The sequence below is a fragment of the Anoplopoma fimbria genome, chromosome 24, assembly GCF_027596085.1.
Source record: "Anoplopoma fimbria isolate UVic2021 breed Golden Eagle Sablefish chromosome 24, Afim_UVic_2022, whole genome shotgun sequence".
Taxonomy (NCBI): Eukaryota; Metazoa; Chordata; class Actinopteri; order Perciformes; family Anoplopomatidae; genus Anoplopoma; species Anoplopoma fimbria.
In genome coordinates this window covers 22,851,994-22,982,149 of record NC_072472.1, presented here as the reverse complement: position 1 = coordinate 22,982,149, position 130,156 = coordinate 22,851,994, and the positions used below count along the sequence as shown (strand labels likewise).

The 130,156-nt window shown below is 41.4% G+C and overlaps 3 protein-coding genes across 7 annotated transcripts; 2 read left to right on the top strand and 1 right to left on the bottom strand.

Annotated features, from left to right (window-relative positions):
• The first annotated feature begins 12,705 nt into the window (after window positions 1-12,705).
• igsf5a (immunoglobulin superfamily, member 5a) lies at window positions 12,706-18,555 on the top strand. 2 transcript variants are annotated; one of them, XM_054626534.1, is made up of 7 exons: window positions 12,706-12,977; window positions 14,851-15,141; window positions 16,538-16,657; window positions 16,753-16,777; window positions 16,903-16,997; window positions 17,134-17,198; window positions 18,315-18,555. In XM_054626534.1, the coding sequence occupies exons 1-7, from the start codon at window positions 12,758-12,760 to the stop codon at window positions 18,411-18,413; spliced, it is 915 nt and encodes a 304-aa protein (XP_054482509.1). In that variant the 5' UTR covers window positions 12,706-12,757; the 3' UTR covers window positions 18,414-18,555. The 2 variants fall into 2 exon arrangements, with proteins under 2 accessions (XP_054482509.1, XP_054482508.1); XM_054626533.1 differs by having other exon boundaries at window positions 16,900-16,997.
• A 28,975-nt stretch (window positions 18,556-47,530) lies between these two features.
• Window positions 47,531-49,166, top strand: pcp4a (Purkinje cell protein 4a). Its single transcript, XM_054625230.1, has 2 exons — window positions 47,531-47,606; window positions 49,033-49,166. Exons 1-2 carry the CDS (start codon window positions 47,531-47,533, stop codon window positions 49,164-49,166), a joined length of 210 nt encoding a protein of 69 aa, XP_054481205.1.
• A 10,377-nt stretch (window positions 49,167-59,543) lies between these two features.
• On the bottom strand, window positions 59,544-128,465 carry dscama (Down syndrome cell adhesion molecule a). 4 transcript variants are annotated; one of them, XM_054625627.1, is made up of 31 exons: window positions 128,345-128,465; window positions 92,034-92,180; window positions 90,636-90,914; window positions 90,186-90,461; window positions 88,923-89,219; window positions 87,157-87,432; window positions 85,487-85,765; window positions 85,091-85,210; window positions 83,668-83,847; window positions 75,099-75,295; window positions 74,688-74,784; window positions 74,383-74,511; window positions 74,001-74,168; window positions 73,378-73,448; window positions 72,084-72,327; window positions 71,570-71,716; window positions 69,198-69,353; window positions 68,703-68,836; window positions 67,369-67,522; window positions 66,478-66,595; window positions 66,180-66,343; window positions 65,902-66,000; window positions 65,416-65,604; window positions 64,296-64,586; window positions 63,004-63,180; window positions 62,874-62,904; window positions 62,672-62,787; window positions 62,397-62,555; window positions 61,410-61,607; window positions 60,932-61,234; window positions 59,544-59,923 (listed from the first exon to the last, which is right to left on the bottom strand). In XM_054625627.1, the coding sequence occupies exons 1-31, from the start codon at window positions 128,448-128,450 to the stop codon at window positions 59,544-59,546; spliced, it is 5,682 nt and encodes a 1,893-aa protein (XP_054481602.1). In that variant the 5' UTR covers window positions 128,451-128,465. The 4 variants fall into 4 exon arrangements, with proteins under 4 accessions (XP_054481602.1, XP_054481604.1, XP_054481600.1 ...); XM_054625629.1 differs by having other exon boundaries at window positions 59,544-59,841; window positions 60,916-61,234; window positions 62,406-62,555; XM_054625625.1 differs by having other exon boundaries at window positions 62,406-62,555.
• Between the last annotated feature and the right edge of the window lie 1,691 nt (window positions 128,466-130,156).

Below are 130,156 nucleotides of genomic sequence, written 5' to 3'. Positions count from 1 at the left end.
CAGGCTACCATCAAGGTGCCACCATCAGACTCTAACTAACATTCATCATCCAGTCCACACCGATGGCAAGCCTTCGGGAGCAACTTGGGGTTAAGTGTCTTGCCCAAGGACACATCGACTGCCGAAGCCGGGTATCGAACCACCGACCCTCTGATTGGAGAACTACCTTGCTCTCCACTACGCCACAGCTGCCCCTACAACAATATCCAACTACCATGAACACAACATTTACTCTTAGTTTCACATGGGACATGAACAGCAGTCTACTCGGGGAAAGTCCTGTGTTTGTATGTTCATACAATGCCAACATTTTCCTGGGGACTGGGCTGTGTACGCACATGAATATATACATTTTGCATAAATTTCACTTCAGAGTCTGCTTTTAAATCAGAGCTTTATGTTCACACCAGTATGTTTTTTCCAAAAAAGTCAAAAAAATAAACCACATGCTACCTTGAGACATAGAAAGTCACTTATGTTGATTACATTACATTACATTACAGTCATTTAGCAGACGCTTTTATCCAAAGCGACTTACAATAAGTGTATTCAACATAGGTATTCAAGAGAACTACTAGTCACCAGAAGTCATAAGTGCATCTCCTTTCTTAAACAAGCATCTTAAAGCATAAACCAGAGCAAAAGTATAGTGCAGAGGCAGATTACTACGAGAACAATAATTGCAACAGACTAATACGAATATAATAAGTGCTACAAACTACTACGAATAGGATAAGTGCAGTAAACAAATACGAATGCAATAAGTGCTACTCAGGGTAGTACTTCTTGACACTACTACCCTGACAGTGCTCCCTCTTATTTCTCCTCTTGCCCCCGAGAAAACTACAACATCGATCACTGTGCTAGTTACCGGTACAGTTAACGCACTGCTCCAAAAGACTCACTATATATTCGACATTTTGTTATTATAGTTTTTCTCTCGCAATTTTTTTCTTTCCTAAGCTGCTCATAAAAAAACTGTTAATACAAGCTAATGTAATTTACTCCCCTTCTATGTGGACTGTATTTACAAATGCCTGTTATCATGTTGTGAGATATTTACTTATTTAGCATATTTTTTTCTTCAATATTTCTCTTTATATTTTGCTGAACATGAGGACATTTAATACATTTTGTAACGAGAATCCTTTTTTTATTTTAACCTTGGTTTATTTCATCATTATATTTCAACAAAGACAATAAATATCCTCTAAACTGGTTTATTATTTTTGCTTTGATCATAGTGTTATTAAAATATTTTGCATGTTTTGATATGAGTCTGTTCATCATGATATGCAGAATTATAAGCATACATTTTCAGATAAATCAAACCAGCAAGATCAGCACAGACAAAAATGCCTTTCCTCTTTTTATTTTTAAATGATCCCTCCCTCCCCTTTGGACAGCCCAACATCCTGTTTTAGCAGGAAATACATCACATTAGGGAGGCAACATGCTCTCAACAAAATCAGCTTCCTTGAGTTAAACATTTATCTATACTTGCATTGCTAATCAGGCGAGAATAAAGGAAGATGTGCTTTTAAACAGCCCCAACGGCAACAACACTGAATCTTTCTTAATTCAAACTTGGCCCAGTATCCTGCTGGATGAGGTTAAAACAATGGTAGGTTGCCGCAACTCAGCACACTCTTATTCTCTTTTTAATTTCGCCTTATTTCTTTTTCTGCCTTTTAGTGAGGCAGTGATTGTGCACCAAGACATTTTTATTTATTTATAATAAAAAAACTAGAATAACAATAAGTTTACAACCGCAAGGAAACACTGTATTTGGCTTTTCATTCAGCCAATTCACCTCCAATTGGTCAAAAATGCCATATGATTGTAAGTAATTCCATTAAGTTATATGTCACCACTTCTTTTTATTGATATTCTCCTAGAGCGGTTAATAAACTACTTCTTAAGGTATCTTTGAACTTTTCTGAAGACCTTCGGACCAGCTCTTCCATCGGGTGTGAAACCCATCAAACAAACAGACCTGTTTTACAGTAAACTGACCCTTCCTGCCAGGCCGCATTCGACAGCAGATTGTCAGCACACCAAGGTAGATTTTTTGTTTGGAGTACCCATTCCAACCCATTTCCCACCTCTCTGTGACATTTTATTGCTAACAAATGCTCAAATACATGCGGGTCAAATTTCAAAATAAAACTATGCTGGTATTGTGCTTTCGTAGTTGGCCACCAAAGAGGCATCCATTCACAAGACATTTCATTGGGAACATGTTTGAAGGTTTTTTTACCGCATGCTTTCATGGCAGCTCGGAAAAGTTCCAGTGATTCTTAAAACTTTGCTACAGCAAGATTTGATCACCATGATTTCCTTTACTTACAGAACACACAACAAAAACTTAAAGCTGACTTTTTTTATTCAATGAGATTTGAAAATGATAATTCTCCAAGAATTGTTATTGAAAGTAAACCAAAACTCTCAGAAGGGTGAGGAGGGAAAAAACAAAAGAGTAAGATGCAGTAGTCACAGACGTCAAGGTCCAATAGGTGTAATTTAGAAATGCATCCATCTTCTAAAAGTGGGTTGAAAATTGGCAACAGCAACAAACAGCCCATCCCCCCTTTGATAATCGCAGATTCACCCAGTTTATCCAAATAAAAGCTTTCAGTCTGCTCCCTGTGGGCAGAGAGGTGTAAACAATTAGGCCAAGTCACATGCTGATGCTCGCCGGTATTATCATGGTAATGACACCGGGAGTTTACTTCACCCCACTGGTCCACTTGACGAGACAAAAGGACGAGTGGGTAACGCATGAATTAGATACCTGCATCTCTTGTTAGCACTCAAAGCAACACGCTTTAGCGAAGTATCAGCAGAAGCATCCTCCCTAGTAGAAATGTAAAACACCTTGATGATAGCAACCAGTTCTGCTGGTTGTTTATAGTCTTTAAGTACTTAACCCAGCAAAGTAAGGACGTACACAAGGTATCAATAGTTTAGAGCTTAAGGGGAGATACAGAGCTGGGGTCCTGTCCTTCATATTTCCATGTAATGTTTGTAATGTTAATATAGCCTAAGTTGGATGAAAATGTATCTCTTCTTCATGAGGCAGATGTGGTTAGTGATAGAGATATGTGATACAGAAAAAAAACTGCAGAACAAGGAATACTGCTTATTGCATAATAAATATGACGGGCCTTTTAGGGCTGGTTTATGACATATCACTGTTATAAACATTATCTTACAGTGGATGTATTGAAAAGACAGATTATCATATGTCCTTGTGCAAGTACCACAATGGTTTAAAGAAAGCTGTGTGCTGTTCAAAGTCCCAAGACAGCAAACTTATACTAGTTTAAACACATAGAAACTCTGTACTATAGTTACATGGCCTGCCTAGGAAGTGGCAGCCTCACTGTAAAAGACATATTATGACAATATATCTGTTTTTTATTTGTGTTGTCAGCGCCTTTTCCATTCTCATGAGCACGGAATGAAAATTCCCTGCTCATGAGAATGGAATACAATGAAACCATCATCAATGAAACCATCATCAACAGCGCTAACATTGCAAACTACAACGGCTTTAACAGTGCAAACAACGTCAACGGCGCTAACAGTGCAAACAACATCAACAGTGCTAACAGCGCTTACAATGAAACCATCATCAACGGCGCTAACATCGCAAACAGTGCAAACCTCAACAACGGCTCTAACAGTGCAAATAACATCAACAGCGCTAACAGGGCAAACACTGCAAACAATATCAACGGTTCTAACAGCGCTAATAGCGTAAACAAAGCAGGGAGAAGGTCTCACTACAACGCACACAGAGGGAGAGTGTCTTAATTCTCTGTTCAGGTAAACATTACTCATTACATTACAGTCATATTTCTGTATGTTGCATGAATGTTAGTTAGAGTCTGATGGTGGCACCTTGCATGGTAGCCTGTCATCAGTGTGTGAATGGGTGAATGATATATAATATGTACTACTGATTGTAAGTCGCTTTGGATAAAAGCGTCTGCTAAATGACTGTAATGTAATGTAATGTAATGATCAACAGCACACCATGGAGTCTGCTTTACAGCTTAATCTGTTTTAATTTATGAAATTGAGGCGCAGGGAAGAGCAGGGTTGCTAAGATAAATGTGTTATCTATTGCTTTAAACTAGCTTAAACCTGAACTGCGAAGCTGTACTTTGACTGTACTTTTTCTCTGTTCTGTCCGCACAACTGTTTTTGCAGGTCGTGAAAATCATCATGTTGCAAAAGAATGTCCTGCAGTCCTCTGCGGGGGTCTCTCTGTAAAGATACTGTATATGCATGGCGGAGAGAGGGGGGGAGAAGGCGTTAGGTAGGTCTCAGATAACAATGCTGTTGTTGTGTTGAGTGCGGGGCAGCCCTTCCATCACAGCTGCTGCCTGTTGCTGTCCTTTCCCTCCTTTTCTACTCTCGAGTCATAAGAACACTGTGGAGGGGAGGACAACACCACAGAGAGAAGTTATAATATAAAGAATCTGGATGTTTTCTTGTGTTTGTGGCATAAATAATGAATGAGGTTTGGCTTAATAAAAGAATAAAGGGAGCACAGAATCGTCTCAGAGGTTACTTGAAGAGACGTTGGTATAATCCTCAGGGGAGTGTGACAGGATGAAGTGAAGGTGACCTCAGCTAAAGCCTCTTTGACGGAGGGCAACTTGTTCATTTATCTTCTTCACTCTCTCTGCCACACACACACACACACACACACACACACACACACACACACACACACACACACACACACACACACACACACACACACACACACGTATATGCAAATGGTCAGCGGTGGTTAAGTCCTGTAGACCAGGAACAGGTGGGACTGGGCAGCCGCCCTGTAAACAACCATTGGTGAACAGTGGTGAAGCATGTGCTGCAGGCAGGTAAGAGACAGAGACAAATGTGAATGGATCAGCTGGATGTGAAGAGAATCTGACTCTCTCTCTCTCTCTCTCTCTCTCTCTCTCTCTCTCTCTCTCTCTCCCTCTCTCTCTCTCTCTGAACCCACATGAACATGAAGGACACACGTTGTAGTTCACCTCCATAGAGCAACTGCATTATCCCCTTGTGCTAACAGTTGAACAGTAGTGGTCTCCATGATTCTTTTAGTTATAAATTAGATATTTAACCATGCATATTATAACGTTTTAAGTAAACTAAACTTGCAGAACTTACCTTTTTTTGTAAAGATGCTATACACAAGATTGGGAGCATTTTGATTGCCTTTCAACGGCTCTCAACATGGCGACGGGTGAGCTAGTTGCTCGCAGCTAACATGTTACAGCGCTGACATTATAGCAAAAAAGCTAAAAGCGCTAACAGTGTTTACCTGAGGGGGAACTGGAGACTCAGCTGTAACCGCCGTATGAGAGCAGTGCAGAATGGCGTTCGTGAGCTAGCCAGTGAGGCACTCTCACGTGCACTAACATGCACTTTAAGGCACGTGCAGCCTGCTATGTAAACATAGCACAGAGAAGTGCTGATTACAGCACACACAGAGGGAAAGTGACTCCATTCTCCCCTCAGGTAGACATTACTTCACTATACTATTACAAAGACAATAGTTGTTTGATGCTAAATTAATACTCTGAATCATGAATGTTGCCCCTTTAACGGAGTCTGTCTGTCTCTCTCTCTCTCTCTCTCTCTCTCTCTCTCTCTATATATATATATATATATATATATATATATATATATATATCTATATATATGCAAAATGAATGAAAAATGTGACAAAATGTGTCACATGCCGTTTCTAAAAATAATAGTAATATATTTGTCCACCCAGCAGCCAAAGCAGAGTGCTGCAGTGTAAAGAGGGGAGTGCCAATGACCTGCCTTTAAAACAGTCATTTATATGTGAGAGAGGGAGGAGGCTTGCCCCAGTGGCAGCGTCGCCTAATAAGCTCAGTAACAATAAACCTTAGTCGGCTTTAACCATTGATTAGCCAACGGCTGAGACAACAAAAACAAGTCCCACAAAGACAAGTAATGCATGCTCTGAAGGCCTTTTTTTTGTATGGAAAGTACTGCATTGTGGGGTCATATCTTCTTCTCTCACGTAAGGGTGCAATTGAATGGAACTAATCTGTGTTCGCAAACAATAAAATTAAACAATGGGATGCCCGAGAAGTCCAAAGCCCCGAGACAAAGATGGGGAGGCATGATGAGTTATGACTGATGATCTCTTGACACAGCGACTTCGATGGCTGAAGAGGCCCTCTGAATCACTTCCATCGCAGGCCATATGCAGGGGATCGGAGGGACTGCCTTTGCTGACCCTCCCCCCACTATCTACTTGCTGTTTTTCATGGTTGTCTGCTCGCTTCTGCCTATACAATACCAGCTGTGTCTGGAGACATTCCAGCTCATACTACGCTGCTTCCCTCATAAAACCACGACTGTGGGCCAGAGGAGCCTATATAAACAGAGCGGTGTATAGAGGAATTGCGTTAATCCTCTCTGCTGGATCGTAGGAGATCTGCTATCAGGAGGCTCTTCAACTGAAGGCCTTTTGAAATGCTTAAAGATGTCAAGTAGTTCCTAGACAGTTTTTGTCATTTTTCATAAGGATAAAATAAGAGTAACTGCAAACCAGTCGTGCAAGACACAACTTGAAACTTGTGATACTAAATATCTTTAAGCACAATTTGATAATGCATGGGGGGGCAGTCATTTTATCTGCAGCATATTTAAAATGTACAATTTACTGCAAGAAAAACACAAAACATCCATTTTGACTGCCGGCCCAATTCAAACACACAGTAAGTGTTGGAGAGCAACAAAGTACATTTATTCAAGTGCTGTGCTTGATAACAATCTTGAAATACTTGTACATAACTCTAGTTTTCAGAGGGACAGATTATACATTTTACTCCTTCACATCTATCTCACAGCTATCGACACTTTGCAGATTAAGATTTTACACACTGAACATGAGATCAGTTTGTAAATGATGACGCATTGTTATGGATTAAACTAAGTTATCTCTGCCTAAACCAAATAATACAGTAAAGTACTACTTTACTAAATGCATCAATAATAATGATGCTAATATAATAAAAGAACACTGACAAGGGCCATTTTGAAGTCCCTCTTACTCTTGATACCAAGTACATTTTGTTGCTAATACTTCCATACTTAATAATTAAAATTCGGAATTTTGGACTGTTATAGTATCTATGTGGTAATACTATTTTTAATCAAGATGATGATTTGTATACTGCATATTATGTGCATGCTGTGTATGATATAATGCACACAGACTTACATTTAAACAGAATATGGCGGCTGAATAATATAAGTAATCACATTTTATATGGAAACATGAAAAGAGTCATTCATCTCATTACTGTGCATGTAAATCACAATTGTGGTTGTGTTGAAAACATTAATAAACATTTATTTTGTAATTGTAATGCATTCCAATATATATCCATCCATTTGATTTTGTTGTTATAAATAAATTGGCACACTATGGTTTATATGTCTAAATGATTTGTGGAGAAACAGATGTAATAAAATGAAAATGCATATAAAATGCCTGCTTGTATGCAATTCTGCATGAATAAAACACATTTCGTATAAATAAAAATGATCCTACAGTGAACTCTAGTGGTAAAAATGAGAAACTCAGTCAGTATCAGCTTCCTATGCAAAGGGTAGTTCAGACCAACTGCTACATCCAAACAGCACAGCAGCCTGTGTTGTCCGGGTGACCTTGGTGGTGATGAGCTTGTTGCAGCCATCCCACTGACACTCATCAAAATGTATCACGGGTCCACAGGCCTTCCACAGTACGACTGTGAACTCTGGTTCACACACAAACCTCCACCTTCATTTATCAAACCTGCTGCAGGGCCGGAGAATGACCTGGAGACAGATACAGTGTGTTTGTGCTCCAAAGACTAAGGCAATGATGTCGGCGTAAATACAATCTTGGTGGTGGTTTAAATATAAAAATATTTCAAGAGGCTCTATTTTCGCATGATCTAAAATCATTTTCAGTAGATTGACTATCTGGCAGTTTATTAAAATCAGGTGAAGTTTAAAATTTGGAAAGTTTAATATTTATTCTATCACAAAACTTGCTCCAGTTTGGTTTTAAGTTCTCTAAAGTTAGAATAAACGTCTCTGTTGATGAGTAAAACATTACATTTACAGCCAACACAAAGACATAATCATCACATTCTCCATACTTGCTGGATACAAGGGGAACTGCAAGTTTGCTGTAATGGTTTTGATAGTATAGGTCACTCATTCCCAAAGTCTGGGTCGGGACCCACAGGTGGGCCACAGTAGGTTTTATTTGGGTAGCCAAATAAATTAGCATTTTAATTACTTTTATTTAACATTTATATCTGCCGTACACCTTTGAGCCCCATGAGGGAGGCTGAATTTACTTATTTTTCGGATAATTGTAGCCTACATATTACATTGAAGTAAATTATTTAGTATTTTAAAGTATTTAACATGTGTATACATTTTAATAACACAGAAAACAAAGTTGTGGTATCTTGAACATATATATTGTCAAAATGCCAGGTTTACCTATTTAAGATAATATAAGATGATGTCAGTAAATATGGTCAGATGGGCCTTGGGTCGTCTCAGGATTTATAGATGAGGCCTTTTCTGAATTGGGTCGTGACGGTTTGCCATTTTAAAAAGGTAGCCCTCATCTCGGTGTTTGAGCTGATGCTATAAATAAGCCTGTTTTGAGTCTGGGGGGCTCATAGGACAGGAGCTTATCTACTTTTTCTCTAGAAGCTTAAGGGCCATAGCACATCCGTGAACATGACTCCAGTTTGCTGAAACGTATTTACCAGAAATAAAACACAACAATGGACAAAATCCTCCATGGCAAATATCAACCCTGCAAACTAAATTTGACTATATAAGTATGAGCAGTAAAATGTTCTTGTATCCCATTTAAAAGTGCTCTGCAAAGCACACAGTGAAGAGGAGTTTAGTTAAGCTGTGGATGGGGATTTGCTCTCAGGTCTGTTGAAGGATTATATGCTCCTCTACAGGTCCAGTGAATTCTCCAAAACCCATTCGATAACGTCTTAAAGTGGCCCTATTATGCTTTTCCACTTTTTCCCTCTTGTTTAGTGTGTTATATATATTTTTGTACATTTAAAAGGTCCGTAGAGTGTAAATACTGAAGTCCACGCCTAAAAGGAGTTACCTTCCCCCTCAGAATCACTGCTCCTGAGCTGCCTGAAACGGCTCGGTTTAATTCACTTCCGTAACTTTATGAGGTCATAATGTTACAGAAATGACGTAAAACCCCTTCCGGCTAGTTTGGCCTGCCCTCAAACAACAAAAGAGAGAGATGGAGCTGAAGCTCCGAAGGAAGAGTTTTTTGAAATGTGAAACGTTGACCAATAACAACAGAGCGGGCTAGCTGACAAATCAGGGCAGACTTTGCTTTCTGGAGGGAGAAGCAAGCGCTACAACGGAGCATTTCAGAGAGAGGGTGAGAAGAGGTGCTGCAGGACAGCCAGGATGAGAAAAACAAGGCGGATTATGAGCATTAACGCATGTAAACATGTTGTAAGTGTAACTTGAGATAAAAATGTGCACCCGGAAAATAGCATAATAGGGCCTGTTTAAAGGGATTGTGTCATCTAGCTGAAGTTAATGAGAGTTCCTCAAAAAAAAATCTGTTCTAACTTTTCTCACTTCGGCAAGAACAATTACAGTATTCATGAAGGACTCCATCACTCACAGAGAAACCGATTGAGAAAGTGTTCTTGGCCTCAAATAAAATGTATTCAGTCAAAAAATATTTTCCTCTCTTTTCACTTCACTTCTAACACATTTTAGTTAGTTTAGAACCCCCCCGTTTTTTTCTCTCAACAACAGCCCCAACTAGACAACTAAACTGTTTATCCCTTTTTTGAAAAATAACATAACATAGACAGAATGACGTCAGAATTTAAATTATTGAAAAACACAGTGAAGACATGGACATTTTATTACATTTTATTATTATGTAAGCGGAATATTAACATAAATGTTTTATAAATATTATATTTCAAGAAGAGGATCAGGCAATAAAAAACAGGCTTAGGCAGACTGACTCACAAAGAATGGACCATGGAATTAATCTTGTGATAATACTCAGCCACCAAACATGTCTTTTTTTCCGGCAGGTGGAAACGTCACCCTCACACCCACAGCCACACAGTTTATTACTGACTGACAGGTAGGTGATAAGGGTCTGAGTTTCAATGGCCTGACTTGGACCTTGCTCCCTGTGAGAGTTTTTTTTATAGCCTCAGGTGGAGCCGTGCTGCTCACCTATTGTTTCAGGAAATGAAGCTCTGATCCATTCCACACACCGCGGCTGGAGCTCTCTGTGGTAAGTTTGTTTAAACTGAAGATGCTGTTGCTTTTGAGGAATATTTGGTCACGAAGACAAGGATTTCAACGAGTGAGAGACAACACTGTAGCAAAGTATGTAAGATATATGAACGGGTGACTACAGCATGTATCAAAGTAAATCTGTTTTCAGAGAAAAAGAACAGAAATAGAAGGGACAAAACTGGATAATTTTACTTCCTCATTTTTAGTGATGTATTCATTTTGTGTGAATGAAAGATGGAATGATATAAAAACCTCTGACCAGTTCCCTCTGTGAAAGAACAACAATTTGAAACGAGCTTGTAGATTTCATACAAACATCAAATCAGATAATATCTAGAAAAGGAATCTACTCTCTCGCCAAGCTAAAATCAAGCTAAGCTGCTAATTCAGGATGACATCAACACTTTTCTCGATGCCCTGTCCTCTGTTGACAGAGACGTCCAGGCTCGGTTTTTGGTCTTGTGTCATTTATTTCAGGTTTAACTCCCTGCTATAGAGACATTTTTTTAGAGGAGAACGGACCGAGGACTTCTAAAAGCTGTGTCTCTTCCGTCTTTTCAGGACAACAACACTAGCATGACGGTTCCCTGGAAATCACGGCCCAACCTCTTCCGCATCGGTTTATTACTGTGTCCAATTGGAGGTCAGCATTCATCTTCCAAATAATTGTATAAAGTCTGTACAAACCTGGAGAAAAATAAGAGAAAAAAAGAGTAATATTATTTTCTGGGGTCTTGCAATTTGTCGTCCAAACACTTACTTGTGGCTTATTTCCCACATAGTGTTTATGACAATCTAATGTATATGTTTCATTTAACATTCGCAGAGCCTTATTAAGTGAGACCTGTGAGATAAATGGCTTTACAGGAGGACTAGATTAAACTTTAATGATCCCTGTGGGGAGATTAAATTGCTTTAATCCCTTATATCCACTCCTGATCCAGAATGAATTAACTGAACCAACAACTGTAAGTGTGACTTTATCAGTACTATGTTTTTGGACATAACCTAAAAAAAGTTTTGTCTGTCCTGAACATTTGCTTGAACGTGAAGGGATTTTAAATTACTTTGCAACTGAAGTCCCAACTGTGGGGCGGAGCTCTTCATCATCAGGGAATAGTCAGAGAGATACTTTCTTTACACCAGAGCAAGTCCCACGGGTTTTCTGGGTGCTTTTAATAGTGATTAATCATTACCCTCGGTGGTGCCTTGAAGAAAAAAAGATAGCTGAACAAAACCAAACTGTTTCAAATCTAATCATTCCTCATCCTATTAGCCAGAGCAGCTTTCCTTCTGCTTCCTCTTAAAGAATGCAACAAGAACACATCCAAGGAAACGCCTCAGCTTTGATGCTCGACACGTGAACGATCAGTCCAGACTGATGTTGTGTTTGAGTTTCAGTCTTGTCAAGAACCAACAAAACAAATTCCACGACCTTTGTAATGTTCACGTATCTTGAGCAAATTCAAACATGTCTCAAGCACTGATTTGAACAAAGAGCGTCATGTGCCTCCATAGCAGGCTTTCTCTTTGTCCATTAGCTCAGCTAATGTTGCCTGACTCTTTACTTTTTCTCACATTGCATTCCATTGTAGAATTAACTAATTATGTTGCTTTACTTTAATTAGTGATATGTGAACACCTGCAATTTGCTGCCAATCACACAGAAACCTGTAGTAGACTATAACTTGGGCTTAAAAAAAATTATTCGTCATTTTATATAAACGGGGATATATATATTTCTATTAATATTATCACAATGTATTCTTATATATAAATCAAAAAATAAATATATATAAAACTGCATATTATTATATTTGATATATAACATTTAAAATATAAAATAAATTACTTAATCGGAACGTATAGTACAAATGATAATAATAATAATATTTTTAAAAAATCTATAAAAAAAAGAATTACTTTGGTGACAGACTTCTTCAAGAAAAAAAATCTCAGAATAAATTTTAATTATGGATTTATTTTTGTTTCACATTGAGAGAGTTGAGTTGAGAAATGTATCTTTATGATTATGAAAAAAACTTTTTGGAGCTTCATAAACCTATGGTTGACATCACAAAGACTATACGCCCATATTTTTTTCAGTCTGTCATTTAAACCTAAATCAAGTCTTTAAGTAGTTCCTTTGTACAAAAAGAGGGCAAGGTGGCAAGATGCAACTTAAGAATCCTGTGCCATAATCACAAGATCCAGAGACCGTCTAAACTCTATATCATTCCTGTCTGACATGTTGTCTCTTTCACTTTCAGTGGTGTTGGGACAGCTCCAGCTGGAGCCGCTGAATTCAACAGTGCTTCAAGGCTCTGATGCACGATTCAATGCCACTGTGAAAGGAAGCTGGAAGATCATGACCTGGAGTGTAAGAGGATTCATGGTTCTCAATTTCCCCATCACCGGTAACTTAACCACTGCCTCAAATCAGTTCTCCGCCAGGTTCTGCTCCAGTGTTGACACCAGCTGTGTGGAGTTCACCATTCATAATGTCACCCGCAGTGGTGAGGCCGGCCCGGTCATTTGCAGTGTGCTGGGGGATTATGAAAGGAAGACGGCACATCTTTACATACAAGGTAAGGTCATCATTAGGCAGCAGTTATATGTTGTTCAGTGATTTTGAGCAAGGTTTGGTACTTTGAAAGACATGTGTTGCTTTGTGGCTGTCCTTTGACCTCTGACCTCACTGTGTTCAGATTACCTTCAGGTACTCTCGCTATGAAACATGTGGGCCCCAGTCTGGCTTTGGATGGATATTGATTATTAAAGTGATGGTGCTCTATCTCATACGGCTGATTAGAACCTCCATGATTACAGAGTCTCCTCACATGTAGCAAAACCTGCACCTGAAGCTAACAAACCCACTCAATAGACCTGCCAGCTTAGCAATTTGGACGCTTTTCGGCAAAGGGATGTAAAAGGTTCTTCATATGAGATTCAAAGCATTAAACCCAGCAAACAACTGTTAATTATGTAAAGATATAGTGGAGTAATGTCTACTTGAGCAGAGAATGAAGTCACTTTCCGTCTGTGTGTGAGTTCTAATCCGAGCTCCTCTGAGCTTTGATTATGTAGTTGAGCCGTCCACTCTTGCCTTTTAGTGCATGTTAGTGCATGCGTGCCCCTCTGCACTGCTTTCATACGGCGGTTATAGTTGATAACGCTGTCCTGACAGCAGCCGCCATCAGCACTTTTTCCGTTGTTGGCAATGTTAGCACTGTTAGCTGCTAGCTGCTGGCTCAGCCATCTCCATTTTGAGAACCGCTGAGAGGCAATAGAAGTGCTGAATTTTGAATTAACAACTTTAACGGGACACTGAAAGCTGAACAGCAAACACTGTTTAATGACAAACTAAGGAGAGTTAATATTAAAGAATACGTTTTTTTTAAAGACTTACTCATGGTTTACCTTATTGCAGGAATGTTGAAATGAAAATGATCCGTTTGCCCCTGTGTATCCATTCTAAGACTTAGCTAAACATGTTTTTGTCTGACTTAGAGATCATAGAACTGTCAACAGAACAATGCCTCAATGAGCCATGTCGTTGCTGCTGTACAAAAGTTTTGTTGGAAATAACAAAATAATAGAATATGTACAGACTTACCCTTTAAACTGCCAATTTAAGTATATAAGATTTAAGATTGTTTGTCAATCTTATTTTTCAGCCACTTCCCAGTGTAAGCATGGTGAAGCCAACCAACACACAGGGACACTACTTGTTCTCATCACTGAACAACCACCGTTCCTAAAAGCATGATGTATTCCTGACTTCACCTCTCCTCTGTTCAATTCAATTCAATTCAATTCAGTTTATTTTGTATAGCCCAGAATCACAAATTACAAATTTGCCTCAGAGGGCTTTACAATCTGTACACATGCGACATCCTCTGTCCTTCCCTCACATCGGCACAGGAAAAACTCCCCTAAAAAACCCCTTTAACAGGGAGAAAAAAGGAAGAAACCTCTGGGAGAACGACAGAGGAGGGATCCTTCTCCCAGGATGGACAGAATGCAATAGATGTCATGTGTACAGAATGAACAGCATAACAGAGATACAACACATTCAATGTATATGACATAAATGATTCATATAATAAGACTACTTATAATAACAGCAGAAATTATTACAGTAGAATTATAGCCATGAAAATAGGGATAGTAATGTGACTAATAATAATAATCGAAGTAGCAGTGGGTGTCAGTCGGCTCACAGCAGGAGGCACGACTACGGTCCAGGTACCACAACGATTCATGGAAACCTGCAGAACGAGAAAGCAAAAGGGCTTCAGGGTGGAAGTAAAGCTAAAATGCTTAATGGTACAGGTAATAGTAATAGTAATGTGACTAGTAATAATAATAATGGTGGTAGCAGTCGGTGTCAGCAGGGCCGTAGCAGGATGCACGTCCACGGTCCAGGTACAGCCACGTGTTCCTGTCTTTATTTCTCAGAGAGCGGTACGGTCAACGTCAAGGGAGGAAACGTGACGGTGAAGCAGGACCAGCAGGTGGAGTTCCAGTGTGTAACATCTGCTTGGTTCCCCACCGCTTCTGTCAGCTGGACTCGAAATGGCCAAGCTGTGAGCAGCAGCCTGTACAACACCACCAGCATGGCCGATGGGGATACCTTCAACTCCACCAGCGTCCTGAAGTTTCAGGCGGTCAGCAACGCCATGGTGGAGTGTCGGGCGACTGTGCTGTCACTAGCAAGTCCTCAATCCAGCTCTGTCTTCTTGGTGGTTGGTAAGAAGATCTTCCACAAATATCAGTGTTTCTGGTTCTATAAGACCAAGTCCACTGCAACCCCATAAGTGCACTGTGGGGCAGCATTCAGCATTTAACAGCGGCACTTTGAGCTAAAAGCTAACCTGCTCAAAATGACAATTGACCCATAATGATGTTTAGCGAGTGAAATATTTATTATTTTAAAGTGTCACATGTTAATATTTGCTAATTAGCATTAAACATTGCCAACCCCAGAGCCATGCAGCTAGCATGACTAAAGACGAGTCAAGATCTTAGTCAAGACCACTTAAAGAAAGACCGAGTCACGACCAAGACCAGTGCGAGTCCCAGGCTGCATGACACACTTACAATAAAATGGGGAACATGCAAACAGAAGGATCCATATTCCCATAACAAAATAAACCCAGAGAAAACAAATGAAGATTCCTTTTCTTCATTCATCTCTTTTGTTGCCATATATACTGTGTTTGTAGAAGTATACCATGACAAAGGTCCTGATAAGATACTCAAAAGGCATTGTAGTGAATTATATGTGTTGGAATGTTCCTTTGTTTTCTATGAGCACTCACAGTAATGATGTTAACAAATATATCAGACAATGCAAAAGCAGTTCAGTGGAATCCCCGCAGTTGTGGTCTAGTCTGGTCTTTAAACAACATCCAGAGTCTTCTTTTGTCTGAGACCGAGGGGAGGCAGAGTAAAAATCCGGACCAGTCCCGAGTACTACAACACTGCACGTTACTGCTTCCCCTGATCACGGATTATGTTATTTTTGTTGTGTAAACCTCTCACTACTACATTCAGCACTTTAAAGCTTTAGTTCACAGGAGGCAGAGCCTCTACCACCAGGGTGTGCACAGGTGTACTACGTACAGTGATGGGGATGTGATTTGGTTTGTTTCCACACCTGCCTTTCCAGCTGAACCATGTATGCTCTGATGAAAAAAAAGCTTAAAATAAAGTGTTCTCTGCATAGATTTAAGTGTTTGGATATCTATTCTACCAACACTTTCTGTATAGAATTTACATTAAAAGCCACAGCCTCACCAGGATCTTCACACAGATAAAATGGATAGCATGTTTTCTAAGATTGAGAAGCAGCGTGACGAGTCACTTTTCATTTCTGACAGGGAGTAAAACGTGTTTTATTTGGACACATCTCAACAAAATTTAGAGTATAAAATTGAGTATACAGCTAAATAAATTTTACCGCTGTGTTTTACAGAACAATATTCACAATATTCACTGTCTTCATAACTTCACAGTAGGTATTGTGCTTCTTTCCTCCTTTTGGGTGTGGTCAGTATTTTCAATTTGACCATTTAATTTTACAACAATAGGTTCTTAGGTCTTTGAATTTCCTCCTGAATGCTGGTTTTCCCCTCTGCAACAGTTCCCAAGCCTCCTGACTGGACCGTACTGATAGCTGTTGTCGTGTCCATTGGAGGTTTCGCTCTACTGGCTTTGCTAATCATCGGAATCATCTTCTGCTGCAAGCGCAGGAGAGAAAAACGTAAGGCCCAAATTCAATCAGTCTAACACCATACAGTATGTCCAAAATCATAAATGCAAATTCAAACAACTCACATGTAGTACAATCCTCTCTAGAACCCATCTACCAGGATGAAATGAGGTAAGAAGCCACCAAATATGATCAATGTTTTGTCAATACTTCTTTATTTGACCTTTCTTAAAATTACTTAACAGGCATGTGCTTTTACATGTTTCCACTTAAAATCCTCTGTTTGTTTGTAGCAGAAGAGTGAGGACACAGAGCCAGATAAGTAGTGTCACTGCAGCTGGAAAGAGACAGGGTCAAGAGAACGCAGGATACCTGCCGGAGGGTCAAACAAGTAAGACATGTTAAGTGCATATTTGCACAAACATGCACAAGCTTTAAATTAAATGAATGATCTTTGGCAAATTTGGCACTACTTGTGCCACAGTCAATTTAAAACTCCTCTCTCCCGTCTCTCTCCTCCGTCTCAGGCGTGGCTCCCAGCGAACTCAGTGACAGCGGCTTCTTCCAGGCAAACGGCTCCAATGTTTTTGAGGTAGGGTTGTTTAGTAGTACACAACGATAAGGGGTAGACAATGGTGGCATGAAGTGGTATACAATGGACCCTGTTAGGCCACAGGGGCAAGAATAAAGACATACCCCTCTGTTATAGACATTAGGTTTGGTGGGCACAACATTGGTGACAAAGAGTTAAACTGTGAGAAGGTGGCCAAGAATGGTCTCTTTAATTTCTTAACACCACAGATAGGAACCGAATGATCTCAATTGAGGTGGGGGTGCTTTTCCATATAGGGACAATGATGCGGTCTCAGTTTCAAGAGTTCATTTTTCCCATCACGCTAAACATTATTCCTACCAAAAGACTTTTCCTCCATCACAGTCTTTTGTTATGTTTGCTAATTGCTAATTTTGCTTCTGTTTTGTGCAATGGTGGTAAATTATAATACAAATATATTAAAGTTTAAGTGAGTTTGTGTCATCTTCGAATCTTTATGCTTTGCTGTTTAACTAGTAAAGTAAAATAAAAAATATTGATAATGCTGAGAAAGGAGTTTGAAAACTGAAATACAAGTTTAAAACACCTTTCCCACCGTATGTCATTAGTTTTGCTGATATTTGGTCATAAAAATAAAGTTAAGACAATCGAGAATAAAAACAACCTGCACTGTTAGACATTTTAGTAGTAGTCCCTAAATTGGTATTGAGTTTTGAGATAAACACTTTCATAAGTGATCCTTCCACTATGAGCTCATGCTGTATACTTCTACAAGTCTGTAGGAAACATGAGAGATGGTGATTTTTATGGATACCATAACATGGCTCTTACAAATAAAATAAAGAAATTACCAGCCATGTGCTTTTATTATCTCTAATTAAAAGATGCTAATCATTTATCAGGCATGGCACGGTACATATGGAAAATGTATTGCTTGATCATACAACTAATTTCAGTGATGAATGAGGTAAATCATTAACAGATACAGTATATTATTACAATTTATGTGTTCTATGAACTTTGACTTGAAACCGCAATGAGGGAAAGGCCTGTGAAATATGAATCACAACTGTTTTAACCGCAAGCCTCTGCTATCTTTGGGAAGCAAATTAGATCCATTATTAATGTCAAATGTGTGTTGCTTTGGATTTTTAGGTGGCTGACACTAACCAGGCAGGAAGAGGCTACAGTGTTGCCCACATCACTGTGGGTGAGTCAGGTGTCAGGAAACACAGACATGTCACCATTGTTTAAGGATATAAAGAGGACCAAAACGTTCAGGAGTTTTTGGAACAGACATATATTTAGTGCACTGCCTGTATAAAGCTGTATGTGCAGAATGTAAACTTTCCGAATTGTATGAAATGTATTCCTCCTCAGTAACAGTATCCTCACAGACCGGGTGAGGGCTGGAGCAGCGATTGAGGCAGTACGAGCACTACCTGCTTTGATTGTTCTCATATGGTTGACTAACGGGACAGGCTATATTTTTCTTAAATTGCTATGCCAGTTTCTATTAAGCTATATATTTGTATAAATGTGTTAAAATATTGAAAGAGATCCATTATAAACTTTCTTTGTTCCCCAACATCTGTAAGTTTCTTAAAATGTAATCCTTCCAAAATGTAATGCTTCCCTGCTAAGTGGCCTATTTTTTAAGACTTGATGAAATAATTAATTAACAAATAAACCCTTCCACATATGGTGTTTGAAAAGCTCACCATAAAGAACATTTTCACATGTATGAATTGTAAACCCGTCAGAAAAAATTCAGTTTGTAATTTATTAAAGGTGCTCAGTACGGAATTCGTGGCATATCTGTTGCCTCCACAAGGCTCTCAATATGGTGACGGCTGAGCTGGTGGCTATCAGCTAACGCTGCTAACAGCGCAAAAGGTGCAAACAACAGCAACAGTGTTTACCAGAGGGGGAACCGGAGGGTGGGTGCTACGCTTCCACAATGACGCCATGGATAAGGGCGGCGTTTCCAGCTGTTACTGCTGTATGAGCAGTGCATAGAGGTGGCTATTAGCTAGCCAGTGGGGCACAACAGATAGACTTGCATTAAAAGCATAAACCGCTGACCTGGCTACCTAATGAAAGAACAGAGAAGCTCGAATTACAACACACACAGAGGGAGATTGACTTGATTTTCTGCTCAGGTAGACATTCCTATAGCAAATCATTGTTTGATGATATACTAATGATCTGAATTTTGAATTAAGCATATTTAAATCATTTTTGCACAGTATGTTTGCTTACATAAATATTTAAAATAAAGGCCATTAAACTTTTACTTTTACAAAACATTTGCAAATTGATTTCATCCATATGCTCATCATGTATTTTCTCTTCTCTTTCTTGGGAAATGGGAATGGAGGTACGGCTGATGCATTTTACAGTGCGAAGAACATAAAACAGGTCAAATTCAGCAAGACCTTTATGACCGTGCTGACATTGACTAGAAAATGAATGTTGCAATCAAATAGACTGAGATGAGCTGTTCCCACATTGCTTCACGCCATGAACAATATTTTTCCCAAATCTACTTTTATTGAATGCATATGAGCCACGTCCAGCTGACTTTATTTTCTCCACTGTGAGTTTAAGTTTTTAAAGTTCGGGGATTACATTGCCAGAGTGCCACAGCCACATTTTCTATTATTTTGTTAAGACAAATACACATTTATTAAATTGTTTCATAGGAAGAAGCTACTACGGATGTTGATGCAAATTACTTCTACTTTAGTTCAGTGGTTTTTAACATGCAGGGGTTGAGATCTTCACAAGGGGGGCGCAAGATAAACCCGAGGGCATCACAAGATGATTATCGGCAGAGGAAAGAAAAAAAAACACATATTTCTGCCACACAGTCATGTTTACAGTAACTTCCCTCCCTCTAGTTTATGTCTCAGTCTGAGAGTTTTGCTCAAATTGAGACAATGAACCAAACACACTGCTGCCCTGGTGGTGAATTAACCAGTTTGTTGTATTCCAACCACAATTACACTCTCAGATCAAGTAGGTAGTAAAACAATTCTGAAGAATTCTTCCTCTGATATAAAAGAAGTATCTGAGTGAAGTCAGCAGAGTTCCAATGGAGGTTCCGACTTGAGTTGCTTTGAACAAAAAATTTGAACGTGAATTAAATCAAAAGACATTCTTAGATGACTTGTTATTGTAATGGATAAATAAATTAATCTGTCTACTGAAGGATAATTTCCAAGAGTTACATCAACATATTTCCAATGGAAGTTCTGACTTGGACATTTCTTTTTTTGCCTTCTATTTTTTAATCTGATTTAATTTATTTTTTTATTCTTTGGAACTCGAAGACTGATGCAGATGGGGATGCAGGGTCGAAGAGGTTGAGAATCACTGATCCAAAGTGTATCTATAATAGAAATGCATTCTAGTCTCTACTTTCTAATGACCAGTCAGCATGTTTTTTGTGCTGCTGAGCCAGCTGAACCCAAATGACGTTTACTTGGCGAGGACCCAAATTACTGGACTTGTTGGCCAACATGCTTAAGCGTGGAACAAACTTACCCTAGTTGAGCTTTGGGATCAGATACAAGCCAGTGATGGCATCTCTTACTGCGTATCAATTAGGTGATAACATGATTTTCACTGTGCAATGCCAAATCATCAGGCCAGGTAATTAGGTGTTTAATTCAATTAGTTGATTGGTGATTGGATTTAATGCTATCTTTTTTTCAAAAGCCACCGCAAAACTGAATGGATTTTTTGGAGGGTCAGCCTCTTGGTTAAAGGTTTGCTTCAGCTACTACAACAGTTGTAGCAGCCTTGAGGCTGGAGTCAGCAGATTCCCTGGGTCCCGGGAAAGTTGTCATCACCAGCTGTCCATTTGTCCAAGGCTCACCAAAGAGAAATGGACATCTATTCTTGGTGGTCCAACAATGGTGCTTGGATGGATCCTGAAAGGTCATCAATTCAATGATAAACAGTTTGATTAAATTAGCATTTTATTCATGAGAAATGATCTAACTGTTAAAGGATGATTATATATATATATATGACTATTAGGGCTACTTTTTGGCCCCTTGGGGGTGGAAGAACCAGGCTGAAAACATTGACATATTATCACTTGTTAAGGTTAATGGCTAACTTGTTAGTAAGGACATTACTTGTAAAAATACAGAGCAATTATAGTATGTATTTGAAGTTATGTTTCTGGCCACCTGGTGAATGTAAGTCCAGGATTCACTCTCCTTTAGCTCTGTTTTGGTCCACACCAAGTACTGAGAAAAACACATCATTAATCATTAATTCGCCCCTAAACGCTCCATTATGTTCAGAGTTGCTAACTTTGTCTCTCTGCTGTTTGGTGCTGAACAGTGGGATAGTTTTTTTATTTTTAGAAAACAGCTACCCGCTGCATCTAGCAACGGTAAACCTAACAGTAAAGTCTTGCTAAAGTTCTGTCTTGGCCACTTTCACTGCTACATGGCAACCCACACTTGGATGATTGGCAGAAGAAAGGAAGAATACAGGGACTTACCATCATTCAGTGTGGTCAGTCAGTGTGGACATGTCCACTGTAAGCATATTGTCAGTTTTGCGCCTCTGTGTCTGGACGAATGGTGGGAGTGATGCACATTAGAGTGCTGCTGTGTCAGCCTGACATGCTGAGGATGTTTTGTCTTTACTTGGAGAGAGACTCTTCTCTTACAGTCTGCAATAAGAACCCTCTAAGTCTTGGAAACCGATAACCTGCTCTGTTTATGTTTCTATATTTGAAATGGGATAAATGGCATATACATTGCAGATCCTTTTACAACCTATTATCTCTACTGAGAGACTAACATTGTTTGAAATTACTTCAGGTAAAGCAGTAGTATCTTATTTTGGCTTGTTGATTCATTTACAGTGCTGTAATTTTATCATGCTTAATAAAAGCAGTAATAAAAACTTTCTTGGCTTTCCTAAATATAGATACTCACTTAAGCAGCAGGCTGGCAGTAGCTGCAAGAGTTAATGAAACAACTAATAAAATTAATGAATAGAGCTCTGGTAATGACTATTGATAAGCCATACATAGTGTGGCCTGTCAAGTCAGGCTGGCTTTCAAGACCCTTCCCTTGGCACTTCTATCATTACATATGGAATGTCTGGCAAATTAATCTCCCAAAGCAGACCTCAATCACCAAATTGGCTCTGTGCAGGGAGCCGGGATGGCGCGCATGCCTCCCGCTGGCATAAGCCCCAGCTTGTCCTGTCAGAACATATTACAAAGTAAAAGTGCTGTATGTTGACCAAACAGGCTTAAAATGTGAAATATTGGCTGCTACTGATGATTAACTGTAAGAAAAAAGCAGCAGTTTCACCTTTAAAATCAGAATCACAGCTGTTGAAAGACCTCTGTTGTTGCTTCATGCTTGTTTGATTATTAACCTTTATCAAAATCTTTACCTATCATATTTTTACATTCAGACACGGAAAGGGTCTAATTTTGTAGTATCTCGGTCATAAATGACACTGAGTTGGAATGATTTCAAGGAAAAAAGGCAACACAAATCAAGGTTGGTTGATGATGGTTGCTATGGAGATGGTTCTACTTTCTTAGTCTGCTCAAGGATTTGTCTCGGTGAGCAAGATTTGCAGGGCAGCATTGATAATACGTTAACAACAGTCATGCATCACCGGACACACACTGTACATAGTTCCAGCCGAAAAATGAAGAGTGGAGACAATATATAATCAGGATTGAATGACTAAGGTCACCACAGATTATAAAAAAGAAAAATCTGATACATTGTTTGTGTGTGATAGTCCAAAAATCTGAAAATCTGTTATTTTAATTCAATTTTTTATTTATTTTTTGGAATTTACCTTATCATGCTGTGAGGTTATACTGACTTATCATATTAGCAATGCAGATGGGACTGATTTAGACCTTACCTCACACAGTCTGATGCACTATTCAAAACTGTCCCCCTTTATTTTCTTCTTCTTTTTTTTTTTAAAGATGCTTTTTCAGAAAAGCAATAGCAAAAATAGCAGGTCTTAAGGTAGCAGCTATTATCTAAAAATGCCTCAGCAATATAATAAGAGCCAGAGTGAAGCTGGGTGACAGACAGAGGGAGAGAGAGAAGGAGAGAAAGGGAGGTAGTAATGGATAACCCTGCAACTTGGCGTGCAAAGCCGCAGCACAGCTGAGTGCTCACTTTGTCAGATTGTCAATATGTCTTCAGTAAGTGTAGGCAGGAGGTTTAGAGTTTAGAAAGAGTTTGCAGATTTGATCCCAGCAAAAGCAGACATGTTCATCGAGGAGCTACTACCGGCTGCATCCGAATCTCTCTACAACACCTTGGATGAATATGTAGATTCATATGTAAATAAGTTTGTTTTACGTTACTTCAAGAAAGCAAGTGAGCAGTGAAAGTCATCTCATTTCACAGCTACTGTGAGGTCTTGTTTCTTTGCACTAATGCCTCAAAATGAATGTGATAATGCATGCCGTTGTTAAAGTATGGCACCGTAATGACCCCTCGCTTTTGCAAATATAAATGTTATTTAGTGGCCTGTCTACGGGCCGGAGCTCCGACTCATGACAGTAGATCCCTGTCAGCCTTGTTGGCATCATTCTTTTACATTCTTATCTACCGCAGCTCTTTTAATGACCTCTTCGATCGGTGTGCTGCCAATTAAAATGTGTCTGAGCTGTTTAAAGGAGTCCTGTGATTGCCTTTGATTCTTGCCAACAGCAACAATGACTCACTAATATGCACACAGTCCTATATGTGTGTATACCATAATTGTGTTCACAATGCAGCAACATTACAGTTTTGTCATCAGGTAAATACGTAGAGGGGATTACAACAGGAATGTGTATCCAGAAACAATCATGGTCAGTTTAATGGTGCAGTTCAACATGTATTTCTATGACAGCAACTATTCATATATTTTGTTGATACGACATAAGGTAAACAGTAGAAACAACAGAAAATACCAGGAATCTGCACTCGCATGTACGTGATCAGCCTGTTCTCACTCGCAAGGCATCAAATATTGCATGGTCAGTGGGCCTACGCTTCAAACTAGGGTGGTCTATGTGGCAGTAGGGCAGGAGTAAAGGCAGGAGTCAGGTGACATAGTATAAAGAACAACAAATTCCTCATAGGGAGGGGGTCAGGGTGGATGGATGGATGGAAGCAAAAACACAGGGTTAACATCCACAAGACCACTGTTGGTGTCCAGTGTGAAACCAAACATCAACGTTGAGAAATTTACGTTTACACATAGGCACAGCTAAGTTTACAAAGGCACTTATTTTAACACAATACTCAATCTTTTCCTAAATCTAAGCGAGTTATTTCACTATGAACCCAGAAGTTTTATTTGGAAAAGACAGTATATTCATGTAACATTTACAAAACTGGCAAGTGCAAAACTAGAGGGGAACCCCAGCGTCATAGTTTGAAGTGTAGGGCGACTGACCAAGTGGCTGTATTTGATGAAGGAAAAAATGATGCTTTAAGAGCTTTGAGAGTCAAACAAAACAGTAAAACCAAAACAGAGTGCTGAAGGACACCAACAACTACAAACTAAAGAGAATCATGTGATAATCCTCTGTGTGTTTGTCAGTACAAGTGACATCTTTCACAAAGTAATTTGATCCGACGTTAGTCCAAAAATATGGACTTAAGCATTGTTAAGTCCACTGATTTTTCCTCTTGGCAGACAGCTCTCTCTCTCTCTCTCTCTCTCTCTCACGGGGTACATCCCAAGTCTCTTATTTGTCATTTCCTCGCTCCTCGCTTGAACTGGAAGTCGTTCTGATCCGCCATATTGACGGCCGTCCCAAAGCTCTTATTTCGGCTTTGAAGAGCGAGGATCGAGGAGCGAGGAGGGATATCCGAGGAGCTAAGACGCAAGGAACAGCGCAAGTGAGGGAATCGAGGCAATTTAAGAGACTTGGGATGTACCCTTGGTGACTTTATTAAGGAAGCCATGTAGGCAGGGGTTCGCAGTTATGTTAAATTTCTTTCTAATTTTCTCCAGTTCCTGTCTCTCCAGGGATAAGTATTTGCGTTTTTGTTTGATTCAGTAGAATGATGGTTTTATTTTCTAGTTATTGTGGGTTCTTTTGTTTGTTATTTTGACCTTGGAGACCCCGATGCCTTATTTATTTATGTTTATTATTTTCACATATATAAATACCACTCATTGTCACACTTGAGTAAGGTAGTTTTTCATTTTTATATCACTCCTTGTGTTAAGGATGTAACAAGCAGCTTTAAATATCCAGGTAACACACTCTGTTAATAAAAAATAGACAGACCTTCTTTATCCCACTGCAATCCAAGGGTGCTTGGCATGCAGTCATGTACTGTATGAAAAGGTTCGCAGTGAAACAAAGTCTGTTAAATACAGCTGAAACATGCTAAAGTGACTGCTGTTGTGCCCTTCAGGTAAGGCTGGAGCCTCTCTTCTCTTTGAAGCACTACATAAACCCCCCCACGAGCTGTTTGAAATAGAATAATTTCTACTAGAATGCAAAGCATCAGTCTTCTCACATACCTTTGACAAGCAATAATTTCAATGAAGACTTAAAAATAAATAATATTACACTTTTTGCAGAGGGAACTTAGTATGCTTAGAATGCATTTCTTCTACACACTGCTGCACTGCAAGCCCCATGCAATCTGTGAGGTTAGTTAATCTCCAAGTTAACATTTATAGAGAATAATATGAGGGGTTGTCTGTATGACATGAATCATGTTGACAAAACTGATAAAATGGTGGAATTTATTTATCAAATTCTTCAATAATAATGTGAACTGCTAAGGACTGAAGCTTTAATTCAAGAAGCTGATGAGATTCTGTGTCTACGGGCAAGCCAAAGGAATCAATGCTCAGAGTGGCTGGTGATCAATTAGGCCCCAAACACGGATCCTTGAGGGGCACCGGCTCTGTTGGATCTCTGAGCGGCCGAATGCTCTGATTAAAATGTGACTTAGCTTATGCCAAACCCAGCCTGATTAATGACTGTCCACACACACACACACACATCCACATGCGTGGAAAGATGTGGGTGTCTTCTGCCAAATCAATGAAAGCATTTATAGAGAACTGCAAAATATGTGAGCACAAAAACCGTGTGTGTATTCCCAGTCTAAAATTGCTATTGAGCAACGTGGTCTACAAACTATTAAAAACATATAAAGGAGCACACTGTCGGACGTGTTCTTTCATCACGATAAATATGGTCAGTGTCGTTTATTCCAAGACAGCTCAGCATTTTTTATTCTCTGGAGAGTAGAGAGTCCTCTGGAGAGGCTTTTAATTGGATTTGCTGATAATAATAAAAAGATGATACAGCACCAGCTGTATGGTTTAATCAAAAAAATGAAAACCAGCATCTTGAAATGCATCCAAATTAAGTAGCAGTTTTAAACGTGAGATAATTTATTGCATAAGTATTTCGTTCCATTCAAGTCAAAAGTTAGTATAGGCCCCTCACACTGTTAATTTTTCCCAATTCTTCTTTGCAAAAGTGATCCGACTCGTAAAGTCCTGTCACATATTCTGCTGTGGCTCTGCACTTGGCCACTTCAGGACTTTAAACACTGAAGCGATTTTCTGTGCAGCTTTTGGCTTTATGATGGGAGAATCAATCTACTCCAAAGTGGCAGTTCTCTCTTTTGCATTTTGCTGTACTCATTTCCCCTCTAACCTCCACAAGCCTCCCAGGTCCTGCTGCTGCAGAGCATCTCTGCCATCATCATCATCATCATCATCATCATCATCATCATCATCACCGTGCTGCCACCATCACCATCGCCTCCATAAACACTCCTGGGTTAAAAGCAAAGCTGGGGATGGTGTAAATCTGATAATGATCTGCTGTGTGTCCTTCCTCCTTGGGTCAGAGTCTCCCATGTGCCTCCTGAAAAACACCTGCCCAGATGTCATGGGAGTTCCTTGAAACTGCCACTGAGCTCTGGCCGGTAAAGCACCCCGGCAACGGTTGTTATGCACAGCATCTCCCGTCTCTGATTGAATCCTGTATCTTCCTCACAGCCATCAGGGACATTTGGTGGCCTCCTTCACTACTTCAGCACCCTTCTCTCACATGAGGTGGACGAGGTTCTGTTTGTTCTCACTGTTCTCATATCCTTCCCCATCACCAGACTGGTCCATGAACACATCAAGGATTTGGTTTTGATTTAGATGTGTCACAGTAAAGAGTTAATGTGGGGTTCACATTTATAATTAAATTAGATGAATTTGTTCCGAAAAATCTGCGTCCTAAAATCCTTAAATATATCCACTGTGATTCACAGGTCTAAAGCATCCAAAGAAGTCCAAGTGAGGATGATTCCATTTATAAACGTGTAGTCAGTCAGTGTGGGGGTGTCTGCATGCAGATGTCCAGGAAAAGCAATACACCCTCTGACTAATTTTGTACTGTATAATAGGTTACATGAAAAAAAAGATAAATGTAGCCACAGGATGTGGTGGTCCAAACCAATGCTTCATTTAATGGGTTTGTAAGGTTATTTAACACATGTGCAGACTGTGCAGTGAATATTTCACACCCAGTGGTCAATTTGGTCGGATTAACGTCCTCGTTATTCAGAAGTGGATGTGTTTTTGCTTGCATTTCATGCTGCCAACAAGGAATTGAAAACAAGCCAAACAAGTGGCAGATGATTGGAAACACGGAGGGCTGGTCCACAGCGTTCAGAGAGAGAGAGAGAGAGAGAGAGAGAGAGCTGGAGGCGAGGAGAGGACTGTAGTGTGTGAAGCCTTCTCCTCCAGTCAGCCGCACGGTGCGCATCGCAGATCACCGGGAAACCACACAGAGAAACACGCACACATCTCGCAGCCATGAGTGAGGTAGGTTCTCTTTCTCTGCTTCGTTTCATCCTGCAGGAACTCTTTTAAGTTAACTATACAACTGAGGCTGATATTTCTTTTGTTCAACAGCCTGAACTTTCCATAGCTTAATCTTTAGATTTTTTTTTTTGCATGCATGCATACATATAGTCTTTACACGTATTGCATTGGGTGCATTTGGAGTAACAGATTCTTAAATAATATTATTTTCCTGCGCATGTGCCATCAGAGCGCGAAATCAACCCTGACAGTTTACCCCACTGTGCAGAAGTGAATTAACCCCCTTTTTAATCATGACTGTGATGGAGACTGTGATGTGCAGTTGCACTCCTGCTGATAAATGAAGGACCATGCCATATTATTATTTATTTTTTTGAGGGAGACAGCAGGTCTGAGAGAAATTGAAAACTCTGAAACTTCAAATGACAGTCAGGGGTATATTATATATACATCCTTGTTGGTTAATATGGCTCGACTGTGACATTTCAAATTAAAGCTCAGCGCAGCATGAGCACATGCCGGATGAAGCAAAGGCAGTATTGACCTACACGGTTAGTCCATGCATCATTTCATTGCCATTACAATTTGTATGTGGACTACAGAGAGGGGGGGGGGGGATTAGAAAGGACCCGAGCAAGAGTCTTCTCTTAAACATGATTCACAGGCAACAAGCACATCCAATAGTCGCTGAATTATTCAAGGCTTGCTGCTAACCCAGGGAAATATAACGTTCTCACAGCGTGAGCACTGGCTCCCCATCATGAGATTGTTCACCCAAAGGAGCTGGGCTGACTAAAAGCACAAAATGCTGTAGAAGCCATCTTTTAATCTGGAGCCTGCTGTATGTTGGAAGTTGACCAGTCCTGGTGTCTCTCCTCAGCTGCAGCATGTCCTCCTTTGTTGGAGATTCATTATCCAGAAAACTGCAGAGACATTCCTCAATAATATGAAATAAAGTAAAACAAGTTGTTTGTGTGTGTGTGTGTGTGTGTACACTGCTATGAACACCAGCTGCCACTTCAATCCTTATGAATCTTTTAGTGCAGACTTGCGTTGTCTTTTTTGTACACTGTCACACACACACTCACACGGGACACAGTCAAGTCGTCGACTTCTCTCCTACCCTCTGGTGTACTGCTGTACAGAGTGAAATCTTATAAATAAGACATTACACATGAGAAAACAAAACTCAGTGAAATTCAGTTGCATCTCATGTCAGTGATGGAATCATGTACATTGCTCTGAATGAATGATTAAATTAAAAATCAATGGCGGGCTCCGTCTACCTCCACCCTCCACTGCTCTGTCTTACCTTAACTCCGCTCAGTCTCACACATCTTAGCAGAGGGGATGTCAATTTCTATTGAATACTTATGATGCCCAGATTAGAGCATTTTCTTGACAAAAGAGATAAATCGTACTAAATTGCCAATCACCGCCTGCTTTTCAAATCCTGTGGAATTACTTTGCTCTTTGTAGCAGCTTATTTCTCTTGGGACACTTTGATAATATCATCTCAGGCAAGTGCAGGTGGTGTTTTATTAATAATCACTTTTATAAAAAAGCCCAAAAGCCTTGTTTCACTGTAACTATTACAGCAATCCAGTCAACTCAAACTGCTTCACAACCAGAGAGATAACATACAGACACAAAACACACACACACACACACACACACACACACACACACACACACACACACACACACACACACACACACACACACACACACACAATATCTATAGCTGGTATTGTACAAACCAATCTAATTTCCGAATTAATTGTTATAATGCGTGAGGATGATGGGAACGTAACCGAGTCTCTGGTTGGTATTGCCGCGGCTGATTCATCTTCAGCTGTGTCCATAAACATCAAGCAGTTTGAGGTTCCTGTGGCGACGGTAGATTTAATGGGTGGACTGTCACCATAGTGATGAACAGTTCAGCTGCACTATCTCGTAAATTATGACAATGCGGACGTTCAAAACGCTTTGGAATTGGAGTCTCAGTCATTTCACCACATATTACTATTTGTGTGGCTATTTCTCAAAATCAACCCAGTTTCCCACCTCATCCTCACCATGATTTGCAGTAGTTCATCATTCTTAGTCGTGTTATCATTGTGACGTCAGCCTCAATCTTGAGATATTGTGTTGTTTTGATTTTATGTAGCAAACAAGCATCTTTTCAACCCATCTGATGTGAATATTAACGCTGTCATTAGTGCCTGCTGTTGTAGTAATGTTGGCTCACATGATCATCTGGAGACTGACTCCCTGTCTGCTTAAGCCTCAGGTTGTTTAACAAAACTTTAATTAGATGGCACTCTGTGGAGAGGCTCCAGCAAAATGCCAAGCGGTTGCCAAGATATGTCAGTTCCACTTTTCAGATGTTCAACAAACGGTAATGATCTCTTCCGTACCCCATTGCAGGTCTGCTTCACACCAAAAATCATATCTTGATCCCCTGGTTCAGAAACAAAGACATTCGATGGAGGCACAATGGCATAATATTTTCAGGCAACTGGTTTGTTCGTCATCTGTATAAATCTGCTTGAAAACGCAATTATCGAGGATGGCTGCTTTTATACTGCCACAGGCGACCCTGTCCTTCAATCAATGCGTCAACGTTTAAGTGGTCTCTCGCTGTGTTCACCCACCACGTACTGTAATTACAGTGAGAGCGGTGACTATGGTGACTACTTGGCAAAGCCATTTGTTTCATCAACCAAAGTGGACTAGAGCCCTTTTTTTTAACAAATGAATGAGATAAGAGTGTTCAAAGTTGCTGATCAATGTAAAAAGGACAGCATGCTGAGATGGGGAAAAGTAGTTGGGCATGGATTTCCTTAAAAGTTCCTTTTTGCTGACTGAAGACTGACAAAGTGATTGCAATCGGGCCCACAGTGGTGATTAGATTAGAGAGAAAGACCCTCTGCAACTCTGTAGGAGACGTTCAAATACCATTTGAAGCACGTTGATTTTAACGAGATTTTTTTGTCACTTACTGACCCGAAACGTAAACCCAATTTAATCTGCGATATTTTGTGATTTGTTGCGAGGTTCATGAATTTGACCCTAATCCTGCTTTAAACAATGTACGGAGATTAAATTGAAATAATCTGTAATCCATCTCAGCTCAGCGGGCTTTGGCAGTGCCTTCCTTGCTGTAAAACCGGGCTTTGTGGAGAGAAAACGACAAACATCAGAGAGGGGTGGGATGTTGACCATCAACACTAAATGGAAAACACAGCAGATTATACCTAAATTGCCAAAATGGGATCAGTGCTATAGTAGTGTTTTATGTTAGTAGTACCCCAGACTGCCTTATAATATACATTATGCCACCTGATTCAATCTGCAATATTACATAGTAACCTAAAAGGAAAACAAGAAAACTGTGATGAGCACACAACACTCCTTTACACTTCATTATCCATATGTCTCTTGTAGATTATTAACTTCATTAGTGCATTTGATCATGGATGAGGATTAAAACAATATCTTTGTAAAGCTGTTCTAAATTAAATCTACCAGCAGGGAAAGATTTATCCTCCACTGACCCAGGCTTCTCCTCCCCTCCTGTCTCCTCATGCTGTGGCTGCCTGTAACTGACACAAACTATAAAGTCACACTCAAGTGAGTCGGCTAATTAGAGCGCTGATCCAACAGAAACAACACATGATGCGGCGTACCTGAAAACCTCCTCCTCCTCATTCTACAGCAGCTACAAAACAGTCGTTTTTGGATCTGTTTGGAATGTGAGCTGGATCTGATCCCTGTCAACATCTGCACAAATATTTCCTTTTGACCCTTTTAATTATGCCTTTTCAATTGCTTTCTGACAGATATAGATAGAGGAGGAATAGTCTGTGCAGTTTGATGTATGCTGCTGTGTGGGCCATACTGTGCCTAGTGCATACTAATGTTTATGGGAAAACCCTGCTGCTATGCCATTAGTTTCACTTGAATAACTCCAGCTGGAAGGCAAACTGTATACCTCCCTTATACTGTAATGATGCTGTTGTACTTATTTCGGTGATTGAAAGTTTCTGCATGGTAGTTTCAGCAGATCTGTTGAGATTTTTAGCCAATTTACAACAACAACACATTTCACTAATACCTAGCATTATGTATCATGCAGCTGTTTTTTTGCTTTCTATATTATGTCTCTTTGATTTCTTTCTCCACACAAACAGTATTAAAGTGAATGGAACTTTCTTTGTGACACTCACAGTATTCAGTAACATGTCTTTTTTTAGTAACAGTGTCCCTCTTAAATGAAAAAATATATATAAATCAAATGAGAATTTGGGTCATTTTCTCGAAGACTTCTGTGCAATCTGAATAATTTTTACGACCAGAGGAGCCGCCCCCTGATGGCCATTAAAAATAATGCACGTTTAAGCCACTTCTGCATTGTCTTCCCAATAGCCATTTTCCAGGCTAGAGGAAGGAATGGTCACGCTAACTTTATCAGTCTCTTGAGCTTAATTATAATTGCCCCCCCAGTAGTCTCTCCTTTTTACCAATTTTTTTTTCTTCCTCTAGAAAGCTGTCTTCAAGATTAATACTACCAATTAAATAGAAGTCTGGGGTGTAACTGACTCACTTTAATTAGTGAATGTGTCAGAGTCAGATAAAGATGAATAAGGAAGACGGGCCAGCTTTCATATTCTAACTTTTCCGTCTAAAACAACAGTGTCAATGCACGAGAAGATGACACAATTATTATCTCACTGCAACATAAACATCCTCTTTCATCATTTTTTTTTTTTTTTTTTTTTTTTTTTTTTTTTTTTTTTTTCTGGGAACGCAGTTTCAATGTGGATGGCCCTTTTACAACATTAGACAAACTTTCAGTTTGCATATTTTTCTGAAGGGCTGGTAATGAATTGGAATTTGCTTTCATAATTTTCTATATTATTGACATTAATGTAGCAGATGAAGGAATTACCTGCTTTGTTGTGGACAGTTAATGATTTGGGGACTGAAGAGGGTCTCGGAAGTCTTAAATCTGGAGTCCAGTGATCATTATTTTATTTATTTTATTTATTTTATTATTTTATTTATTTTATTTATTTTATTTATTTTATTTATTTTATTTATTTTATTTATTTTATTTATTTATTTGATTGTCACTTGTTATTTCATTTTGTTTCTTATGCACTGTCTTGCTGGCTGGTCTGTCAAAGCACTTTGTAAACCTTGTTTTTAAAAGGTGCATTTTAAAGTTATTATTATTATTATTAGGAAGCTGTTTTGCCTGAGTTTTGACAGCTGATACTATGCTAGAGAAAGTAAAGTTGCACTGATTATACAGTGATAGTTTTCTGAATTACACACAGTGAGATCGTTAGAATGTGGTAACTTGACAAATACATTTTCCCATAGGCAGTATAATTCAACAGTATTAATATTAGACCTCTAATAACCTTGCATTTATAGAGGTCACACACTGCGATGCGCTGCTATACATTTTGTGTATGACTGTTGGCATTTACTTTCACGTCTCGTTTTCCATCTGCTCAAGTCATTTCAACATATCCCAGAGAGGGGCCTGACTGTTGATTGGTTGGGATCTCGTGTGAGATGTATGAAATATCCAGGAAGACCCATTTGAGTAACAGATTCATGTGTTTCAAAGTTTATCAGATGCCAAAACCAACAGTATGCAACACAAACAGGATTTTACAACTCCTCAAAATTGTTGGCAAACGTAACTTCTTTCTGGATGATGTCCCATTGGGTGACAGCAGAAACTTTTTTTGCCGGGCAACTCTGCATTGTTTTCCCAGAGCAACATGGACTTCTTATAAAGTCTATGAATGTAGTCTCCTTGACGTCCCCTCTCTGTTTCTGAAAAGCTAAAAGTATGTTAACATGGGAGTCAATGAGGATTGACTTGCTTTTGGAGCCAGCCTCAAGTGGCCATTTTATGAACTGCAGCTTTTGGCACTTCCGCATTAGCTTAATTTTTCAGCATTTTTGGCTGACACCCCATTCGCTGTGCCAGTACACTGGCTCGATTTAAAGAAAAACGTGCAAAAAATAGGCGATAGACTTCTTTCCTATTGCCAGTAGACAACAATGCCATCCTGTTTTCTCTGGTGTGTTGTAACATGGAGGCCAGTAAAAATGTTAGATTGGGTACTTCTGTTTTATAACTGTTACTTATTCAGTTTCTCTTTTAACTCAATGCTGACTAATTTGGAATGATTTGAGTGGAGATTGGACGGAGACTGACAGGATTTGTGGCTGAGATGACAATGAAAATAGCGGAAAAGGGGGCAGAATTGTCCAACAGGGTGTCATCATCACTGATTAAACTGGAGCCAATAATACCTGTCACTGATGCAGAGTCATTTAATGTGGGAATGACTGCTTGTAACCTTTCACACAAAAAAAATCTACATGTTAGTGGGTGTTTCTGGGTTTTTTGTCCAGTGAGAAAGGAGCTTTAGTCTTGTTTGAACAAGGGCTTTGACTTATAAAAAATAGTTCTATTTTAAACCTGGTTGCACCTGCGCTGTAAATATCTCACTGTGACGTTGTTTCTTCTAAAGTGTGTTACATCATCAAACGAAAAGCAAGTTGCTGCTCATCTCCAAAAGCTGCTTGCAGAGCCTGGTTTTAACAGAAAAGTCAGTGACAACACAGTGTAGTCCGCCGTCGTGGCATCATTGCCCCTCGTTCAGTCAATCACCCCTCAGCAGTGTCACTCTTCCCTGCCTTCCAGTCTGCTGGTGTGGAAGCTGCTAAGGAGTTACAGTGATGCTGGGATGAGCTGTCTGTGACCTAGTTTCGCTGTCTCCTTGTTAAATTGTTAATAGATCCTGAGTGCAGCATGGAGCCTCTCTGGGGAGTCCGAGCTGCTATGAGTCCCAAAAATAGCACCCCCACACACTGGGAAGGTGATTTATTTATTTCACCAATTCCCTCCATGTTCACGCCAACCCTTCGTGCCAGTGTGGTGCTTCTTAAACACATATGAGCATCAAAAAAGGAAACGGTGACAGAGACAGCAATTCAACTCATCCTGACTCTCTGGATGCACATTTGAGCCTTTGCTGATACTGCAAAAAACAATCTGACAGCTGTATGTAACTCATTAGTATGGATGCACTCTGCAGCAATAGCAGTCAAAGTTTAGCTCATTCAATTCTAAATCAGAAAGAAGAAAAAATTAAAATGTATTTCAATGTTAAATGCAATAGTCTACCCAAAAGCATGCCCTCTATTTCAGTTTATTTCGATCGAAAACATCACTGAGGATTATTTGAAAGGAAGGACACTGTATTCTCAGTCATTTAAAAAACAGTAGCTCGAGGGAGAACAAAATCATAATTTCTAATGTTTATCAAGCTTTGCACATCGTTAGTCAACTGTGGCAAACTGAGCCATATGTGGCACATACACTGTGCAGAAGGACATCATCATTAGCAATGTAATTATCATCATTGCCATCCATTTGTCAAGCTCCCTCTGTCTCCGGCATATGGGACCGGGAGCAAGCAAACACGGCGGTTTGTTCCTCAGAGACTCTGATGGCAGAGCATCTCTGCCTGCAAGCTGCGCACAAGCCCCTGCTCAAACACCAGCCGGCAACACTGGGAGAGGCTCAGTTTAGACCGCCACATTATTGGCACTGACGGCATGTGAGACTGGCGATCCCTCGTCCAGCTTCCTAATGAGGAGCCGTGCTGTTTGGCAGGCCCGAAAGAGTGTCTGTTGTGTTTGTGCAGTATGCAATGTGCGTTGTAGTATGATCACTATTATGGTAAATGCAGATAGTAAAACTGTAGCCTGGATGTGTTCAGTGGGCTCAAAGCAAGATGGTTATATACCGTATCACTAGACAAAAACATCAGTGTTGGTTTCAATAGGTGATTTTGTCAAATCACAACATTTTAAAAACTTTCTAAAATATCTTCACATAGCCACTACAGTGTGGTTAAATGGCAGTAACCAATATATTTCAATTAAAGCCTCCTTACACCCACACAGGTGTTTTCTCTTAATCTGGATGATTAGACCTCCTATTAAGACTGTGTAGACGTGTAGAAACAAATGACTGACATCTTCCTGAGTCCATGGTTATCTTTGGTTACACTGTTAGAGGCCGGACAAATCACACCTTCATCATTCTTATTGGTAGATGAAGATTGACAAAAACATGATTCATAATAATATATAATGCTTGGCCGTAACTGCTGGGTGTGTAAATATGCAACAGTTTGCTTCATAACTCTGTAAGGTGTATGTCAAAGTTGTGTTTGAAGTTAGTTCCCGATCTGTGATCAGACCTCCAGACCCTCACTATCGGACTCACTACATGAAGGGCACTGGCAGGATGGTGTATTTACACTAACACAGTTGTAGTCGGTAGTTCGCCTTGAATATCATTCATGATAAGATGGTTCATGTATACAACCCAGTCAACACAGAGTTGGACTAGAGTTAACAACAGTATAGTGAGTTAATTTGTTCTAGTCTCCTAACTGTTAGTGCTCTTGAATTTCTTTTAGCAATTGAGCAATTGTGCAGCTGCTCCGATTCTCACTGGAGCAAAAATACAATATTGCTCCTAATGCAGCGTCTTTGTATGTTGGCAGAATTAGGATTTCTTTCTGCATTACTGCACAGCATAAGATGGTATTGAAGAGGAAAGGATGCTAGGATGGATGAACAGTTGGCACAAGAGGCACAAGAGGTGTGAGGGAATCATTACATTACATTACATTACATTACAGTCATTTAGCTTTTATCCAAAGCGACTTACAGTCAGTAGTATGTTACATATCATTCACCCATTCACACACTGATGACAGGCTACCATCAAGGTGCCACCATCAGACTCTAACTAACATTCATGCAACATCCAGTCCACACCGATGGCAAGCCTTCAGGAGCAACTTGGGGTTAAGTGTCTTGCCCAAGGACACATCGACTGCTGAAGCCGGGTATCATTTTTTTGATTATTGGTATGCTACCCTGTCTCTGGATGTGACCCTCACCCACTGCTCTAGCTAAGAAGGAGAATGATATATGGGCCATAAATCTTAACAACGTAACATTTTTTCAACACTAACTGAATACTGGACTCTGTGGTGGCTTCCCAGTGGAGATAGCTTGTTGTGAGACAGTAATTACTCACTCAGTGGTAACTCACCTCTGTTTAGGAGACAGTCGGGTATTAATTCATCACATCCGCAGCACTGAGAGGATTTTCTGCCAGTCTCCATACCCTGAAATTAATTTGGAGGGAACCTCCAGGGTAAGGTAATGGGATGCCCTTCTGTTGTGGTGAATTAGGCCAATACAATGTTGGTATTTTTACAAAACATGCTGCTTTGGGCAGCTTTAGCGCATGGATAGCTCAGGCATGTCATTACATCACACAACCTTTAACCCTTCAGGTTCCTACTGGCTGCTCTAAAGCCTAGATTAAAATATGTGGGTCCCTCCCAACTGACTGCTCCAAAATGTAGATTAAAATAAAGAGTCCTCTTCCATCAGTGATCTGAGAGTTCACAGCGACTCGCTGAGAGGCTTAGCCTGGCCAAATCTCATCTTCTAAATCACCATTCAAACCTTTTTTTAGGGTTAGTTTCACCGAACTCTTCACGCTTCTTACCTCTAGCTGCTGCTGATTTGATCCGCTTTTTAAAGTCTCTTTTAAAACTTTCCCCCCCTTCTTCTTTGTTTCTTCAGTCTTTCTAATTATGTACCGCAAAAGCTCCTGTGGCACCTGCTCCTGTTCCAGTTGCTAATCATCACGATAGCAGGCTGCCAGCCTCTGTGTCACATGAGATCCTTTAAATGAGGCGGATATGTGATGAAGTCGAGGTCACAGCTAGGCAGGTGTGAGGGTTAATGAAAAGTGGACAGCTGCAGAGAGAGAGGAGTTCAGATGTGCAACAAGGATGCTACAATGATGCTCCAATGCATCGGTCTGAATCAGTCTCTCAATCCGTTAACTACTCTGTGCTTCCTCATACAAAGACTCCATCACTTGTACTGGATCTTTGCAGTCAACAGACAATGTGTTTTGTGTCCAAGATAGATTTTTTGTTGTTGTGTTGTGCTTTTGGGGAATTATGTTTTCTAATATGTGTAGGCAATTCCTTTAAAGTCTCAATGCAGAGCTGTAGAGGACCATTGGTCTCCACTAACACCATTAGATCAGGAGGAGGAAGACAAAGCAGGTATGAATGAATTAGACTTCAATCATCGCTGCCGGCTACTACAAGCTAACGATTAAGTGTGGTTTAATATAAGAGAGGTGTATGTCAAAGTTGTCAAAATTGTAATTGTATAAATGTATGTATACGCCGCCCAAAATTCACAGGCAGAGAAAGAAGAGGAATTTGAAAGAAAACCTACTATATTACGAATGACTTTGCTGATACGAATCATTGTAATCACAATCACGATTATTAAGCGCGTTAAGCAGTTGCATCACTGCAGAAATGGCCACGAAGTTCAGTGCTGATTCTGATTCTGTTTATTGAGGTCAGCGATAAGTTCAGTCTGTTGCCCGTCCAGGCTGTAATGTTCAATTCAGTACAAACCTTGGCCTTTTCAAGCACTGTTTACCAGGTCAATAGCCGTTAGCGTTAGTTATCAGATTAAGATTGTTTCTGTGGCTTTCAAAGTTGCTTTTAGCAAGGAACCAACGTACTGGGCATTCTGGCTGAGCTGACAGCGGTGCTATCGTTCACCTCTGAAGGGAGCTCCACTACCTAAAGCTACTGATCCCTTATCTGACAATGACAATTCAGTATAATTAAATGATAAGTTCATACATATGGACAAAATTATAGATAAGAAGACGTCCAGATGCAAATAAACATTAGAACCTAAACTCTGATTTATTGTCTGTCTCTGTTTCACGGTTTATCATGTTAATTTGCCCCTTTTCATAATTTTGTTTTTTTTAAACGGGACTATTTAACCTTTGTGTTACATAGGCACAACTTAAGCATAAATGCTAAAAAAAGTTGCAATTCTAAACAGTACAAGTACAAAAGAGTCATAAAGTCAGTGCACTAAGTCTGTGACGTCAACAATATTAAGTAAATGTTTGCTATCATTAGCTTACATTTGTCACCACAAGCTACTGGTCAAACCGTACCAAGTAATGCTTAAACAGCAAAAAATTGCTGTGATTTTTAAATTCTATTCTAATTATTAACATTTTTATACATTCGTCCCATTCTCGTGAACGTGATATCTTAGGAAGGCATAGTACATAGTTAATGCATAGTGATGGCATTAACATACAAACCTGGACTCAAGAATGACCTGGTTAGGTTTTGGTGTTCAAAGGTAAAATGTCAAGGTCACTGTGTCTTCACAAAACCCATTTTAGGCCATAACTCTAGAATTGATATGACAATTTCATGCAAATGACTAATGGGATAAAATGATGAAATTATGATATTTTGGACAGGCATTGATGTAAACCTGACTGGTTGGCGGAGGCGTACAACCACAAGGTGGTAATTCTAGGTTTATTTTCAGAAGACTGTGGTCTGAGAAAAGTTACATAATCTTGCCTTAAAAATAATAGACAGAGATAACGTATGAAGAAAAACCTTCCTGCCATGGAGGAAACACCTCAAACATGGCGAGGCTTTTGCTTCTGACAGTTTGACACAAGTTCATGCTCAGAGGTTGTGCTGTGTTTGGTAAGAGAAAACATCATTCAGCTGTGATATCCTACAGTCTATTTGATTTAAAATCACCCCCAAAAGAGGGGCAAACATTAGCCCTGCTGTATTTTCTCGTCTACTGTTCAACAATACTAGTGAGGTTTTGAGTCCTTTGTTAAAAATGCGGCTGGCAAACAGCGACGATACCTACTCACCTTCTAGAAGTGAATACGTTATGGGAATCAAACAGTGCCAAGCTCGAGCAACCGCCGAGATGAGGCACGACAAACATCTCATTTGAAATTCATTCACTGCTTCTGAAAATCCTCACATGAATTTTTATGCAAATGCCCCTTTCTTCTCACTGTTTCCGTCCGTGTTTATCAGGCACATTAAAGCAAAGCATGTGCTGTGATGAGCAAGATAGAACCTCCACTGGAGAGGAGCGGTTGAGCAGAAAAAAGGGAATAGTGGGGGGAAATTTGCTAATGTGCGGAGAGTTATCCCATTTGCACATTAGGACCGAGGCCGTTATGTAAGCCCCGACTGTATCCAGGCAGAAAGAGAAAAAAGGACAGACTGAGAGAGAGAGAGAGGGGTCGAGGTGGTAATGATGATGATGATCTAAGTACTGTTTTGCGAACAAAAGAAGAGCAGAAAAGGATTCACTTCCTCAGTGTTTGTACGAGAATTTGGTCAACAACACCAGACACAAATAGCACACAAACGTCATCATGGTGTGATCGGAGGAATATTTACGCCCCCTCAAGAAGACTGCAAATATTTTAGAGCTGAAATTTGTCCTAATATGGAAGAAGTGTAACTCTTTGAACTTAGATGAACTCCACTCATATCTATTGGTGTTGGTGCAGAAGGCTAGTTGAAGCTAAAGACTAAAGCAGGACAATTAAAAAAGGATGGAAAAGAATAGGACCAAAGTATTAGATGTGAAAAGGAAAATTGAGTCAGAGGAAAGCAACGGGCGTCACAGAAAAGTTGCAGCTGGTGTTTGATATCAACTTATATCGCATTTGTCTTCATTTCTCGATATTGCAACGCATCTTTCGGCTGCATCGAGACAATCCCTCAAACGCGATTGTCACTCTGCTCCCGGACGCCTGGATGCCTTTGCTCGTGCCCTGGTGGGTGGAGGTGTGATGTATGGTGCCATCACTGCGTGGCACCGCTCCCGGCCCCTGCTGAATACCAGAGCATAATCAAGCGGATGAGAGTCAGCGTGGCGCTGGGAATCCCGGCGGCATTGACTCATTTTGAGTTCCGTGTGTAAACAGAAAAACAGATGGCCACACTGCCCAACTAGTTTCTCATCCGCCGACTCTCGTGATGGCACATAAGGGACAAAGAGGAGGAAGATGTCGGGTATCTTATGCCAGTTTTATTTTGCTTTGTTCCAACTTGAGTCGCACGCATAGAAACTGCTTTGGCATTTGAAGTTCATTGAATCAATAATTCAGGTTGAGCTCAGCGAGATGGAGAGATGGTCTTTGCTGGGCAGATGAATTAGTAAAAAACAATGTTCTCTAAATCAAATCACACAACACTCTTGCATTGATAATAAATGATTCGTCCAATAAAACAGGATGTTAGTTGAATAAATTGCTAAACGTAAAGATCTGAACTATGAAACTTCAGCAGCTCTTCTCATACACACTGTAGTGTCTCTGCATTTGGAAGCTGAGTGCATCTTGTAATGTTTCAGAGCAGTAGCGGCCTGTCAGGGGAGAACATTGGGGAGCTGTTAGAGCAGGCAGAGTGAGCGTGCCCCTACAGCAGAAACATGGATTATAGATCAACATATCTCATCCCAGCTCCCCTCATACAGAGCAGAGGCCGACCTGCAACTTGTTCAGTGTGACTAGGTTTAGTGTGAGGATGATGTTCTCTCTGTGGGGAACATAAGAAACGTCTTGAATCCTGGAATTTAAATGTTTAACTTACTGCAAATGTGCAATTTGTGGAATTATATAGACATTAACAGTCTCTAATAGGAAAACATGTTATTATTCCACTGTTGACACAGGGTGTTTTTCTTTTCTTTTCTTTGCAGAGACAAGCATCTGGAGCAATGACTGGAAACAGCAAACCATCTGCTGGCCAAGGTATTTAATCATGCTCAGTCTGAATCAAGGATGTAGAAATACGGAATATTACTAATGTTTTGTTTTCACCAATTTCTTGTATGGTGCATAGGCAGCTTCTAGATAACATATAGTTAAAGAACAGAGCTTTAGCTAGTTTTGCCCTTAAGAATGGAAAGTGTGATTTGTAATTATCATATCATATAATAAAATACAGAACCCCTCAACCCCCAAAAATGAATGCAACAAGCTATAGGATGAACAGGTAATTATAATATGACTATAGTATAGGTCAAATGAAAACTCTTATTCCACAGTTCATCCGATTGATTGTAATTGGATTTGAAGGACAAATATTTAAGAAATAGATAAATAAATTAGAATAGATCAATAAAAATAGTATTTAGACCCTAATCAACAATTTAATGTAAACATGACAGGAGTGTTGTCTGTCTGACTCGACTTTTATTAGTAGAATCACATTTAGAAATATAAGACCAATAATCACAAAAGCACATTCAATCACAGTTTAAAAAATGCATTCGTTTCATATCCGCCTTGTGACACTCAACAGCGCAACATGTTTTGTTTCCTGTTTGCGACCTCTACTTCTTCTATTGCAACCATGTGTTAAGCAAAGTCGATATGTACTCCTCCGAGGCCGCAGAGTCCGGATCTTCAGTCGGATGGGTGGAGGGGGTCTGGAGGAAGGGTTCCTCGGAGCCGGACGACGAGGCCTCACTGTCTGACTCGGGAGCCTCTTGAGTGTTTCTGGCAGGGGTCCTTCTCCTAGAGGGCTGGTCCGGGTGCTGTCGGTGAAAAGCAACAATAAGTCGAGGATCACAGATGTGACGAGCTGGAACCCATGACCTCTCCTCAGGACCGTATCCCTCCCAGTCCACCAGGTATTGGATACCCTGACCCCACCGGCGAGAGCGAAGCAGGCGATGGATGGTGTAGACAGGTCCTCCTTCGATGAGGCGAGGAGGTGGAGGAGGAGCCGCCGGCATCAACGGACTCTCTCGGACTGGTTTCACCCTGGAGACGTGGAACGTGGGATGGATGCGCATGGACCTCGGGAGCTGAGCCTCACTGCCGCTGGGTTGATGACCTTCTCGACCTCGAAGGGACCGATAATGAACTTGGGCCCCAGCTTCTTGGATTCTACCCGCTGGGGGTAGGTCCCGGGTCGACAGCCACACCTTATCCCCCACATGGTAGACGGGGCTGGAGTGCGGTGTCGGTTGGCAGCCTTCTTGAGTAGCGGTCGGCGGACCAGAAGCAGGGATGTTCGGGCTTTCGTCCAGGTCTGACGGCAGCGGCGGATGAAGGTCTGGACTGAGGGGCAGGAAACCTCCTTCTCCAGTGCGGGGAACAGAGGAGGTTGGAAGCCATAGGCGCACTGAAAAGGAGACAGGCCGGTGGCGGAGCTGGTCAGGGTGTTGTGCCCATACTCCACCCACATCAGCTGGCGGGACCAGGAGGCAGGATTCCGCGAGACCAGACATCGGAGGGCAGTCTCCATCTCCTGGTTCTTCCTCTCTGTTTGGCCGTTGGACTGTGGATGGAACCCAGAGGACAGGCTGACGGTGGCCCAAAACAGTGTACAGAACTCCCTCCAGAAGATGCCCCTTCGAGTGTGTTGAAGGCTGTCTTCCACTCATCTCCCTCTCGGATTCGGACCAGGTGATAGGCGTTGCGTCCGCTCCAGAGTCCAGGAAGGTGGAGATAGTCTCGGGCCCCCCGGGTAGAAGCAACTTGGCATGAAAAAGGGGCCTCTGGCAGAAGGAGGGTTGTGACACGGCTCGGCTCACCAGTACCTCCTTGGTTACTGGTGAGCCCTGGCTTTTACCGGGCAGTTGGGAACAAAAATGGCCGGCCTGACCACAGTACATACATAGGTTGTCCCTGCGGTGGCGGTCACGTTCCACAGTCGAGAGTCTGGTGCGACCCACCTGCATGGGCTCGGTCTCCCGATGAGGTGGAATGGTCGACGGTTGGTTCGGAGAGGTAGCGTGTGTGGAGTAGGAAAATGAGCCGTGGCTGAAACGTCCCTGGCGCTTCACCAGCCGCGACGGTCCAGTCTAGTGGTCATCTCGATCAGTCCGTCCAAAGAGGTGGGCAGCTAGAAGGAGATGAGTTCATCCTTGATGTAGTCTGCCAAGCCTAGCATGTACGCATCGCATTGAGTGGCCATATTCCATGAGCTTAGCCCTCCCTTGGTCCGAAAGTCAATGGAGTAATCCGTGACGGTTTGATTACCTTGTTGGAGCCCCAACAATCCACCGGTGGCGTCTGGTCCCAAGGAAACCCTGAAACGTAATTCCTCGGAGAACGCCTGGAAGGAAGAGAGGCGGCGTTCGGCGGTCCCACTCCGCCGTTCCCCACAGGCGGGCTCTCCCCATCAGGTGATTAATGGAATACGCCACTCTTGCTTCCTCGGTGGCGAATGTGTATGGCTGTAACGTGAACAAAATGGAGCAGTTCGTCAGAAAAGGGTTACAGCCCTCAGCATCCCCAGCATAACGTTCCGGCTCTCCGACTCGGACCTCCGAGACCGGCAGTGAACACGCTGGTAACAGCTCCGGGTGAGTCGGAGCAGATGACGGCGGTGTCGCCACGAGAACCTGGGTGAGGGCCCCCGTAAGTTGTTGAACCTGGTGCGTCAAGGCGGTCACAGCCTGTCCCTGGTTCACTAAGGTTTGGTGAACCGGCGGTGGTGGTGCGAGTCCCGTGTCTCTGGATCGCCTCCTCCATAGACGCGAACCAAGCCAGTGGCGAGGTGTCGTGTGCTGGATCCATGTTCTGGCCAGATCGTACTGTAACGGGTGGTGTGTGGACCCAAGCGCAGTACGACCAGGAGACAGGGTAATGTTCAGGAGCTTTATTCAAAGTGGAACAAACAGCAGGTAGACAGGCAGGAGATAACTCACGGGGGATATTCCACTCTAGAGAGCGCTGATCCGTCAGCGGAGCAGGCAGACAAAAACCAAGAGGAGCGAAGGCTAATCTCGTGGTCGAGGACAGAAGGCTGAGTCGGTTAACCGGGGCAGAGGCAAGGTAGGAATACCGTGTTGAGTCACGGAAGGCTCCAAACAAGCGGTGTCGGCAACAGTTAGTCAGGGGAATAACGCAGTCTGGCATTCCTGCTGCTGTCAGGAGCTTGCTCCAGCAGACCACATGACACATGCACTGTGGTTAATATAGTTTTTTTTTTTTTTTTTTTTTTTTTTTCTGTCTGTAAATATTATATTTCAGTTATTGTGTTTTTCTACTGTTTTTATTGCTTATTTATAATACTTGGGAATTTTTTATTTTTATCATTTTTATTTTTATCCTTTCTTTACTGTCTCTTGTGTGCACTTTTTAAAGCTGGAAGGTCTGGCGGGACTAATAAAATTATCTTATCTTATCGGATAAACGATCTGGCAGTGAGTGTGTGTGAGACTGGGGTATTTATACTGAGGTGAGTAGTGCAGCAGAGTGAGCAGGTGAGAGGGATGGTGCTGACGAGGTGGGTGTGGCAGACAGGTGCACTGCATGAGGCTGATTAGGTGAGTGAGGGAGAGTGTGGTAAGAGAGCGGGGGCTGGGCTGTGAGCTGAGAGAAATAGACAGAGTGCAGGAAGAGTGAACAGGCGTGACTGTGACATTATAATTATAAACGAATGTCGTGGCAATGATTCTGTTTTTTTTTCTTTGTTTCTGTGTACGTTTTTTGTGTGGACAGATGCAGGATTATCCTAGGACCAATACATTTCTTCAGTTAGCTCATATAGACATACATATTTTTTTCAGATAATTTCTCAGAGTAATGTATTTGAATATCTCTGTTGTACTTTTTATTTAAGAAACAACATACCACAGGGGTTATAGTGATAGAAAGGTTTCCTAAACCATGGTAGCATTCACAGGACAGACACCTAATTTGAAAACTGGGCCATGGTATTGTTTGCATAGTAATGTAATTTAAATCCCTTGAGTTATAAATGGTAAAACTGGGCTTGCAGTACTTGGCAGGATCCTTTGAAATTCATAAATGGTGTTAAGTGCAGAACTGGCAAAATTGGAGTATGAAAGAACAAAGGCCTGTTTCAATAGTGAATCATGATTTTTCATGAACTCATCTCAGGTGAGACAAATGTGAATCAACCTGACATTTCCTCTCTGGCTTGCAGAATTACCAGATGTTAACTTAGCTTTAAAAAACCCCAACTAATATTATGATGAATATACATTTAGCAGGTTGTGTCCTGTTACTTGGTCTCCTAGTTTCAACCATGCGAGAGGATACTTTTAAGTGCTTTCTGCAGTCTGCACCTCAACAAAATTAGGTTTCACAGCAGCATATGATACAATACACTAAGGAATCACCGAATGTAATCGCCTCCGCTCCTTGAAGTGATCCTTCTCCTAACACAATGGATGCAGCAGGTAAATAGCAGCCCATTCCCTGCTAAATGGCTCCATAGCCCCGTTCAGCACATAAAGCAGCCCTATGTACCTGGAGACCATGTGTCACCTCTCTCCTCTCTCTGGAGCTGCTGATAACACTGTTAGGACCCTGTGTTGAAATGGATTTCTGTCCCAACTTCTGGGATGATGAAGTGTACTGCAGCTCAGACTGAGTCCCTAGGGAAACATCTCAACAGTGATCGGGAGGGATTTCAGGCAGCTCAATTGAATTTGATAGAGGCGTGAATTGCATTCATTTGTCATTTGCCCATTTCCACACTTTTTCCCTCTTTTTATTGTTTCTGGTTTAGGAAGCTTACTGAACTCTAATTCGCTCTAATGAATGAACAGCTTTGGAAAGCTTCATATAAGTTTCTAACATCATTTATATCATATTTATTCAACACATTATCATAATATTTTACATCTGAGACCTAAATTATAAAAGAGATGGGAAAAGAAAGAGATGATGATCCCTTTCTCAGTAAAGATGTTGTACACATACATACATACATTTTGCACACATTTTGCATACAATCCCTCAGATTCTTATGTTTACCTGCTAATTCAGAGAATATAATATTTTATCTTTTTGAATTCATTACAAAGAGAAAGAGAATGGGAGGCTCAGAAACATTTCCCCCCAATCTTCATCATGAATATATCGGTTCACAAGTCTTTCAATGGAAAGAGGCTTTTTACTTAATGCCACCTGGATAGCTGTTATGACCTGTTGGGACTGACTGAAAGGGCATCATGTCTGTATGAAAATCAATAACTTACCCTCTTCCTGCAGACACAATTGCTGAGTTTGAGGTAATAAATATGTTCCTTTTCCATTGTTTGTTAATATATTAGAGTTGAACCCGTGGTTCAGTTTTCCTGGCTTGACTTCACTGGTCACACTGGTTCATTGGGGTTTAGTAGCTTGGTGTCCTTTAGACTGGGCCATCTTCAATCATAGTCGATATAATCTAAGGGTAATCCTAGGTTGCCTTAAATCCCACAGTGACCTTTCACAAACCTTGTATGGAAATAATTCCCTCAGTCATTGTGGCAATATGATTCATTGGTGATGCAGCACAACACATTACTGAAACTGTGATGTGCCCTCTGTTGGTGTAAAGGTCATCAATGCTGTGGAGCAGGTGTTATTTTAGAGAAGGAATATGAGTGTGTGTGTGTGTGTGTGTGTGTGTGTGTGTGTGTGTGTGTGTGTGTGTGTGTGTGTGTGTGTGTGTGTGTGTGTGTGTGTGTGTGTGTGTGAGACAGAGAGAGTTTTTGTGGCTTCTGCAATCATGAAATATGAATTTGTTTTCATCGCCACACGTGTCATCCAAGGGCCTCAAGGTCAACAAAAGGCCCCATCCAAACGTAAGTAGGCCATTTGGAAAAATCTCTATTCATGCCACAGCGCTCACGTCTCACAGCAGGTCAGCATGGTCACGCACGGAGAGCACTGTACTGCATGGCAACAACAGTTGCTAGAATATATAACTCACTGTGTCACATTGCATAAACCGGAACTTTTTCACTTGTTTTAATCTACTTTTTCTGACTTGGATTCAGTCTTCACTGTACACTTATTATTAAGGCACTTCAGCACCAAATATGTTTTTGTTGTTGTATATGATGATGTTTTTTTGTGATATAGAGACTTTAAGTCCACAGCGTTTCTTTTTCCTCTCATTTCAACAAGGCTTGTCTCACCGTCTTCGCACAGGATGGTTGTATACAGTATGAATATGTACAAGTTTGACTACAAGTCTGCTGCTATTCATAAATGGATGATTAGAGGAGTGTCCTGCCATAAAAGACCGATGGGTTCTCTATCAGATTGTGGAGAGCAGTTAGCCTTCTTCGTTGATATGTGGGCTTCTGAACTGTCCTTTTAATGAATGTCAGACATCTGTAATGACATTTACGTCTGATATGAATGAGGTCACTCAACATCTCAACAACAGAAAAAAAAACTGACCATTAATCCTATTTATGCTGCATATTTAATGAGTTTACCCTCTCTTTAAATAAACTCTTTGTCAGTAGTAGATTTTTTTTTAACATGACAAGTATCAAAATTAAAGAAGAAATAAAGACAAGACTAATTCTCAGCACAAAATACCCACTTGGGACTGTCTCAACCACTACTTTTGGACACAGTCCTGGATGGTTCCCATAGAAAAGGTCAAGAAACAGCTCTGTGCTGCTCTTTGGCAGGGGCGGGGATGTGTATTTGCCAAACCAAGCAGTTAGTCTTCATCAGTGGAGACTTTTTTTCTTGTAAATGCAAATAAAAGGTTGAATATGGAAGTATATTGATGACAAAACAAATTCTGTACGTTAGCACAGCTTTGAACTAAATGCTAATGTCAACATACTAACATGCTGATGTTAAGCAGGTAATGTTTATCATGTTCACCTTCTTAATTAAGTGCTAACATCTTCTAGTTAGAACTAAAAAGTACAGTACTGGGATAGCAATATTAGAGTAGAAATGCCTGCTTTGCACCATGAGGGACATCTGCAATCTGCTAAGAATATTGTCATCATAAATAGCATAAAAAGAGTTTGAGTCCAAAGACAGGCAAGTTGGGTTAATTGGAGACTCTAAATAGCCCGTAGGTGTGAATGTTAACGTGAATGACTGTCGACCCTCTAAAGTTATACTCAAACTCCAACCGTTAGCTATCCCTGCCTATCGTTTAGAGTCTAAACGAACCCTGAGATTCTTAAAGCTACTGACACACAACAATCCTGCCATCTTCTCACTATCCCACCCTCTGTTCTGTCCTTTCCACAGATGAGAAGAACAAGAACAACCTGCCCCAGGACTTCGACATCGACATGGACAACCCGGAGACGGAGAAGGCCGCTGTGGCCATCCAGTCGCAGTTCAGGAGATTCCAGAAGAAGAAGCAGGATGTGAAGTCGTAGAGCGGAGAGCCGTCAGCTGTGGGCCTGGTCTTGCATGTCAATCAAACTGCACCGTCATGAACTGAGAAGGAAGGGTGGGGGTGGGGTTCCTGAAGGAGGAGGGTGGGTGTTGGGGTGGTCTGGGGCTAAATAGTAACTTTGTGAAAGTGTGTATGTGTAATTACTTATAATGACTATTATATACAAAAATTATACATTATCAAATTCTGGGTGTGTGTATTTAAATCGTTCCTATAATTTAGCTGTTTCTGATTGTACTTCAATGACACAGTGTAGCTGCAGTAGAGCTTAAAGTTTAGTAGTTTTTCTTATGTCACAATCAGTGTTATATACCCATGTTAACAACAAGGTAATAGAAGTCTTCTCATAAAGTATCAAACACTGATTATCTATCAATCAGGGGGAATATAAAGCCACATGCATTGCTGTGATTGACACTTTAACTTAGGTCACGATTTCATCGACAGTCTTAGCAAGGAGTCTTAATCAAAAGATTTTCATCTCCACTGGAGGTCTGTTAGGTCTCCGGCTGGGTAAAATGATCCCATACAGCTGCCAGTGCTTTCAAGCCGTTTGACTGATGCTTTTAAAAATCACATCAATGTCTAATTTGTATCTGGATGTCGGAGATCTCCCCTCTATCACTTATTTTCATCTGATGACATGAACCTCTCTGAGCTGTGTGTCTTTGTTGAGAACGTAGATTTAGTGCTAGTGAATTGATTCCACTTGTGTTTTGTTTCCATTGTTGTTGTTCCAACGTGATTTAAACCACGTCATTGTTCAGTTGCCTCACACATGTGAAACTGTACAAGCACACACATACAAACACACTTATGCATGCAACCCTGCACAGATACACACACACACACACACACACACACACACACACACACACACACACACACACACACACACACACACACACACACACACACACACACACACACACATACAGAGAAATAAATAAAGACATTGTAAAGATGTGCAAGTTGATTTAATTTCAACAAAATTGTTTCGGTTAGCAGATGTGACCTGTTGCAGGGAGAATGGTGGGTCTCTGTAAATTAATATGAAAAGTGAAAATAAATAAATAAAATTGACTTGACATTGTCCATTATGCTATACACAGTATGTGCAGTAGATCATATCAATCTGGATTATTTTATTACCATTTAAACCCAAACAAAAGGTTGCATATTCATTTCTGATTATTTAACTGAACTGAACGTGACCTTATATATTGACAACTACTTTTCAAAAGAGAATTTTTCACTGCAGTTGACATTCCATTACAGAATACATTCAACAGGCCTGAATGAATCCCAGTGTCTAAGTCACCTCATCCTGATATTGCGGGTTGAAGATTTATAGTAGAAGGTGGCAAACACAGCAGCAGGCCCTGTGATAAAGGTTGGTTGGACCCTCTGACATATGATCCTCTATTAAGCATGGTCAGTGGTATCCAACATAGAAGGAGAGTGAAGTACTGATCAGAGAGAAAAGTTTCAACATTACTGCTGCATTCAACTTAACTTCCCAAATAGTTGTTAATTAGCTATGCATTAGGTCCTAGTATAAGTTATTAAAAACTTTACCTTATAGCCATTCCAGATTCACTGACTGATATTGATATGTACGCACAAAGTTCAACACGACACGGTTACTACGATTGGCCAACCATCCAGCAAAAGAGTAAAATATTCTCAACTACTGCAGCAGAAAACATTGTTAGTGTCTGGTATAACATTTGCCTTAACTTTACTGAATCTACTCAAGGAGAGCAGTCATACAAAAATATTTTTAAATAGTCAAACTTCTCAAACTGCTGAAGACAGATACACTTTCCTGAAAATGCCAATGTTGAAGAAAACGTTTGGCAAAACATAGTACTGTAAGATTCCAGTGTCAGAGGATGGAAAGACAATGTCTATTCCAGAAAAAGACGAGGCTAATATGTGGGTAAAAGCTTTGACAATAAACACTGTGGAATTGGACGATCTGCATCAAAAGAGGAAAGAGGAAGTTCTAAGGGAAAACTTTGATGTAATTAAGGAAAAAGATTATAAAGACTCAACTCTTGATGCCTAGTTGACTATGGATGAGTTAGAAATAAAGAGAACAAGAAATGCTGCACAAAGACATACATATTTCATGAAACTGAGAGGATTAATAGCATCGTACCAGAATGCAGAATGCTGTTGTCCGAGTAAGTAATGATATATAGAAATCATTTATAAAGAAAGACATTGAATAAACCAATGTCTCTATGTGGAGTGAAGGACTGCTATTTCAAATGAGTAAGATGGGCATAGGGGAAGGTTAAAGTGGGGTCAGAGCTATCTCCTTTGTTTAATACAGTTAACGGAATCCCTCAAGAAGGTGTAATTAGTCCAGTGTTATTTAACATCAAGGTTTAATTATATTTTTATGAATCTAGATATAATGATATGCTCATCACTATAAGCCGATGAGCTCTGTGCTGAGAAAGATTAGGGAGGCTATGCTAAAGGTAGAGTAACGATCATTTAATAAGGGATTTAAAGTAAAAGAGAAGGGTAGAAGGTCCATTCATAAGGGCAACCGATGGAATAAGTAAAGGAATTCAACTACTTGGAATTTGGCTTGACAAAAAGATGAACATGGAAAGTAAATGCTGAAAAACTAGAAACAAATGTAAAACAAATTTATTAATCTGATGAGAGCTATCTCTGGATATAGCAGATAAGCAGGTATTAATAGATATATAAAGGACACTGATGAGGTCAGCAACTGATTATGAGTGTTTTATTTATGGGGGCATCAGCTAAATCTCACAAAAATAAAATGAACAGAGGTCTAAACAAAGTCTTTTGACCTAGCATTGGTGCATGAAATCAACTCCAAATAGCGCTGTGGTTGTAGAATCAGGAGAAATCCCAGTAGAGCTCAGAAGGGACATGGCTACTTACTCAGGCTACGGTTGATTTTATTATCATGGAGCTGAAGACAGGACCAATATATAAGGAATTGTTTTAATAATTATTTAAAGATATTTACTGACGGCTCAAAAGACCAAAATGATCATGTAGGAGCAGAATTACAGAAACACTTTTGTTCTATGGCTGAGATGATGGCAGCGATCGTTGGACTGCAGTCGGTGGAAGAAGTGAGACCAGATAGAGTGGAGCTTTTTAATGACTCTGCAGTCGAAGTTTACCAACTATAGAAGTCAGTTAGGTAAAATATAGTGTTCGACATTTTTCTGTGTTTTATTTAGAGTACTAAAAGATCACTCACTATGAGGCATATAATGGACATTTGGTAAAGGGGAAGGTAAAGCATCAAAAAGAAAATATCTGAACTTTGGCTTAAAATGTATGATGAGTCAAGTAAATGCAGAACATAGTATAAAGTTCAAAAGACAGTTAGAAAACAGAGTGTTAAAGGAAGAAGAGAGGAGGTAGTTCTATCAGATTAAGGTTTAAATAAGACACTACTTTTAATGAGTAAATTAAATACACATGTGCGTGCACATTGTAAATTAGTAGAAAATACCGTACACATATGTGTTTGATGATAGGGTGAGTTTACAACAAAAGGGTGAGAGAGGCCTCATGTGAATGGGATTTGTAAGGGATACAAGGAACAAATAAAGATATAGTTTGGGAAACTCAGAGAGGGGTAAAATGTTTCTTTATTAACACAAGATAGTTTAATAAAATATAGTTTTCTTTTTGTTTTTTTAAATAGCATTTTACTTTTACAGACGAAGGTAAACTAGATCCTGTTCTACATAGACGGTACGGCAGGTGGCGGTATGCACTTAAAAAGTGGAAGAAGAATAAGTAGAAGAGAAGGAGGCACAGATTGAATGGAGTGAGTGGTGAAAGCTGTGTGAATATATTGTGCGTGTTCTCTGAGATCAGCACCGTCAAGGACAATTAGTACAGACTGGACCCAATGGGATCACCGACCTTCATGACATCAGGAGGCTTCAGCAGAGACAGGGGCTGATGACAACAACAAGTCCTTTAACGAAGGTAAATAAACTGCTCAAAATAAATGAAGGGAACACTTAAATCACACATGTGATCTCCATGAACGAATTTTTTCCTTTTCATATTATGTTAGACAATCGCCCAAAATATTCTGGTACAGTGTTAAAAACAAATGACGGATTGTTTTGTCTTCTAGTTCACAGAAAGTGCAAGAATATTCCATTTCAATTTTAAATCTCTCCTAGTGTCTTTTTTTCTGGATAAATTTGATGCACTTCTTTAATTCAATTCAAAAATTGTAGTTTGTCGGAAAAAGTAATAGAATGTCAAAAGAAATCCAAAGTCATATTTTAGAATGGTTACAGTCTAGTTTTTCCCAAAAAGTCAGAGTATAGTTGAAAATCATATTTTAGTATGTCAGAAAAAGCCCAAAAGTTACAGTTTAAAAGCAAAGAAAAAAAAAATCTTTGGATAGTATGGTACAAAAGAATCAGAACAAGTTGTATTATATTATATCAAAAAAATTCCAGAAATAAGTCGCAGTTAAGTATGTAAAATAATAAATATATCATTAAAAGTCATACTACAGTATGCCTTAAAAACAAAGATATGGAATGTCACTAAATAAAGGATTTTGTAGTAATTGGCACAGACACATGTGAATGTGATGCAAATTCTCATGTTGTCCTCTTTTATTTCTCCCCAGATGAGAGCTACATACATACACTATTTGTTCATTCAGCAGCCTGGACAGAAAAAAAAAGACCACACCAACATTTAAAAAACAAAGTGTATTAAAGAGACTGTTCTGCAACAACGTTCATGGAAGATGGATCAAAACCTTGTACAACATAAAACACAGGGAGGTATATTGAGTCATACATTGATAATCTGACCATGTAATCATAACGGGCATCAGTTGCTAAATATGTGCGTGGTAATGTTCTTGCTTTGCCTACAAAATAAGTGCACACACAAATAAAAAATAATAATAAAATTCCAGAACAATAATTTAAGCATATTTTCCTGAAGTAATGTTTCCTTACTCAGTGGGTTCTTCCAGCATCGATCTTGTCTCTGAGTCAGCTGAGCTGCTTCTGATGAGCCTCCTTGTGGTTCTCTATGCTCCTCCAGGATTTTCTGCAAAATGGAAACAAAAAAAGACATAACAGTTACAAATTAATTTAAATAGAATAATCATATAATTTGACTGTTGCGGTTTGCAGTTGTGTACACACAGTAGAGTTTTTCAAGTTCACCTCTCCTCACCTTGATGCCCTGGTCTCCACCCAGTCTGTGGATCTTTTCTCTGAGAACCAACAAAGAAGACAAATGAGCTACTTAAATGGTGTATTCTGAAGCTCTTGTCATAAAATAAAATGTTCATGTCTATTACAAACCATATCCTTTAATTACATGCATTTTCCAGAGATAACAGCTTAAGAGACCACTGAATTTAAAATATGTTGTAAGCTTTCCAATATTCAAACACATCATTCACAACACAGCTTGTAATAATATTAAATATCCTACATTAGAGGTTCAGCACAGAGAAGATGTTCTCTAATTCGGTCTGCATAACCATCCTCTTCTTCCCAGATGTCATCCATTGAGGCCCCATATCTATATGTGTGACAAATAAAGGCACCTGTAATCCATTGCAACACATCTGAAAGTAGAAGTAAAAACCATAGAACAATAATACTATTTGATAGAATTCATAGTCATATAATACTCAGCAGTGACACAAGAAAGTGTATTGCAGACTGATAGAAACTAGATCCTGTTCTATAAACTGTGGTCCAGTAGGTGGCGATGTTCACCTAAAAGTTGGCATTGCAATCCACCAAAAAATATAAAGAAGATGAAGCTCGAAAGTGCAGAATTGCATAATCCATCCATCCATCCAGTTTCCGTAACCTGCTTATCCAGTTAAGGGTCGCAGGGGTGCTGGAGCCGATCCCAGCTGTCATTGGGTGAAGGCAGGGTTCACCTGGACAGGTCGCCAGACTATCACAGGGCTGACATATAGAGACAGACAACCATTCACACTCACATCCACACCTACGGGCAATTTAGAGTCTTCAATGCACCTAAGCTGCATGTCTTTGGACTGTGGGAGGAAGCCGGAGAACCCGGAGAGAACCCACGCTGACACGGGGAGAACATGCAAACTCCACACAGAAGGTTGTCCAGCCCGGGAATTGAACCCGGGCCCCTCTTGCTGTGAGGCGACAGTGCTAACCACTACACCACCGTGCAGCCCAAAAATTGCATAATGCTCATGAATAAAATGAAAAAGATTTGGACTCTTCAGACAATGTCCACCTGCAACTGTCTATATGATGAAACTGAATTAATAAAGTCATCATAACTTTGGACCATGTTGCACACATTCAAACCAACCTTGGTGTATGAAGTAAAAAAAATGGATATTTGCATTGATATATTATCTTTCATTTGTTTTAATTTCCATGTTCTTTGTTGATAATTCATTCATAATTTTAATATGATTAAACTTGTATGAATGTGTGTTTTTAGGAAACACTAAATTAATTATTTCAGTGACATTGGGATCTGGAATTTTCCTACAATTACAGGAATAACAGCCAAACTTTGTGGCCAATTGTATCATGTATAAAAAAAAAGAGAATTTGAAAAAACAAAACAATTGTTGTAAACAATAATTTGCCTCAAGAAGAAAGACCTGCACACACCATTTGTTTCCGACTATGATTCCGTCCAGAAACGTTGGTGGAAGAACTCAATCAATCTGCCTATAAATCAATAATCAGTCACGATGTTGCCCCTTCAGTGGTGGAAGATCTTACTGGAGAGGAGTGGATGTGACTGTGTTTGTCTATTATTCTTGGCATTGGCACACATTTCTTACAACAATCTTTCATTTTCACCAGACATCATTCCGGTAAATTTGACTGCGGGTCTTTTTTTTTTATTTGCCCCAAACAGCCAAAGCCTGTCGGCATAAATTAGTGTCAATTTAGGACGGCTAATTTAGCTAACAAGTTAGCAATAATATATTTGTGTGTTTGTTTGTCTGTCTTTAATTCCCACATATGTGTTCTTTAGTTTGTTTATCTTACTTTATTCTTTGTATTATTTGAAGTGGTTTGGGCTGGGGGAGATGAATGAATGAAGTAAATCTATGGAGTTGTCAAAATAAGACTAGCCTAACCTAACACAACATACCAAAACAATTCAGATAAATACACTTGTGGAACAGGGATATGAATAAAAAAATAATTCATCAAATATTTGTTGTACATGTTTTTCAGTCATATTTGATATGATCAGTTGACTAACCTGATCGCTGTATAAATACATTCATAACCAGACTGAAGAGGAACAGATCATACTGTACTTCATCGTAAAGATTACTCAGTTACATCAGACTCATTTTAAAAGATATCACCGTCTTTCTGTCGATAATCCAATAAAGTACCTTGAAAGCAGACAATTGACTCCAACAAATGAAGCACAAACACTGCTGCTGTCAGCTTCAAACTGTTGTTTGCACTATTGTCTGCACTGCAGAATACATCCATGTTTATTTCTTTACACATTTTTACTCATTATTTTCCCAGTGCTGCCAGCGACAGCTTTATATTTCTCAGGGTTATCAGTGGGAAGAGTTTATCAGCAGTTATCAACCGCAAATTAAATCTGTTGCCTCGCTTAATTTGTTGTGGACTTCAGGGGTATTGATGCTGAGTAATGTATCCGCCTGCACCCCCCCTCCCTGTCCTCTGCTATAAGACCATGGCGGTAATGTAAGCAGGCCAGACATGTGATGCTCAGACAGAAGCTTCAGGGTGGCAGGTTGGAAAGTCATCAATTAAGTTTTAATAAGAGAATTCTATATAGTGCTCAAAATGATATAACTGCACACTTTCCACCTATGGTGAAATTTAGAGTTAATCTTCATAAAATATTTCTGTCATTTGTAGAAGCGGTCACATTTAAATGTACAGGCCTTATGAAAGGATAGATTTACCCTTAAGACACGGGTGGGTTTTAATGCTCAGCACAGTTTATAATAACTTAATCCTGGGATTGCCTTCATTTCTTAGAATGCTTTTGACAGCTACGTCATAAATGTTGGTGACCAAGTGCTTGAAGGGGTCATGGCTTTAACGTGGCTCTAGCTGCATTGCATTCTGGTCCTTTGAGGCTTAGTTGGTAGCTGATTTTCTCAGGTCGTCCAAACTTGCTCAGTCATTTGTTCGTTTTCCTCACCTGCTTCTTCTGGGTTAAGAAGCCTGGAGCTTATCCCAACATGCATTGGGGAGACCAAAAAATCACAACCAAACAACAAAATGGCTCAGAAATGCAAACTGCATAGTCATTAAGTGTTAAAAAAATGTTTTCTTCCCTTTACACTGCCTGAATCCTTTAAAGACTGCTGTAACGTCGTAGAGTGGCAGTTTTTCGATCGCACACAAGTCTTATGTTGGCAGCAAAGATTTGGGATTAAAATGAATGGAAGAGGATGGATTAGTGAGCATCGTACCTCTTTATAGAAGTTACAGAATCCCAGAGGATGATCTGACTAACCAACATAAGAATAATCTCATTGCTGACTACGTTTAGGACGTCTCCCTGCTGTTGTGATGAAACTAAGGGTGACGATTCAGCGTTTACATCTGAGATCTTGAACCAGGCAGCCAGAGAGCAGAGCCTTGCACTGCACTCCGCGTGCCCGCTTCGCCTCCACACCACCATCAGTCACTCATGTCAAACACTTTGGGGAACAGCCATTTTATTAATCAAATTTGAACTTTTGTGTTAGTTTCTCTTTATTCCAGTGCCACCATGGTGAACACTCATGTTAAAAATAAAAAGTGACATCTTTTTTTTTTTCTCGTTAAAATGTATAATCATAATGAAGACAGTTAATCATAGAAACTAATCATAGAAACTGACAAAATGACCTCACAGCATTTTGGATCAAACTCTTCTCCCTTCAGGCTAACTCAAAGAAACAGAAAGAACAGAAATGGGCCAGGGTAGACAGGAACAAAAAAAACCAAACAGCTTCTTACGTATATCCACATTTTTTTTTTTTGATATTTCCCATAGACATTATAGGTTTGGTTTGAAGGGGGGATTCTGCTGGATTGTCTCACGATTTTTTTTTCCCTGTAGAGGAGCGTCACTGCAATGCAGCAACAGTAAATCTACTGAGGAGAGTGAGAGCCCTGAAGACTCTACCTAGTGCACTGAGAGTAAGGGGATCTATCTGGACACACTTGAGTCGGGGTGTTGTGAAGTGCAAACCATTAGTTCTCTAAACCCTCCCTATTCTAGCTAACATCATTTACCACCCTGGCAAACAAGCAGTGGCAAACTACACCTGAATACATAGCTGGAGTGTGACCGGCCCTGTAAGTATACTCACAACATAGTTATTTTTCATCATTACAGTACAGTATAGAGCAATAGTTTTCATATACTTTTCATATCTTTTTTCATATTGCACCATCAGAGAATGGGACACAGAGAAAGATCAACAGAGACTCCATTTCCTAATTAAAACGAGATATGTGCAAACATGACTAAGGACTTTATTAACCAAATCAATTCTTCCCTGTAATATCCACAAATAAAAGTGATTTCTCTTTTTATATATATATTTATAGTAATAAGAATAATAAATCTTCACATTGGATCATTTCATAGTGTGACAAAATGCTCGACTGGGCTGTCCAGCCACGATCGTAATCCTCATTGTCTTTTTAATTGGTCAGTCCCCATGCATCCATAGGAAATAGATTTTTTTTTCTTCAAAAAAAGTAACAATTTGAGAGCAGCTGAAAAGTTTGGACTGGTGTCAATTGCTTTCATTCCAAGATTTCTCCCGAGTTTCATTCAATGTTTCAGAAGGATATTCCATAGGAAAAAAATGACTCCAAATCGTCATCTTCCACTCCAGAAAAACCAAAAGGATGTCCGGGTTTTTATGAAAACATTGTAGTAATGGTGATAATAGATCATTTGGTAATCAATAATTAATGATCATTAATAGCTGACAACTAACAATTAATAATCACTGATTAATTATAAAGAATTAACAATAATCAAGAATAAATAACGCTCCCTCGTTACTCAATTAGTTTGGCAAAACTCCGGCTAGAGTCGTTTCCGATGAGTGAATTTTTTCTCAAGTGAAACAAAAAGAAACCAAAAAAAAAAAAGAAATACAAACAAGAGATAAAAGAAAGCTCTAAAATAAATAAAAGGAGATTAGTAAAAGTGACCCCGCCCTTGGAGGTGGGGGCGTATATACAGAACTGCGTGGTGAAAGTCAGTTTACTGCACTTGAGTGTTAAGTCCAGTGTTAGAGTGAGTTCTAGTCCCGCCCTAGGTGCCCCTGCTGTTATACCAGCGTGTAGGACTTTGCGTAGGGGTTGCTGGTCTGTTTGAGATGTCCTCTCGAGTCCAGCAGGGACTCCTGGGAGGTGCTGAGCTTGGCGGCCTGGGCCAGCTCCGAGCCCTCTCTGTGGGGGAGTGTGGCTGCGGAGCCGGGCTGCCACTGGGCCACTGGGTCCCTGTTGGCCTGAGGGGCCTCTGTGGGCGTCGGGGGCGCCATTCGCGAGGGCCGCTTCAGCGAGCGACTCTTCTGGGGCTCCAGGCACGCCTGACCCATGGCCGCCCTCTCCCCGCTAGCTGTCCCCCTGGAGGACCCCGAGCAGGACATGCCTCGGTTTAACAGGAAGTCCATGCGCAGGTACGGAGGAAGGTGAACCAACTCGCCTCCTGCAGGACAACGCACACAGATCAGAGTTAGATATGGGAGAAAACATTCCTGTACTTCTATTAACTTCAATCTTAAATGTACAAAATCCAAATAGCATCAAATGCTGTTAAAAAATCAAGTAGCTGTAGCAACATTCTACTTGGAGCTGACTCCATGTGTTTGTTTTGGAAGACTTTGTTCATTATTTGTTCCTCAGAAGAGACCATCTTTTTACTCACCTTCATAGGTGATTAAAAAACAGCTTTGTCATCTTATCAAAGAAATAAATCAAGTGTTTATTCAGTATGACCACACAGACATTAAAGCTATCCTCGCTCTGAGAGTGTCCTTGCTCTGAGACCAACCTCATCTTATTTAACTGTAAGATGTTACCTTCAACTTTCATCCCCTGTCACTATTACAATGGTACTATTATAGGACTGTAGCTGGGATACAAAAAAGGTAATATTCTGTGAAGAAGAAGTTGGACCAGCTTCACTGTTGGATGCTGTATCTAAAATGATTGACTGGATGCAGCTTCTCATTAGCATCTTTATTTAGGTGTAAACACGTCAATCATGTTGGTAAAAAAATAAAAAGACTTTCTCATCCAGTTTTAACAAAGCAGCCACAGTTTCCAACATTAGATTTGCCAGATTTGAATTGAGCTCCCATTAATATTTTAGTCAGCGGTGGTAAATATGAATCTACTAATATTCTGGGATGTCCGATTTCATTTAACAGAGATCGAATTTTCAAATTTATGGTTCCCCAGTTTCTTTCTTTCTTTCTTTCTTTCTGTAACTGAGACAATCATCAACTTGAATACATTTCGTAACACTTCATCTTGATTCACTGTCGGTATCAGTTAAGGGTTGGATATCAATATTAGACAGGAGGTTGAGGTTTAGGGATTAGTGTTATAACAGTGTCATAATGACACTATATTAGTTTCATAGTTAGGCCATTTGCAATAAAAGGTTAGCATGCCGCCGGGGGTTCAGGCAGGGACGGATCTGTGGCCTCACCCGGTCTGTGGGCCTTGGGCACGGCCATGTTCATGACCCGGCTGACGTCCTGAGGCTTGGGCGGGGAAGCAGTGAAGCGGCAGATGCCCGATTCGGACGGCGTGCTGGAGGTCAGGCTGTCCGTGTAGTCGTTGGTGCCCGCCGTCATCTGCTCTGAGGAAGTGTCAGAGATGAAGCATTCGGTGATGGTGAACTTGGCGTGGCGCAGCTGCTCCTCCATCTTGGCGTGCTCGTAGGCTCTGGCGAGCTCCTCGTAGGTGGAGGACGCGCTTTCTGTCGACACCATGCTGCTCCGCGCTCGGTCTGGACATGGGGCCGGGGTTAGTGGAGGGATTAGTGTCGAGAGTTAGTGGCAGTATAGTTGAGTTGTCACTTTGTTAAAGTTGTGGGACAACTTATAGTGATTTTCTGTTAGAGATGATGAGTGGCATTATTCTGTTAAAGCTACGTTTAGACTGTCTCCTGTTATGTTGCCTACCTGTGTCCTGAGATGGGCTGACGCTGTAGCTGTCGCTTTCCTTGTCGACGGAGCCTGCCACTCTGGGGGTGGGCAGCCTCCAGTCGGTGCTGAGAGTGTGGGAGGAGACAGGGGGGTGTGGGCGGTTCAGGGTCCACTGGCTGGCGTAGCGGTTGCGGGCAGCTGGGCCGGCTTTGGCTGTGCGGCGGGCTGTAGGGTCTGAGAATGAGGAGGAGAACGCAGGGTGTTTATGCTGCTCATGGGGGAGACCAAACTCAACTGGTCGTGATATGGTTAATGGTAATAGTGACGAATTCCCCTCATTTGATATCAGCTGCCACGGACATTTGGAAAAACAGCAACTTTCTTGTCTGGACACACATGGAGCTGACCAAACAAAAGTCACACCTTACAAACATATAATCATGTGAGAAATACAGGAATAATAGAAACTGACAAATATATGAAAAAAGGATCTTAAGCACTAGAGACTTTCTTCATACCATACCTGCCAGAATGTAAACCACCACTACCATGTGTTCAATTTTTCTGTTAGAAACTATACATGCACTGTAGTTAGAGAAAGTTGAAGGCTGATGTGCAACTGCTCAGTCAGTTAACTTATGTGTCATTATTTATTATGTAAAAATAGAATTTCGGCATCAGGGCCCTGACCTCATCAATCCTCACAGTGAAGATAAAATCTACCATAATGACTCCAAAATATGCAACGATGTGCCAGCAAAGGCACATATATGTTGGATATATGGTGTAGTGTGAGACGAATTTCATTGGAATGTGGTGAGGACTCTAGCTGCTTAAATTCAGTTCCTGACAAAGCATTGGGCATACACCAGAGGTAAACAAAAGGCAAATCAAGAGAGGAAAAATAGAAAGGTAAAGAAAACACTGCTTGGAAACATATCTGGAAAAACGAAAGGGACAAACAAAACCCTATGTATTATATTTGATGTGTTATGAGGTTTAAAAAACAAAAAACGTCCGTACTGGACTTACTGGTTCCTGGTCTGGCGTCGGACACATCCACCAGTGGACCGGTGGCCTGGGACAGGGACTGGTAGTGGACCGTGTGGGTGACTGTGGACGACTTCTGTTTCTGGGTCTCCCCAAAGTCGTTATCAGTCAGTAACACAGTGGACCTGTCGTCTGTGTGATGGCGACAAAAAAAACAATGTCAGCACTAGGATAACCAGGTTTGTTTGCTGTATGAATTACTTTGGAGTTCCTTATATGTCAGCGGTGCACACTAGCGGTGAGCTTACCAACGGTTTCCATGGTGTCTCTCTCCTCGATCAGGAGCTGGGCTCTGGGGATGTCAATGTGCATGCGGAGCGTCTGTTGCTGTTTGTTAATTGGCTCTGCTGGACGTGTGTTTTTACTGGGGAGCACAAACAAATAAACAACTTAATTGCAGAAACTCCTGTTGTTATTTATTAAAGTCAGATAGTTGTTGACGATTCTTACCTCATGAGCATCTCAGCCAAACTTTTTGCATCTGGAAAACAAACAGAGAAAACATAATTTTATTTGTTTAAGTCTTTTTTTTTTTTTAAAGACTAAAATCTGTCCTGTTAGATGATCTCTCTCATCTCACCTCGGAGCCTCTTGAGCCTTTGCTCCCTCCTCCTCCTCCTCAGCACCAGCAGCCCGATGAAGATGACGACGATGCCCACCAGCACGCAGGAAATGGTCACCATCATCTTCAAGCCCTCGCCACCCCCGGAGTGGTCCTCGCTCACATTGGGAGCCTTCACCAACGGTGCGATGGTACCTGTGCGGAATTCATATGGTGTGAGTTACAACAAATACTGGTTCTCTGCCTACAAGGGCTTTTTGACATTATTCACATAAAAGAAAACAGTGTTGTTGTAGGAATTTGGAAAAAACAAACATTTGATTTGTATCATTTTATGATAACTGCTGAATGACAGCTACCATGTCGAGTTGATCGAGAGTTTATCCATTGCATCTCAACCTGCTGCATTCTGTTGATATCAGCACTTGACCTTTTGCAAAATGGGCTGAAATACCTGGTTCCCATTTTGCGCAGCTGTACTTAAAATGCACATTAACTCATCCTTTAAAGCTCAATGTTCAGCCTGACTGTTCTCTTCAACAGCTGTAGGATGTAAGTGAAGGTGGAAACTGCGTAAGTTGGTCTTCATAACTTGTTATGCAGAATACCACTCCATGGGTGCAATGAGCTGGAAGCCTTCTTTATTAGCGTCCTTCTACATCTTATATACAGGTCCAGTCAAAAGTTTGGACACACCTTCTCATTCAACTACTTTGAAGAATCTAAAATATAAAACATATTCTGGTTTGTTGAGCATTTGTTTGTTTACCACATAATACCATATGTGTTGCTTCATAGTTTGGATGTCTTCAATATTAATCTACAATGTAGAAAAAATAAAAGTAAAAATAAAGAAAAACCATTGTATGAGAAGGTGTGTCCAAACTTTTGACTGGTACTGTAACTCATGGTGGCATTCAGTAGGCTTGTGACGGAGGTATCATAAGCAGCTACACACAAACAGCCACTGCAGTCTGCATGAAATGTGTTTTATATTGTCCAATTTATCAAGGGGAGCCTCATTCACCTTGAGTTTTGCCGTTACCAGAAAAAGGGATGTATTCCTCTTTGCCTTAAACTACTACTGTTTCCCAGACTCACTGTGTTACATTCCCTAGAAGCATAGGTGTTTTGTCAGATTCTGTTGCTTGCTCTGCCATCAGACTGCCAGTGTTCCTATTATACTTCCTCTGGAGCAGCCGGTGAATCATACACTTCCATGCCTCTTCCAGCAGGCCGTGACAGATATTTCAGTGGCTCCATTCCCTGTGAATAAATGAGTCGGAAACGGTATCGGTGTGTTAACTCACTGCCATCATAGCTGAGCGTCGCAAACTTGACTCTCTTCTCGGCGTAGCCGGCGCTGTTGTAGACTTTCATCTGCAGCTCGTACCAGGTGGCCTCCTGCAGGTCGTACAGGATGTAGCTCTTGGTGAGGGAGGTGCGCTGCGCCGTGGTCCACGAGGGCGCCTCGACGGCCCGATACTCCAAGGTGAAGGAGGTGATGGGACATCCGCCGTTATTCCAGCCGTTCAGGTTGAGCTTGACCCGGGTGGCGTTGATGCTGGTGAACAGCTCCTGTTCTTTAGAGTACTGAGGTTCTGCAGAGAGCGGGGAAGGGAAGCATCAGTGTGTTAAGATAGTAAGAATGAACCCCGGAGAAAAAAAAACAGCTAGCAAGGCCGGATCTGCTAAGTGGTTAAAGGCACTTTTAATAACGCCAATTAATAAGAATAATGTTGGCTTGAATTAACACATAATGTGCCAATTATTAAATGAATCATGTGGTCTAAGAAAAATGTCAGAAAATGTCTTTTTTTGTCAGACAAAAAATGTTAAACCCGATCCATTATTGTAGAAAAAACTAAGAAAATGTTAACATCTAGAACCAAAACTGAAGATGAACACAGATGCAGATAGTGATAAATCAAAAATCAAAAAAGTTGCCTATTGATTCTGAGTTGCCTTTTAGTTCCAATCATTTCAGTTATATAAAATGTAATGTAAGATGTGATTTTAACAAGTTACATTGCATTTTGCAGTATCCTGGTTCATGTAATAATTAATTAAGTTATTTGGGAGAGAACTTACTCTATCATATTATAATTAATTCCAATAACAGGCTATTTTCTTATTATTTAGAAGGACTTTGTATTATGTTTTAAATAATTAGAAAACTATGCTGTATTTATCATATGACTACAAGCTTCATGAGAAAAAACTTCAAAATGGCACTAAATAAAGACTCTGGAAAGGGTTATAAGTAAATAGACAAAACTTTGACAGCTTTTGAAGTGTGCTTCCACAACATATTTGAATCCTCCACTTATAAAAATAATAATAAAATACTCGGATAGTGTAATGTCTAAAAATCTATAGAATCCTCTCTAAAATGATGTGCCTCTCAAAAGCAAACTTGTTTGTTTATACCTTTCCCATGGGTCTTTGCTTCAATGATCTCACTGATGCGTCCCGGCCCCACTGCATTTTGGGCTGTGAGCGTGAACTTGTACCAGGTACCACATTTGAGGTTCTCCAGCCGATAGGAGCGCTCACTGGGACTGATGGCGAAGTTGCCCCACTGCTCGCTGTTGTCCTCCGAGTACTGCAGGATGTAGCCTGGAAAAGAGCACGTGTGGGGAAATAAAAATTAAAGATACAATCTCCAAAATCTGCGATTCGTTGGCTGCACCTATGGCGATAAGGGGTAACTACAGTTGTGTTTTTGGGATCTCACTTCCCAGAGACCCAAACACTCCTGGGAATGTCCATTGTATTACCTCTGTTGGCGATAGACAGTGACTTAACATACATTTATTTTTAATTATTATCTTAGTGTTTTACATTAATGAACAGAAAAAAATACAACAGACCCAAAAACACTGAAAAAGGCAAGTAGGGTTGTGTCTGTCTGACCTCTTATGGAGCTGCCTCCGTTGTCTCCAGGGATCCAGGAGAGGGTTATTGAGGTGGTGGTTGTCTTGGTGACTGTGAGGCGAGGCTGGTCAGGTGGAACTGAAGCACAGAGAACACACAAAGCCCACAAAGAGGTGTGCAAAGGTGTTTAAAAGCATTAACACCAATCCACAGGATCTAAACATCTCCTGTGTGTAGGTGTTATAAGCTCAGATGGTCACTAGTTGTTAAGGGTTGGTACAGATAGGCAGATTTTTTTAACAAGTTGTATGTCTTACCTTGAACCTGCAGGTTAAGGACGATCTTGTCCGACCCAAAGCTGTTGCTGGCCACACAAGTGTAGTTCCCAGAATCCTCTGCTTTCACAGTGCGAATAACAAGGCTGCCGTTGCCATGGACGCTGCGCCGGCTGTCAATCACAACAGGTGCTGGGGTTCCATTGCTGAAACATGGATCCATTTAGAATCAGCGTACAATTTCCTGTGTCACACAGTAACTTTGAGACAAGTTCAACTACTGTTTCAGACCATGTGCACATGTTTTTTAACCTATAACGACACCTTCCACTGTACTCACATCTCCTTCAGCCACTTGATGGTTGGGGATGGATCACCAACTGCTTTACATGGCAGCACAATGTCCCTCATCCAGGGGGTCGTTACGGTCCTGTTGAAGGTCAGGATTCGAGATGGAGCTGCAGAAACACACACATGCTTCATCAGCCCACAGAGACATGCAGTAACAAACACATGTGGTGTTGTCCTTTCATTCACTCTAACCCTTTTGCTCACTGATTCAGGGATACAGGCACAGTCTAATGGTGTTTTATTTCTCGGTCTGAGCAGTGGAGCAGGGAAAGGGGGGACATCCATCACCTAGACCTCAGACAGGATGTGAATGTCCTGATAGGAGCTGTGGGTCCTGACTCCAGACACCACCGGGGTCTATCAGCATATGCAATCAACTTATCGGCTTCCACGAAGCATGGTAAGTGTTGAAACGGTCAAACACAGGGTTATTTACATGCAGCTGATGCTCCCCTCCCTGTCTTCTTATAAGGAGATACTAGGAATGAGGGGGAAGCAGAGTAATCCCCAACATCCTGATCCTGTTTGAATTTGAATTTACTTGCTACACCAAGCTTTAAAAAGCACATGACAGTAAAAGTTAACAATTGGACCTACTGCAATAACATGGTATACATTATAATACATGCTGCCAATTGGTGTGATTTTGCTCCACACTTGTGTTTCAACTTGAAGTCCGAAAATTATGCATCCCATCAGGCACATAGACGAGGACACCATTTGCCTTTGATGGGCTGACATAGACCATTAGGAGGTCTCTTCTCAGTTTTCTTATTTTACCAATAAATCAGGAAATCTGACTTTAGATCAAACGTGGAACACAGTTTCAGTTTTATTCAGCGCTGACTATCGAACTCGACCACCGATGGGCTCCACCTACCCTCAGCCATGGGTTTGACGGTGATGATTTCGCTGGCGTTTCCCCGGCCTGCTGCGGTGACGGCCACCACCCAGATGCTGTACTGACGGTTCCTGCTCAGGTTGGGGATGCGGTAGAAGAACACGTCTGGGGCCGCCTCGAACTCACTGCTCACCTGGGTGAGGGAAAACATTCAGGATGGTCATAACTCAAAAAATATTCTAGAAAGACATTAAATGATGACTTAATATTAAAGTGACTGACAAACAGGATGTGGCAAACGGCTTTAGACAGACAGGGATGGAAACTTTTTTAGTAATGGACCTTTGTTTCGCAAGGAATACTAAGGCCTAAGTAACTAAAGTTAGAGGTTAGGTCTTGTGATTCTATATATTTTTTCTTATTTTCAAAAAACCCAATAAAAAAATAAAAACCAACAATGAATATATCCTAATAACAAATATTGTGTGTGTATCCAATGCCAGACATATCTTTTTCCTCTGTGTGATAAAGCTCCACTGTCCACTCCACTCCAAACACTTTAAAACAAACCAGTAATCTATGTAGCTCTATGTTAGTGAATCCTGCATACAGCGACCAGAGCTTTCAGCCTGGTTACTCTCTGGCTGAAAGTTTCAGCTGCTTTGCACATGTACCCACACCCAGATGTGATGTCACGCTGTACTGACACCCCGTTGAATACATGTCTACATCACTGAAACAAGGTGAGAAGTCAAACCACTGGAGGTCAGCAAAGACAAGATTTTCAGTTGGTGTAACAACAATTGAAAACATAGTTACATATTAATATCAGGATTCATTTGGCATATTTAGCTGCTAAATGCTCCATTATGATCCCTTGCTAGTCACTAACACAGCCTGTGTGCTGTTTGGTGCTGGGCAGGTAGTGTACAGAGGGGCCAGAATACCAAAACAATGACTTGTGAGACACTATAAAGCTCAGTAGATCTGAGGGGAACAGCAAAGTCTGTGATCAATCTCTAGAGTGACAATAAATGATCCTTGAATCTCTGAATTATACAAAGCCTATCCATCCGTGATGGAAATATTGGTTATATCTAGTTTGAGCATTTGAACCAAATTGTGTTAAAAACTGTAGTGTCAACCTATTGGTGGAAAATACTCTACTTTAGGAACGAACAGCCTCAGAGCTGAGAGCCTAAGACAGGGCAGGGGCAGAATGACACAAGGTTGGTTTTGGTCTTTTCATGGGATTTGTTGACAGTAAGAAAAAATATAGAATAATGCCAGCCTTAAACTTCAATGGGCTGAATGATCTGTTCATTTTAAGTTCACCCGACTCAAGATGCTAGATGGCTCACTGCTGTTCGTACCGTGGGGTGTGGGTTGGAGCAGAACACGGTGTATTTCCTGATGATGCCGTTCACTTTGAGAGGAGGGAGCCAGGACACAAACACCACAGAGTTTGATGCAGCTGCTGCCTTCACACCAGCCGGAGGCCCAGGAACTAAAAGAAAAAGATGATCTGGTTGATATATTTCACACATTAAGCTAATATGGTTACTCAGAGAATGTTTATTATAAAGCAAGATAACAGATGGCCAAATGTCACATTCTACATGACTTCTTAATACGTGTAAGTCACACCTACAGCTCTTCTATTAGTGAGCATATTTACGAGCCTGTCGCTCGCAAAATTGACATTTCTCCATTTAATGTTGACATCAGACATAGTGAGATGCCTTGAGGCTCCACAGCAGGGAGTCAAACGTACACTTCAGCCCAAGTCTTAGTACAAGCTCACCTCAACAAGTGCATTGTGACCGCTACTTGTGATTGTATTTGGAGAGGTGACTTAATCTCCCTACCGTCCTCCTTGGTGCGGGTATAAATCTGTTCACTGCGAACGCCGTCTCCAGCTCTGGTGAAGGCCAACACCTGGATGCTGTAGTTGGTGTACTTCTCAAGTCCATCCAGCTCCAGAGAGGGCTTAGAGGTTGTCACATTCCTGATCTCTCCGAGCTCTGGTGGACAGAAAACAGGACAGGAGAGAGTGAGCGTTGTAAAAATTTAGTGAGGAGACCTTAGGGCAAAAGTGCAGGATTCTTACTGTTAATAAACCTAGCGATATGACAAGCTGCCGCTGGTCAAGGCATGTGACTCATATATATTATACAGCAGATCACATACATAAAGGTAGATGTCAGGCCCTGAAGTGTCATAGCACAGCCTTGGACATGATGCCATATTCAATCACAGAGTTTAAACAACCCTGCGTCCAAGGTCTGCTGCCGTAGCCAGCCTTGACTGCTCCCCTAAGCTGTTAGGGTTTGAATTATTGAGTCAATCCCTGTCCATATCACTTCTTAACAATGTCTCCACTCCCTCCTTTCTCTCTTTTCACTTCTTGCCAGAGGTCTTAAACGTCTGGAATACCTATCGCACAGCACAAGGCATTTGTGCATGATTATGTGTTTGCCTGGTGTGTTGATATCCAGTTATACTGTCCAGACACAAAAATGAAAAAAAAAACACTTTCAAATCTGAAACCGTTAGTTAGTATTATACTGAGTCGAAAATAAACAAATGCAGTATTTACTAGTCTTTTTTTAAACTCACATATTTTAATGAATGCAAGTGTAGCAGTCTATCCACAGGAAACTATTCAGAGTAACCTCAACATAAACCATAAACTGTAACTGTCTAAAAAAGAAACATCAACAACTGTGACATTGAGCTGATTAAAACAACACTGGTGAGCTCATACAACCTGCAGCAGTTTGTTAGAAAGGGCTTGTGTCTCCCTCTGCTGGTCAATGACATTACATTCTGTCATTCTGAGGAACAGCTCTTGTCTGAAACTGAGTGGTATCCATTGGATAGCGAAAAGTTTGATTGTAAAAGATAGATGTTAGATACAAGTGTGGAGTGTTGGCCGTAATTATATATGTCATATTTACATACAATATAATCCAAAGCGTTTATACATAACAACACTGGAATCAAACTCTGAGCGTTCACCCACGGAGACTGTTACCATGCAAACTAGCCCTTGCTGTCAAGTCTGGAGCGTTCATGCTCTATAGGCAGGCCAACGTGATGTGACAGTGCAGAGGTCAAAGGTAATCGTGCTGTCACAACCAATCTCACTGACACAAACCCGGCATGTGACAATGGCATGGCATGTTGTCTGACTTCAACCCAACCATGCAGACTTTTGGCCAGTGGTGGAGGTTGCCCAGATACAACAGATACATCCTGGTAACTATTAGCTAAAGTTTACTTATGAAAATCGACTGCAGTCCTTATTACTTTATTCTTTGTACAAACACAGCATACACAGTTTTTAGCTCATAACCTTTTCATTCAGCAGAGATTACTGGATAAATAAATAGTGACTCACATCAAGACAGGAGCTGAGCCAGTCAGCAAACAAACAAATCTGATGTATTTATGTTTCAGTTTGACACAATGGATACACCAAGGCTGCTCTCTTTGTGTGGGAATATGCAAAGGTTTTTTCTACATTTATCAGTAATGCAATAATGATTAAAGAGTAATTTAAAGCATTTTGGAAGAGAGATATATTATCTTTCATATTTTCTATTTTTCCTATGTAGTAATATCATTGATTGGCGTAGTTTTCATGATGTATTTTAAATCAATATGTTCTTGTATAATAGATTTTTTTCTTCTATTTTTCCCTTTTCCATGTGTGATGTGTCTCCTGTACAGGAGTATCAGACATTGTTATGGAGCTCTAAATTAACTTTTTGTGTACGCTCAAATGGATGGCGGCCGATATACAATGAACGTTTTCAAATAGAAAAAGCCTTTGTTTATGGTCTAAATATCTTTTCAATAATTACAGATTTGTCATTCTCACCCATTAAGGAGGCTACTATGCCACCCTCCCTGCAGATGCCTTGGTTAAACTAATCAATCTTCCTCATGTTCTACGATCATGTGCCAGCAAGTGAGCCACTCTAAAAGTGCAGACCAGATTTTACTGTGCGTGTGTTGTACAGCAATGATTTGAGACGATATGAAGCTGTGGCATTACCTCTTTTAACATTTAATATGTTGCTTGTTTGTTGTTGCTTGGTTGAACGCTTCCAATTCCTTATTTAAAATGCAATAAAGCAGCTCATAATTTCTCCTTAATATGTTAATGACAACATATATATACGCAAATTCCAGAGGACAGTGTTTTTAATAAGTGAACAGATAAAATGTGTACCTCCATCGGGCAGGTTGGCCCAGTAGATGACCCTGAAACCCAGCAGGTTGCCGTTGAGAGCGTCTTTGGGAGGGGTCAGCCAGGACAGAGAGATGACCTCCGGAGACGTGGCAGTGGCCTGGACGTTCTCTGGAGGACGACTGGGCACTGAGAGGGAAGAACCAGGAGAGAGACCAATAAAAACAGTGGCCTCTCAGTGGAAACCTTAGGACCAACTGCATGTGGCAGCACCCCCTGATCTCCACTAGGCTGTGATAGATCCTCACTAATCTCTCCCAAATCAAACCATGCTGTCAGCCTCAGTTTGAGAACAGTAAATTCATAGCTGTGTTGTGCTGCCATCATGAACATAAATACAAATATATTGAACACCTCTAAATCTCAATTGCTTGTGTTCACTTTTAGCTTATATATGTTGTATCTGACTTTCTTAACTTTAATGTTTTACTTGTTTTACTCAGAATATTCTGCACATCCTATCCTCACTGAGATTGATATGGTGTTCCTGTCTTACCGTCTTCCAGCGTGGTGGCAGCCACCTCTGTGGAGGAGGGTCCTGTCCCCGCACTGTTGCTGGCTTGCACCACAACTCCATACTGGGTGAACTTCTTCAGGTTGTCCAGCACCAGGCTCTCTGCATTGTCCCCTGTGGTCTCCACGCTGATCACGCTGAACTGGTAGTTTCCACCAGAGCTGTACTCCCTGTAGCCCACCTGGTAGCCTTTGATGGCTCCGTTCTGGAGGTGCCTCTTAGGCGCCTGATTGGGGAATGACACTGGTTATTTTAGAACTTGAACATCCCTCAATTTACTTGAGTGCAAAAAGTATTAAAATAAATGAAAACATTTGAGTCAGATACTGATGACTAAAATAGCAGGTCAGTCTTTGATGATGAATAAAGGAAGCATATTCAATTTATGGATGCATTTTTTAAAGTTCTGGTACCAGGAAGCCACGCATAATGCACAAATATGGCATTGTGTTAGTTTGGCAATGCTCCCCACAGTCACTTAGATATATATACCCCCAAAGCTGTTACAAAATCCTCCTCTTAGCTCTCTTGTCAACAAAACCAGATTCCCAAAATAATATCTCATGCAGAAGAGACACCCTAAGGTATTATAATCTTCCTGTCTGGACAGCCTGGAACCACTCTCATGTCAAAGAGTACGTAAAGGTCTCAATAGCCCCTTTAAGTAATTAAAGAGATGAGTCTGCATTTTCATTTCAACTTTAGTCATTTTCTACCACAGATACTAAAGAGGGAATGCTTTAAATGACACCAATTTGTAAATGACTCTTTCACATTATTTATGTTGTCTGTCTTCCTCTGAGTGCCTTGTCTACCCGAGACCTCAAGGTCTAGGTTAAGGGCCCTCTTTTGTTTTACACTTATGCCCCTGACAGCATTCGGCAATAAAATGCCTCTTTGGTAATCGGATGACATATGTAGAACTCTATATACAACATTTTTTTTATTAATAATACAAAATGCTCACTGCATGAAGGAAATGTGCACTTTTTTTTTTCTATTTAGACACAATCTGGTGCCATGTGGGAAACGTATATGTCTCCCTTGGATCTACAGACGATTTGAATAAGACCATAGGCCGAAATGTCTGTACAGATGATGGTAATAATAACCTGACTTGTAGAAAACGGGTCACCTCACCTAAACCACCAGACATGAGGATAAAGACTGATTTGGCAACAAATACCCCCGATCCTTCCTTTCTGGACACAGTTACGTACTCACCATATGGAAACATACACACATTCTTTAAACCCACGTGGTTGGATTAACTTACCCGCCAAGAGACTCGGATGCTCTGAGATGAGAGGGCTTCCAGCTGAACCTCCTGAGGTGGTCCATCAGGAGCTGAGATCAGATCGCCAACATGTACACATTATAAAACTGTACACACTCAACAATCCCAATTATTTCCAAAAGGCAAACAACGTTGTTCTGAAATAAGCAAATGTCCTGAAATTAGTTATTTTTACAAATGTGACGGTTGTATTTTTAGGTGGCTGCTGAGGGTGAGGAGAAGTGCTCGGTGGGGGTGGGGGACAGAGGTGGAGCTGATTTGCAGATGGGGTCCAGCCTCAGTCTATTGACTGTAGTGTGACATTTACTACTGAGGCCGCTAATTGAAAATTTCTGCTTTAAATGCGGGGTCGGCATGTGTTCAATAATGCAACAGAGCCACCGGGGCTGATGTCACATGGCTGTTAATGAATTGACTCAGCTGGCCCTTTACCTCCTCCTCGTCTTTCACTCTCCGCCCTTCACTCACATGCTTTTGATGCTCTGAATTGTCATGTCATAGTACCAAGTCAGATTTATTCTCGTTATTGTAACTGCACGTTATTTATGTACTTCAAAATAAAAGTGAAAAGCAGAATACAACACAGTCAGTTAATTTCTCACCTGCTTCGTCAGTGGTGATGGTGAGCTCATTGCTGGCCTCGCTCTTGCCGATTAGGTTCTTGGCGAACATGCGGATGTTGTAGGTGGAGGAGGGGTGCAGGTCGATGATGGTGGCTTGGTTGAGCTGAGGTGAGACATCTTTGGTCTTTTGAGCGGTATCCCAGGAGGCTGTAGAGGGGAGAAGGCAAGGTTTATTGGGGTCGCTGAAGTCAGGGGAGATGTCAAAGCTAAGTGCATTAGGCCAGGCCATATCAAATCACATCACAAAGACAAAGTGAATGCAGGGATAATCAACCAAAGCACAGGATTCTCTACAGATTTGAACCAAACCCATGGTATGATCCTACCATCTCATTTTTAGTATAAATGTATTTTCTAGTACCTGATTTGTTCTTGCTCTCAATATCGAAGCCTGTGATTGGGCTGTTGCCATCAAAACCCATAGTCCAACGCAGTGCAATGGTTCTGTCCTTAACTTCTCTGATCTCCACCTCCGGGGGGTCCGGGGGCTCTACAGGGCACAAATGGAGACAGACATTTTGTTATTTCAGTATCAATGAACTTAGAAATGGCAGGTATAGGCGGGTAAAATGGCAAAATTGCATTATCTGCAATTGTCGTGAAGGCTAAGAATTTTTTGTGTTTTCTGTTTTTCTCTTGGAGCAGCTGAGGAAGGTAAAGTCATACCTTGCACTGTGAGCTGAATGATTCCTCTGTCTTCACCAAAGGAGTTGATGGCATGGCAGGAGAAGAAGCCGGAGTCCTCCCTCACTGTGGGCATGATCTGATGAATGCAGTTAAAAATGAAACATACTATGCAGTTGGTGTCCACTGGTCACTGGCATTTAAGACTGTTATATAATATTTCAATTATGTAACAAATTACAAGGAAAACTAGTAAAATGAGCAATACACACATTCTGAAAATTCTAATAAAGTAAAAAATAAATCTAAATAAAAAATTCAAAGGCATGAATAAGTAAATTGAGAAAAAGATCTTTGAGCATGCTGTGGCTTCATAAATATTCAAAAAATATCAACAATACAATATAAAGCCTTAAATTGAATTTTACACTTCCAAGTGTCACAGCGTCCTACCTGCAGGGTGGAGATGACTTCATCGCCCACTTCCTTGACAGAAACCACGTAGCGGCTGGTCTCGGGGTTGATGATGCGTTCCTCCTTCTCCCAGCGTACCATGATGGGTTTCTCACCGTGGGCCGTGCAGCTCATCTTCTTCTCTTCACCCTGCGTGGCCAGCGTGGTGTTGGGGTAGGACGTGATCATGGCAGGGACTGAGAAGAAGAGAAGAAGATATCTTGTTAAGATTTATTATCTGGATGAATCACATTGGTACATGTGTGCAAAGGCCCATTTCTCTAGTTCAAATATATATTTTGATTAAACCAGATCCCCAAAGTGGTCCATATTAAATAAATAAGACTTTACAAAATAAATAATCATATAAATACATAGTCAAATATAAATCAATAAATTGTGAAATAATTATAGAGATTATTAAAACTCAACATTATTTTCTAAAATTAAACATTTTTAGTTAAAAATTGCAATGTCATTCTTCTTTCATCATGTCACAGCCCCCTCATCTTTCTGCCAATCACAAGCCTCTTTCAGTGAGTTCAACAATCTAGCTGGCTGATTCAGAGTTACCTCACTGACATTAAATGGTTTAACTAAAGATGTTCTTCAGGGGAAGACAAACAACTTTGTTAAGAGCATACACACTCTTTTGGTTGTTGCAGCCAACAGGAGTTAGCTAGTCAGCTGGCAGGTGCTGAAGTTGCAGAGAATAAGCAGAGAGAATGTGATTGGCTGATAGTCGAGAAGGTTGTATGTGACTGGTGAGAACTTAACTGTCAGGTAAAGTGATGTTGTGAAATAAAAGTGACATTGGGACAAAAAAGGTAACTAATTAAATTAAAAGTAAACATTTTTACATGTTTTATAGCAGCTGTGTGGAAAACCAAACATACAGTATTCCCAGCATTGTAAATGTACTGTAACTAAACGTACAGCTTCCCTTTAAAGCTGCTTAGAAGACTAGCCGGCCTCGGCGTGTATCTTGTATCTGAGGGCCCTAAATGGCACAGTGATGCTCTGTGAACACTCTGAAGACACCACACTAAACGCACACTAACGACATACATGCCTCATTACACCCACAGCAGAGTGTATAACAACCCTCTGCTCCCAGATGATCACACACACTCACACCCACGTACACACAAGCTTGTGCAAGCACACAAACGTGTGTGTATGTGCTCTTGCATGTACACACAAACACAAGCGTGACTTCAGTGATGTGATGGGAAGTGTCAGCCAAGAGGTTGCAAACATTTAAGCCTCATCTCTTATTCACTCGGCAGCCATTTGGGGCTCGGCTAGGATAAAGAACGCTGATTTATTTTGCATGACAAGTATGAATTCTTTGTGAGACACGTTTGGTAAAGTGAGGGGGGAAAGAAAAAAGCTCTGGCTTTATTTAAATGTTATCGTTTTAGTGCACAGCTGCTTTGGTTTTTGCAGTGTGAGTGGCTCAGAGGTGGCATGGGGAGATGTTGTTGACACTCCTCGCTGAGTGGGACACTGTGCTAGGTGACAAAAAAAAAGACGGTGAGAAGATCAAGACGGCTACGCCTGTGTGTAGAGGATGTCTGTACAGTATCCAGGCTCTGGATGGGGAAATACCGTAAAGCTACAATACATTTGTGTTCATTTTCACAGTTTCCAATTATTTTTTTAAATCACAATCCAACAAATACTTTAAATGGTTATGAACCCATTGATAGAACGAGTTATTAACTTTAAAAAAATACTGCCCTTATTAAAATGTTTTCAAAGTTTTAAATGGAACATATTTATAAATAGGTAGTGTGATATTTAATGTTCTCTGCTCAAAATAATAAAGAAAAGGTTCCCTTTGTGCTGTTTTTTATATATTATGTTATATTTGTAGGGGCTGGCTTTTGATCTCACATCCAATCACAGCAGTGGGTCTTCCTAGCTGCTAGTCACGCCCCAATACAGCTCTTTAGTTGGGAGAGGCAATACAGAAAGAAAAAAAAAATATTGATTGAAACATGACACAACATTCTAAAGAGCTATCCATCCTTCGTTCAACCAATGAAGTAATGTTAATTTAATGTTGATCCGAATCATTGATCATCACCACTGTTCATTTATTTTTCTGAATCAGTTATTTGTTATTTCAGATTTGTATATCATTTGATGTGCATCTCTGACTTCTGGAAGTCACATTTATTTTAATATCTGAGCTGGACAGCAGCTTTGCAGTTAATGTGACGCAAACGTTGAACTAAATCGATTTTACAACACGCTGTCTTGATATGAGATTAATGTGTAAGATGGCAGAGACACATATGCAGACAATGCGAGTGTGTTTAAATGCTCATCCGCTCGTTTCTACGTGCATGTGTGTACAAACGTGTGTATGTGTGCGTGTTTGTGTGTGCAAGCAGCCCAGCTGAGCCAGCCCTGAGGCGCACTTTATGGCCCTGTAATTGTTGTGTTGATGTATTTCTTTAATATCCAGTGGAATTATGGGAAGGGGACTGTGGGGAGGAGTGACGAGAGAAGGAGAAAGAAAAGAAATAGAGAGACAGAGAGGAGGTGAAGGAGGACAGAGGGAGTCCCCTGTCTCATTAGGCATCATCTCCCCTGACATCTAATTCAGCCTTGAACACAACACATGGGGCAAAGCACACAGCAAACACACAGGGTTGGGCCGTCGGACAGAAAAGGGTTCATCATAAATCTCATCACTGTGAGCCACTCTGAATCATCTTGCCTTCATCTTACCATTGCAATCTTTGTTTATATGTCTTGCACTGTATTATTAATAACTTGCTGTATGCACATGTCTGGAAAATACTACTCTATTAGACATATTGACACGCTCAAATGAAGCATAAATAGCGAGCACTGTGATAGACGAAAATAGTGCTCACTGTCACAGACAGGGAAAGCACTGCTCCTCTTTAGAAAGCTATATATCTGATGTGTTGAGGGGAGGATGATGGCGGAGGACAGTTTGCAGCCCCAAACATGTTTATGTTTTGTCCTAAAATCATTCGTGAAAAATCTGGTGCTGTAGCTGTAGCTTGGATTGGCAAAGAGAAACAAAACATTCGCAGTACAGCGTTTGGGAAACCTGAGAATAATAAACATTGTGAGCGGTGAGAGTTTACTGCACGGCACAATGTGTCTTTCATGTGGAGGTGAGGAGAGCCCTGTTCCTCCACAGCAACCCAGAGGGCAGTGATGATACGCCTAAGCCTGCAGGGGATTGTGGGGGATAGGCTGGCTGCTGATAGGCTACTCCCGTGAGACAAAAGCACCCCTCCTCTCTCCCTTCTCCCAGGCTCCCTTTCACCTGGCCAGGTTACCATGCCAACCAACATCGGACAGTCTCTCCTCTCCTCTCTCCACCTCGCCTCCCTCCTCTCCCTCCTCCCCCCCCCTCTCTCTCTCTCCCCGGTCTCCACTCTTTGAAAAAAGGGCCATTTCTAGTAGCCAGGAATAGAACATGGACCTGCCATTGATTTTCACAGGAGTATGATGATGATTACACAATCACGCCCTGAATGTCGCAATGCAGGGCCAAAAAAAAAAAAAAGATACAAAAAGAAAATGTTTCTTGTGTCTCTAACTGGTGGTGTTAGTGATGTGGAAAACAGAATAAGTCAAATGCAGGAGTCAGGAGAATAATAATAACAGGTATTTGTAGCAGAACGGCTACACTACTTCAGTGTGGGACTATTCATCTGTGATCAAAGAAAGAGAGCAGTGAGACCATCTCACAGGTTCAATGAGATGGGATGAAAAGGGATTACGTTTTTTTTTTTTAGAGGCATCATTTGAGGCAGCTTAATTGTTATTAACAACCAAAAGGAAAGGATTGAAACATCAAGCTCCATTTTGGAAGCTTCACTCGGACTACAAATGAGGTTATTAGGTGTCAGATGTTTGTAATGCACTAAACTGTATGAGTTGGGTTTTTTAAATCTCTTCAGGGGCACTATTTTCTTGAACATCAGTATCTGTGTGTCAAAGTTGAACCCTGCAAATGATTGTTTTTCTAACATTCTTTAAGTGCTGAAAATGTTTAATTAAAAAATAAAAACCCTCTGTTGTGCCATCTTCTCTCCTGATGAGCTGGCATCATGACAGTATCACCCACGTTGAGAGCGCTGGGATGCAAGCCTACATTTCATCCCACACTGTGTCACTGACTGCCTGGCTGGCCAGTGTTAGCCACAGGGCACCCTGGCTCGATGGGGCCACGAGGGGCCAGACGAGAGAGGACGAACTGAGATGCGTATATAGCTCCCTGCCCTGGAGGCACAATGTAAGTGGGCTTGGGAGGAGACAGTGCGGATTGGATGTGGGGTGGGGGGGGTGGTAGCAGCTCTGTGGTGGTAGCACAAAGATGACTGGTTCACTGGCCGCCTGCAATGTACTGAAATAATTCTCTTAGCTGCACAATTGGCTTCGACGTGGAGCATGAACCAATGTATGCTCGCAGACTGGGCGGGCCTCTGTGCGGAGGTGGGGGGGGAGGGGGCTTGGATGCAGATGAGTAAATAGGATGAAAGAAACAGAGATCACAGGAAGAGGGGACTTCCTTATGCTCGCCTGAAGGACGTGGCGCTCGGGGAGACCGCTCAGTGACCACAAGGACGTTTAACCCTTCTCTTCAGTGAAGCCTCATTAGACGCTCTGCCCTCATCACCTGTGTCTGCCAACATTATGATGTCTAATAGGCTTGATTGGTCTTAATTGGCCCTGATAAACATTGAGTGGCTGTTGACTGACTCTGATAGCATCCGCTGTGGATGGTAATGAATTGACTGAAGGGCGTCCGTTTTGGCGGCGGGGCTGCTTGACTGGAAATTACACAAAAAAGAATATGTTCAAGTCTCCACCTGCAACCAGTGTCTGACAAAAAAAACGTATTAATACTCCTATGAAGAAGCGTAGGAAAGATAAAATAAACATAAGTGCATCTGTGCACACAGTCAGATGTGCGCAACTTCATCCTGCTGCAGTGAGTGCAAGCAATTTCTCCTAGCAGTGTTCACAGGGGATGATGCATGGTGTGTTATGACGAGGCATTAGCCTATGCACGGGCTCTCATAACAATGAAAGTGCCAAGCTAGGACATCACAATAGCAGCAATTCATTTCCCGGGGAGTTCGCTACAATAGCCTGGCGGAGCGGGATCTATCTAAACCACTGCATTAGCCGTGCGGCCCATTACTCTTTTGAAATGGGCCGCACTGTATCTGTGCCTTTACATTATGTGTTTTGCATCGACGCGTGCGGTGCTTTGTCCTTCTCTGTGTGTGCGCGTGGGCTCGCCTGCTTACCTGTGTCACACACATGACCTGATAGCCTTTTCACCATGCACGGTCTATACTACACATCTCAGAGTTCCTGATTGGATCTATTGATTTTTTTTTCTTCCACTGTTTGTTTACTGATACATCAAGCTACACTTGGACAGCCAATAATACACAGCGAAGATCATACTATCCATCACGTGAGGACTCCAGCGTGCGTCAGCTTGTGTGCCTCCCTAATTGGCTCCTAAGCCTCTTAAGTAGCTGCCGCTGCTCAAGTGGTGTAGGCTGGCCTGGATAAACAACGGAAAAAAACAGCACAGAGTGTACAGAACATCACAGCGTCCGACATTACCGAGCATTACGGCCTCGGACGTTCTAGCGGACCGCACAGGCTCAGCGCTGTGCCTATTAAGTACATAGAGAGGCTTTAAGGGTTCCTGAGCTTGTTGTCTGCGCACAGAGACACACACACACACACACACACACACAAACACACACGCACACAGGGGAGGTAGGATGAGGTGTGGCTCCCCTGGCGCCCTGGGAGAATCGGGTTACCACGGAGAGGAAAGAGACACAAATCAGGACAGCCCAACTATCACAACAACAGCCTGACACTTCAGGAGCAGAGCGTGCAGCTAAGGGACTGCTGACACGCACAAACACAAAGCCCAGAAGACATAAAAAGACAAAGATCAATAATGCGTGCATAAAAAAGAAAAAATCTGGCAGTGCATTTGTTTTTCCAGGATCATATGTCACACAGGGATCTTGTTAATGTAGAAGTCTACCACACCAGTGAAACCAAAACTAACTAGTTATCAAAATGAAAATGCAGACACATTTGCCTCCACTGAGCGACCAAAGGTGGAGAGTTTTTCAGACTGTGGAAACTTTGCCTGTGCCAAATACTGTATCGCCTGATGAAGGTTATGTGTGTCTTGTTTGTGTCTGACCAACAGATAATCAGATTACAATGACATCAAACAGAGGAAAGCAGTAAATCCTCACACTGAAAAATAAACAAATAAATAAAATGTCACCACAAGATTTTTAGTTTGCCCGCTGCAGCCTGCTCTGTAAGCTGATTTATGCTAATTATTTGGAGCTGGGTACAAAGATATTTTTGCCATAAAGAGCATCTCCACCTGTTTTATGGTATTATCGACGATAAAATACTACAGCAGACTGTTCTCCTGCAATAGACTAAAGAGCAGGTGTTCTCAACCATCTGTAACTTCTGATTGTTAAAAAGAAATCAGAGAACCACCTTCCCATATAAATGAGAAAAAAAAACATGAAGACAAAAGGAAAAAAGGAGAAAATGACCACATCAAATACTCTGCTTAGCCTCTGAATCCGTTTTTAATAAAGTCAGGGTCGTATTTCCTCACCACATGCTTTGGATCTTTTACTGGCACAGGGTTTTCTCCCCAAGTCTGTCTCTACCTAAACATGTCGTGATTGCCGTGATTGCCGTGGTTACATACAAACGTAACAGCTCATTGAAACAATGCTTTGTTACTCTTTATAAATTATCCCCCCTAATTTTATTTGTATTTAATCAAACCATTTGGCAGTAACTCTGTGGTCGACTAGATAGCGCTCTCAGGCCCTCCAGTGAGAATAGCTGGTCTATACGATGCAGCGCTCTGACAAACTCCAGCACCAATTCTGATTGTTCTGTAGACCATATATCATGTTATCATGTTCTTTTCGAATTTTGTAAAAAAAATTGCAGTACATAGGATTCAATCTACATTCAGCTATATTGTGTTTTTAATGTAAGTGAAAGGAAGAATTTAAATTTCTCCAGTTAAAGGTAAGGACTTACAACAACTTCAGACCATGGAGAACAAATCACCAGCAGCATCCTACAGTGGGAACCTTCAAAAGATATTTAATGGTAAATCCCACTTGATTGGCTAAAGAGACTGTACTGAGAGTCTTTGTGCATGCATGTTTGTCTGTGAGGGAGCCTGATAGTCAGACAGGAGGGGTCATGAAGGAGATGTAGCCTATTTGGGCTGCGGCTGGCAGACACTGAGACACTCAGCAGGGGAGCAGAACTCTGCTCTGGCTTGATAAGAGCCACGGGGGCATAAGCCTCATCTAGCAGCGACTGATCAAAATGAGCCGCCCAGCCACGGCAGACCGGCTCCAGATCACACTCACACATGCAGATCCACAATCACGTGCACCAGCTCAGACTGAGAAATACTTGCGACACGGTCGGTCGTCACAGAAGAAGTATGTAGGCTGTCAAATCTAGGCTTTTAGCGTCTCTCTCTTTGGGAACATATGGCGAATTAAATCATGTATTAGACTATCATGGTTTATTAAGTGCTCTTTCAACCTGAGGAAGGCAGTATTTATATTGAAAAAAAGTGTTATATCATTACAAAAACACACATAGTAAGCAAACAGGGAAATGTCTGAGAATTGCATACAATTTAAGCTACTCTTCAAAAGAAAGTATGTGATTTCTGTATGTAAAGATTGTGTTTGTACAGTACATAGCCCAATAATATCACCTTAAAAGTCATCTGTAATTGGTTAAAACTTATGTGAGCGTGATGGGTGTTAGCTCCAATCCTTTAATATTGTGGGTGGTAATAAGAACATGGCAAATATAACATTTCTGAGCTAGAAGAGGAGGACATTAATATAGATACTGTAAGCGTTTTTTAAAGAACTAAAGAAAAGAGGAAAGACGTCGGAAACGAGACGTACATGGATAACCCATTCCTCCTCTAACCCCCTTTTCCCTCCATCCCTCAGCCCGCTTTTCCACATGGCAGCTCCTGCCTCCATGCAGAATTCAAGGCTTAATGGAGGGGAGCTAAGTCCTTGGCCACACAGCAGATAAATGCTGTACTTTCTCTGAGAGATGCGCCGACGCTGGCTATGTGCGTTGCTTTCGTGGGATTCATTCAGGCAGAAAGCACAGCGCGGCCACTGTGACGGCATCTTGCTGGTGGCATTACTGTCGCGGACAAAGTGGACTCCAGTTTAACTCACTTAACCTTTGTGCTTTAGTGTTAACTTTTTACTTTTAATGTCAAGGCCAGCACTGAGCGTGAACAGCCAGAGCATGGAAAAGGAGAGTCCACTAGAAAATAAATCAGCTGTGACTAATACTTATATGTGGAAATCTGACTATAAGAATACACTACATACAAAGATAGTCTAATGTAGACATCACCGCCTGCAGCATTCTTAGATGCAAGTTTTACATTTACATTCTTAGGTTTTGGGTGGTGTTTTCCCATGAGACTCACTTTTGACATTGAGATACATGGACTTGCTGACATCAGCTCCAACGTCGTTGCTGACTCTACACAGGTAGAAGCCACTGTCTTCTTCCAGCACATGCTTGATGAACAGAGAGCCGTTGACCAGCACCTCGATCCGAAAGCCTGAGTTGAGGGCGATGGATTTGAACTGAGGGACCCCGGCGCCTGTCAGATGGGACAGAGGGAGTGTTGATCAGGATTAGCCAAAATACAGGAAAACATACGGTGCTTGTTAGTATTTTACCCCATCATTACAAACATGTCTAAAGATTTAGAGCAAGCCCAGACACATTCACTAAAATTATATATTTTTTTAATTCTATCCCTACAACAATATGTCTGGTATAACATTTTCCTATCACCCTCGCAAACCTATTAAATTAGCATGGGGAAAAATACATTGTGAGGGGTTATTAAAGAACACCAATTGAATGACGCCATATCATGTTGGCATGCCTCTGAAATAAAAATACTATTTATTAGAATTGTACTGAATTCAAAGCTTCTATTGAGGGGTTTTGAATTACGCTTGTCTGTCATCATATTTTATGACATCTTGTCTACATCAAGGCCTGTGGCTCTGTGATGCTGTAATTAAGACACAGTGCTGCTTAGAACTAAATGCTATTGTCAGCAAGCTGACATGCACAAAGCGTAATGCTTACATGCTGATGTTTAGCAGGTATAATTTTGTCAACATCTTTGTTTAGCATTTTTAGCATTCAGTTGAGGATAATGGGATTTTCAATAGTTCAGCAAGTATTTGGTCATAAACCAAAGTATTGAACAAATGATGACGTGGAGATACTTCATTCAAAACCAAAAATGTGAACCTGATGGTGGCGCTGGAGGGAAAGTCAAGAGGATCACCAAAGTCTTTACGTTTTAGGTAAGCTTTGTCTTAACAGTAACAGCAAATGAGCCTTGGTCCTAAATCATAATAAGTTAGCAATGTCAATGCAGATCCCTCAAGAATCACTGTAATTGTGTCCATCCAGGATGAGATCACGTTAGTTTAGTAATAATCATAATACATAATTTCTCTCCCGGAGAAAGGAAAATCTCTTGCTTCTCATCACACAGTGCTTGTGTTGAGGTGGGTGTAATTATGCGTTCAACCTCAAGGCTGTGGACATTATATTTGTTGTGTTGGCATTCAACATCATCTACCACAGAGAATAAGCTTGCCGTAGGACAGAAAAAGTCTTAACATACAATTCAGCGTGATGGTCAAAAGAGAACACAGGCTAGTTATCCTGCTGAAAGTCTTTGAAAACATGTGAAATGTCCAACAAATTCATTCAAACCTGAAAGAGACAGCTGTGCGTTACCTCATGTAATATATATGTTTGTATGTGTGGCGTAAAGGCGCATGTATATTAATGTGTGTGTCGTGCTGTACTTTTACCTTTAGAGTACTCCCACTGGATGGTAGGAACAGGATAGCCTTCAGCTGAGCAGTTGAGTATCACTGCCTTTCCATAGATGCCGTCCTGGTCCTTTGGTTGCACCACAAATTTTGGAGGAACTGCAAGTCAAGTAGACATTACATTACACTTATTCATCTCAACATTCATTATGTATGTCTACTGATCACTGACAGCTCACTTTAAAAAAAAAATGCCTTGAGGTCTTTAACTAACCAATCCTCAGTCTTAAGAGTGTTTTTCATTGTATTCAGGAAGAAAGATCTAGGACCAATATAAACCTTACTCCGTTATGCCCCGAAAACTTTAAGTAGCAAGGATCTCTGCTTGGATCTCCTAACCAACTCTCTTCTCTTACCCGCCTCCCCCCTCCTCACCTCGGACGATGAGCTGGCTCTGGTGCTCCACGGCGGCGGCCTGGTTGCGCGCGATGCAAGTGTAGTTGCCGTTGTGCATCAGTGTGAGGTTGGAGACACGCAGGGAGCTGGTAAAGTCTATGTTGTCGATGGTGACACCCAGACTGGCCGGGATTGGCCGACCGTCCTTCTGCCAGGTGATGAAGACGGGTTGGTCGCCGGACATGACCACACAGGGGATGAAGACTCGCTGGCCGATGGAAAACCGAGGGAACTCAAATGGGTGGATGGTAGGTGGAACTGGGGGTGAGACATTCAAATTCAGATGCCTGTCAGTTACACACCTACTATTTAGTTTTAGCAAATGTTGACCAAAATGTATTTTATGTTGTGTTTTTTCACAAAGTGTTGAGTTTTTAGTTTTGCATTATTTTGTAAAACGTGGCCAATGTGGAAATCATCTGTGATTTCTTTCTTGTATGTTATAATGCCATTGTTAAATGCTTTGTGACTTGTGTCATATGTAAATATAAAAATACTATATATACATATACATATATATATATATATACACACATATATATACATACACACATATATATTTAGTTATATATATATAAACACGCATGGCTGAACTTACCTAATAGGCACCCTCATAGCAACTCATTAGTCATAATTCTCTCTTTATCACCTAGTTCCCATTATGAAAACACCATGCTGTGATTTTGCAGGAACGATAGAAATACTTTATTACCTCTACTCACGTGGAGCGGCTGAATTCTTACTCAAACAACATGCATGTAATTCTCTCTCTCACTGTCTTTCGCTCTCTAGGGACAACGTAGCCATCGTGAGAACCAGATGCTTTGGGAAATTAATGATTTGAAATAACATTGGAATAAGCTGCACTTCAGCGCTTATTTAATTCACTACAAAATAGGCATAATAGGCTCCTGGGGATTCCCTCTCGGCAGCGCTAGAATGCTAAGCAGCCGAGAGGCAAATTAGCCGAGGCGGAATGGCGACATAGCTACGATGTGTGATTTCCCCCCTTGCACACTTGTTAGCACGTTGGGGGAGGTGAGAGGGTGGTGCCCATCCCGACATTTCAAATAATGCAGCGTCATTGAGGAAAGAAAGCCATCTGAGGTTATCATCCTCCAGGCTATGCTCAGGGCTGCTGCATATTCAGATGAGCCCCAGATAAGCTGGTTGGGATGATTGAGATGGTGCTGTGCTATCAGTGATGGGAGTGTTTTTTCATTACAGGTTGTGGTATACAAATATCCCTCTGGGTATCTGTGTTTACTGCCACAAGGAAATGGTTAGATACTAAGGTGATGCTTTAATGTATCTTTTACATGCGATGAGCAGCATGTAACCCAGATGGGGAGACACAGGGTCAGTGTGCGGAATGATAAAGAGATTCTGTCTTAGTATACAAGAGATTAATGATGGAGTAACCATAAATGTACTGGCATATCACTCTGTGTGTATGTAGAAAAAAAGAAATGGCCTAGGCTGCTTATTTGACAATTCAGGTTGGTAATAATCCTGATGGAGTACCCATGATTACACACAGCTATGGCGCCTACATGTTGTGCTTTTTTTCTAAAAATAAACTCCCTGGCTTAATATCCAGTGTTGAGTCAGGAGCTGTAACTGAAGACAGATCGGACTGAGGTTCATACCTTTCACAGTAATGTAGACGCTCTGGTGTGTGGAGAGCTGCGGCTGCACCAGCACGTTGCACGTGTATTCGCCTTCATCCACGTCCTTCTGCACGTCAAACAGCTTCAGGGTGCCGTTGTTCTCGAAGGCCCGCTGCCGGTGGTTGTATGGCAGCAAATTGGAGTCCTTGTACCACTTGATGGAGTAGTACGGGTAGCCGATGACGCGGCAGTGGATGTACATGTCCCGCCCAGCGATGGCAGTGAGGTTTTTCATTGGTCTGATGCTGGCAGGCCCTTGAAGGACACATTGGAGAGACAACTCTCTTAAAATGATTTTGAGGCGGGGGGATTTTGATCAGTCGCTGCTAGATGAGGCTTATGCCCCCGTGGCTCTTATCAAGCCAGAGCAGAGTTCTGCTCCCCTGCTGAGTGTCTCAGTGTCTGCCAGCCGCAGCCCAAATAGGCTACATCTCCTTCATGACCCCTCCTGTCTAAAAAAGACAGCTGTGCTGTTTAGTTTTTGTTTTCAGGACACCACAAACGTGCCGTTTACATGCCTTGATCCATTCTGTCAGTAAAAAAATCAAAACATTGCCTGGATCGATTTAGGAGATCCAGACTGCCTGACTAAGAATTCTTTGTGGTAAGTCAAAGTGCCATTGGACCCATTCTGCTCAGCACTGCTTTCCTCCATATTAAATGTGCTTTTTGCCTTGTGAGAACCAGGAACTTGTGTACCCTTCTATTTGAGCCTGTAGTGAATATTACCTTGCACTGCCACCTCTTCGGTACCGGCTGTGATTGCCTCTGACAAGCATTAGAGTGGAATGTTCCCTCTCTCTCCACTCATGAAGCTATTATCAAAACCATTACTCATGTTGCCAGCTTTCGCACACACTTGTGAAAAACCAACAGAATAACCAATAGGCTTCCATAGCTCAGTGTCTATCAGGGAAATGGACTATTAGGCTTCTCTTTAAAGCACTATAGAAGACAGTTTAACTAGGCTCTGTAGTGTACTTTGAGCACAAGCATATCCTGGGTTGCTACTCTCTTTAGCACGATTAAGGAGCCAACGATGTGAGAAACAGTCATTACACTTTCTCTGCAATGGCACCTGTGGAGATTTATCTTCATTGCTTGGCTGCATTCGGCATCCACGGACCCTCGCTTAAGGGCTGGAAGATCGCCCTATTTAGCCTTACAACATGCAAGAGTGAACACAATCAAATTAAACCAATCAGTGCACAGAAAGTGCCATCCCCTCTCTGCAATAGAGAAATACTAATAGCCTTGAAGCAAGTACAGAAGGCTTGAGCGCTCCTGTATTACCGCTACATGACAACAAGCAACCCAGCCAACCATGTCCCTGTAGAGAGCAGATAGCACCACAGTCATACACTGGAGCTAACACTAAATCAGCCTAATGGCGTCCCAATATAAAGCTATCAGCAGGTGTTGGGTAGGATGCAGGGCTTTAGAAAAGTTAATGCTGACAGAAGTGACTGATGATAAGAGGAGCCAGTGCAGGAGGCTGTACAAGTATCTGTCTATTCTGAGCAAAGAGGCTACAATATCAGGTTTTTAAATCGAACAAACTAGCAGCACATCCAATGACTAAAAATAAAAAGTAATAGACAAATTTAGCCTTCTTTAAACATCTGCACATTCCAGACACTTTAATTTTTATCACAAATTTAAAAAAAGGAACAAAAACAGAATAAATCAAGACTTGTTAATGTGTATATGTGATGGTGTGTTGGAAGAGTTGATCTGACAAGCACCTCTTACGTTTATTCGCGCCTGGTAGGAAACTGTCCCGGCCGAGTTGTTGCAGATGCAGCGATACACCCCTCCGTCGGGCACCTGGGTCTGGCTGATGTTAAGGTGGCTGACCGCGTGGCCCTCGGCGTTGGTGTAGTGGGAGATGCGGTGCCGGCTGTCCCGCACCACGGGGTCGTCGTCCAGGGTCCACGTTACCCGGGGCTCCGGCGTGCCCTTCACAGTGCAGGACAGCGACACAAACTCATTGATGTTGTAGACCTTCTCGCTGAATGAAGCCAGAATCTTGGGGGTGCCATCTGGGGAGTGGAAGGTGATACACATGGAAATGTAAAATGTATAGGGTGTATTTAATAGACAGGGCTGTACGGAATATTTCAAAGCTTCATTCATAATGTTCAAATTCTAAATAAAATGTGAATGCTGCAGAATATTTGTTACATGTCTATTCATTCTGTTTAAATCCAGTATTTCTGCACAGATTCAGATAAAGATCAGGCTACACTAAGATTATTAATGTACTATTTGTAGAATTAGATTCCAATGGTGGCTGAGTAAGAGCGTTTCCAGCAATAACCGTTGTAATGTAAAAAAGTCAAAATTTTCTAATAAAAATATTGATAGTTTCCAAAATTCAAAACATGTTCTTAAATTACAAAATATTCTGCTTCAATCAGTATTCCCTTAAAATCGAAATTTTCACTGCGGTCAAAAAACTGTTTGCTTTCCTTCTTGCTGCACCACCGTGCAGCCTACGGTAGACATTCAAAGCTGAATTAGGAAACCTCAATAGATGCTTCAAATGTTTAAAGGAAAGATATTCGGTACAGCCCTAACAATACATATCCTTTTATAAATCAGAATCTATTCAGAATTTTTTTTCATTGCAATACATTCATGTCCGCTGCATAAAAGCCAAATCAGAGTGTAAAGCAGATTATTTGAGCTCCTTTCTCTGGCTCCACAGCTTTATTGATTATCAATATTCTTCTTACATTGGTGTGGTCATGGGAGGCAGGCACTGCAGCAACCCGGCTTGTGTAACAGTATGCAAGCCTCTTTGAGAAAATCTAATAAAGCTGAGCTGTACTGCAGCACTCAGTAGCACACACACTGTCTGGATTTAAACATGAACACACAGTTTGGATTCACATGTGCATACACAAATACATGTACACACAACACAAAGACATTAAACATATAAAGTACTGTATGATTACTGCTCCCACCCACACATCTCCAGTAAGATCACTGTGAATTCTGACCTTCCAGTATGACTTGGACAAAGTCCTGGGCGGACATCTTGCCGTGTCTGGCAAAACACTGATAGGCTCCTCCATCGCTCTTGGCCATCCCAGCCATGACCAGGTTCTCCCTGTTTTGGCCTGTCATGCGGACGCTGTTACTGGGGTAGATGAGCTCTCCGTTGCGGTACCAGGACAACTGGTACTCCTCAGAGCCGGTTACACTGCACGACAGTGACACCTGGCTTCCCACACTGCCCTTCACCTTCCGCGGGCTCACCACAACATTCAGGGCCTCTGTAGGTAAGGAATTTTTTGGTGTTATTTGTTTTCTGTAGATTAAACAAGGTATGATCATTTTGCCAGGGAGAGATTAAAAATGCTACGAGTAAAACCACAAAGATCTGAAGCAGCATCTTGAGCTTTCTAGCTTGTCAGTGTTTTGAGGCATTTGAGGCCCATGGTACTGACCTTTTACCAGCAGCCTTCCAACCACCTCAGCATTGCCGTAGCCATTCCACACCTCACACACATAAGTCCCTGTGTCACTGGACTGCGCTCTCTCTATCAGCAGGCCTGTCACACTCTGCCTGTAGCGGGTGTCGGGCTCCAGTGGCCGGTTGTCCTTTAGCCAGCGATATTTGGGTGTGGGGTGACCGGAGGCCTTGCAGGGCAATTCCACTCGATGAGATGCCATCACCTCGCGCCGCTCAAAGCTGTCCAGGATGTGGGGGGCTGAGTTGGTGGGGTCTGCATCGGGAAAATAGGGTGTAGTAGAGGTTTGAGTTATCACTTCTTAACAATTTCCATACCTTGGTTCTGATGCTTATCAAGTAATATGGGGAGTTAAAACTGAGATGGTTGTCAGAGTGCAACAATACATTTTACTTGTCCCCTTGGGTAGGTTGGGTCTGAAATCTCCTTGCCCAGAGTACATTTTTTCTTGCCCCTATACAAATTATTTTGTTCCCCCTGGGTAATCTTTATTGATAAACCCCGTTAGTGTGTTTTTATTTACGCACACATTTGTGTCATATTGTGAGTTTCAGAATTTACAAATAGCTAGAAGTAGGTTTAAAGCGTTATTCTGGTTTTGATCGAAATCTTTCATTTCACACGGTGGGATGTAGCAACCTCCTTTCTTTAAAAGGGGTCTCCAGCAATTAAGCACTGAACTTAACATTGGGGGATTAACAGCAGACAGATTACACATGCATGGTCAAAATTGAAGATCATAATGTTGACTTTTAGTCCTGATTAAAAGCCCCCAAAACACTGGATCCTACAATTTCCATTATGCAACTGAATAGCTCATTTGTTTTGACCCTTCCTGGTCTTTCGGTAGTCTAAAACCCAATCTGAGATGACTCCGATTTCATCACATTTTCACATGTTGAATAGAACCCTTCCTGTCGAGTCAACCGAGCTGTCCCTTTAAATGGTTCGGGCTAAGGGAGGGCATTTTGCTGTCCTGAAGCCCTCCCCACAAACTGTGTTGGCACAGTTCTGATGACCTTTATCACATGTCTACTCCTCTTTAATTCATGTGCTTTTCCTGTCACTCTCCATTCTATTCACTTTATCTAGATCTTTTTCTTTACAAGCACAGATTTATTTCCTTATGGTCCTCTGTCACTTTGCACTATCTTTGAAACCAACCAGTATAAACAGTTGACCTTAAAGCTAAATGAAACCAGAAAAAGTGTGTTTCATGTATTTGGACAGATATTGCTTACCACATTTGTTAACTTCTCTTGAATATTTACAGCAAAGAAGCTAGAGGACATAGCTACATGTCAGGACATGATGTTGTTGACTCCGTTGCTGATTTACAGCTTTAACGTTTGCATGGACTGCTGTTCTTCTTACCTGAGACAATGAGGCGGGCACTATTGCTCTGTCGGGTCTCTCCTGTGTACCGGTGGCGTGTCATACACCTGTAGTTGTACAGCCCATCCTCCATTTGTACATCCAGGATATACAGGGCTCCCGAGGATGTGATGAGAAACCGTGACACTGCAAATAAACAAATAAACAGAAACATATCAAGGCGCCGCACATTATGAATGCATGGTGCAATTTGAAACAGCTGCAGTTCAGGTCTTAAAGTAACAATAAAACCGATGTAACATTTTAAAATGACAGCTTTTCTGAACGTCGGGAAGCCAATCAGCACCAAATATGTCACTTTTATGTGACCTGTATATTGCCTCTGGTCAATCAGTCTAGTGTTGAGCATTTTGGAAAAGCTATCAGTCGCTTGCAGTTTCTCTACAAAACAGATGTTTTCGAGAGAGTCTACGGCCTGCAGAATGAACCTTCTCAACAGAGTGCAGGATCCATCATTTGTTCTCATTTAATTGGTCCCCACTGATTACCTGCTAATCTTAATTGTCTGGTGCAACAAGAGTTTCATGAAAAAGAATAGGAAAGTGCAGTGTGCATGTTTACTTCTGTATAAGAGAATTACCACTACACCAATAAAAACATATTTCTTGCCACTGATGAAGGCAGACCACTCCGGACCAAACAGTAACAGAAACGTCACCTTATTCTGACCTGTAACGTAACTCCCACAACCAATAAATGCACTCCGGAGTATGCCCGCTTGGAGAAAATGCACCATGTCTCCACGTTTTTGCCAAAAGTGGCTTCTGAAACGCTGTGCGTTTGACACATGAAAGGAACAAACAAAAGGATCAGTTGCCTCCGGATTTCATCACAGGAGACACTTTTTACAACAAATAATATTCTACAGTCACACTGTGTGTATTCATCCTTATGCAGTGGATTCACTACTTTACACACACCAAAAGAAGACGTAGATATATAAAATCCAATTTTGAAGTCTCTTAGCAAATATTTGCAATTCAAGTGAGGTACGTAGTTCTGTGTGGTTGTAGTCACCAAACATCTGCTGCAGCCCATTTAGCTCAGCGCGGCTCTGAGGCGCTGTGACAAGGCTGTGTGTTGTGTAGCAGTGTTACACAGCTCGTTATCATGTAGCTCATCGCTCTCTCTCTCTCTCTCTCTCTATCTTTCTCTCGGGGGAAACTCTCTGTCTGTCTCTCTCTCTTTCTCCGTTTCTCTTTTTTTCTCTGCAGCAAAAAGTGCAGGGAGCCAGGGATCACAGAGCGCTTTGATAAGGCCCGGCTGCGCAGGTCGCATGTGCTAATATCATGCTAATGTTATGCTAATTTGTGTGAACACATGGAGGTAGAGAGAGGTAGTCGGTGTTTATGAGGAGTGATGTGCGCTGTGGCCGGTGGCTGCCGGGGGTATTTTCGTGTCACAGATGATGGAGAAGCCAATCTGGTACGGGGATCAAATGGGGCCCGCCATACGGTGGGGGGATTCTGGTGGAAATATCATAATGCACACTTTATGGGTTGTTGAATTACTCTCATTTAGTCCTGTCATGACAGTTTAACACAGATTAAGGTTGCACAGCTCATGCTAGAATCGGAATTACCACCTCACGGTTGTAAGTTTGGATCCATCTCTGCTCCAAAAGTCATCAATTTTAACCTATTGGCCATTTGTCTGAAATTGTCATAATTAGCATATGAATATTTGGGTTATGGTCAAAAAAGTGTTAGGAGAGGTCACAGTGACCTTTGACCACCAAATTGTATTCAGTTTATCTTTGAGTTTAGGTGGACGTTTTATGTTTCCCTCCAGGACTTCCTGAGATGTCTCGTTCAAGAGACGGGATGGACAGACAAATACCCCAAAACATAATGCCTCCGGCCGGAACGTGGTGACAAGAGGTGAACAAGTGAAATCTATGATCTTAAAGGCGTTATCTGCAACATTTCAACAATAAACATATTATCATTGCTGCAAACGATGATCAAAATTACATTTGGTGACTATTGCCTATCTATAGTTGTGGTAAAATATGCAAAAAAACTAAAAGCTAGCTTTGAGCTTCTTACAGTTACAAACAGCGGATGAAGGGAACGACAGAAAATGACTTCCAACATGTTTACAGATCACAGTAATGGTGCAATAAGAAAGGAGCACGGGGGGAGAAAAAAGAGAGGAAGAGGGAGGAATACACAGAGGAGGGGGGTGAGGATGCTATTGTGAGCAAGTGATGACCTAGTTAGAAACGAGAGTCCATGGATTTGATATCCTGAAGGTTTTTTTTTTTTCTCAGCTTGAGGTCGAGGTACTCTAGTGTGTGACCCACCATCATGTAACCACAGAACAGCAAGAATATTATCACTTCTTTTATTTTTGTTGGTTGCATATGCAGTTCATTTTGAGGGAAAGAAACAATTCAGAGAAAGCAGATATCAGAGGGAAAAGCAAAGCGGGCTGTCTCTTTCGCTTCTCCCCCCATTGTCTTCCCCTTTCTTACCCCTTCTTCTTCCCCCTCTGAAAGTTGTCTGGCATCAGACGTCGACAAGGCAGGCTTATGAAGGAGAGGAGCTTTCATTATAACAGACTGGCTGTCACTGTGACAAAAGACCAGGGCTGGGAGAGGGCAGTACGCCTGTGTTTTAAATGCACGTTAAACTAGACACACACACACACACACACACACACACACACACACACACACACACACACACACACACACACACACACACACACACACACACACACACACACACACACACACACACACACACACACACACACACGTTCACATGTGATTACATGCATACAGTATGTGTGTGCTTGTCTCTTGTCTACCAGAGAATCAAACTGGATCTGGATTATTAGTGAATTTCTCATTGAGTAGAATGGGGTTCAGTCAGAGGATGACAGGTAGGCCTATGTTTGACTTTTTTTACAATGAACATAGCAATTTTCACTATTAAAACCGTGCAACCGTTCTTGCTAAGAGTCAAACGAGAAGTCTGTACGCTTCTTTTAGAGCTAGAACCGGGAGACAGTTAGCTTAGTTTAGCATTAATACTGGGGGCGGGGGGGAACAACTAGCCTAGTCCAAAGGTAAAATAATCTGAGTACAAGCACCTCTACAGCTCAAACCACAATGTGGATTATTTACTTTTGGTGAGGCTCGCTGTTTCCTCTGATTTCCAGTCTTTATGCTAAGCTAATCTATCTGTCTCCTGGTGTCAGTTTCATATTAAATGTAAAAACACGAGAGTGATATTGATTTTATCATCTAACCCAGCGAGAAAGAAAATGTGCATGTTTTTGCAAAATTGCAACGGGGTCAACCATCAATCTTTTTCTTCAGAGTTACTACTCAGCTCCAAAGAATAGAGTTTGACACCTTACACTTTTGGTGTGCCCGAGTAAAGTATCATCTTGGTACTGTTTTCATTCTTCCTTTACTGGGAAAATACATCATTCTCCAGCATTTGAACCTTGATGATGACTACTTCCTGAGCCCAAGAAAACTTGGTACTGTCTGCTGTCCACTGTATCGGGAGACAAATCCTGAAATTTAGCTAAGACACTGCTAAAAATCTGAAATGTTAAGTGTTTCTGTTTCAAAAAGAGTTCTGATATCAGTGGATTTCGCACCTTACAGTTTGAAATCACAGCTGTGCATCTTTTTAGCAACAGGTGAATTGACATGTGAGTAAAACGTGTTTCTGCATTAAGACCATTGCAATGAGAACAGAAGGTAGTAGTGGTTAGTGTTAATTTAATATCTTTAAAAAATATCCACAGCTCTTGTAATTGATTCCATTCTTGATTCTGGATGAGATTTTTTCTTCCCAGAGCCAGCTCGAGCTCTCTCCCAAACAAACAGAATTGATTGCTTCACATAGACACACCGGCCTACAGGACTGTATTGTATTTGCATGTCCTTGTACAGTAAGCTGAGGGCATTTTCTGCGTATGCTCGTACCACTGCAGTTATCCTGAATCCCACTGGCTTGTGTGTCTGTATATTAAAGTCTTTGTGTGCGTGAACATGTGTGTTTCTATGCGTGCGTTTGTGCGAGTGAGTGTGAATGTGTTTATGCAGCACACTGCTGCATGGAGGACCGGTCAATAATAACGATCCAAGGCTTTTCCCTGCTCTACTCTGCTCCACCTACTGCATACTAACACCGCCTGAGACACAGCCTCCGCTGTTCTTGCAGTGCGTTGGTGTGTATGTGTGTTAACATGCTGGACACACGAGCAGACATTTGTGTCCACACCTGGATGAAGTAAGCCCCTTTCCCACTGAAAAAGCCCCCACTGAAACCCACAAACATCTGGCTTTTGTCTTCAGTAAGAAAGGTTACAATGAGCATTTATATCAGAGACAAATGACTCTGCAGTAGTCAGTGATGGAAACATGAAACCCGGTTGGACATGATCATTTATGACCCTTTTCTGGTTTGATGCTATGTGACGTGCGTTGAAGTAAATATAATAAAAATCAACAGGGATTTGGTCAATTATTATAATCTATTAAGGCACAAAACATACATTTGATATGCTCCCCTTAAAGATACCAGACTCCAGGCAGAAAACAGTGATTTCACCTCGCTGATCATCGAAACACACTTCATTCAAACTGGACATAAACAAAAAAAAACGTATCAAAACCGTCTTTGTCTGTTAGTCTTTCCACTGTTCCAACAATCATCAGCTCTGTTTGGAGAGTTTGAAAGAGAGACTGACTCAGCAACAGGTATAAATAAAGAAATAGATGCTGAAACATGTTCACTGAATACTAACCTAACTTACCCTGCGTCCGTGTCTTAAAACGTGACTAACAAGGAAAAAAACAACAGAAAGGCCAATACAACAGTCTTTCGCCTATTTTTAGTGGGTTTTCCGGTGTTTAAAAAGTGCATATGGGCGCTTATTTTGGTGGGATAAGGGTTTGAGTGTATATTTCTGAAACTATGGCCTCACTTCCTTCCAGGTGGCCTCACTGGACTGTGGGTCGTCTCCTCTTCCCTTCCTCGGGGCCCGCCCAGCTGGTTTGGCATCGACTGTGCCCACAAACACAAGTCCCTTTCTACGGGTCCACCGCACTCAATAGCTTCAATTAATCCCCACATAAGCCACACTGAGCCTGCTAGTGGACTCTTTGTTCATTCAAATGGGGATGTGCTCTGCAGTTTTTTCACTGAAACCTCTGAGACATAATAGAAACAGTATGAAAAGGCTGAATCATGTCTGTATAACAACGCTATTGTTACACTTTGTGCAGATGACAGTTTGCACTGGTATGAAAGGGCTGGTGCTGGACACGCAGGGTTATCCTGTGACAAGGACTTAAGAGAGAAGGATTTCCTACAAGGTCGAACACCGCGGTGACATTGAGCACTTTGACCTGCGCTCGCTGGGCGACCATCTGCCTCAAAACGGCTGAGAAAGTTACCTGGGTTTGCCTGAGTCATTTCAATATTCTAATAATTGAGACGTGAGTGATGGAAAAGATGAGATGGGAGGAAGGAGAGATAATATAGAGAAAGCAGGCAGCAGAGGGAGAGAAAAAAATAAGGATCAAGAGATAAAGAGCACCTCTGGGATACAACCACTCTCTGTCATCTTAAATGACTTACAAATTAGCTTACAGCTATGCGCTCCCAGTGAAGGGAGAGAAAAAAAAAGACACAACTTTCATATGCTAATTCAGATCATGGCTGGGCAGAGTAATTATCAAAAAAAAGTGTCAGCCCTGTCTGTCTGACAGATCTCAACAGGAACCCACTACCTTTGTCTCTGTTTCTTACGCTGTCTGTTGTCTTCTTCAAATCAAATATGCTATAGGAAAAGAAAGTAGCACGATATAGAGATATTGTTACGATGAATAACGAGAGCGTACTCAAACTAAACACTGACCTAAGTATACCCGTGTAAATCTTTGCTGCTCTGCATGCAGCACCATCCTCTAAGTATATTATTTTGACATTATGCTGTTAAATACATGGGAAAGTTGGGACAGTCCAGATGAGACAAATTATTTTCCCATGCAACCTTGAACACCTCAACCTGAGGAGTCGTCTGACCTATCAACGCATACAGCCTGGACGCCACTTACAGGAAACCCACGGAGTCAGCTAAACAATGCTGATAAAAAAAAAGGAAAGAAATTTGCTTCCTCATCACTCTGCTGGCAGTGTCCCCACTGTGCGACTGTCTTGGAGTGTATTAGTGAGTGGAGTGTGGTCCCCACGGAGACAGCCGGGGCCTACGGTGTCACCGTAACCTTGGGCCGCTCAAAGTCAAACAGCTTGACAATAATAAATAAATTAAGATAATGCATGCTGTTTGTACAGTGCAATTGCACTTGACAAAGAAACACATATCTGCATCTAGAATTAATAAAAAAAAAAAATTAATTTGACAAATATATCTCCTTATCAGTTTAATAGAGAGAGGAGCGTCTGCATTTTTAACGGTATTGAGAGTTGTTATCTCTTAATGTGATCACAAGGGGGAACAAATATATAAAAATAACAAACTGGCTGGGTTATCAGTCATTCTTTGTTCATTTTTGTTGTTTATGTAACCACATGAATTCTTGAAAAGCGCCGTCAAATTGAATTCAGCGGCAGTGAGTAATAATAAGTGTATGATGAGCCCGGGAGGAACCTGTGTTGTAATTAGGCCCGCTCACAGTTATTGGCAGAGTGACTCCGCTCGGATCGGGCTGGGATAAGCATCTCCATGGAGAGGGGGGTTCCCACCAATTTAGAGCCCCTCTAATAAAAACCATTTGTCATTCTTACAGGAGGCACACTGACAGCTGCTGAGGGGTTGGCATGGCAACGCAAGGGGGCCACCATTCGCTTACCAAGCAATATTCCCAGTACAGTAAATGGTGGAGAGGTAGAAACACAGTCCAGTGAAAATGTTCAATTCTTTGTAACATGCAATAAATATATGTATAGAGGTTTTTGATCCTCATAACTAAATGCTTGTTTGGAAAAATGCATTCTATAGGAATTCCACCAATTGTCCTAATAATTCTTCATAAATATTTGCAATTTACTTCACTAAAATTCATGGTCATCCAGATTATTATTATTTTTTATACTTATGTTGTTATTTACCTCTAGTGCACGTCTATTCTTTCTGGAAGAGGGATTCCTCTTCTAGTATTGTCCTGATTGCTCTATTTCCTGGAGTTTTTCCTTGTCCATAAATGCCATAAATCCCCCCTTCCAAAAAAAGAGTCTGCAGTACATTTGGCCCCCATAAGAACACAAACTCAGGAACACAGAAAGACACACACACAAACCAAGCGCCTGCCCTAATTTCTCATCACACCTGGACTACAAACTGGGAGCAGCCTATCTGGGTCCCCTGGAACCCTATCTTCTCGCTACAGAGTTGAGTCAGAGAAGAAGGCTGAGAATTTTTTTTCATTGCCGCTCCTAATCAGCGGCGGCATCCCTCTGCTCATTAACTAGACACACGCTAGCCCGAGGCTAACGGCCTCATATGTCAACCACAGATAAAGATGTCATCTTCTGCTTGACTGAATAAACCGCTATTAAAACTAGATGCAAATGGACGCTGAACGATATTCAAATCGGGAGGCAACAGGGAAGCTTAAACCCTGAGGCGCCTCGGCCTCGGCGTTGCCCCACATTCCTCTGTCGTGTTAAAGGGAAGAGAGATTTTAGATACTGTCTGTCTCCGGAGAGATGTTCTACGAGACATCCCAGATCACTGTGAAACGATACCAGAAGGAGATGAATAACAAATCAGTAACAATTCATGGCAGATGTTTTTTTATACAATTGTAGAATGGAACATTGGTACATATTCACTGTCTTAGGCTATATAACACAAACTGTATCCTCATCTATGTTCTCTACTGACGACAGAAGTTGCACACTCTGAAAACGTGGAGAAATTACTTAGGTCACACCTAGAACCCGCACCGTTTTTTGGTGAAAGTGCTTTTAAAGATTTTGGAACCTTATCTTGGAGTGAGCTACAGAGATATTTTAAACTAGATTTTTTTATAGACGTGCAAGATTTTTAAACAGGATGAGAGATAATTTGAGAACTGAATGTATGTGACCTGACATTTTGTCACTCTTTTTCAAGCTATGACACTCTAGGTTTCCCCTCTAGCGTCAGTTTTGGGCATGTCAGGGATGGCGTGTCCATTGCACTTGTTACACGCATAGTGTTTTTTCAAAATGAACTTCCGTCATCACGGGAAGTTAGGTTTAGGTGTGATTTAAGTGTTTTGCGTTAACTTGACTGACTAACAACTGACATGACCTATTGTCAACATTAAATATTACGTTTTTTTCCGGGACATGACCAACGGGCTCCTGGACCAAAGTCCTGTGTTTGTTTGATAGTTTGGATGACAACTGTGGACGGTGTAAGGGTTACCATTTAAAGGGCACAATCTTGAAACTGTAGCAGAGTCCTTTTCAGGTCAATTTTGCTTGAGACTAAATTTTGTACACACCAGGGACAACTGCATGTCAATCCAATATGAGATTCACAGTAGACAGTTTTAAAAAACAGGGATCAAAATCAGCTCAGCAGAACCAGAGATATCATCCTTTTTATTCCATGTTTCCTTTTCAATACCTGCTTCCTACATTACCCACAACGCAACTCGGCTGCTGGTTCAGATCCAGGTGTGTTATCCTTGTCGCCGCTAATCACTGACTAGCAGTAAGTAAGCTCACTGCTAGTCCACACTCCTACAACCAAATATCCAAACTTGTAGTTTTGTGATCCAAACTGAGCCTCGAGTGACATCATTTGAGTCCACTTATCAAATTTCACAAAGCTCAATCTTGGGACACACCAGGCTTTATGCAGTTTATTTCCCACTATGCAGATGTACTCCCCTACACCTGTAAAGTTGGATGCGTAAAATCGAGTTTTGCTTAAAAGTCAGTGTCAGCAGCTTCATGTGCGACAGCTCCTAACTGGAGCTCTATCTCATCAAACAGAGTCAAACAATGGACGGTGGAAGAATGGGGTTTATTTGTACAGGACTTATTTGACATACTATGACAGGATGTCTCTATTCTCCGACAGACGGCTTGGAGGCAGCTGTGTGAGCACTTTTTTTTCCCCTACCAGACAAATGTTTGTCTGCTGAAGTCAAAACTGAGGAGGGAAATCTCTACCGCAATAGCTTTCAATCCTGCGCCTGTGTGATTCTATCAGGAGTGTGTGTGTGTGTGTGTGTGTGTGTGTGTGTGTGTGTGTGTGTGTGTGTGTGTGTGTGTGTGTGTGTGTGTGTGTGTGTGTGTGTGTGTGTGTGTGTGTGGCTGCATGTGCGGTGTAATTAGCCAGTACTGGAGTCAAGCTATTAAACCCCCGATGGTTGCGTGTTTACAATGCTATCATTGGCCTCTCTCTGGCCAACACTAAATGAAGCAGTGTTGAGCCTCAGCTGTATAATCATGAATATTCATCTCTCTGTCTGTGAGAACCTCTGTGTGTGTGTGTGTGTGTGTGTGTGTGTGTGTGTGTGTGTGTGTGTGTGTGTGTGTGTGTGTGTGTGTGTGTGTTTGTGTGTGTGTGTGTGTGTGTGTGTGTGTGTGTGTGTGTGTGTGTGTGTTTGTGTGTGTGTGTGCGCTGCACTGGCAGGCATTAAGGAAGCTATTACTATCTACTCAATCACAATCCGTCACTTTGTCTGGATGATAAGTCAAGCTGACAACAATTCTACTTATCGCTAAAACCCGATACAAAGGGGCCTTTGATTTGGGAGCAAAAATCAGAGCAGAGTCTGTATCCAGTCCTGCAGCTTTTAACTTCAAAAGAGCACTGTGGCAGGTCAGGGTTCTCCAAGTGGGTCCCTCACAGTCGGTTCTCATTGTTTTTTTTGTTTTTTTTACACACAAACCAACATCATGCCTCCCCCTTTCACTTATGCTTGATGAAAGCTAAGCTTTGAGTGCAAAAAATAAAAGGAAAAGCTTGAATACTCTTTGTGCCACCTGGGGATAGTGAAGCGTCATTTCTGAGCGTGTGTCGACGCTGGATGCGTCATTTTCAACGCAAAGGTTTTTCATGCAAATGTGTTCATCTCACTGTGTTTGTTAATAACGTTCCCTGAGAGAGAACGTGCAAACCCTTCGAGCCCCTCGCTAGACTGTGATAACCAGAGTGTAAAAGGAGTTTCCTCCCATAGTGCCATTCCCATAGGAACTTAATGGCACCGCATTCCCCTTATTATGGAAAGGGACTTAAACACAGTGCTCATTGGTGTTTCATGGTAATTTGTGCTGGCAAGTGGAGCGGGCGATGGCGCTCTGTGAGTAAAGCAGAGGGGGCAAGAGGAGGATTAGATAATCAAACAGTGTGCCACTTTAAATAATCTCTGGCTCCTCTGGGGGGAGGTGAGACTTAAAGCCGGAGCCCTTCTGATTTAATTGTCTGATTTCCCCGTCATTACGGTTGAGGGCCTCGGTAATTCAGGCTTATTAAATATTCAGGAGCCACACTGAGGAAGGGGAGGGAACGGAGGGAGAAGGATGAAGCCGGAGAGGTAGCAAGAGAAAGAGAGTGGGCGGAAGTTGTGACGAGACGAGGCCTGTGTGTGCCGCTTGACGAAGATTCAGACAGAGATGTACTTTGATCCCCAATGTGAAGAAAGACCCCTGTTTTATTTATTCATGGAGTCTGAACAGGGGATGTTTTTTGCACATAATGACTGGATGTCTTCACATCGTTGGAGTAGTTTTGGGCAGATTTTGGGGCAATATAAAGGCACTACTGAACCGTAAGAGGGCGTCATTTTAACTGTTTGCGCGTTTCCTGTAAAGGCTACTTTAATAAAGATTGAATTAGCGAGAAATACCACCTTGTTGATCTGACAACTCTCAGGCCGGAAGGGCTGTTAGCTAGCTGCAACAATAGGAGTGTGTCTGTGAGATGAGCGGTAAACTTGAAGCAATTGGTATTAACAGTTTGAACGTATCAATATCACAGAATTTAAAATAATGTCTCTGTTGAATATAATCGCGTGTTGCCAATCCATGTTGATTTTAACACCAACACACTTTAATATTGTGATTAAAATGCCCTGTCCTTGTTTTCAGAAGAACCAAAGTGGAAGAAACAGTCTAGGTTAATTTGTCATCAGCACGTTGTCTAGCTGTAATGTTTATTAAACGTCATCACCCTCCCGTCCACTTGTTCAAATGTGGATATTCATTTTATCAGGTAAATCCTGGAAGCAGCAGCTTCACAAGCAGCACAGAGGCACACAGCTCATTATGAAGTGTACAAGTGGTATGGTGAATACAGTTAATGTTTGGGTATTGTTGTGGATCTGTCAGTATGTACTATTTTATGAGCTTCAGGAATCTCTTGAGTTGTGCATCACTGCACTGAAAGAGGCCACAGAGCTACATAATCTCAGCTGAGGTTATAAAAGGACTCACAGTTGGGTAAAACAGAGTAGAATGACGCATGTTAGTACATTTTAAATAATAATTCAAGTATAACATTTACTATAAAAAAAATAAAGCGTAAATATAGCTGTAAATCTCGTTTTGGGAGAGTTATACAAGCAAAAACAATTGCTGTTTTGTACAATCAAAACTTACATCATGTAAGCACTATTGAAAAATAATACAGTAAATCAACCTTTATTTATGTGTACAGTTTCTAAATACTTTTTGTCATCTTTTTATGATCATTGAGCTCAATAAGCAACAAAGTAAAACCTAAAAAGCAACAAACAAAAATGTGTTGTTGAAAACTATTTAAGTTAAATTGCAGAACAAATTGAAGAAGAAACTTATGTTTAAAATAAAATGTTTTTGTGTCAAATCTAAAGGTTGAAACAGACTCCACTATAGACATGAGGAGTGGAGCTCTCCGTGGTGCTGGACTATGCTGCAGAGCAACAGACCAACTAAAACAAGAAGCTGGAACTACCTTAAAAACAAATTCATCACTGAGAATCAGGACTGTGCATAAGCCCGGTGGACAGGAAATCTCATTTAAAGACAATTTCATTCACAAATTGAGAAAAAATAAATCTTCCTCTGCTCTTTATTAAACTGACAGCGCTGATCTATTAAGGGATCATACTGTTATTTTACGTACTAATGGAACTAAAAAATCCAGACAGGTTAAACCACTCTGACAAGCTGTGGGTATGAAAGTCGACAAATGAAAAAGACTGTAAAACCACATTATAGTGATTATGTAGGAAGTGAAGGGACTAGTGAGTCACCCTGTCTGATCGTGGCCCGGAGCTGCAGCCTCCATCCACAACATTACACAAACTACATCTTGACATGACATTTACTCCAGTGTTCAGTCCGTTAAACACTTTTTTGTCATGAAATTAGAATCACAATCTGCCAATCGAGCGAAATCATTTGACCAACCTCATATGCAAATCATCTTGTTTAAAGCGTTTAGTTTGAATCAAGTGACATTATCTTGGTCCTAACATACTAGTGAATTATTCAAACCATCATCTAATTTATTAAAACACATACAGCTATGTCTATTTATAAAAATGTTCATGATTGAGCTGGTTGAGGTGGAGCTAATTCAAATTATATGATAAAGTGCTGGGTAGTTTGGGAGACCGCCCCCAAAGCTAATGTCACTTATTTGGCCTGATTAGACATTTTCTCTAGCCTGTGGTGGCGTACACAGACTGGGCTTGATTGACATCTCCCTTTCACTGTCCTCTTATTTTGGTACCGGAGGAAGTAGTATAGGTATTAGTACAAGGAGCTTAAAATCCCTTATGTAAATCCCAACATACTGTAGCTTTGCAAAACCCCGACCTGCAGTTCCCTTCAGCCACAATAAAAAAAAACTGGGTACAAATACCTCTGGATTGGAGTTAATTACAACACTTGAGTAAATGTACTTCATAAACAATTCACCAGTGGTAAATCATGACAAATGCAAACCCTGTGACTGACTCACACACAGACATAATAAAATACTATTTATGTTTGCTTCAACATGTTTCTGGTTAAAGAAGACGAAAACCTGTAGTTGCAAAAAAGTCAATATTTATGAGGATCCTCTGGAACATCAATTACATATACATGTCGGAGTAATGGTTGCAGATGTGAAATGTTAAACAATTCTTGGCAGACACCGCATTACGAGTCTACTCGGAAATTTGCAAATAAACATGTGTTCTCCATGAGCACGAGGGAGAGATTGAGGGAAGGCTTTCGTCAGTCCTGGGAGTACACACTCCTCCCTCAACAGGACCGGCCCTTTGACCAACTTCTGTGGCAACATTTAGATTACAAGGTCCAACATTTATTTATTCAGTCCAGCTGGATGTTTATGGCCCAGGTACACAGATTTTGAGGAACCCACACTCTCTCATTCAGACACAAAGATCTGGTGAACGTCATTATTCAAAATTTTTAAGGGGGATTTTAAGGTTTTAACAAATAAAAGCAGAGGACAGAATTTTGTTTTTCAATTTGGCATTAGTCATGTCAAATTAAAATGAAAAAATGTACAAGTACTGTAATTAGTAAAAAAGTCATAATCAGGGCTTGAAAGTAAGGCCAAATTTCAAGAAATTGCCATATGTTCAACACCCTTTTGATAAATAAATAAATAGGGACAGCAAATAGCATATCGGACGTAATGAATACATTTCAAATATTTGTTGAAGTCACATTTAAAGATTACTGCTACAGTCAGTGAGTTGGTGCGTTTACGCGCATGCATCTGTTTTAGAGACAAAATCAACAAAAGCAAATTAGGTTGTTTGTCAAGTGATAAAACACAAAGTCCAAAATAATTTAGTTTGTTTCCTGTAACAAAGCTTTTATTCTTTTATGTGACATTTTCATTATTTAGTTGACGTTTAACTGCATAGTATCTTTATTACTAATAACTAACGACTATAAATGGCAATTTTATTGTCAGTTTCGGTAGCAAAAAGTTGATGTCTGGTTTACCAGCTTAGCAACCACTTTAAAAAGTAACGGTTGAGTAAATTAGGCCAAAGGGCTTCAGGCATCCAGAGTGATATTGTTCAAGAACATAACCAATATGATGACTACATTATGTTAACTGCATATAAAGAGGATGGGCAAGCTGATCGCCTATCAGCTGACGAACATCAGCAATATTAGAGGTCTTTGACAACGTAGCTCCACACACAGAGAGAATGAAGACACGCCCCTCGTTTACAGGACGACTCCACCACCATGTTATTAAACTCTCACAGCGGACTCCACCTTTTCTGTTTTGGCTCAAAATATCAATAAAAAAATATCTCTCCTTCCTTTCATATCATGGCTCTTCAATTTCATCTCCCTCCCCTCCCCGTCTCTGTCCCCTCTGTCTCCTTGCTTTTCATCTCTTGTCTTTCTTCCCTTGGTGTTTCCCTTCCCTCCTCCTCCCCCCTCGCTCCCTTCCCGCAGAGCATTAGCTTGCAGTGGTCAGGCCGCTTGACAGCTGCTCCACCTGAAGAATATCAATCAATGTTGCTGTGGAGACAGAATCAGGCTCCCCCTCCTCTACTTTCCACCCCTCTTTTTGGCTTCCGTCGTCTTACTCTTGTGTAGCTGATTGTGGACCGAGCACGATCCGGCATTTGTTTGTTTCTCCACAGTTGCGACTGAATCGTGGGGTGTGAATATCTAGATACCATTTAAGATCTTGAGTTGATCTATCACAGCAGAATACGTTGGCACCTCTTGCTGCTAATTTATTTGAGGTGTGACTAATTGAGCTGCGGATGCAAAACCCCATGACGTCTCAGACTATCACTCCCGATGAGCCGGGCAGACAGGCGTGGGATGGAAGTGTCTATCACTGCTAACACATGACAGGAGAGTGAGCACTGTACAAATCATGCTGCTCAATATAGGACCACAATCAAAGCGCTACTAATCACCATTAAGGACTCCTCTGTTCATCCATGCAGGAAAAAACTCTGTTGATGAAAAACTTTTTGATTTTTTTTTTTTCAATAAATCCTACTATTTTGAAAATAGGTTGTGATTACATCACCTAGCAACAATTCCTCCTGGATCGCCAAACTGTCAGGAGACCAATCACACTCTTCCCTCTAATTGCTCCAATCTACTTCCCATACACCCCCCCCCAACTCTGAGCCTGTCCCCAAACATGGCCCCAACCCTGCTGCTACACATAACACTAAGCAGTGAAATGACTCCCCACAGACCCATCATCAGTGGCACCAGTGCCAGGCCCGCCAGCGGAGGGTTAAGTAAATATTGGGCAAAGCAGCTGCTCTCGGAGTGCTGTCGTCTGCCTGTGCTCCCGCATGGTCCCAGCCTGGTATAAATCACACGCAGCAATTAGTGCCACGCTGTCCCCCTGCCCTCGTTAAACAAGCCTGCCCGCTGACGGAGCCAATGCACGCCAGACGCCTGCCTGCATGGGCGGAGGAAGGAGGGAAGGAGGGAAGGACGGGTGGATGGACGCTCGTGAGAAGGGTCAATGTTTGAGAGAATTTGACTTTTAGGACCAGCATTTTAAACATAAACCAGTGGGACCGCTGCACGCTGTTCCCTCTGGTGCTACGTTGCTATCAGTCTGACAAAAATAAGAGTCTACAGCCAGGCTAGCAGCTCTGACAGCTGTGCTTAGAGCTACATGCTATGAAAGTGAGCTAACGTGCTGATGGTAAGAAGGTACCATGTTAACCATGTTCACCATATTACGCGTGTTAGAATCATTTTGCCATTTATTAAGTACTTAGTACAGCTGGAGCTGAGGGGAGTGTCATTAGATCAGGTATTTGGTCATAAACCCAAAGTAATAAACAAAGTCAAACGCTCTGTGCCAACCAATCTTCTAGATGGAGAAATATTCAACGAATCCTCTTACAATGGTTTGTATGACAGTTTGTATGACAAGACAATGGTCTTATGAAAAGTCACTCCTCGTTATTTCAAGTGATTTTCCACGAAAGCCAGTCACACGTGTCGATTTCTGCTTGTGACATGCATTCAGTCTTTTCAAAATAAACCTCCATCTTCACAGGAAACAACTCAGTTAGGTTTAGGCAAAAAAAACTACTTCTTTAGGTTTAGAAAATGATCGTCGTTCTGGTTACAATAACTATGGACAGGTGTCACTACATTACTCAAGTAATGTGACAAATAAATCAACGTGGACTTCTCTTTTCACACGGGGAACAAACAGCGGTGTACTGGCTGAAATAATCACTGGTTGTTGGTCCCATTCACCTCCACTCACGCATGCACTGTTTTTTGGCGGTCTCTATACTTCCTCTTCCACGATTATATGGATAACATACGAAATAATTTAGCACGATATCTAAGAATTACGGCCCATTATATTCCGTAGGTATAGCTATAAATGCTGGGTGAAGCCAGCCTGAAATACTTCAATGCTTTGCTGGTGGTGCTAGATGGAATATCAGGAGGATAACTTAAGTCACTGGGATTCATCCTCTGAAGAATATATGAATGTCCAATAGCTGTTTAGATCTTTCAGTCTTAACCAAGGTGGCTGATTGTCAGACCAACAGACTGGCCTTCCTTAGAGTCACTGCGGCTAAAAGTATAATATGTATCACCACCGTCTGAGATTTTAAACCTAATGTAACACGTCTAAAGTACTACAATTTTAAATAAGTGGCATAATGACAAATCCCGATCACTTGAAACAAATCAATGGTTGCTAGTGAGCTACAGAAGGCAAATCCACTACTACCTGGACCATTAGAGAAGATAAAACAAAGAAAAGGACCTTGGTTAGGAACTTATTCTGTAGCAACATTTGGATGGATTGGCAGATATGTCCTATTAGTGTGTCTATTGGAGTCTGTATTTTGAGTCCTGTTCAAGGCTTCAGACATCAGTGTTTTTATATTCTCAATGAAGAAACAGGAGAAGATGAAGGATAACTGAATCCAACAGCAGGTGATTCTTCCATGGCTACTTTTATTTAAGACCCATTAAGGTGTGCAGCCTTCATCCAGGAGGAAGTGTCTGGCAAAAAATCAACTGTGCAATCAAAAGCATTGGTGTGTGGGCAAAGTGGCTGCATTTTGTTTAGAAAAAAACCTTTCTAATCATCGAGATCAATAAGAAACATGAACAACTCAGGAACTGCTTCTGAGACAACAGGGACACGCACTGAGAAAGATTCAAAGAGAGACTAAGACACGCATGGGCAGGTGCAGCAGCTGCGACACTAAACGCATCATGATTTTCAATGATACTGTTTATTTTTAAACTTAAATGTAACCGCAGCATTGTCATATCTGAGAACATTTTAATTTATGCAACAACGACTTGTAACAGTTTGAGAACACAATAAGAGATGATGTCCTGCTCAGGTTTGTCAGATGATAACATGTCATTCTTGGGAGCAGATATTTAGTTCATTTGGAAGACTTGTTGAAAAGAACAGGATGTGGGGACTAAATGGATCAGTTAGGTAGGGCAAAGTGTGATCCTAAACAGGCAACATGACTTAATTCAAGGTACAAAAAGCCACATCATTAGGGTGTATATTTCCTCTGAGCAGTTTTTTTTACCTGTATTTATATTACCATTTAATAAACATAACATAACATAAGATAATTCCTAATTTGCATATTTAATCTTAACATTTCGGAAAACTTGTTATACAAAGGAATTGTCTTAATGTAAGTCATCAACTTGGGAAGTGTCATGGTGATATCTATTAGTTGATATTTGTGTTACCCTATCCACCTAAGGGGTGTCTGGCCTTAAGAGCAAGTGCTCCCTGCTAGTCGTATTTAGCGTATATGAATAAAACAGCATGAGCCAATGATGGTCTAATTTATGATGCATGCTCTGAAAAGTGATAATCAGTGATCACTGAGCTGATTTTTTTTAGAATTCATCAACTGTGATCTAAAATAGCCAATTAAACCTTCAATGTAATTTAGCCGACAACAGCTCGTGAAAGGACTAAAACAGCGTCTGGTGAGAGGAGAAATAGCCATCAGCACCCCTATTACCATATTGCTCTAAATTACCACAATCACCGGGGGAACATTTAACATGCCACCACCCAGTGGAGGGAAAAAAAGAAATAGTCCCACAAATAATGTCAGAACGAATGTAGCTGATTTACATTCTGCTCTCTTTGTGATTGTGCTACCAGTTGCTGTTGTGTCCAGGGTAATTAGGAGGTAATGAGAGTGTAATTGGGCATTGGGCAGAGACAGAGAGATGCTCATAGACAAATTGACAGACAGATGTGCTGAATGACTTGTCTAAAAAGGGATGACGCTGTATGGGCAGACTCTCCAACACCACCACCACCTGAGTGCCACTCACAGACGACAAGGCAGAGGAGAGGGGGGATGAAGGAGGCGGGGGGTGGGCCTTAAATGGAGGAGGGGGATGGGGAAATATGGCTGGAGCAGGTGGAGGACGCTGGTTAGCGGGCGTGCTACTGTTGTAGCAAAAAAAAAGGGGTTGTCATTCTAGCACCGTTTGGTTTGTACACATGTTGGTTTAGGAGGTATACTTATTCATAATTCTCTTTTTCATTTCAGATCTTTTATTCCCTATGGTTTGTTTTTTTACCCCCTTTCTTTTTTTTTTCTGTTACGTTGCCTTGTCTGCTCTGCGGTGCGTGCATAGATAAGGATTGTAGAAAGGAAGACAATAGTGCAACAACAATCATCCCTGAAATATGTCTCCCCCCCAAATTTCCCTTCTCTCTGTCTCTGACAGACTGAGACAGATTCTCCTGTTTAGGTGCATTGTGAGAGGGAGAAAGACGGGGGAGAGAGAAAGAGAGGTGAGCTGGTTACTGTGGCAACCAGGAGAGTGACTCTTGCAATGGCATATGCATGGGGGGTGGGGGGGGGATGGAGAGGTGGAGTGAGAGAGGAGAGTGCTGGTGGAGGGAAGTAGTGGGGGTGGGGGGCTTGGGGAAGGAGGAGGTGGAGTGCAGGAGGCAGATCAGAGGGAGGTGTCAATGGGTTACTGCGCACACAGAGAGATTCACCCTCTTTTTTTCTAACCGTGGCAGAAGAAAAGGGAGGCAGAAACAAAAGGAGCTGTCTTTTGAATGGTCGCTGCGCTGGATTGGACTGTCAGCGCTTCCTCCTAACAACCTCACTTAGCTGGCTGCTCCCACTTCCAGACACTTCCTTACTCTCTCTCTCTCTCTCTCTCTCTCTCTCTGTCTGTGCTTCCCTTTTCAAAACACTATACACGCTTTAGTTTATCGCAGGTGATTCTCAGATTCTTAATTTGTCTGTAGAAATGTTAATTGTTTGGAATTAACTGCTGGATTTGAGCTTTAAAATGAATATTAAAAAAATCACACTTGTTTATATCTTGACTTGATGTCAATTATTTCAATTAAGACTGCAGCTAACATTTATTTTCATATCCGATTCATTTGATGATTACTTTGTCCAATATTTTTTTTATTAAATATATATATTACATATATATATATTAAATATATATATTATATATATTAAATATATATATATATATATATATATATATATATATTAATAATATATAAAATTATATGTATATAAAAAGACATCAGAAAACCGGGGAGTTGTTAATGTCTGACCAATTGCCCAAAATCCAAAGATATTCGGTTAGCTTTCATGGAAAAGCAGGTAATTATCCCATTTGAGATGAACCATGAAAAGTTGGATATTCTTCCTTGATGAATAACTTAGAGCAAGCAAATGTAGCTTTTGAAAGAACAATCCAAATCAAGTGAATGCACCATTGCTCACTTCAACCCATCAACCAATTCTGCTGCCTTACTTGGTATAACTACTGTCTATTTGTGCTGCTGTCTAACTATGCTAGTAGTTACTATTATTCTAGATATGTCACTTGTGTCCACAGTGGCTGCTGTTCAACAAAAGTTACAAAGTCTCCCTTTGAAGAAGGAGAATTTGAAGTTAGTTAAACTACTAAAAATGTGTTGTTGAGATTGAAATGAAGGTCGAATTTGAAGATGAGTGCGGTCTCAGCAAGGGTGCCAGGAGCAGGGGGTTGGAAAGTGGGAAAAGGAACCTTTCTGTGAGCCCCTAAAACGCAGCCATTTTTGCACCATTTGGATAAATATTTTGTGTTGCTATGGCAGCGACTTTTGTCTACTACTATGCGTGAAAGAGCTGTGTCATAAGTCATAGGCTAACCTTTTCTATGTGCAAGAGACAGAGCTTAATAAATGTCAATTAGACTTGCTCAATGGTTTGAGGGAAGAAGAGTCTGATGGTGGAGAGATTTCAGGACTGAGTGATGCGTCCGGAGAGTGGGTACATTTTAACCCGTTGGCATTTTTATGTATACAGCAATCCCTGGCATGTCAAGTGTTAAACTATTAATGTCAAAAAAAGTAGCCAATTCATTTTTCATCAATCTAGGAGACAATTAATCGACTCATTGTTGTGCCTCTTATTTCAGCCCAAATCTCGCTACATCTGCATGCAGAGCAATTTGATCATAACAGATTTTGCCCCATCTGTCATGTAAACTTTCCATTTCTGCTTAGATAAGGACAATTAACCTTTTTTTAATGCTTCCAGAGGCTTTATGACTTTGCAGACCCGTTGTGAAGACAAGAGGAGGATGATAGTGAGTACCCTCTGACCTTATGACAGGACCCCACAGAGAAACAGACTGCCAGAGACAAACAGAGCCATGGGGTGGGTGTAATGAATATGCTGCCCCCTATGGTGGGGATGACCTTATAAACAACAACAAACTGTCACTATGGCCAGGCCTGCTGGGAGCTGCCCTCTGTGCAAGGGCAAACGGCCTGGAATTCACTGGACAGGACTGCCAGGGCTCCGAGAGGAGACAGTTATTAGATGTTGTAACAAAGCACAAGCTTCTGGGCATGCATGTTTTTTTTTATTGTGCACTCGTTTTAACAATCGGCCAAACGTTTAAATTCCTCCTTCAAACAGCTGATGAGACCACCGAGCGCTGCGTTAGATGCCGCACAAGTCATTTCTCCCTTTCTTTGACACAGTACTTTACAAACCGAGTATGGCACATCATAAGTTATTTGTCGTGTTACCCAGGTAAGATCATCAAATATCTCGTCGATGACGCCGCGGCAAATATGCTCCCACTGTGTCGCGTGGCGCTAAGTGACTGCTTTCATTGCACGAGACAAGCGAGACGTCTGCGATCGCTGTGATCTCAGTCTGCCGTTCCCCGAATCAAACGGCGCAGGAGAGACGTCCTCGTGTTTCAAGGAGGGACTTTCATGTCGCCATGAAGGAGACGGGGGGAGAGGGAGTGCGGTGGAGGGTTAGAAGTCAGAGCGAGGCATATGGCATCTTGAATTTGGGCGACGAGAACTGACAGGTTAACTGAACATTTTGCGGGGGGGTTGGCGAATGGTAGGGGTGCACAGGGAGAAAAAGGGGAAGAGGAGGGATGGGGGAAAAGAGGTGTGGGTTCTGGTAAGTGTGTGTGTTTGTGTGTGTTTTGGGTGGGAGGGGAAGTGGGTGAGGTTGCTAAACACTTCCATCTGTTCGTATCCCGAGGCGCTACTGGGGGGCAGTTAGCTACTGTCTTATGCAGATGAGATGTTGCTGGGCCGCCTCTTTCGGCTAACAGCAGATAAATAATGATATAAATATATTTGAATAATAGGAATGGCAGGATCGGGGGGGAAACAAGGAGCAGCAGGGTCAAGCTGCTTCCTATGGAGCGCTTTTTTTTACCATCCGATGATCACAGCTCTCCGAGGATGTGCAGGCGCCGTTACTACGTCCTCATTAGGGTCGGCCTTCCTCGCCGTCCCATGAGAGAGATCTGCTTAACAGGGGTCCTCCACGCACACCGACATGCATAATAGGAGCTATGAAGATATGGTGGAATTCTAAGCAATACTGATGTTGCATGTGTACTCTGGTACTGCGGTTGTTTAAATGGATATTGCTCAATATAGGCAATTTACAAGATGTTATATACCGTACATAAAACCTGTTTTGTTTCTGACCAGTGACCAGGGTTAACTTAATCCATTATAATAAACCTGTAACCAATTACATTTATTATTCTAAACACTGGCTAACTGGTAGGTCTTTCTCAAGGGGGAAATATATTGTGTGATATATTTAATGTTTCTTTAAGAGTAACTTGGCTTGGCTTTTGGCTTCTTTAGGATAAACAGAAGTAGATTGTCAGTGTATATATATATTTTAAGAAAAAAAGGTCAGAAATGAAATAAAGGTGCCATTTAGAAAATGGAGTTTGCTTTGTAGACCCTCTACTTATTAGACAAGTAAAAGTAATATGTTTTTGTGAACATACAACTTGCATTTTGTTTGTTGATTTTATTGGCTCTCCATTAGCGTCTGCCATAATAGTTGCTAATCTTCCCGAGGTCCACGCTGTCCACAGTCCCTTAAACACTGATTCCAACCTACGCTATAGGCTTTTCAGGTTGTAAGGGGTTTTAAGGGGTAATTGAGAGAGATTCTTGAATCCCCCACGCCCGCTGTTCTTAGATACAATCACGTCATGTGTGTGCTCCCACTAAATGATCCGGTATTCAAATGAGGATAAGGGGCTTTTGTTGGAATGAGGGGGACAGGAGGGAGAGAGAGAGAGAGAGAGAGAGAGAGAAAAAAGAAGTGGAGGAAGGAAAGCAAAGCCCAGACTGATTTGAATCTGGTAAACTGTCAGAGAGAGGGATTACCCCACCAAATCCCTGGCGAAAATAGAGGCCCGAGTTATTTACTAGCCTTACAACCAGCTGCAAACCATCTGTACTTAATTGTAAGACACAAACTTTATGAAGATCAACTGGGGATTTGGCTACAAAGCCTCTTACGCCGCTGAATTGGTGTCCTTGCCTCGAGGGGGGGAGTATGGGAGGGTGCTCGAGACACGTCACATGTACTTTGGAGGACGTGGACTCCGCTGCTCTCTCAAGTATCTGTCAGGGGGCCTGTCCTGCTAAATACATCATAAACCCTGTGCATTGTTAAAGTAAAGGGGGGGTGTGCGAGGGCAGGGAATTAAGACGTGCTTTACAAAGTAAACATGTGACACCTCTACTTGCTCAGACGAGACCCTGGACAGAACAGACACATATATACACTGGCCATGGCCGCCACCAAAACATTGAATTTGCTTAATCCTGAATTGTTTTTAGCAGAGGCCAGTCATGAGATCCCAATTAGGCACGGAATTGACCTGGTAACATGCCCTCAGCCATGGAAATCAGCATGTGGAAGACAATACCTAAGATACAGGCCCGGTGCAGAAACCCTGCATGCGGTGGCATTGTTTAATGTAGGTCGCTGTGCATTATGTTGTTCCTGGCAGCCATCTGAAGACAGGAGATAAGAAGTCCTGTCCAAGCCACAGAATGGCAGGTAGCCAGCTTAATCCTATTTAACCAGAGATCTGGGCTGAATCTGGGGTGGGGCGTGTTGGTTGGGGTCACGCGAGGAGTGAGTCGGGGTCAGGCTGTGGCTTTGTGGGAGGTGTGGTCCCCGGACATTGAGCATCTTAAAGACAATGTACACACCACACCTCTCTGCCTGTACTCATCTATAATCACTGACAGAAAATGTGCATCAAGTGCTTTGGGAACAAAAATGTGAGTGTGTGTTTCTTTTGTTGTTGTCTTTATTTTGTTGCTGAACGTCAACAGCTAAATAAAGGAGCGATAGATATTCCTCCATGAGCACATCACTTCTAAGAATCTCACAGAAGCGTCACCCAGGAACAAATATTGTGGGATCTAAGCTGCTGGCTGCTTTAACTCATTTATTTTCTTCCGCTGCGCTAATTCCTCCCATCTCCATATGTTGTAGGGGGGAGAGGGAGAAGGAGGGAGGGGAGGAGGCTTTCTAAAGGGTGCGTGTGTGAGTGCGTGTATGGACATAGGGGGTGGCGGGTGTCAGGGATTAGGCCATCATGTCTGGACATACGCTGTGTGTAATCCCGCTGGAAGGGCTGCTCATTGTGCATCTCTGTCCGAGGGCCCGTGGACACCCGTCACTATCTCAACGACCCCTTTACAATAGAATACAAAGTAGATGTAAATGTAAAGTTGACTAAAATAAAATGTTATAATAGACATAAACTCTGAAAATCTGTCTCACATGGCATAAATTCTGCTTGTTTTTGTTTTCATTTTGTGTTAGTTGGAAATTTGCTAATGCTGCCATGCGCAGGCTAACAAGACTGTGATCATTTCTCTGAAACTCCATTCAGAGCTTCATGACAAAGCATCTGCATCTATGAAGCTATAAACTATAAATTACAGACAGATAGTAAATTACAAAATAAACTGTTGAGATAGAAACGGTCAACATTAAACACATAGCGGCCCAATGAGTTCAGAGAAGCACCTGTAGTTTTGTCCTCGGCTCGGTCACATCATGACTCGTAATAAACCTTCACCCCCCCTTCCACCCCTCTTCATTAGAAGGTATAATCCCCCGATGGCCCATCTGCCAGACGCCAAAGCCACAAAACACAGAGCAAACAAGGCTGGGAGAAGCCGGCCATTATGGGTCCTCTCTGAATGGGCTGAACGATCGCGTACACACTCTGCGTGTTTGCTCAGGCCCTGCACATGCACGCCACGGCGCTGCTGCTATTTTCACACAGAGGAGGAACTATTTGAGCTTTGGGAGAATGATTGCGATTGATAAGCAGTGCACCTGCCACTGAGGAGGATAGGTCTGTGTGTCTCTCCCCTCTTGCTGAAAATACAGACTTTTTACCGTAACATGAAAGAAACCGCTGCTGAACTAATAGGACACACTGGATGCTATGTTTGAATTTATTTAATTATTTGCTCATTTTAGGAGGCAGAATTAGTTCACAACTGTTTCAATGTATCTGATGCTTTCCCTGAACAAACAGCTTATGTACAAGACTGATATAAGCCAAGCATTCAGCTGCACTTTTTCCTTTCACTATACAGAAGGCTTTGTAAAGGGCCTCCACCACATTAATAATACGGTCTTCTAAATGTTCTCCTTCCAAGAAAAAAAAAAAGCCCTGTTAGGAATAAAAAAAAAAATAAAAAAAATAATGTGTGCTATGCTTTCATCGGCTCGTCTTTTTCAGTGTTTACCGAGGAGAGCTGGCACCGTTCTAGCAACACAGACTGACGGACACAAAATGGCTGCCTTGGACTGAAAGAGGCAGTGAGCCAGAGCAGCAGCAGCAGCAGCGGCAGACACAGCAAACCTTTTACTGGTCTCCCTCTTTCCTCACTCTTGTTGAGGGGAGATTGACGAATTGCCAGCACACCACCACCACTTGATTGCTCCCCTCCCTCTCCCTCCAATAGTCCCACAGCATCACGTCGACATATTTGTGTGTGTGTGTGTGTGTGTGTGTGTGTGTGTGTGTGGGGGGGGGGGTGCAGCAGTGTGACCCCCTTGCCGCCCAACCAGGATTACACTGTGGAAATGTAATCCTGGTTTTGGGGGGAGTGGGGGCTAAAGGGATCAAGGCACTAGAGGACACAATGTAATCAGGGACAACGTCTACACCCCAAGAATCAGACGGCAAGATAAGTCCAAGCAGAGGTTTAGCCGCGACGTTAATTAGAACATATGTTGGGACACATTAATTGAGGCACGACACACTTACTGATTGTACAGCACACACTTTTCAAATTTGTATGGTGTTAGACATTTTTATTTTTTTACTTTATTAAAAAAAGAGTTATAAAGGATTTGAAATATATATATAAAATATATATATATCATTGCTTGAAAGTATGAATGTGTGAAAGGCCATTTCACCTCCCAGGATATTTGATAGTGAGACATACTATATGCTTATAACACATTTGTGCTTCTCAGTGTAGGAGGATGTGCCAAAATTAGTAAACGCGGCTGATGAGCTGAAGAAAACTGTCTGTGTCTCTTCCCCCATGTGTGTCTAAATGGATGCACAAGGTCACGTGATCCGGTCTCCATTTTGGAGTGCTGTGCATGTGTGCAGGTACGGCAGCCTTTCAAGACACGCCTGGGACACACAGAGATAAAAACACACACACACACACACAGCCGTTGACTTCAGGTATAAGTTTAGACCTCGCTAACAGGGAGAGCACAGAGGTGACGGCTTAGAAAAATCAAGCTAAAGTGAAAAATAAATAAATAAATAGAAGAAGAAGCTGGCTAACATACAGTGAGCTTAATAGCTGCTGAGAGAGAGGAGGCTTATCTTCCCACCACAGCTAATATGAGCTTCTCAATTAGATGAAAGGCTCTCTCCCTTTCTCTAATTTTTTTGTTCAATTTCTCCAGGCAATTTATTTAGGGTGGGGGTAAAAAAAAAAAAAGAAGAAAAAAAAAAGAAGAGAGGAGCGGAATCCGAGCAAACCGTATTGGCCAAACGCACAACGAGTCATTGCAAGCTCCAGCCAATCAGGATGAGTTCACAGCATCAACTCAGGCCCTCAGCAACAACATGACTATTTACTGTATGCAAGAGAAAAATCTATTTGAGGTTCATCACTGCTCGTCCAACGAGCCACACGCACAAAAAGGTTGTATTCAATTGTCTTTATATATGAAAATAATATTTTATATTATTTATTAGATTGCATTTTAGATTTGCACTCTTATTGTCAGTAAATTAGAGGCAAAGCTATGTAAAAACTAAACCTGTAATATTATATTTGACGGCTGCAGGAAGAGCAGAGGCACCAAACAAGCAAATGAAACATGTTTATTTAGCTTTCGGAAGGCTCCCTCTGTATTCTGCATTATGAATTAACTCGGATTATGCAAAGGACCTTTTATTCGCTCCCTTATCAGTTTAATTTCTTTGTCCTCAGAAGTATTTTTATACAGAGTCCCTGCGTATTGTACCTCTCTCTATAGACGCCGAGCGGAACTAAAGGATTATGCAAGCATTTCCGAAAAATTTGGTTTCCTCACTTTAGACAAAATAATGTAAAGAGTGGGTTGGCAAGACCAATAGAACATTTTTCTTTTAATGTTTTTAATACGTGGAGTTTGCATGTAGAATGAAATTCTTTGAAAAAATATATCTTGAACGAAATATTGCATAATTATTTTAAAAATCTTAAGTCTTGGTTATTTTCACAATAATTTGCTCTAAAATGTAACTGTACAAGGTTTTAATTTCATTTATTTTTTAAATAAAGATTGAATAATTCAGTACATTCCTAAAATATATTTTTGTTGGTTTAATAAATCAGATGAAGCGTACATTTTACAAAAACTGAAAATATGCAGCTTTGCAATTTCTTTTTGGCCTTTAATATGCAAAAAAATGCTTTGGAAATTTTTGGATTAAACATTTATATACTGTCACAAATATTTAAATATCAAATATTAAAACTTTTATTTAGATAGTTCATTCAAAAATCTGATTTGCCCAACAGATTATAATTTATCTTCATGTTAATTTAAAAATGACCACAAAACATGCAAGATCAATCTGTTTAGATGATAAATGAATACAATAATCGTAAAGAAATGTTAGATTATGTTGAAAAGAAGGACATCTTCCTATGAATCACCTTAAATAAACACTTGAACGGTCTGTCTGGTATCAAGGCCGCCCAGATCTGCTGGTCAAAACTGATTCTTAATCATTCTTTCTCACCATCTGCTCCTCCACTCTTTATTTTCAGAGTCAAGGTTACACATCACAGCTTGAGAAATACTGCTGCAGGAGTGTAGCGATACATGACAGGGCACCTGGGCAAAGATGAAGCAACGCATGCAACATGCAGCGCTTGGGGGACGTCGCTGCTCTGAGACGTCCATCTATCAAGGTGATTTCTCCACGGCACCTCGTCTTGGTTTATACTTTTACATAGGTCACCTTTATACTGGCAGCTCAGAATTAATTCACTTAATTATTTGTAGTTTTGATTAGCATCGCGGAGCAGGGGGAGGAATCTTCACCGCTATTATCTTCTGACTGGAACCTCAGTCTTTAGGGCTGGCATGTCATGAGTCTGCATTAAAAATCCAGTCGTGATGTTTTTCCCCCTCTTTCTTTCGCTCAATTCCTCGGCGTCAAATGCGGCACAGACGGGGATGAAAAAGGGAAAGAGAGAGAGAGAGAGAGAGAGAGGAACATAGAGAGGGAGGGAGGCTGTGAATAGGCAGAGTGAGTGGCATGCATGGACAGCCCCTCTGTCTCTCAAAGACACTGCAGCAGCTGCATGCACGCGATAAGAGCAACCATTCAGTCGTCGTCCCCCCTCCAGCTTTTCCTCCTCCTACACATCAACACACACACACACACCAATACCATCTCTGTCTCTCTACAACACACACACGTTTATATGCATGCGGCCCTTCTGCAGGTTCCTGCTAAGATGCTGAGATTTCAAGCAGCCTTTTGTCGCCACAGTCAAAGGTCTTCCCCGCAAACGGTTATATGTTTTTTTTTCTGTGACGTCGAAATACAGCAGGGTAGAACATGGATGAGACGGAGAGGTGAGCAGTGGGGGAAATCACCTTGCTCTTTTGTATATTTATTTAATCGCTGACAGAGAGCAATCACGTAGCGCTCAGCGGGCACCATCATCTGATGCTCAACTAGCCGTCCATCACTGAGTCTGATTTGTTTGTTTAATATCTGGCCTTCTCAGGTGATCTCACATCAGAGAGAGAGGATTGGTTAAATGCCTGAAGAATCACAGTCCCATAATGACAGGGGGTTTTAAATGCTTCCATGCTCCAAAACAGCAAGTTGCATTATGTCACCTTATGTTCCAAAGACATTTATGCCTGAATGCATCATCCATCTCATGATGCTCCCCCCACCCGGTCAGAAAGTGATCCAACATCCCTCACTGCGAACACATACGCAACCTGGCCCAGCTCGGCACCCTCAACAGTTAAATATCCAGCTTTCAGGTTTGTGCTTAACAAACAGCTGCAGCCTTATCAAACATGCAATGATAAATCTTTATTTTTTTTTCTCAAATATATGACATGTGAACATATCTAACGGCCAGTGACATCCGTGCCAATCACTCTGATCCACTGATACCATCCAGCCCATGAATCCATACAGTCCATGGAATGTCTAAGTGCCAATTAATTGGCGGCTCCGTCCGCGATTAGACCCGTGCTGCGCTTATAGCTAATCTGTATCTTGGCAGGGGGCCACGTATGACCTGGCTTCCATCCAGGTCTGGGAGCCTACGGAGGGAAGCAGCCGTGAGCCGTAGCCCCGGCACAGCGCGGAGCGGCCCGGAGAAGATGTGCCAAACTGCGGCGGCACAAAGGAGACCTCACTGTTTATCAAAGATTAAGCAGTGTTTAGTATCTCTCCCCTGGCCCTCCTCCTCCTCCTCCTCCTCCTCCTCCTCCTCCTCCTCTCCTCCTGCCTGCTCTCAAATATACGCATGCGTCCACACAAACACACACACACACACACACACACCACCTCCAGCTCACACCCTAATTGTTTCCCAGCCCCGAGAGTTTAATAAAGAACAAATTGCGGTTATTGGTGAGCAAACAGCACAGTACGGACGAGGGAGTGTGATCATTGCGGCTCCGGTGCGGTACAGAGACGGAAAGGGCATCAGCCAATTTAACTAATATCTCTGTCAGTCTTCAGGCTGGAGCAGCAGGCTGCGTGGAGGGAGAGTTAGTGAGTGCACAGGGAGAGAATTATCTAATGCTGATGCTTTACAGTGCTGCTGGTCACTTGGTGACTTTTGTAACACTGGATAAGCATGTTATCATCTTTGAAGCAAAGTCACTTTAACTTATGTTTTGCTACCAGAAAGCCTCTCATATTGTATTTGTGGAGAGGTGGACGGTTATAGTTATTACAGAATTTACCACCTCAAATCCACACATGTAAATAATCTTATTTGATCTGATTTTATGGTACTCTTTCAAACTAGCTTTATGAAGACTATATTTAAATCCATAAACCATAATTGTAGGTTGGCTTAAAAAGACAGTGGTGGTGATCCTTACAAAATGTTAAAATATTAATATTTATAACTAATAAATACTCACAGTCTGTGCACTGATCGTTGCATAGCACATTTTTTAAAGAAAATATATATTGTTTTCATTGGGCTCAGTGTTTTTTTCTTATCACCCCATAGATTATAACGCTGCCTGCAACCTGCCCAGCCCAAGTGTATCTACCCGTCATGTTCCCATAATGCTTTGTGGCAGCTGCAGCCAGATTCATGCACACAGGTATTGATTTTCTTCCCAGTTTTTTTTTCCCTTCAGTAGAACCCTTTATTTATCTCGCTAAGCCCCTGCCACTGGGTGTGAGGAGAGAACCAGCTCGCAGCTTGTGATAGGACGAACCGAATTCAACGCGAGAGTAACGTGGATTTATTTTCATTTATCTGTCATTTATCTGCCACAGCCGCTCGGCTGCAGAGCATAATCCTAGCTCTGTGTGGGATGCATGTGTAGGTATGCATGCGCGCGTGTGTATTTGTGCTGTTCGTCCGTCCACACAAACACTCTGTTCTCCACAGGCCACCTGACCCATTTTTCTGTGTGAATAACAATACTCCAGCCAATCATGGGCGGACGGTATGGCGAGTGCTGGAAAAAAAGGCTCAGCATCCAGCCTGTCACACGTCAGAGTCCCAACCCTGCCTGTCGACAGAGCGAGGCAGGGATGGAGAGAGAGAGCAAGGCAGAGAGAGAGAGAGTCAGTAATCCTCTCTCTTCTCTCCCCCTCCTTGCCTCCCCTCCCTCTCCCCTATATCTCCACCACAGAGGAACCAGTAAAACCATTACCCACCCACCCCAGCCCCAAGCTCAAGGTTGTGCAGTGCCAATGGCTGAGCCTTCCTATGTAGCATGCTAAGAAAAGGGCAAAACGACAGCCAGCAAGCTACAAGGCTGCTCCCAATAAAAGACATTTATTACACCATGCTACCTCTGGCTACAACACACAGTGTATATATATATATATATATATATATATATATATATATATATATATATATATAAAGCGAATGATTACCTCCCATTCTCCACTCTAGACAAATGTTTACAGTAAGGCAACAGTGATACTGAAAAGGTCACTATCCTTCTAAATCCCACTTAAGCTGTGATGCAGGAAGGAAAATAATTTCAATGTAACATACCTTATTTTTTATTTTATTTATGCTGCATGTTAATGAAGCATTTATGTTAACTGATAACATGTTTAACTTTCCCTTAAGCCATCTCAGAGTTGACTGAATGTATCTATATTGAGAAATAAACATAGTCCCTGCGTCTACCCATTGGTTTGTGGACTGCCATTTTGAAGCCTCAAGTACGGCATTTTGGCCATCGCCATCTTGTTTTTTGCAACCAGAAGTGACACAATAAAAAGTATACCCTGCTTTATGGTCTGTTAGACTCTAAATGGAGCATCATTTACTAAATGAACATCATGCTGTATTGAAGAAGACTTGAAACTCGAGATTGAGACCATAAACTCATGTTTACAATGTTTACTGAGGGAATAAATCAAGAGAGAAGTAGAGTCATTTTCTCATAGACTTCTATACAACCAGAGGAGTCGCCCCCTGGTGGACATTATAAAGAATGCAAGTTTAAGGCACTACTGCGTTGGAAGCACTCTGAAGAACTGGAGGTTTCTGCCTGATCCATACTGGAAGGTTGAAAACACACAGATCAGCTCAGTTTTGCTTTCATTCATGGCCATCAACTGTGTGACCTCAAACCCACAGACATTAATGGCTACATACCATACTTTTGATAGTAACTCTTGATATTTACTTCAATTATGCACAGCCAATTAAGCCGACATAGTGTGGCTGGCTCTTCTCCCTCCGGGCGATGGCTGCGGGGAATCGAGGCTGGCTGCAGAAATAACTCCCAACACACATCCCCAAATGTCAACAAACATGAAAGAAACTGTGAAATGCACAAGATGGCTCAGCAAATGGTCGGACTGAAAGCGTTGGAGCAATCTGCAATATCCTTGAACAAACTGTCCGTACGTGCAACCCAACCCAGCAGTTCTGGTGATGGCTAATATATTAAGTGGGTAACCTGTAATCATTGGCGGTCATTTAGTGTTCTTACCCAAGAAATAGCAGGGCGTTCAAGGCATGGTGAAAAATGTAAGTAGTGTATGAGATAGTGAAAAAATAATAAATAGAAAAGACGGCTAAGAGGTGAGGGAGGACCGAGCAGAGCAAAGAGAATCTGTGTGATGGCCGACGGCCCTTGTGCTTAGCTCGTGTGGAGAATGAAAAGAAGCCCCAGTGTGGGTGTGTTTGTCTGCGTATATGTGTGTGTGTGTGTGTGTGTGTGTGTGTGTGTGTGTGTGTGTGTGTGTGTGTGTGTGTGTGTGTGTGTGTGTGTGAGTCTCTGCAGTAGGGCTGGAGGGTCGGCTCCCACTAAGGCCTGCTGGTGCTGAATGCAGAGCAGCCAGCATCAGGCCAAGGCAAACGACTACAAGGCCTCCTCAGTGACTGCAGCACAGGCTGCACCTGGGGGAATGGGCCTGCACAGCAACAGAGCCACAGCCAGCCACAGTCCATCACTACCCATCCCAGAGAGCAACCCAGCAGGAAGTAAGCACACTTCCACCACACATGGTCCGTTACTAAAGTACAAGGTTTTCTAATAAAAATGATAATCACTCAAAATGTGATCACAGTGGGCCTCCACATCTGGGGCCTTGTTATCTTTTTAAATAGCAGACAATGCTACAAGATGTATAGTATTTAAAAAGCAAGTCAGCCATTTCTAGTTTAGGACATGGGTCATCGGCCAGACAGGTCCCCTCACAAACACCTTCATACACACACACACACACGTCCTGAATGAAGTCCTGTGCTTCATTCCACCATTACCAACACCAGCCATTTCAAAACAGCTCTGGCGTATTATACACATTATGTATATGTCACAGTTCCTCAGCACCATCTCAATATAGCATTACCAGTGTTAGGTATCAACATAATTATGTGCTATTTCTTACACATCCTCTAACCTCTAACCTACATGATCAAGATGTACAAAATGTAGAAAAAACATAGATTCCCACAAAACACATTAACTCTCATACCAAATTCATTCCTGCCCGGTTTCAAGGGGAGCTTTTTTCTCTCTGATTATGGTAGGAGCTTTAAACACGTGTGAATTGAAACAACGAACAGCAGTTTAATGGAGGTAGGTAGGTAGGTGTTGGTTGGACCCAACCATCAACCCAAGCGACTTCTCTAAACTGACTTCCGTGGATTATCATTAGAAACATACTTGTGATGCATCAAAAACAAACATAATCTGGGAATTCTTTTTGTTAATTTGACAATGCAGTTTGGTTGTAAGGGAACGCATTTCTTGGGAGACCAAGCTGTTTCTTAATGACCTCTTAATGACTTCTATTAAGGTTCTTGAACATCTTTTTTCATATTTAATGATGTCAATCCCCCTAAAAAATACATTAACATTTTTGGACAAATGGGATTTATTGAGTTTTTCTGTTTAATTTAAATCAACTATCTTTGATGAATGTAATTTGTCAGTGACTGCCTCCCTTTGTGTGTGGTAAACTGGAGAGCAAACTGTTTTTTGCCAACAGTGAAAATGATATCTTTGAAAGACTAAACGCCAACAAATATCTGTTGAAGCATGACATTTTGTTAGATGGACATTTTGTTAATTTTGGAAATCATTTAAACTGTTTTTTCAACAAAATATGACTTTAAAACTCTCTTGAGTTATTGGATATGTTTGTATCACACAAGTAAAATCAGTCCTACACACCGCAAATAGTATAATAATAATATAAGGGTAGTATGATCTTTATCTGCAACTGTGCAGGGATCCCAGATCTAAACAGAATGAATAGAAATGCATTCAAAAACAGCATTTGAATATTGATTTAGGATTCGATTGTCAACATTGTGAATGAAGCTTTGAAGCGTCAAACTATTCGGTACAGCCCTACCAACAATGGTAGAAATAGTAAGATGATGAAGTCAAATATGTTGCATTAAAGTGATAACACATTTATGTAACGCCAGATACAGTAGATATTGTATTGTCATTTAAGTAAATCAATGACAATGGGTATTCAGTGTGTGCAGTATAAGTGGCATCGTACATAGATTGGGGTCAACATTGTTATTTGCTATTTTTAACCCTCCTGACAATGGGCGTTCTTTAAGAGCCTTATTATACAATGACAGATTTCTCTGTATTGTGTCCATAAACCATAGTAAACCAGTACAGACATCACAATCAGACTTTGTCCTGATTGGCTCCCCTCTCTAAACAATAACTGAAATCCTCTTAGTCAGGACAGTTTGAGGCTTTTGAATGGATGGATTCCACCAACGTCTTGATAGTCACATAGATAAATGAATGTCAGTCATCACCCACAACTTCTTTCATACGGTAGTTAGCCACAGCTCAGATAAACTGGTCACTACTTAAACCCAAACATTTTTAGCTCAGTACCTTTACTTTAATTGTTCCAAACACAATTTTGAAGTGATTCTTAAGTCCAAGAATTGCTTTAGCTGTAGGGGCATCGCTACTGAAACAGAAAGTTTAGCCTAATCCTTGTTTCCACACATTTGGTTAAGTTAATGTGCAGAACAGAATACAAAGCAATAACCATCTTTGTTAACAAGTGATTTAGTTTAGTACTGTCAAAAAGTTTCTTGATGCAAATGCAAGGGAAAGTACGTTACAAAAATGAAACTGTGTTGCCTCATGAGAAGAAATGATTCTTTTCCCGAAATAAAATAAGAGTCAAGAGTCAAGAGCATGAACTGAACATTTTCTAGATGGGTCCTGTTCAAACCCCAGACCACTATAATAACACTGTATCAGACAGCTATACTAATATTGGACTTCCTGACTGAATGCATTTTTCATCATAATTTTCCATTCTTTTCTAATGGACACCAGGGTTCTTTAAGTGGTGCTTTGTTAGTCTACCCTGCAAACCGCTCAGAAAGGTCTAGGTCCAGTGAGACTTACAGAGGGCCTGTCTGACGGGCGCTGCACACCAGGCTACACCTTCCCAACTGAAAAGCCGATTTAATTATTCATAGTGAAGACAGAAAAGCTATATTTCACTCTTTTTTGTTGTTTGAAGCCCAAGTGTTGATATTGTTTTTGTTCATTAAAAATTAAAATATCGAAGCTCGGTCATCGAGATGAAGGGGTCAAGCCATCTTGCATTGAGCTGTCAGTCGCTGTAGTGCGCATATAGACTCACAGACAAGGACACATACACATAGTGCACTTAAAATGTGTGTAGAAGAGGATGAGGGGAATGGACGGTGCGTCAGTAGGATGCGTGCACTGAGACGTGAATAAAGACCATTTGCTCATGGATTCATAGGCTTCCGTCATCCATTATTTAGCATGGAGGAGAGCGGTGGATTGGTGGCTGGGTGATTTTTCTGACAGCGTTTACATGGCTGATGGCTACAGATGTGAGGATTTTTACGGCTCTAGATAAACACTTTGTTTTGACAGAGCAGATTTTTTTTTTTCCTCTGAAAGATCCAGCATTCCAAAAACATTCAAACCCTGTAGCCATACTGTAAACTATTTAACAAGTTCAAAACATCCAAACACACAAATGTATTTAAAGTGAGAAAACCTACAGTGTACATTCCATCCCTTTAAATAGCCATATCTGAAAACACGCTCGCGGCAAATCCATTTATGGACAATTAAGAGATTGCTATAGATTTCAACATGGCCGATTTCGCCTCAGCGGACAAATGTGAAACGTCAACAAAAAAAAACAGTTGCTAGCCAGCATTTGCCCTCCACCCAAAAGCAAAATGACATTAGCCCTTGTCTATTGAGTTTGCTAAATGCCCCACATAAAGTGAATTTGCCCCCCAGGGCTGGGGAAACAATCACGCAGGCGAGCGTTCCATTTAAGTGATTTGAATGATCGGAGTGCTGCGGTGCTTCCTATCAACCGGAGAAATGGGTCAATACACTGAGACTAAGTGACATGGCTGGCAGCCTGCGCTCTCGTGGAAGACCGGGCAGAGGAAGAGGAGCGGGACCTCACCGCCATTGGGTCAGACAGACGTGGATGCACAGACGCACACACTCACACACACATAGAATGGGCCAGGCTGGCTGGTACAAACAAGGCCTTTGTGTGGGTTAATGTCAGGAGATTCGTACTGTTAGCTCAGAGCACACGCACACCTCTGCTGTCACAGTGCTCGACACGACTCAGCAAACAAGATCCTCATTGGGGACTAAACACTGGCGCCAAATTCCAAACTACATTAAATGTTGTGCATTTTAACTTTTTACTGTAGTAAAGAGGGATTCAGCGACTTACTTTCAGCGTTGATTGACATTGTGTCTTTCTCCCAGGACACAACAGTGATGTAGGCCTCCACCGAGGCAGGGATAATGCACTTGAAGACCGCCACATTGCCTCTCATGGCTTTCTGGTCCTCCACCCGTACTGTGTAGGGCTCTCGTAGGACTGGGGAGGGGGACAGAGAGGTGTTGTGCATCAGATGGGTAAAACTGCTTATACTGAGCTACAGTAAGTCAAGCTAATAAAACCATGATTGCTACAAGGCACAAGTATGGACATTCACAAGCAGAAAAACTGACCAGCCTTAATGTGGACATCTTGGCTCCTGATTCTCCCTGAGGGGTTCTCCGCTGTGCAATAGTAGGTGTTGTCGTGGATGAGTTTGCTGAAGCTGGAAGGGGGGATGTGGAAGATCTGAAGGGTGCCATTGGGGTGCACATGGCGGATCCCTGGCACATCATAGATCTCCTCGCTGGTGGCCAGGTACCAGCGCAGTGAGACAGGGGGCACGCCTGCGGCGGGACAGGGCACCGATGTCCCTGTGGTGCTGGCAAACACTACCTCTTGCACAGATGCATTGACAAAATATAAGCTGGAACGTAGATCTTCACAGAAAACTGCAGGGAGAGAAATGAGACAGAATGTTAGACAAGTTTTCTCTTTACTTCTTATCAAAACTTGAACATTGTATGTCAGAGGTCTATAAATAATTAAACTGTACCCGCTATTGTTAAATCCCATCATATAACAGAGCGACTATCATATAAGCTGACAGAATTGTGCTATCCGGCATCACTGCTTTTCTTTGAATTTAGGCCGAGTGTGTTTTCCCCTGGTTGACCATTGTGTTTGTGCTCACTGCAGTGGAGCGAGGCTGCAGGAGTGCGTCTCTTGTTGTCTATAAAGAGACATTGCAGCAAAGCTCTGGGAGAGCAGCAATGGATGTGAAATAACAGAGCCGGCAAAGCGCCAGACCTGCCTTTCACAACATGGATGCTTGTAGTCACATCCTCCTTCTAAAACATGCACATGTGTGACACACTAGGGCACAAGAGAAAATGAATCAATGAATTGATAAGATTCAAAAGAAAATATAATGGGCACCTATTTTGATAGTGGAATAATGGTTTCAGTCAAACATTGCAAAATAATGCCAAGCATTCTGTCACATGAAAGGATTTATAGCTTTTCTTGTTTTATATCATCGTAAAGTGAATATTTTTGGGTTTTGGACTGTTGGTCGAACAAAACATGACATGTTGACTATTAATCAAGTACAGAGGACATATTACGCTCATTTTTAGGTTCATACTTGCATTTTGGGTCTCTACTAAAATATGTTTACATGCTTTAATGTTCAAAAAAATCTTTATTTCTCTCATACTGTCTGTCTGAATAAACCTGTATTCATTCTCTGTCTGAAACGCTCCGTTTTAGCGCCTGGTTCTTTAAGACCACTTCCTGAAAAAGCCCAGTCTGATCTGATTGGTTTGGGGGAAAATATGGCGCACCTTTGCAAAGGTAATTCTCAAGCATTGGGCGGAGATACTTAGAGGGGTCTGTATGTTATAATTAGTCTGCATGTGAGAGATGAAGGGGAGCCAAATGTGATTGGCTGGTTAAATCACTTGTTTTCTGATCTAGGCAGCCCACAAAAAAAAACTGTCTTAGACTGTGGGTTGGTAGGCGCTCCAGATGTATGTACAAAAGCACTGAAGAAGTGAGTTGTTTATGATATATCCCACTAATAAAGGATTATCTTTAATTGCAAATAAAATAATAATAATCTGCAGATTTATCAGCCGGACACACACAATATAAACATAT

What these genes read in the sequence shown, in the direction of transcription:
- dscama (XM_054625627.1), bottom strand. Translation starts at nt 128,450, where the DNA reads ATGAGAGGCAATGTGGCGGTCTTCAAGTGCATTATCCCTGCCTCGGTG. An exon ending in CCAGTGGGAGTACTCTAAAG is followed by an intron (nt 83,848 to 85,090) that starts GTAAAAGTACAG and finishes CCCATCTGACAG; the next exon opens with GCGCCGGGGTCCCTCAGTTC. An exon ending in GGCCAACCTGCCCGATGGAG is followed by an intron (nt 69,354 to 71,569) that starts GTACACATTTTA and finishes TCTGTCCACCAG; the next exon opens with AGCTCGGAGAGATCAGGAAT.
- igsf5a (XM_054626533.1), top strand. Translation starts at nt 12,758, where the DNA reads ATGACCTGGAGTGTAAGAGGATTCATGGTTCTCAATTTCCCCATCACC. An exon ending in GGCACATCTTTACATACAAG is followed by an intron (nt 12,978 to 14,850) that starts GTAAGGTCATCA and finishes TTTATTTCTCAG; the next exon opens with AGAGCGGTACGGTCAACGTC. An exon ending in CCTGCCGGAGGGTCAAACAA is followed by an intron (nt 16,998 to 17,133) that starts GTAAGACATGTT and finishes CCTCCGTCTCAG; the next exon opens with GCGTGGCTCCCAGCGAACTC.
- pcp4a (XM_054625230.1), top strand. Translation starts at nt 47,531, where the DNA reads ATGAAATATGAATTTGTTTTCATCGCCACACGTGTCATCCAAGGGCCT. An exon ending in ACAAAAGGCCCCATCCAAAC is followed by an intron (nt 47,607 to 49,032) that starts GTAAGTAGGCCA and finishes TCCTTTCCACAG; the next exon opens with ATGAGAAGAACAAGAACAAC.